The 140438-nt window shown below is 44.2% G+C and overlaps 2 protein-coding genes and 1 long non-coding RNA gene across 5 annotated transcripts; 2 read left to right on the plus strand and 1 right to left on the minus strand.

Annotated features, from left to right (window-relative positions):
• Positions 1 to 10636: 10636 nt before the first annotated feature.
• RBM38 (RNA binding motif protein 38) lies at positions 10637 to 26360 on the plus strand. The gene is made up of 4 exons (XM_080403926.1): positions 10637 to 11036; positions 11644 to 11767; positions 12391 to 12445; positions 24891 to 26360. Exons 1-4 carry the CDS (start codon positions 10869 to 10871, stop codon positions 25189 to 25191), a joined length of 648 nt encoding a protein of 215 aa, XP_080260052.1. The 5' UTR covers positions 10637 to 10868; the 3' UTR covers positions 25192 to 26360.
• LOC308070272 lies at positions 26163 to 77166 on the minus strand. Of its 2 annotated transcripts, none has more exons than XR_013930689.1 (2): positions 71601 to 77166; positions 26163 to 51787 (listed from the first exon to the last, which is right to left on the minus strand). It is a non-coding gene; the product is annotated as an uncharacterized lncRNA (long non-coding RNA). The 2 variants fall into 2 exon arrangements; XR_013930690.1 differs by having other exon boundaries at positions 26163 to 70580.
• A 40270-nt stretch (positions 77167 to 117436) lies between these two features.
• PCK1 (phosphoenolpyruvate carboxykinase 1) lies at positions 117437 to 138851 on the plus strand. Of its 2 annotated transcripts, XM_080403934.1 has the most exons (10): positions 117437 to 120306; positions 120501 to 120775; positions 122145 to 122326; positions 122900 to 123103; positions 123421 to 123608; positions 124550 to 124712; positions 124843 to 125067; positions 125158 to 125289; positions 125994 to 126089; positions 126683 to 138851. In XM_080403934.1, exons 2-10 carry the CDS (start codon positions 120552 to 120554, stop codon positions 127135 to 127137), a joined length of 1869 nt encoding a protein of 622 aa, XP_080260060.1. In that variant the 5' UTR covers positions 117437 to 120306; positions 120501 to 120551; the 3' UTR covers positions 127138 to 138851. The 2 variants fall into 2 exon arrangements, with proteins under 2 accessions (XP_080260060.1, XP_080260059.1); XM_080403933.1 differs by having other exon boundaries at positions 117437 to 120775.
• The last annotated feature ends 1587 nt before the right edge of the window (positions 138852 to 140438 follow it).

Consider the following 140438-nt stretch of genomic DNA (forward strand, 5'->3'; position numbering starts at 1 on the left):
AAACCAAACGGATTTCTTCTTCCCCTGCCGGCTGGCCTCAAGGCTCCTGGCCACCTTCCTTGCTAGCCTTGAAGGTCCCAGATGCCTGGCCAGCCTGGTTGGTGACCCCATCGCTGAGCAGGGAAGCGCAGCAGCACACAGCGCTGTCTGTAAAATCAGGCAGTTGCAAGTCCTACCTGGGCACCTTGGACCCAAACTGCTGCTGCTGGACAGTGAGACCCTGTGGCCGTGGATGCTTCCACCATCATCTGCTTCCTCCAAGGCTGAGTAACTTGTATTCTTTCATATGATCTTTGAATCTAGATTGTTATATTCGTACAGCAAACCACATATTAAGATCTGACCCAATCTGCAGATGGCCCAGGTGATAAGAAACTACAAGGTAAGTTGTATTATAAATTCTGTATTATGCTACTTATAGGCTGTACTATATTGACTCTACTTGTAGAAATCCTGTGCCATTCCAACAATGAATTCTGTGCTACACTAATCATAGTATCCCATTAAGAAAATAAAGCTTTAACTGTAACTATGATGTAGTGCCATCATCATTCCACCAAGGCTGCCTAAAAAAACCTGTCTGTCCCCTTTGTGACAGGAGTAATTTGAAAGAACACCCCACACCCCCACACCCCCCCCAGTAATATTTGTATTGACAGAGCGTTGTCTGAACACCTCAGGCTGTGAGCTGGAGCTGCTAGAACTGTGTATTTCATCCTACAGCTCACATTCAAACAGCTGAAAGCCATCTGTTCTTATCTCTAGTTAAGCTTAGATTTATGTAAGGGCAGTACGGAGACCATCCTACTGCTCCGAGCAATAGGACAAACATTTTAAATGTGGAAGTTGCTACCACTCTTCCCTTGCCAGGTCAGAATAAACAAAGCACTGCGGCTGGCTGGCTGTGATGGCTTCAGCAGGCAGATGCTCGCGCTCTCATTGTGTGGTATGATCTGCGTACACATGGAGTAGCCCGTGCTCCCAAGAACCTGCAGCAGGAAAGGAGCTCCTGAGAATACAGGTGCTTGGAGTGGCACACTGGGGTACCACAGCTACAAGTGTTATGAATCCAAAGGTGCCCTGGGCAGGTGCCGCTGGACGCAGCAGCAGGGGCTGGAGTCAGGCTGGCAGACAGCTACTGCGGTTTGGTCAGCCTCGTTCCCCAAACGCAAAGCAAGCCCTGAAACAGGGCCAGTGCTACACTGGGGAAAAGGAATTTGTGCTGTTTAAGACTTGCTTGTAAGGTAACATGAGACAGAGGCAGTATCACAAGGGGGGGCGTGTGCCTCGGGAGCACTTGTGCATTGACAGAGCAATTCCCAATGTTTGTGTTGCATCAGTTCTGCAAATACTTCTTATTACAGTGCATAAGACACAATACCTGTCAACATTAGCTTTGTAAAGAGAGACCGTTTTTCTTCTGTTGACTAATTATCCACCGAATATATTCAGTTTGAAGAGACACTTCAATAATTTAGCAGGCATGTGCCAGGTAATATAGGAGCTTTTGTCTTACGAGTGGCATAGATCTTCAATCATGTGTAACTCAATCTCTGGCTTTATGTATTCAAGGAAGTGTTTCGTATAGCTCCTGTATCAAGTGCCACTGAAAAGCAGGCCTAGATAAAAGATTAAGGTAATGCTCTTAACTGTGAATAGGGCAAGTTTACCCCTTAACGTCCAGTATATCTTTTGCAGGCAATACAGCTTTATACATATGAAATGTATATGCTGAGATCTGATGATGAGTTTGTTGTAATAACAGAAAAATGCTGGAAACTGCACGTTAAATACCCAGGTCGGTTAAGTCTCCTTATGTTATGGTGTATGAACCAACGCTTTGTAGTTTGAAACGGAATGCTTTCTGTCATTAACGTTTCTTAAATGCAGATCGTTAGTGCTGCACAATTTTGGTTTGCTGGACCAGATGAGGACAATGGTAATGTTCAGTTCCTGGGAACACTATAAGGCAAAACTCAAGTAATGGGTTTTCTTCAAACCCTCCCAAGGTACCTAATCACAATTGTGCCATCTCCCAGAAAGTTGTGAGTTCAAATGTCCTTTTCCTGAGCCACTGTCAACTCTGTAAAGTGCAGAGATAATGCAGTAGCTCAAACTACTCTCAAATGACTAAAACCGGAGTTAAAATACAATCTTTTTTTTCTTTGGAAGGACAGCTGTCTGCCATGCTCCAGCTGTCTACCATGCTCCTGCTGGAACAGAGTGGGATTTATAAGAGCTCAAAAGGACAGATATCACTTACTGACAGGTAATTGCTTTCTGCAGATATCTGACTCTTTTCCTTGGAGATTTTTTTCTACATAAAGTTCATTCATAGTCTGAAGCAGCAGGGTTGCAGACAGTAATTGGTTATTTATGCATTAATGTTTAATTTATGGAACAGTACCTATATATTTGTAAAGAACCACTTTCACATCTGTTGAATGTTGTCAGACCAAACATTAGTATGTAGCATTTCAGAAACGCATTCACTGGACTGAAACGAGTTTTCACAAAAACACAAAAATATGGAAGGTGTGTATTAAAAGAGAATAGCTCAGCAAAACCTTTTCATTGAACACTTCTCCTATTGAGCTTTTCTTCAACCGTTGGCAATTCAAGCCATTCTGTAATGCTGCCCTATGTCTTTCACAATAGCTTAGGTCATCCAGTCCATCATCTGAGCACCTTTCTTTGGCAGTCCTGCCAGCAGCAGTGGGGAAATGAAAAAGAAGGTGATTGAACTTTCCTAACTGTTCTGAACATGGCTTGGCCCAGGGAAAGGTTCCCCAGTAGTAACTTGCCTATCACGGAGTCATCTGAGAACCTACTTGCTACCGCCTGGCTCTGACTAGGCCTCCTTATCTCCATGAACAGTGCTGCCAAAGCTGCCCTTTGGTAAGGAAACTTCAGAAAAGTTGGGTTTTCTTCTTGTTGGCTGATGAAAATGTTCTTTGAGGCTGGTCTCCTTTAGCACCCCCAGGCTGGCAAAAGGAAAAGCATACTCCAGGAAAGAGGATGGATTTCCTGATTTAGTACCAATCTATAGGCTTCATCCATAAGCTTGACTTGACTTTAAAAATACAGATCAACTGGCCTATCGACCTTCTTGTCTTTCTGAGAATGTATGTAATGCCTACCCTCTTTATTGTCTTATGCTCTTCTCTATGTGCTTGCCCACTAACTGAGAGCACGACGTAGTGGCTGGGCTGTGATTTATGAGGAAATGGCCTGCCTTCGTTTCAGTTGTCACATTCAGCTGATGTCATTGTCCTCCTGTGATGGTGAGGACATCATATTGCTGGCAATTGCCTGTTGAACTGTTGATGGCTTTTCCTCATCAGCAATGGCTGCGATGCTCCAGCTGGCTGCTGTGGGTGTTGTACTATAAGGGGCTGGATGGCATCACCCGAGTGAGATTTGACCCTTGCGGCCTGCGACTGTGCTGCCCTGTGGCAGTGCGGTGACAGGGATTTTTGTAAAAGGCACATTTCAGGCCTTTTGAGAAGTAGAAACCGGAATCATTCTGCCCAGACTGCTGTCCAGGTAACTGTGTTTTTCATTTTAAATACCTTTGCAGGCTCCATGGATATAGCTTTTGTTTCCAGTGCTGATATGTTGTTTTGATGTCTTGACAGCTCAATTGTGTTCATATCCTGTTCAGAGCCCCTGCAACGGATCTTTGCTGCCTTGTGTTTGAATAGAGTAGACATGGTAACTAGAAGGCTCTAAGAGTTTCTAAGTAAACCTGTAAAGAAGTTTAATTACATACCATGCCTATCTTTTTTTTTTTTTTTTTTTTTTTTTTTGTGTGTGTGTGTGTATGGTATTCTCACTTGGCCAGGTTCATTGTGGGTGTTAAATACCTTCTAAAAGTATGAGAAAGTGGAAGGGTGATATCAGAGTAGATGTAGATGGATTATTTATCTTATTGGATGTGACAAGGCAGAAGAGTCTGTATTAGTAAAGTGTGAAATACAGCAACCTGGAGAAGAGAACAGCACCAGATTAAGGAGGCGATCCAGATGGGTGACACCTGGCTGTGCTCACTATGGGAAGTTGGATAGAAAGGGCCCACCTGAGGTCTGATCCAGTGCTGTTGATGTGTTCCAGCTCTGAATTCACTTTTCTTCAGCTGTTAAGAATGTCTGTTATGCCCATACAACTGTGTTGTCTGTCCTAGAGCTGAGACATCTTGTTCAACATTCTGTGTCCTGACTACTCCCTGGTTGGAGTGGGTGGGCAGTTCCTGCTTGGTTTGTGCTGCCAGCGTTAGGTGTAATCCCATGAAAAGGTCCTGGGTGTGGAAAAGGGATGTGGCCCTGGCAGCTTTGGCAGAGATTGTTAGGAACTTTCTGGAATTTTCTTTTCCCTTTTTTTTGATCAGAAAATACCACTTAGTTTTAATGTAATGGCTCAACAAATATTTGAAAAAAAATATTAATACTGTTTCAAAATACCTGAAAATTTCTGCTTCCTTCCCTTAAAGAATACAAAATGATTCATTCCTCATTTTAAAATGCAGTTTATGTTTTTTTCAAAACACTAACAAAAGTAGGAAGTTACAAATAATATTTTCCCAAAGTACAACATAAAATTGAAATACTGAAAACATTTGTTGAACTATTTTGAGATGCAAGATTTGCATTTGACTCAAATGGAATGTGTTTTCTAAAAGAACTTTTTCAGGGAGGAAAACCCTTTTGTCTGATAATTAAATCCCAGCCTGAGAGAGGTGGGACAATACTTCCATTAGAGCGAGACAGAATTTCTGTGCAGAAATTGAGGAGAGGAACAGTATCTGTATTGGAGGTTGTGTTCAGGAGACGATGACTAGTGGGTTTGTGTCTTTGTCTTTCCCTCCCTTCTCCCCATGCTCTGCTCAGCCTTTCAGATTTGGGATACCTGAGCCTGTCCCTGAAGAGGTTCTTCCTCCATGGCATTGCCAAAGGTAAATTTGAGGAAATGGGCAGTATTTTGGCCTATGTATTTAATGTTTTTCTGACATCGCCTAGTGCTGTCAGCAGCAGGAAAACGTTTGCTGGATCCCTCTTTCTCTTACAGCTTCTGTTCACCGTTATTTACTACCAATGGAGGAGCTGTGGATATCTGGATAGAAACTTCTGGTCCAGAAACCAACATGAGTCGTTTGCTTTGTCCTGTTCCTTTCCTGCCTTCTCCTACAAAGGAAAGAAGAAACTAAAGTAAGCTTGTGCAGGGTTTCATGGATTTGTTGCCTGATTTAGTTGCAATATGAACATCACAGCACTTTTCATTAGTTTATTCACTAATAGGCCAAAAAGCGACTATCCCCAAGGTCGCAGGGAAGGCAAGGGTTACTATTGCTCTAGGCCAAGAGTTTACAATACTGATGATAACAAAACTATTTGGTATAGATGCCAACAATGCCAGAAAGCAAGTCACTATTCTGATCAAGGACAGTATTTTCACTGCTCAGAAAGCCGGCCCAGCTCTCTGCTGTCCAACCATGACAATCCCTGTTTGGCAGGCCCGACCAGATCTACAGCACCCTTGGTGCATTCTCATTCCAGCTCCCCACGCTTTGCCAGGACTGGGTAGTCTGTTTGCCTGGGACATTCACACACACAACTCCCAGGAGGCTACCGGTGATAAACAGCGTGCTGCAGATCATGGAGGAGAAATTGCCCAAGAGCAGAGTCACCAGCGCCACTTTGCTGATACCAGCACCAATAAATGTGGGTTTGACTACTCCAGGTGTACTGCAGCACATGTGCACCACTAGCCCACTGAAGCACCCTTCCTTGCTGACCCAGTCCTTGGTCCCAGACGGGTGGTTCGTTCTTCCCCTGTGACAGGCATGACAGACACAAGAGCATGTGGAAGAAGGGCCAAGCTACTGCGAGCAGCTGAGGCTCCAAGAAGCTCAGGAAAGGGTGATGGTGGCGGTGTGAGCTGCAGGGAGTCTTCCTGCCACAACTCATCTGGTAGAGAGAAGCAAAGGAAGCTCTGACAGTGGCAGCACCCAGCAGTAGCAGTGGAAATCCATCCAGTGGACTTTGATTCCTAACATTGCCTGTTGCTCCTGGGAAGTGCAGGGCCAGAGCAGCGGCAGGGAGAAACAGCAAGCTCTGGACACATACCATCCATAAAGAACAAAGCACAACGTTCCTGAATGTGGAAGTTCAGTCTTTGCTGATAGTTGCAGGTGTATGATCAATGTGATGGCACAGACTCTTGGTTTCATTGGCCATTATTCCTCTTATGCCTGTTTTTTATTTAGACTCCTATCCAAGGCTTACATTGCAGCTCTGCTTTCCTGCTGTGGCAAGACCCTCCAAGCAGCTATGAGCTCTGCAATTTCTCTCCCTAAACTCTGTTTAATTTTTAGGGAATCCTGTTAGCTGCTGCCGTGATTCAGTTTGTCCTTTGTCATGGTACAGACACACAACTTTCATTTTGCAAAGGGATGTCAAAGTGGGAAGGCAGGACAGTTTGGAAAAGTAGAACTAGTCTTTAGGACATTTCTTTTCACCACTCTCTCCAAAACGTGTGTGTGTGTTCCAGCAGAGTCAGGTGTCCCATTTGTTGCTTCTGTCAATCCCAGATTTACCAAAGTTCGTATCCATGTAACATCTTAGTATGTTATCGCAGGTTGCTTGCATCATTCAGATCATTCTGTGACCACTAGAGCTGATCGTCTGCTCCTGCGTAACTAGTGTAGCCAGCAAAGGAAATAGAGCTTACTCAGCATCCCCAGTACTGAAATACTTCAGAAGAGGAAATAGTCCTGTTGGAAGATTCCTACCAAAACAAAATGCTATTCAAAAAGCAGTCCTGATTAGGAACATCCTCTACTCGAGTATTTTGTTACAAGTGGCCCAAAGAGGAAGAATTTTTATTTTTTAATTCTTGTTGCAGCAGCAGCTCTGAGTTAAGCAATGCTCATGGTGTGTTCAGGGCATCAAAGCAGAAAATCTGAGACAAAGGGTCCAGATGCAGAATTTCCTGCTATAACCTAAACCAAATGCCACTGAATGCAGCTTCCCTCAAGATCTCCCAGCTACGCTACTGTTCACAGCCTAGCTGGTGGCCAGCATCCAGACTGAGCATTAGCAAAACTAACAAACCAAACAGTTCCCACAGTAAGTCCCTTGCTCTCCGGCTTACTTATTTAACTGCGGAGCTTCTAAGAGGGTTGTTTCATCTACTCTTGTTGCAATAACCAGTAAGCGGGTATCCATGACAAAACCAAAGGGCACCACCCTACAGCAACGAAGTCTTGGCTAAGCAGCAGCAGAAACTGAAAAAGGTCAGAGCTCCACAGTAGCCCTGCTCCATTTTAAAGATAAAAACCCATCAGTTTCATAGAATCATAGAATTGTTTAGGTTGGAAAAGACCTTTAAGACCATTGAGTCCAACTGTTTCCTAAGAAGTGAGGGAGGGTCTTCAATGGCTTTCAGGTCAGACCTGGGCTGTTTCAACAGAATTCTCCCTAAGACACCAGTGGAAGAAAGGGAAATGCTCAGACAAGTACACAAGGAGAGCACAACAGAACTTCACTGACATTCATTCTACCTCTGCCTCCCAAGGCAGAGACAAGGACAGAAAAGATGGCAGAGGGCAAGGAACAGGGCTAGCGCTGCTCCTCCAATGAATATGCTACTCTTTCCCCATCTCTCTGTCCTGTTCTTGTGTTCCCAGAGCTACAACCCTCTCTGCCATAACTTGTGTTTTTTCCTTTAGACAGGGACCGTTTCTACATGGTTCTGTACCTGCATGGTCTTGCAGTGCCACCTTCTCTAAGATTTTCAGTGGAAGCCAGGATGCTTGGCTTGGTGATCTGCAGCTGCTCCATTTCGCCTTGGATACTGCTGCTGAAGTCCACCAGAAGGGGCCTTTGTGTATCAGTTTTGCATAAGCCTCAAGGAATAGATTAACATGTAAGTAAAAAAGCCAGTGAGTTCTCTGAACTATGTTGAGTTATCATAAAATTAATCTTCCCAATCTGTATGAGGAAAGGATGCTCTGGATTTGCAATACAAATCCTATACACTAAGAATATGGGTGGTTGTACACCGCTGCTAGAGACGACTTTAATCCCAGCCATCTCATTGATTGACCAGTGTTTTATTTCTTAAGAACTACAGAGAACTAAATACAGCCCTACAACAGCATGTATCGGATATGTGTTCCCCTTTTTGCTCGCAGTCTGCTTCAGATTTGTGTTAAGCATTGTGCAGCATTCCCCAAGGCAGCTTCATACCTTGAGATGCGCCTATCTCTGCAGGAGCTCTCTTTGACCAGGGAAACTTGAAACATTCTCTTCTTGGGTACTCTTATTGTAGTAAAATCACAGGAATGTATCAGCAAATCAGCTCTGTTGAACTCCTGCAGTTTTGATCTGATGGCTGGATTTAATCTGTCAGTGTTTTGGGAGGATGACTGCTTATCAGAAGAATGAGGGGGAAAAAATGTCAAAAAATTTAAAAATCAGTTCCCATAAAGTTACCCTTACTTGCTCTCTCTTCTCTTCCCTGCTGTGTTTGTGGTAACAGCTCATCAGACCCTGTGCTTGTAATATCTGTACCATGAGACTGCAAGAGAACTTCTCTTCCTCTAGGAAAGAACAGGAACCGGGATTCCTCCTCTGAGAGATGTGGGGCTCATGCCTGAAGAGGATGTATGTGATGTTTTTCTCCCCCGACCAATGTAATCATCGAGAACTGAAATACTTCTGGTAGCTTTTGCGAACTCTGTGAGCCTTGCCTTCTTTGCAGAGGAGCCAGAGTCTATGTGGACGATTTGAACCTTTGCCATCATTTGGAGCAGAATGAAGCTCTGTAAAAGGACAGCGACTGAATGCCAACTGGGTTGTCATTAGCCCGGGCGGCCCAGGAAGCAGCTGATGTGCAGTTTGTGGTGGAAGTCATGCAGACACAAGGGGTATGACTCAGTGATGGAGAGGCCCCGGCCTCTGGCTGTATTCCAAACCGAAGGTGGATTCTGGGCTTGCTGTTGGGATGGACCAGGGACAGCTAGTGGCTGCACGCACGCACATGGCTGCATAAAGCACAAAGGCTCTGAGGATTCCCCTGTGGCCCTCCCTTTCGCAGAAGGCTGTTAATGTTGCAGCGATGTCTGGTGCTGCTGGCCCTGTTCCTCCTTTCTTCCACAGTAATCAATGGACGCATGTCCTGGTCTTGAAGTCTGGCACTTTAGGAATGAAAAGCTTAATGGCTTTCCTTGGCTTTTTTTCCCCCCTCTTCTTTTCTTTTATGAAGCATAGGGTGTTTAGAACTATGGAAGCAGTGCAAGAAAAATATTAATGAATAACTATGGAGTGCAGACATTAATGCATTCCTTTCTTTTGAAATAACTGACTTTTCTCTGTGGGCTCTGTAAAAGAAAAATGTCTGCGGAGTCTGAACCTGCTGTATAGGAGCCAAAGTAGATGGTGATTTAGAACTTCACTGGCTTTTTTGTTAAAATGTTACCTCTGCATTTATCATGTGGCCAAAAATCATCTCTCTTTCTCCACACAATGATAACCCTGAGGAGGCAAGGTAAGCCTAAGGCACAGGGGTGGTTCCTGATGGCAACTGTGAATGAAAAACGATTTCTAGGACCCCCTCCCACACCCCAGACTCTACCCGACGTTGGAGGAGAGGAATTAAAGTGTTGCGAGCACTCTACCATGGGAGTGCTCTGCAGCAGTGGATTTTGAAGCCCCGAGTAGCTTTTGCTTCCTGGCAGGTATGGAGGGGTACGCGAGCTGCGTGTGGGGCTGCGCCAGCAGCAATGCTCCAAGGTTTGAATCCAGCCTTCCCGGGCCAGGGCTGAAAACCGCAGGTCGGCTCAAGGCGGCGGCGCCTGACAGCCGGCCTTGCTCCAGCTGGTCCTTCGAGGGAGCGGGAGGCAGAGGGTGCCCGCGGCGGAGACCCCCGTGTCCCGCCGTCGGTGGAGCCGGGTGGGTGCCTCGGTGCCCCACGGAGCCCGGCTGCGCGGGCAGGCGCTGTCCGGCGCCCAGCGGAGCAGGAGGCTCAGGAACCTGCCCGAGATAGCTGCGGGGCTCAGCTCAGCGTTTAACCCCCCCCGGCCACCTCTCCCCGATGGCGCCCACCCCTGCCTCAGCTGCCTCCCCCGCCTCGCCCACCCCGCCCGCCGCAGCGGCTGGCGAACAGGGCTTTGTCCCGGTGTCCCGGCCCGCCGGGACTGAACGCTGCAGCTGGGATCATTGTGCAAGGGACGGGGGAAGGGGAGTGCGACGGTGCCTCCCGCCAGGCGGTTTCCTTTGGCGGCCCCCGGCCCCCTCGCCTGCCCCCGCCGCTCCCCGGGAGCCGCCGGGACTTGTAGTCCGGCCCGGCCCGGCCCGAGGGGCTGCCCGTAGGGGACCCCGCCGCCCCCGGGGGGTCCGCAGGGCCCAGCGCGGCTCCCGCCCGGCCGCCCGCCCGCCGGGGCCGGGGCCGCTCCGACCGCCCCCTGCGGGACGCCGCGGCCCAGGGCGACCCCGCTGCCGGGCCGGAGGCAGCGCCCGGGCCCCCGCGGCCCCCAGGGCCGGGCAGGGCCGCGGCGGGCGGCGGGCGGGCGCGGAGCCGGACTACGGGCCCCGAGCGCCCCTGCGCGGCGGCGGGGCGGGGCGGGGCGGGCGCGGCCCTACAAAGGCGGCGGCGGCGGCGGGCGGCCGCTACTCACCGGCACCGGCGGGAGGGCGCGGCGCCGCCCGCGCTCCCGGGACAAAGCGCGGCCATGAGCCGGCTGTAGGCCCCCGGGACCCAGCCGCCGCTCCGCTCCCCTCGGCCGCCGCGGGGGCTCGGAGGGGGGGTGGTTCTTCTGGTCGCCGGCGGCGCGGGGTGGATGCCGGCTGCGGCCGGCCGCGCCCGGCACCATGCACACCGTGCAGAAGGACACCACCTTCACCAAGATCTTCGTCGGGGGGCTGCCCTACCACACCACCGACTCCTCCCTCAGGAAGTACTTCGAGGTCTTCGGGGACATCGAGGAGGCGGTGGTGATCACCGACCGGCAGACCGGCAAATCCCGGGGATACGGCTTTGTAAGTGCCGCTCCGCTGCCCGGGCGCCGCGGTGAGGGGCTGGCGGAGCCCCGCTGGCCGGGCGCTGCCTGGTGCCGCCGCCCGTCCCGTCGCTGCTGCGCGGCCGGGGAGGCCGTGCCCGGGGCTGGGCGGGGGCCCGGCGGGGAAGGCCCCCGCACCGCTCGTGTCAGCGCCTCCTTCCCCCGGTCCCGCCGCCTCGGGCCTCCGCGGTCCCCGCCGTGCCGTGCCGTGCCGCCCGCCCCCTCGGGGCGCTGCCCCCCGCCTGCCCGCTGCCCCGCACACCGGCCTGCGGGGGCTTTGGGACCGGCTCCGCCGGGAGCTTTGGGACCGGCTCCGTCAACTTCGTCAAAAAAGCTCGGGGGGAGGAGGTGGGGAGGGAGGGCAAACAGCTGGCGGGAGCCCAGCGGAGCAGCTGGGCGAGGGGGGAGCCCCTGTTTCCTGGCAGGCCCCTGGGAGCCCTGCCCGCCTTTGCTACCCCGGTGAGACCGCGGGGAGTGGAGTGTAGCTCCTGCTTCAAAATAGAACGATAAATAAACTCTGCTTGGTGCCTGTTGCTGGGGTGTTTACGAAGCACTGTTGCCACAAACAAGGCTGTGCTTAATTCCAGGTGACCATGGCAGACAGAGCAGCAGCTGAAAGAGCGTGCAAAGACCCAAACCCCATCATTGATGGCAGGAAAGCGAATGTGAACCTGGCATATTTGGGAGCAAAACCAAGAAGTATTCAAACTGGTGAGGCATCCAGGAGATCCTGTCTCTCTGTTAGAATAACAAGTTACTCAAGCCGGATTCATCTCATCCGATGATGCGTGCTTACCCCTCATAGTTCTGAGGATGCTCCGTAGTCCAGTTACCTCTTTTCTATATCTTCTTACTTGTACCAGTTAACACTGGTGTTAGGTACCTAAGGCCATGTAACAGAGTTAAAACTGTTTTCTTCCGTGGCTATGCTGTTCTCCTGTTATCTTCTCCATTACATTGGTATTAGCAGTAAGATCCCTTCTGTCGTTCTGCCCTTTGGTTTAATGACTGCAGTAGCCAGTGTGTAAAATAAGGCATTACACCCCCTTGTCTGTTCAATTACTGCACTTTCACACTGTTCATTAATCGGAATTCCCATCTGGTCCTCGTGCATATCACATACACATATTAAGATTGACTTGCTTCTAAGTGGGGCTCTGAGTTTGCTCACATGCATAGCAGATAAAATGCATGTACATGTGGTCCGAGGTGTATACGCATTATTTATACGAGGTGTATATGCATTAATTATGCATGTATATTAAGAGTTGAAGAGTACAATGGATGCCATTCATTAATACGCCTTTTTTTCTGAACTTTTTTTTTTTTTTTAGGTTTTACCATAGGTGTGCAGCAGCTACATCCAGCCTTCATTCAGAGACCCTTTGGGTAAGTGGAAACGTTTCTTAACAGACTGCTTGAAATCAAATTCATGAATCAACTTCCTCATTATTTAAAATATGTGAAAAAAGCCTTAGTTGTCAAGAGTGGACAGTTTCAACAGCTGTTGTTAATGTTTGGAGTACTTTATTTCTGGTGAAGATTTCAGAAGTTTTGTGCGTTTGTCAGCTTTAATGTAATTCCCAAAGATCCTCCTTTATCCTCAGTAATTCTTAGTCATAATAAACCCAGTGCATTGCTTGCTTCTTTGCCAACTTCAAGAATTCACAGGAATTAAAATAAATGGAAAATAGTTTCTCTATTATAGTACATAAGGTGTCAAAACAATTAAGCAAATTCGGTTCCCGTGTTTCTCGAATAAGATCTTCTGCTTCCTCTGTGCTGTTTCCCACGTAAATAATGCTTAGGATACAGTTTTATCCCAGAAAACAAATTGCATTGGAAACAAAGTCTGTTACTTAATGAAAGTAACATTAGGTCAAAAATTGATTTTGGACAGATGTTATACAAGGCTTGAATAGTCTGCAAAAGTGGGCTTTTGTCTGCTGTTTTCAATAGCTTATACCATCCCTACTCGGTTAGAAAAGTCCTCTTTTTATACATCTAATAGGATCTGGCAGCTGCTCGGCAAAAGACAAGTGTGCTTCACGAGAACAATAGTGACTGTCATACTGCCTTCATTTAACTGTTTAATGATTGATGCAGTTCTTTTTTTACGCCATTTCAGAAAGTGAATATTGATAGGGCTTTTTTATTACTATTTTGTAAGAGCATTAAGAAAGTAGGTGCATTTTTAAAAGCTTTTGAGCGCTGCTCTGTTGTGTTTTTTGTGTGACTCAATATAAATAGATGGGATTTTGGCCTTTGTCAACAGAAATAGTTCATCTCTTTCCTGCTCTGCTCATGTTTTTTTGGGGTGTTTTTTTTGTTGGTTTTTTTTCAAAGAGAAAAAAATTCTGCTAAAAACAAAACAGAAACTTTCACTCCTCTGTCCTCGTGGCTGCAGTTGCCAACTGCCTGGGTAATCTCATTCCAGTCAGTTTATGGATGTAAGAGACTGTGTTGCCACAATAGTGCACACCCAGTGTACGTGTGTTGTGTACAGTTCAAACATGCCAGTTTTCATAAGTGGTTATGGCTTTGTTGGAAAGACTCGAAGAACATCTGTCATGAAATGAAGAGGATTTTTTTTTTTTGTGCAAGAGCCACAGTAGTCTACATAGACAAGATGCTGCTTTTTAACAGCCCCCAAAGTAGGCAGTAGTAGTGCCTTTGAGATGGGAACCCCAGAGGCTTTCCAGGGGTGCACAAGAGCAGTGGATGGTAAAACCAGCCTGTTACAAGTTTTCCCATGCATGGTAACAGAAAAGAGCAAAATGGTGAAGCATGTTAAACAAAATGTGTTGGCAGGAGCGCCAGCGCATGCCTGCTCCCCGTGCAGATAATCTGCTGTTCCTGTGGGTGCAATACAGGAACCCAGGAACCGTTCCTGCCCAGCAGCCGCAGCCCTGCAGCTCTGGAAAATGTAGGGTTTGGGGTGTTTTTTTTTTTTTAACAGTTTGCTTTTAGTTTCACATACAGAGGAGTGTGGGATCGACTGACGTACATGTTCCTTGTGATCTAGACAGTTACTGTTCCAGTCTTTAGGCATTGGTTTCATCATTAAGCCAGCAGCGCTGCAGTTAGCACATACAGCAGAGAGCACTATAAATTATTTATCAGTTGCCAAGAGACAGGAACCAGGAGACTGGAGGGTTGGAGGGAGGGGATTATATATCATTATTTGCAAGCATCAGTAAACAAGAATTTCATTGCTTTCAGTCATTGCTGCAGCAGAATTGCTGGAAATGGGGGTTTGGCAAAATGCAGAGCCGTTTACCTGAGCACTGCGACTGGGGCTGCTCTGTGGCTTCTGAGCAAAGCATCAGGTGCTCAGTCAAGCAACAGAGCTTGGCTGCCGGTTCCCTCTTTGTCTCGTCAGTAGACCAACAAAATTAAGAGCATGTGAGGCTTCACTCTTGTGTTCCCATGAACCCACAATTTCCTTGGCACTCTGTGGCGTTTGAGGATAGATGAGTTTATCAGGATCTGTCTGTCTTCTGGAAGCTTGGTCAAATCGCTGTTGTCCACTTGCTCTGCACTGCGTAGGGTGGATCCTGACCTTCCCCAGACAAAGCTCAGTGGCTCGTCTGCTTTGCCTGCAGTGTAGGACACTGCCTGGTTCTCACCCCTGCCGTTCCTGTCTGTGCAAAGTATTTGTGTCCAGGGGTTGGCATGTGGTTTCCAAAAGACGATTGTTATGGGATATGGGGTAGTAGGTGTGCAAGCTGGGCTTGGCAAGGAAGAAATGAATGAACAACCCATAAGCTGCTAGGCAGTTAAGTAAGAGAAAGCCAGCCAGTCACGTTCCAGCTATCAAGCCACAAAACACAGGTTTTAGTGAAACCTAAAATGAATGGAAACTATGAAAATTACCCAAACATCAGTGAGGATTATTTATAAACTGAAGGCTTCTCTCCCGAGCCCCAGGCACCCAAATGCAGCTGTAAATATTGCCTGGGGTATGCGGAACAGAAAGAGAAACCATGAAGAGCCTCTCTCCTTCCTCCTGCTGTCCTCGCAGGGGAGGCACGCAGCAGACAGCATGGAGTTGGTAGTAAATCCTGTTCTGAAAAGTAGTCCCTAGGTTGTTGTAACTGGAGATCTTGACAGTAATGCGAAGCAAAGGATGCGCTTATGACTTGGAGATCTGGCTTCTGAGTTTAGGGAAGCAGCGTTAGGCCTGGGGGCTCGGCCCAGAGCTTACAGACTTCACTTTGCTTAGGTGCAGCTGGTGATGCCGCCGCATGTCCCTGCAGCCTCTAGCCAGCACAGAGCAGTGCTTACACGGTCAGAGGAGGTGGAGACCTTCTCTCCAAATTCCTACTGCGGCAGCGTCCCTTTTAAGAAATTCTGAGAAACATGTGAAACTCCATGGAAGCTGTTAGAAGCAGCTGTGTAGATGACTTGACCAGGAGTACATGGTGACGTGGCAGAGCTGCTTGGTGCCCCCCTCTTGGTTTTCTTTTCTGGGACTATGGTGCTTGAGACAGGTTTGAGTCTGCAGGGAATGGAGCTTCCCTGGCTCTCTTTGCAGCTGTGCTTGCTGCTCTGGATGCGAGCGGTGTATGGCAGATGCATTCCTGTGGCTGTGCCTCAGCGGAGCTATCTGTGTGGGAGATCTACCAGTGACTGAGTAAGTGACCGAGCTCTTGGAAGCACATAGCTGTCTCTTGTAGCAGGATCCAGCTCTCTGTATCTGCACATTGGGTGCTGCTGCTCCAGAGACCCTGCTGCCCATCCTTGTGTAGTTGCTTATTTTGTGGCCCCCTAATTCTGTCCCACATTCAGTCTTGGGCAGCATCAGAAAGAGTTAAATCTCTTTTGAGTTTGCAATTTCATGCATTGATGCTGCTGCAGTTAGGAAGTGAAGAAAGCCCCTCTTTGTGTCAGCCCACCCTCCCTCGCAGCTGTTTATCCTTAAAACTTCTCTACTGGGTTAAAAATAAAAGGAAACAAACTTTCATCTTTTCTGTGGTTATGCTTATAAAATGGCACACGCTGGCCTTGCTGTGCTCAGCCTCTGTCAGCTGGCATCCCCCTGCTCCGACTTCCTATTGCACCACTTACCAAAAAGCTGTCCCGCTGCAGGACCCCAGCCTGCTCTGCCGGTCACACGCGGCTCCCATGGGGATGACACACCCGGCACCTGTTGTTTATCGTGTGCCAATAACATGAAAGCTTTCGTGGGGGGATTTCCTAAGAAACATTCAAATCCATTTTCCAAATGGCTTCGGCTGCTAGTTCTCAGGCATGCTGACTGCTATTCAGACCAAACACTTGCCAGTCAAAGAGGCCCTTTCATTTTTTATTTTAATTTTAAGAGTACAGATGTATTTATAAGCAGATCAGATGACTGCGAATTTTCTTGAACATGTCCTTCAAGGTGGCAAATGCTGGTATCAGACCCGAGGGCCTGATGTACAAAACTTTCTGGCTTTGGGCACAGTTTGCTCATGTCCTGCCTCTCGTGTAGGCCTGCAGAACCATACAGAGGAGAGTATCGTTGGATATACTGACCTTACGCTTGGCTACGTAAATGGTATGCCAGGCTCAAGGCAGTAGTAGCCCTCTTGCAGGGGACAGGCTCTGGGTGAAGAGTGCTGCTGCCATACCAGTGCCATCGGGGCACAGAGCTGCGTGTGATGGCGAGCCAGACTGATATGGCTCTAGCTTCGTCTTTACAGCACGTGACTTGAGTTGTGCCATCTTCTCTGCATGATTCTCCTGCCTTTGGCGGGTTTGCTCTGCATCCTCCTTAGCAGCAGAGGCTCAAGTCCCCTTGTTGCAGGAGCTGGGGAGTGGCAGGTGGAAACTTCTCCTATTCCGATCTGGCTGGTGCCCTGTGGTCCCAGTGTGGGAGATGCGTGCACCTGTCTGAATTTTCAGAGCAGTCCAGCTCGTACTTGATCTCATCTTTCCTTTGTGCAGCTGTTGGCGTACTGGTCCCCGACTCTGTAGTATTAAACGCATGCCCAGTAATTCGAATGATAAATGCAGCTCTGACCAGCCTGCCTGTGAGCTGAGGACACCAGCGAGGGAACTAGACAGTTGTTGTGCTGATAATGTGGTAGCAAGGACACTGGGTCACTTCTAAATATGACTTAGATGAAGAACTTGTTCCCCACAGATGGGAGCAAGCTACATACCAGAGCTAAATATACTCTATGATCACAAAAGATGAAAAGTCGAGGACCTCAGAGTTAAAACTGAGCCTCCTGTTTTTTGGTCTCTAAATCCTGTAAACAGGATCGTGCTGTCCCCTGCGATCTCCCTGTCACCAGCTCTCCTGTGCCATAGCTGAGCTGCTGCTGGCTGCGCTCTGGCCAAAGCACCGAGGCTGGGAAAGCCATGCCGGGGGCAGGCTCACAGCCCCCCCGTGATTCCAGCTTGCAGAAAGGTGCGGTGAGAGGTGTCTCAGGTGCTGTAGAACAACAAAGGCACAACTGGCAGCAGAGATCACTGAAACTCTTAAAATGGAATTTTTTTCTTGGCTGAGGAACTATTTGTTTTATCAGTGTAGGCTTTCTTTTATCAAAAATAGGTATTTCATTGCTTTTTCTGTAGCTAAAGCATTCTACCTCAGAGCGCTTCATCTATCCAAGAAATAGTTTTTGATAAATCAAATGTGTGGATGTTTTTAATTAAAAGTCAGCGGAAGGGATCATGTATAAAGAAAGTCTGTTAAAAAATGGAACCAGTTGAAAGTAGTCAGTTTGATACATATTACGCCAAAACTTGTCAGGTACTTGAAGACTTTAGAGATCTTTCTGCAGCCGTTGGTTTTCTCCAAGTTGTAGAAGAAAATTGGCAGGCTTAGTTAAAGGCAGAACTCCTGGGGCTTCCTGGGTTTTTCTGTCAGAGCTTTTGGGTTTCCTCCTGTGTGGACAGGACGAATCTAGCATCTCCCTGGCTTTCTCACACTGATGCTGAAGGACTCGGGCTCCAGTAGTGTACTGGTGTGAGGCATTTTCTCTTTCTTCTGTCAGTTCATTTCTGGTTTGGCTGTGCTGATAACTGAAAAGGGGAGGGGTTTTTCCTTCTCTGGATAGCTGACTAGTTGTGGATAAACTTCCATGTGGCTTTTTCCTTGGTGCCAGATGGCTCTTGTTTCAGGCAGATGTTATCTCCTGCTACCTGAGTGTTTTTCAGCCTGCTTCTCCAAAACTATTTTTGGTCTGGCCCAACATGCCTTTGTTTGGGATTAGTGTTTTTTTTTTTTTTTTTTTTTTTTCCTTTGGGTGTGGGGGAAGCAAGATGCAGAGGATAAAGTAATTGCTGAGCCTGGCTAACTTGTGGTGGAGCTCAGCATGTTCTTCTCAGACTGTTGGTTAAGCTGAGAAAAAGGATTAGATCTTTGTGAGATGTACTCTTATCTGCAGCCTCTTTTTATTTATTTATTTATTTATTTCAGGTTTTCCCCCCACATTTCTGCTTTGGCTGTGGGGGAAGGTATAGATGGCATTTCTTCTTACTTGTTCTTGTGGGATCCACCTTCCTTTTCTATGGGCCATGAGTTTGTTGCATCATGAAGTCAAGTGATGTGCTAACGCTGTAAAATGGGGACGTGTCTGGGCTACAATGGGATCTCGGCTGCTGCAGTGCCTCCTGTTCCTTATGTTTTCTCTCTCCTGGCACATTGAAAATAAATTGAAATCACTGGTTGCTCTTGTACCCTTAAGTTGGCATTTGTATTTCTCCAGCAGCAGTTTTGGTAGGCTCAGCAACCGGCAGAGGTTATGAATCCTGCAATACACTCGCTTTTTCTCTTTACTGATTCCAGCCTGGGACAGTCAGTTGTGCCAGGTCATTCCCTGGTGGCTGCCACCAGTGAGGTGATGCCTGGTCCCAACTGGGAAGCAGGCAGCCCAGTGTACCTGTTTGCACAGGCTGCTATCTAAATCTCAGGGGCCAGGGGAGGGCAAGTAGAAGGCAGTCAGGCAAATTAGTTATAAGATGAGCAGAAATTGTGTTGGTTGGTTTGCTGTTTTGTGTTTGTGTCATCCTGTAGTAGGTGAGGATAAATACTGTACCACGGAGCTGCAGCATTTGTCCTTGTCTTACTTAAGCTGGCTGCGATCGCTGGCTGCTGAGGCAGAAGCCGCTGAAATTTCAGCAGATGTTTCAATCTGCTTTAGTAAGGGACATTTCAGGACCGGAGGTTGGTCATGTCAGTGGTTGAAGCCCAGCCCGTGGCAGTGAATGGTGATGGATGGTGCAGTGGTCAGAGCACAGTGGATGTCCCAGTCTGCGCCAGAGTGTTGGTGGATAAGCTCTGCATGATCTCTGGAGCAAGAGTCTTTGTTGGCAGGCAGGGACTGCTTTGGCCATGCTCCAGCCTGTAGCCCCCCCCCCCCCCGGTATCTGGATATGAGAACAGGACTTGAATTTTTCATGTTTCTACAGCCTGTCATTGTGGCTGGGGCCCATAGGATACGTATGGCCAAGCCGGCCACCGCTCCACACAGGCTTCCTTAAAGTGGCTCCATGAGGTGAGTGCTTGCTGGCTTGGGAGTGTCCTTCAGGAATGATGTTCTTGGGGCGTGAGTTACATCAGGATGTGTCTGTGCATCGCCAGCTCTGAGGTGGTGGTGTGGCACTGCTAATGCGAGCATGGCCACGAGTAGCTCCTGCACTGCCACTGCTTTCCTTGGTGTTGCTGGGATGTGCTCCCCAGAGCAGCTTCTGTCGGCTGCTCTTGAAATCATCAACCCACTTCAAAATACATCTTAAAATCTGTCACCCAGGCTGCGGTTGGACGTGTTATTTCACCAGAGGTAGCTTTCTTGGTGCTGTCACGCACAGCTGTGCCTATGCTCAGCTCATCTTCCAGTACCACCTACCAACTGAAGCCCAGCACCGCCTGACATCATGTGTTGTGGCAGTGTGGGTGCCCCTGCAGCAGCTAATGGGTCAGCTCTAGTGGAAATGGAGGCGAAATTCCTGGGGTCATATGCCAGAATTTGTGCCTTCACTGGCAGACACAAAGGGCTCTGTTTCTTTTATTCTTCAAGGAATAAAAGGCTGGTCGTCGCAGTGGCATTTGTGTGCTGATCTCTGTGAGACTGCCAAGAGCCCCGTGCCCCTCCTTGTTTGCCAAGTGTTTGCGTGATGCTGTGTCCCTCTTGACAGAGGGTTGCAGTTGTCTCCCACCTCTCTCCAGGAGCAGTGAACCACATCCCAGTGTGGCTGGCAGAGATCAAGGGGCTCAGATCTTGCTTGCTGGTCTCCCAGATCCATGCGGCTTGCAGGAGCTGCTCATGGCTCATGTCCTGCAGGATGGGAGAGAGATGAGAAAGTGCAGCTAAAGCACATTTTAGGTGTAAATCTGATATAATCAAACATATAAAGTGCCTCCAAGAGCTCTGCCAGACAGAGTGCTGACAAGGGAGAAGGCCTCATTAGCTCCTTCCTCTTCCTTGCTGTTTGGGAAGAGGTGTGGGGTGCACGACCATCTGACTTGTCCATTCTTCCTGGCTGCCCCTGCCTGCCAGCGCACGCCTGCCGGTGTGGTGGGGAGAACCCGGCGGTGGCAGGTTTGAAAAAGTCCATTCCTGGAGCAGGCAGCACCCTCCGGGAGCCAAGGGTGCTGGCAGCTGCCAGCCCCACCTGATGCAGTTGAACATCTCCACCCAGGACTGCACCACAAACAAGCTGCTTTTGTTCTGCCCTTCGTGTGTTGCACAGCAAAAGCAGAAGCTGAGCCTGTGTCTCCTCTGCCAGTGGCTCTGTAACAATCTCTTTTGTTCCTAATCTTTCAATTTTGGCTGCCAGGGCAGCGTCGCGTCGTGCCATGTAGTTAGGAACAGGGGCTAGCGTGGTGGTCCCGGCTGCCCTCCTGCACCACGATGGCCCTCCTGAGTCCCTCCTGCGGCCACCGCTGGCTCTAGACTTAGGTTTGACCACGCTCGTTGCGTTTTGTGGCCTTTGCCCGTGATTAATCATAATGCCATAAGCATCTCGTACTTCTGCTGTTCACGGGATGACTTTGATGTGTGGTGGCAATGGCTGATCACTTGGTTGATGTTTTATAATCACATTGTGTGTATTCTAGATGAAGTTCTCTTCTGGCTGGCAGGGTTCATCGTGGGGGATGGAGGAAAACTGCAGGGAGGGAGGAAGGGAAAGGTGTCTTAAAACACAGATGTGACTCATTCTGTAGAAATTCAGATTAGAGTTTGCCGATTTCTAGAAAAAGAACTCCAAAAGAGCTTTTTTCTTTCCTGAAAGATCATCTTCAGAGATAATTGAAGGAGGGGGGAAATATTTTGGGACTTTTCTGTGGATGTGAAATGTAGCCAGCAGAGAACTTCATTGTACTGCACTGGTTTGTTTTGTTTGTAGCTGCAAGTCATCAAAGTGACCTTACCTTGGGCTGTGTGTTTTGATCGATGAGTTGCCATCTGTCCACCTAATTCAGAAATCCAAACTGCATAATACCTCGATTGAAATGTCAAGCTAAATTATTAAAACCCCACAGACCAAAAGAACCTTCCCTTTTACATAGAAGCAGATCCTGGAGTTGCTGAGTGTGATTTTTCTAGTGCAGTAAACTATGGTGTGTGATGTGGGCTTGTGTATGCATAGGGCTGGGATGTATTTCTGGAAACAGTATACAGGTACTTATTGTATTCATAGCTAATGGTGCTTTTTATTCAAAGTAGCATTGAAGAGCTGGAATTTTTCCTTGCTGAGGGGAAAAAAAAAAAAGTAGTGCAGGATGCCACAGATTTCCTGTCTCTCTGGAGCACACCGTGGGAGCTGTGATGGAGGAGCTATGTACATGAAAGCAAAGCCGACGTGCGGAGTTTCTCAGGGACAGGTTGGGAGCGTGTTCTCGCCCTGATGGCCCCGTATACGGCCCCGTCCCGCGCATGGGGTGTGCCAGCTCTGAAGAACAGTTGGGTGGCAGCAAGGGACATTGGGGGTGACCTGTGGAGCTGCTCGAACAGGATGATGCTCAGGCTGGATGGCTTGGAGGCTCTGGGACTGTCCTCCTGGTCATTTTGCAGGCACGGGCTGAATGTCTGTGTGGAGGAGAAGTGCAGGCCCCTCTTCTGCTCCTGCTGGTGGGTGTTTCTCAGCGAGTCCTGAGCATGAGGGTTGTGCATTTGTTTTGTTGCATTTGTGGAGTGGTTTTAACACTTCGTCAAGCACCCTGGAGTAGCAGGAATGCTGGTAGTGGGACACCACACATAGGGAGAAGTGACAGGCAGCCAGAGATTGTCACCAACCTGAGATGCAGGCTGTTGTCTGAGCTGCCAATTTACGAGGGTGTAGAGCAGGAGGCATGCATGGGGTCCACTCATCTCATCTCTCCTCCAGCGGTTGTGTGAGCCTTCTGGGTCAGGACTAGGTCCAGCTCCTCAGAAGAGGTGGCGGCAGCTGCTGTCAGATGCGAGTGCATGACGTGAAGTGCCCTTGGTCTGAACTGGTTTGTAAGCTGTAGCTCTGATTTGGCTGTGCCGGCCTCAGTTGAGAGCAGAGCTAAACCAAAAAGCGATTCAGTAATTTTCTGCTGCCTCATCTCGTTCTTGTTAGTCACAGGGTGATTTCGGGTATGGTGCATTTATGGACTGAAGGGCTGTGAGGTCCCTCTCTCTGCACTACGCCAGGAATAGCTCTGAGCTCTGTCTGGAGATGGTCTTGCACTTCATCAGCTGAAGGCTGAGGTGCTGCTTTCCACCATCCATCCCCCAGTGCTGCTCCTCAGGGGGTCGCCTTGTTATATCTAAGGGCCCTGATTTCAAAGGCAGTGTTGCTCTTTGTGGGAAGGAGAACAATCATTCTCTCATCATGCAGATAGCCTCAAGAAAAAAGCAAAGTGCATATGTGAGTGGGAAAAAGAAAACTATTCAGATGGGCACTTGTTTGCGAGAAGCCTTTCTCCTGCCTGAAGAGCATGTTAAACCATCCAGTCCTGGTTGTAAAGTGAATGGGAACAGCCTTGTAAGTGCTGGATAGGAGGGACCAGCCCCACGTGGACCCCAGGACCTTGTAGGTGGTGGCTGAGACCTAGGACAGGTGCTCAGGTGGATCGAGGGTGGCCAGTGACCCATCCAGCAGAGGTGTCCAGTTCCTGGCTGTGCGTCCCTCCGAAGCAGCCGAGCACTGGGTCCAGCTGCTGGGCAGCGTGGGGAGGCTGCTGGGGTCTGCAGCCCGAGCGATCAGATGGGTGGGTGGGCAAGGTACCCTCCCCCTAAGCCACTGAGCTTGGCTTTACAGAGCATGTATGGGACTGTGTCTTGTGAAAAGCCTGTGGGAGGCTTTTACAAGTGGTCATGTTTGAAAATGTGCTGTCACAGACATCCACGCAGAAATCCCAAAAATATTTGAATCTGCATAAGCTCTCTGCAGAATTTTACCTTGGGGGTTTTTTTGTTTGCCAGGATGGGTTGGGTGGAATGAGCTCTCCTGCGGATGGCTTTTGGTTTGTGCCGTGGCCTCATGGATTCAGCGAGCAGCCAGCCGAAGGGACCTTTTCCACAGTGTGCGGGTTGCACGTGGCTTTGATCTCTCAGTGGTCATGTGCAGTTTGCTGGTGGCAGCCTGCAGCCCCCTGTTTCTTAAACAAGCCCCAGATCTGTCAAGCCTGCACACAATGGAGTGCTCTGCTGCCGAGGGCTGTGCAGGCGGGTACCATTTGCTCTCTGCAGTTAATGTGCAATTGCCCATTTTTGTCTGGCCCATGGCAGTTTATGTGGATGGACCTAAACCTTCAGGTCTGCCCAGTTTTTGCTCTTGTTTGAGGCCTGACTTGTGGGCTCCTTGGAAAATATAGCACTTTTATTTTGCTTTTTTTCTTTTCCCCTTCTTTTTCTTTCTTCCTCATTAGCAGTTTCTAGCAAATTAGTGGGCAATCCTGCATTAGTCATCTCCAGGATCTTTCAGTCTATGGACTTTAATTGACTGTGGCATTGTTAAATTCCTTTCAGCAGCACGGCTACCTTGGGGCAGGGGCAAACCGGCTGGTGAAAAGCAACGCTTTAGGACCTGCATTAACAGGGCAGAGAAATGCCGGCGGCTGGCTGGCCACAGAGCCTGGATGTAGAACTCAAGGGCACATGAGCATCACTGCCAGGCTGGGGGCTGCTGGCGTGGTCACTACTGCAAAGTGTTACTGAAGAGAAGAAACCCAGAATTAATGTATCGTGTTTTACAACACACACCCTGTAGCATTGCCCTAAACACCCAGTGTTATGGAAACATAGGCTTAAATGTGTAGTAACTGATAATAGCTGGCAAGCTGGAAGGCCTGCATCTGTGCCTGGGGACAGCAGTCGTCCCTGGTGGGATGCTGCTACCCTGATGGGATGAGCCAGGGAGTGACCAGGTGTCCCTGGGGCCGGGAGGTGCCCCACAGGGGCTGTGGGTCCTCAGGAGCCTCCAGCAGGATTTGGGTGGTAGTGGGGAGCGTGGACCTGGAGGATACAGGAGGTGGCAAGGCTGCCAGCACTGGCAGGGCATGTGGGGGCCAGGGACATGTGGCGAGCCAGTCAGGCAGTGGGGCTGTATCGCAGCCATCCAGGGAGGTTATTTTGGGGACCAGCAGCCTGGAGAGTGGGAGACAGAAGACTTGGAGACCAGGGTGTGTGTCTGTTTTTGCAGTCCATGCTTCATCTTGTACTACTGGGGGTCATCTTCCAGCCTTGGGGTCTAGGAGTGGTTTGCTTTCCATTCCCTCCACCCCAAGCAGCACCGCTCACTCGAGGGCAGCACTGCTGGGCAGCACCGTTTCTTGTGGCTGACACAGGTGGATTTGGGGAGAAGGAGGGGGACATGCAGGCTGGAGGGAGCCCAGCCCCTTGCTGACTCTCTCCCTTTGCCTCCACAGACTCACGCCTCACTATGTTTACCCTCAAGCTATCATCCAGCCCAGCGTGGTGATCCCTACCCCTGTGCAGTCCATCACGTCTCCCTACATTGACTACACCGCCGCCAGCCAAGCCTATTCCCAGTACACCACAGCTGCCTACGATCAGTACCCCTACGCTGCCTCTCCTGCTGCCGGCTTTGTGGGATACGGCTACACGGGCACAGTCCAGCCTCCCATCACCGCCAGCAACCCAGCGGCGCCCGCCACTGCTTTCGTGCAGTACCAGCCCCAACAGCTGCAGCCCGACCGCATGCAGTGAGGGCCCTGCCTGCGCCTTCGCCACTGAGGACAATCTTTTACAATGGAAGGATATGACTAGGACAACAAAAGCGACAAAAAAACCCCAATAAAAGAAATAAAACAAACAAAAAAAAAACCAAAAAGAAAAAAAACCCACCCCACCCCTTCATCCCCTTTACATAGGTGCATATCAATACCTAAGCTATTTATAGTGTTGAGGGCAAACCCAAACCCTTGCAGTCTGACTGTGCTTATGAAAATGGACTTCTGATAAGGGGTTTTTTTTTTGTATTTTTTTTTCCTTCCCTAATCTGGACAGATACTATCTTGAAGATGTTCTAAAAGTGACTGAAATGTTTCACAGGAAAACTACAGATTCTTGCACACATCGTGGTCTGCTTCCATCACCCGTGGTCTTCTTTCTGCCCCTACCCTGTCTGCCCCGTCAGCCCTTCCTTCCTCATCAAACCTGCAGTCCTCTTATTTACTGTTGAGGTACAGAGGTACTTGGAGAACATGGAAAAAAGCAATCTTATTTTTTGGTTGTACAAAAACTTTGTAATACTCAGAGATGCCTTAGGAAAAAAAAAAAAGAAAGAAAAAGAAACTATTTTTTAATATTTATTGCGATTTTATTCGCATGAGCTGTGAATTACAGACAGAAGAATAGTAGTAAGTATCTGCCTTGTTTAATTCTCATTTTACTAAATTATTGTATGTAGGTAAAAGTTCTTAAGTAATTGCTGAATCACTTCAACATGCAAAAGGGAATATTGGCTTGAAGGAGAGCAGAATATTCCTTTAGTCAACGCACTGTACTATTTTCTTATTGTAATTGTTACTCTGTTAAGATTATCTCAAATTTAGGTATATTTTTAAATGCAAAAAACCAACCAAGAATACTGAACATTTTGTCTACTTTGGTAGATCTTTTGTTACAATGCTGCAACCTATGGAGACATTTACAGTATTTATGTAAAACAGATCTGGGGCTGTTGGCCAGCGACGCTTAGGGGAATATCATGAATGGAGCAAAAGAGAAAAAGGTGTAATGTCACTGAACATGTGGGTAAAGGTAACTTTTTAATGCCTATAATCCAACAGCCAAATAAAGGAAGAGAACAGATGATGTAAATTAAGTGCATTTCTACAAAGAACAGCAATAAACTATTTTAACTTTTAAAATTATTTGATACTGTATGGTACCATGTTTGCTTGGCTGAAGCCTGTTAGGCAGTACTTTCAAACTGACCTGATATGCTGGGGCCTTTGCCCGCGAGCGTGCCAGAGTGGGCAGGGAGCCTGGCAAGCACCCCCGCCCGCATCCTGACCTGGCACTGCACCGTGCAGGCGTTGCAGGGTGCCTCCGTCCCTCGCAGTGTGTCCTGTCAGCTGTTACTTGCTCTGCATGTCCCATGCTTGAGATTTTTAAGCTCTTGGAGCATCGTGGTCCCCAAGGCTTGTGCCTAGTGCTGGGCACTTGCTCACACTCAGCACAGCAGAGGGTGTAAAGTGCTGCCATCCTGGTGCAGCTCCAGCAGGACCCGGGACGGCTGAGGTCAGACCTCATCCCAGGATCCTCAGGATATGGCTTTCCTTCTGTTATTTGCTTGGAATAAGATTTTCTTACCCAAAATTGAATCCATCCAGAAAAAGAGTGGCCTGCCAAAGCCTTGCCCTGGTTGAGGGCCAGGTTGCTGAAGTCCCCAGGACCCATCGGGGTTCGGGTGGGCTGCAGGCGGCAGCAGCAGCAGGGACCGGCCGGGTTCTCGCCCCCTGCAGCCACCTCTGCACTAGTGGCACACCTGCGTGTGACTTTACCCAACCAACTTGCTTTAGAAATTTGGTTTTCAGATTTTGACAATTGCAAACTTCAAGTATCAGTTTTTTAAAAGTAAATAAAATTGTTCCATTTGATCATGCCGGTTACCTAGTTCCTTTTGGTAAAGGTTACAGCAGGACCGGTGCCAGGAGGTCCCAGCATCTTTGGCACTGGCACGTACCGCTGTTGCAGGTGATGATACCCAAAGCCATCCTGGGGGAAGAGGGTGCCGAGGGTGAAAGCAAGAGGCAGTTCAGCACTGCAAGCAACCGCCCTGGCAAACTTAAAGGCACACAGTGGGCGCGTCTAACGTCGTCGGTAGGCCTCAGAGTAAACAACCCATCTCAATGGATGGAAACAGCTCATTCCTCCCTTGCTCGTACTGTGTGAGAATGCAGAACCTGGTGGGGCTCTGTTCATCCTGCCCAGGGTTTTGCTTACAACCATGTGGGTGACATTTATTTCCTTTTTAAGTAATTACTTTCTGGATATGGCTGTGGGTCTGCCAAAGGAGTAAGAGCTGAGCGCCGCATCCAGCACAGCGCTGGCGGGGAGCGCAGCCTGGCCCGGGAAACCTGCCTTTGAAGTACTATCAGGGCCAGAGATTATTTCGTAATTACTCTTTTTTCCCTGTCATGAGTCTTTCTGAGGAGGAGGAGGAGGAGGGAGTGGAGGATTTTGGAGGCAGATGGAGGTGCTGGGAGCTGCCAGGGAGCGCTTGGCCCTGACCCCATGGTATTGGGGTGCCCATCCTCAAGCAGTGCTTCTGCCCGGCTCTGGCGCTGCTGCACGTCAGCTTTTGTCTTCACCAAGGACCCACGTCTCCCCTGGTCAACAGGCAAATCAAAGCCTCCGAAAATTAATTTGTTGCTGAAAAAAACCATGTGTCCAGTGTGTTTTGAAGTGAGGAGAGTGATGGTTTTCCATTTAGCTGATTTCCTGAGAGGTGGCCAAAACTGTGAGGAAGCGAGGGCAGCAGCCACGGCCTCCTTCACCCAGCACCCAGCTCGCCACTGCCGAGTGCCAGTCCTGGATCCCGCTCAGTTTGGCTCCAGGCTCATTTCAAGAAACAACCACATCAAAACAAGCGCCCAACCTGCCGCCTTCCTGTTTGTGAAAACCCAACTGTGGAATTGTGGCCAGGCAGAATAATGAAATCCGCCGTCCAGCTTCCCAGGTGGAAGTGGGGTTGCAGTGGCAGGTGGCAGGGAAGCCTGAGGTCCTGGAAAAGGAGCCCAGGCACTTCCTTAGCCTGGTGCTAGGCTGGGAAAGTGGGAAGAGCCTGATGGGTCACTGTGTTAGAGGGATAAGAGTTAATTGCAGTGTGAGAGTAGTGGGGTGTGGGTGAGAGGCAGTGGCTGCGTGGCTCCTGACTGGTCAGGGTAGTGCAGGGCAAGTGCTTAAATCACTTTGCAATTGCTTATAAGTGTATTTTTTTTTTTTTCATGCATGCATTGCTTGATGGAGCATCCACTTTCACCTGCACTGTGTACCTCATGTTGTCCTGGCATGAAACAAGCTCGCCCCAGGCAGCTCAGCTCTGCTCCGGGCAGACGGGAGCCCAGGGTGGGCACAAGCTGGGGAGTCCCGGTGCTGTTGTTGGAGCTTCGGAGCAGCAACCTGCAGGATGCAGGGACGCAGGGAGGAGTGGTGAGTGCTGGATGGCATTGCCAGGGCAGCCCCAGCAGCACCATCTGCTTGGCACAGGTTCTGGGGGTGGAAGCAGCCATGGGGGACCAGACCTTGTCCTGGGCTCGTCCCAGTGGCCATGCTGGCAGGTGTCCTGGGCTAGGCTACCTCCCAGCAGCTGTGCCCTCATGCCCAGTCATTTGCATGACAAATTCAAACCTTTTTCATAGGAAACCATCACACTGGGGCTGTCCGGGTGAGCTTTGGCTTGCCCTGGCTGGAGCTCGGGCAGCCCCTAGGCTGTCATGGGGAAGCACTGCCATGAATGCCAGTGCCGGGGTCCTGACCATCACCCAGCTAAGCCCAGCCGCAGCCTGGCATCGCCTGCCCTTCCACACCACAGCAGCGAGCTGAGAGCCAGCCAGACCCCAGGCTGCCCACAGGTGCCCGGTGCTCCCCATGCCCGCGGTGGGAAGGGGGTGGCTCGTGTGAAGTTTCTGCCCTCGCCCCGGAGGCACAGCCAAGGGCTCTGCTGCCAACAGTTGCCCAAACTCCCTCATGATAAGGGGCAGGGGGGCACTGAGCCCACGTCTCTGCAGCACTCGCCCCCGCTGCCCCACGTTATCTGGCTGAGACACTTGGGGAGCTCTGCGGGCACCCATCAAGGTCCAGGGCTTTGCAGTGGCACTCCCTGCCAGTGGCCATCCCTGGGAAGGCTGGGGGCACTGGGGGGCACGGGGGACACTGCCAGCCCCACAACGCAGCTCCTGCAGTAACAAGTCCCAGTGCCAAAACTTGCTGGCTGAGAGGGAAAGGCTGAGCGCAGGATTTATTTGCATAGTATCTGGGCTGCTGTTGGCACTTGCCCTTTAAAATAAAGTTCACAGCAAAATGGTTTTACCCCCTCACATACAGGGAATGCTAACAGCATCCTTTTTTTTTCTTTTTTTCTTTTCTGGCTGAAACTTGTTTTTCCCTCCTTTGTGCCTCTCTGAATCCTGCCAGCGTAGAGATTCCCTTGTTCAGAGAGAAAAAAAGAAAGGGGGGGGGGGGAAAAAGAAAAAGAAAAACTTAAGCCTGGGATTAAAAACCATCACTAAAATAGTTTGAATAACAAAGTCAACTGACTCGCTGGGAGCCTGGTGAATGCCTGTCACGTATCGCCCTTCGGCCAGGGGCATAGTCATGTGTTTCACTAGATAGTTCCTAGAAAAGCTTCTGCTCAGCCCGATAGACCTGCGGCTGCTGATACCGCTGTGCCCACGCTGTGCCGGCCCCGCTCTCCCAGAGGGCTGTGGAAAACTTCCTGAACTTGTAGGAGCCGGGGGACAAATAAATGTCCCTTGGGTACCAGAGGCATTGGGTCTTCTTGGACCTGAATAACAACCAGCTGCAAATAGTGATCGGGGCTTCTCCAGCCTCAGTGGCACCCTGGGCCAGCAGCCCCCTCCACCCTCATTGATGTCTTTGGCAACAGGATTTAGCAGGGAGGCCTCCATTAATTCTTGCATAGTTTTGGCTACATAAATAATCAAAAATTGGGACCTTGCATGAGATAAAAGCAGAGGGTTTGTAGACCCTCCCCAAGGCAGAGCCACCTCGCTATGTCAGACACATTGGTGGGACCATGAGGCCAGGAACATCTTACTGGGGGGATTTGTGCCTAATCCCAAAGCCAAATAAACTGTGGGTTTATCCTTTTGCTGACACCAGCAGCACAAACACAGAGGTGTGACGAGGCACAGCGAGAAGGATGATGGCTCAGATAAGGCCATGCTGTGTGGGAGTGCAATTAGGGACTCAGATTTATTAGCTGTGTGCCCATGCTCGGGAGGCTGATGGTGGTGATGGAGCAGCTGTAAAAGTTGGTAATGGGAAGGTTAGAGATGGTGAAGTCAGAGACTGTTGTTTGGACAGTGGTGCAATGTTTCAGGGTGACACTGGACAATAAAGGCACAGCACATCCCTGGTGAGCCAGGCTGCGTTGGGTACAGGCTGTGTCCAGCCCCAGGGCTGAGGGGGACGAGGGCAGTGCCACCAAGGCATGGCTGTTTGCCCTCAGAGGGACTCAGGGCAGCGCTGCCCATGAGCACGGGGTGTAACATGCCTTTCTCTAGAGATCCCTTAACATACGTGCATGTGTATATTTATATATTTGTATATATATTTAAACTTATATATCGTTGGAATATATAATTATATACAGATATGTTTAAAGACACCTATATAGTTGATATATATAAATATATAAAAATACATGTGCATGTACACAAAGTCTGTTTTCCTTCTCCACACGTGCACCTTTGAGCCCTGCGCTTGCTGTGTTCACATGCCATGAGCTGCACAGTTACCAGAGGCATGGCCGTGCCCCATTATCCAGGTTTTGGCCCACGTTATGCCCCGGAGTGCGGGGCTGGCTCCTGGAACTGCCTGCCCAGCCGCAGACAGCGATGGGGGGCTGCACCACCATCGCACACCCTGTCCACCAAACTAGTGCGGAACAGCAGAACAGAGAGACAAGCGGTATTAAAAATTGCACTGGGACACCATTAGTATCATTGGCCTCTTATTAAAGGATATATTGCACCTTCTTTCAAGAGCTACCACACACATCTTTAAGCAGAAATGAGATAAAGAAGCATAAAGTGAAATACTCTAAAGGACTGGCTTAAGAGAGGAGCTCAGCTCCCACTTCGGGAAGCAGCTTAGGCAGCTTGGTCATTAAGTCCTATTGAAGCAATGAGACCCCAAAATCCCAGGAGCCAATTTTTGAAAGCATTTGCCCACTTAAAGCTGGAGATCACGGCCTTCTGTAAATCAGCCAGGAGTATGTCTTGGTTTGAAAATAGCACTAATCATCTTATTACATGTTCAACGCTCAAAAGATCTTTTAAAATCAGGCTCGAGTGGTTCCCGTTTAACCTCTACCTCTAGATAAACACCAGGGGCTCAGCGTGCACACGCAGATACCGAGAGCCATTTGGTTTCTCCAGTAGCATCAGCTGGTTGTGTTTACATGAGCTGCTTACATGCTAGCACATTAAGCAAAACTCAAGCTTCGCAAAATGAAGTAAATAAATCATACCATTAATTTTCCATGATCTGGCTTCAAAATTAGCAGGTTTTAGATATAAACATGGTAGAATGAGCCCTCAGGGGAAAAAAAGCCTTCCAAAAACCACATCCTACCTTATTTTCAACAGTGTGTGCTACTCTTTGCCACTTTTAGTAAGGTAAACTAATTTGGTTTCCTGTTTCCAATGAATTTTATATGTACAAAAATATTTATATTATGTGTATATTGCTATATTATATATAAATCTGATTAGAAACATACGTATGAACAAACACATGGTTTATATCAATAGCTATGCGTATTCACATATATGTGTGTGTGTGTGTGTGTGTAACAATACATATGAATGCCTTATTTCAACCGATACTTCAACTTTTATTTCATAAATCTTGGCTGAAGATGCCGGATGAATCACGGATTAGAAGATAATTTGAAATGAGAAACATAACAAACAGCAATATAACCAGACTGAATGGCAGGCAGGATCAGTTTATGGGTGCTCAGACATTTCACGCCAGGAGGTCCATGAACTGTGCTGGGCTCAGCACCCACTCGCCCCGCTCCTGCCCACTGGGTGCTGCAGTGTTTTCCCCTCCCAGGCTCTCCGTTTGCAGTGCTCACCCTAGAGCACCCGAAGGGCTGACCAAAGCCTTGCAGGAGCCCCATCACTTACTGTTGCCCCAGCTCAGCCTGGCTCTGGCCTGCAGGCTAAATCTGGGACTCTTTTTCTGATTCATTTAGGGCTGGAAACAGCATCTCTGTCCCAGGAAGATGCAGCCATGGCTGGTGTGGTTTGCTGGGGGCTGGACAAGGCTGGGCAGGACCCAGCCCTTGAGCTGTGCCCAGGCATCACTGGGATGAGCACAAGCTAGTCCGGGTCAAAACCGTGTCCCGGACTGAGCTCACATTTCAGCAGGCTGGAAAAACAGTAAAACGATCACATGCTGATGCGAGCACCGCAGCTGGCAGACCGGCATGCACGGTCTGGGGTCGTCCTTGGGTCCTGCTGCAGGGAGCCCTGGGCTGAGCAGGACCCCATGGTTTCCCCCATCCCCTTGCCCGCTGCTGCTGTACCCGCTCAGGCACTTCGCTGTGGGTGTCTGTCTGTTGTTCTGCATTCCTGTATGCTCTCCTCAGTCAGCCAACCGTGGGCACTTCAGCCTCAGTCTGCCCAGTCCAGAATACAGATATTTTGGGGATTGCAATCTGGACAAAAGCACCAGTCCTGCCAGCAGCTCTGCATGGGCTTGAATGGAAAAAAACCATAATATTCCATCAAGTTGGATAACGTTGCCAGGCTGCCCCAGCCGGGCACTGCCAGCTGCCTGCCCCAGCCCCTCTGCCCCCAGGCAGTGGGGTAGCCCCAGCCCCAGAGCTGCTCTGCAGCCACCTAGCCAAGACAGAGTCTATAGAAAAAATAATAACTTGAATCCAAATGTTTATACCATTGGCACTGTGCAGCTCGTGTGCCTAGTAAAGCTGAAGAGTGCATGAATATTTTCTTGCAGCTGCTGTCTAAACTGCCAGAAATGGTTGCTGTGCAGAACATCCTGGTGCGATGCTGGAGGAAGCTGTGGGGGGCAGAGAGCTGCTCTGGACAGATGGATGGAGGGATGGACGCACACAGGCGTTGGGTCCAGGTTCAGAGCCTGGACTAAGACTGGGGGCCAGTGTGGGGGTCACTGTGAGAGGGCAGCACTGCCAGACTGCTGACACAGCGAGGACCCAGTGCATTTCCCCCTACTCCCCTGCCCTTGAATACACATGCACATGCACACACGTGCAGTTTCCTCTTCTCGTCAAGCTCCATACGTTCAGGGCACTGAACTCTAGGACAGCCCCAGCCCCCGCCGGTGTCTGCCATACAGTTTTGTGTGCAGAGTTGCCTATAAAAACACCAGCCCAACCCAACCAAGCACAGCCCAAGCCTGCTGCCCAAGAGTGTCACAGCATGACAGTTACAATAGGCTTACTCATTTCTCCAGTGAGTAAGACCGAAAGCGGAGGCCCGTGGCTGCGGGGCCGACGGCGGGGCCAGTGGCCGATAAGGAGCAGCTCCCTAATCTCCAGCCCCAGCAGCTGAGAGGGCGACAGTGATAACTCCCACAAACCCTGGGCTTGCAGCAGGGTAGGGTGGTGCTGCCAGTTTGAGTGTTTGCAGAGTTGCCCTCACCTTGGGGGGGTGTTCATCTGCAGCATCCCCCCTAGCCCAGCACCCCCTCACACTCCTCCGGGAGCCAGCGGGAGCTGATGGTGGTGGTGCCAACCACAGGGCAAGCACGCTGGTGCGCTCATCCTGCCCTTGCACTCGATGCCCTGTGCCTCCCTGGTGCATAACTATGGGGAAAGGTGGCTACAGCAGGCAACATCTTTCATCTGACAAATCATCTTGTTTAAAATTATATGAAGTTTAGGAACTGTATGTCCAGCCAAGGTCTGCCCTCGGCCACCCTGTGGGCTGGGTGACACTGGGAAGGCAGGAGCACAGCAAAGCTTGGTGCTCCCCTGATTCAGACCTGGGCTGGGATTTTGGCTCAGATACCTGCTTTTTATCTGCCCCCTTGCAGAGCTGCTGGGCAGGCTGGCTGGGTCAGGCCCGTGCCTCTCCGTGCCCATCTCGCACAGTATGCACCCGTGGCTGTGCCAGCACCCACTGCTGCTGCACTGCTGGCTCACCTGCTCTGTATTACTTGCTCCCAGCTTGCAGGGATAGACTCTATCACCCCCTCACTGCCCCCCCATGTGCCAAACTGCACATGATAAATTCTGCTCCAAAGCACATTTTTGTCAGAGGGCAGCAAGATAAAAATCTTAAAATAGCTCACCGTGACATTTGCCAGGGTCTGTGCCACCGCTCTTCCCACATGCCGCCGTCCTCCATCCTCCCTCCCCTGCTTCAGGCATGAACATCCCCAGGGGAAGGCTGGGTTCCTAAAAACCAAAGCAGGACAAGTGCAGAGCTGTTCCTGTCCCCAAGCATTGTGCTCTCCAGGCAAGATGGCACCAAGCACAACATGGCACTGTCAGCACTGCGGAGCAAAACTCTGCCTCTGCTTTTGGGGTGCTCCCACTCGTGCAGGGACCCGGTCCTGGGATTGCTGCAGGGAGCACTGCACCCCCTTAGCCATCACTCCTTTGGCTCAGCCAAGCACCGCTTGGCCAAGTCCCTGGCAAAGGAACAAAAGCGGAGAGCCCCAGCAACGGGCTGGGGACCTGGGGGAGGGTGCAGCTCCCTGCACGGCTTTCTCCAATGCTGTAAAACCGACGGTGCATAAAAGTGAAACATCCCCCCTCGCTGCCTTTGCCGCCCCCAGCTCCCGGCGCTGCCTGGGGATGCTGAGGCTGGGCTGCTGTGTGCCTTACTGGGGCGCACTGGTGGCTCTCTGAGGCTGGGAGCCATGGGAAGACTGGAGGAGCTGATGCCAGCATCATCCCATGGGGTGGCCAGCTCCAGCTCCCTCCTTGCAGGGTGAACCCACTTCTTTAACCCCTCTGGTGCCAGCTGGCCAGTGCGGTGCCCTGGCCTCGGTCCCTGGGCTCTCGGCGGTGCTGCCAAGCGAGTGTCATGAAAAGCCTTTCACAGATTTTAGGCACATATTCCAACTCTCCCTAATTTTGTGTTTAGTTCTGTGCAGCTATTATCGTGCCGTATTTAAAGGCACAGTTTCAATTCCTATCTATCTTGATCTTTTTCTTTTTTTTTTTTTTTTTAATGGAAAACAAGATTAAAAATAGTCATCAGAGAAAACAAACATTGTAATGCCCACACAGATTTTTCTAACAATTTTAAAAACGCCCATGAGAGCTACTGCTTTTAAGCAGTGAAGAATTGCATTGGAGAATGTGCAACACAGACAGAGCACCAAGGAAATGAAGCATTTTATATATGGAGATACAAGTGGTCCACAAGCTACCCTACTGCAAACCTGAGCAACTTTCACCGCAACCGCCTCACACCTGGCTGGCAGCAGGTGGCCCTGCATTGGGATCACTGGGGGGTCCTGCTGGCATCTCCCGGCCGTGCAGAGGAAAATCATGCCGTTTGCTTTACCCCGCGGTGAGCACAGAGGTGTGTTGCAGAGCTCTGGCCAGTGCTCAAGGTGGTCATGAGCCTCAGCCCACTGTCACCTTCCGTCTCAGCCAGGCACGTTCGGCTCTGAGGATGGGCCATTGTGGCATACCACACTTATTCTTTTAGTCACAGTACTAGTTCTTTTATGCATGATATGACTAGTAAACTAGTTGAGTTCACTCCAATTAGCTCATGGCCCTGGAATGATCATTTTTGCTCCCAGCCAGTGGTGCAGATGATGGTAGGGGCTTTGTCCAGACCTCCCTATGGGGAGGCACGTGCTCCCTCCTCTCCCTCACCCTGTGGGCTCCCGTGGGATGGGGTGGCAGTGAAGCAGGGCAATGGCCTGTGACTGGCAACCCACCAGCACCGCGGTTCATCCCCTGCTGCGTGCCGTGCACGTGTGTGGCCAGTGCCACCTGTACCAGCCAAACGTCTCTGGTTCTCCTGCATCCGTAGGAGAGAGCCAAGCCAGGGACAAGACGAACCATGAGCTCGCAGGTATGCCACGTGCACCGTCGGGATCCTGGGATGCAAGCTGGCACCGAGCTGAGGAGACAACAGAGACCACACCGACTTAAACTTCATTCACCAGTCTGCCTGGGGCTTTTGGGGGGTTGTTCAGGTTTGTCAGGGGTTTTTCCCGGCCTCTCTGGCCTCACTCACCTCCCTCAGTGACACCAGCAAAGCCCCGGGGACCTGTGTGTCTGCGGGCAGCAGCAGTGCAGGACAGCTCATGCCCCTGACGTGTTTGGGATGGGCTGTGGGGAAGCCCCATGCGGGAATCATAGCAAGCAACCCCACGTGACATGTGCTGCATGGAAAAAGCAAGGTTCCCCCGCCAGCAGCTGGGTCATGCCAGCGCCGTGCCAGCAGCAGCCACCCAGGGCAGGAGGCAGCCCCTCAGGAAGGGGCTCTTTACTACACCCGCATTTGGCCACAGGGCTGCAGAACCAGTGGGGGTCACTGGTCCATGGGGACCCAAACCTCCTTCTTGCCCCCTGTGGCCCTGGCAGGCGAAGAGACAGGCAGACATCACTGCTGGGGCAGGGATTCCCCCTGCTTCCCGGGCAGTGAGCAACATGGCCAGTCATGGGCCCCAAAGGGCTCACGTTAATTAAACCCTGCATCCCCTGGCTTCCTCTGCCATGCTGGTACCCCAAAATAAGGGTCTGTCTGCTGGCCCATCCCCATGCATCCCCCTCACGGGTGCCCCAGCTGCAAAACAGCCATGAGGTGCCTCAGTGCCTGCGCAGAGCACTGGTCCCCCTGAAGCCCCTTTTTAAACGCTGATTTATCCCCAGTTTAACCAGTGCTCTGCAGGCCAAAGCTCAGCTGCCCACTGGGGCTTTCACACGGTGTGGGGGCACAGGGATGCTGAGACCAGAGGAGAACCTGGCTCAGGGGAAAACCACTCCGGAGAGGTGCAATCTGCCTGGAAAACAGGATTTTGGTGCAGCTCCCGGGGGGCAGAGCACAGTCAGTGCTGCCTCGCACCGCCCTGCTCGGGGAGTACACGGAGCTGCATGTGGCAGAGTGGCACGTGGCAGCGCCAGCCCACAGCCTGCGTGGGAAACGCTGTGCTTTGTCCCCTCAGCGCCCCTCGACGCTATGTAAATACTGACAGGATTTCCTCGCAGCCATGCAACGCACATCTGCTCATGCAAAGCCGGCCGGAGCGGGTGCCTGGGGGAGCCCGGCCAGCCCAGCGCAGGAAGCTGGCTGCCACGCACGGGTGGCTTCTCTGCACCCGCCAGTGCCAGCTTCAACTTTTGGCCTGCAAGTGCTGTGGGAACCCAAAATAGCCACCCCTGCTCCCCTCTTTGCCCAGAGAACCTGTGCCAAGCCACAGCCCACCCTCAGCCCCAGGTGGGCATCAGGGAATCACCTCTGCCCATCACCCAGGGACAGCCCCCCAGCCTGCTGCAGCATGCCTGTCCCCGGCACGCTCATGGTGATAAGGCCGGAGGATGATTAGTTCATGCTGTCATCGAGACAAAATAAAGCCTGTCTGCTTCCAATACATTTTTTTTCTTAATTGTTCTATTTCCATGCGCTTGTGTATGCCTGGCCATCCCACTTTTGCCAGGAAAGTCGAGTGCTGATCATTGTCAGATGGTTCACACAGAGGTTTCTGTTTTGTTTTGTTTTTACAAGGATCCAAGATGATAGGGGGAGGGAAAGAACTTTTGTCCTCTGCTTAAAATAATTCAAGAGCTTTCCACTGTGTACGCCAGGCTCGAGCAGGCATTTGCATAACAAATGAGCTTCTCCCAGCTCTTCAGCCCTGGGTGACCTCTGTGGCTCCTGCAGGAGGCGGCTCCATGTCCATCTCCACCTCCACGTCCATCTCCATCTCCATCTCCACCTCCATCTCCATGTCCCACCCCAGCCCTGCGCCTGGGTTACCTCTGGGAGGGGAGGACATGTGGAGAGTTGTAAGTTTTTGGTGCTTTTGTCAAGACTTTATAAATGGCCTCTGGAATATTTCAGCAGTAAAACTTTTGTTTGGTGACAAACAGATACTTCCCGGCATCTTTTATTTTGCTGTAAAAATGCTACAAAGCAAGCTGATTAGTGGAGGTTTCTCTCCAAGCTAAAGCCTGTTGACAGGAGGACCAAACACCAACCTTCCCGTTATCAGCAGAAGTGATATCTGTGCCGGGCGTTCTCCTCCACACAGCGATACACAAACCCAAGGCACAGAGTTCAGGTGCAGAAAAGCCAAGCAAAGCCCCTAGAAGTTACACATGATTTTTTTTTGGCCCCTGAGGCAGACTAACACCTTTGCTAGTTCAGATGTATAAGTTATTCCAACAGGTCTGCTATTGCTATTTAAACAGATTTCATTGCAGAGTGCTTCCAGAGAGCATCTGCTGCGATGGCCGAGGTCAACGATTTTCAGCCCAGCAAGATGCGAGAGCCCATTGCCAGAGCTGTTTTGTGCAGAGCTGTATCACCTCAACCGCTCTGCTAAGGAACTGGAAGAATTTTCTAGTTCCTATCTTCCTCCTGGGAGGGGGAAAGTGGGCGATTAAAGCTTACATACCTTCATTTAGCTCTGCGAGGCAGCAGGAGGGTTTTCATGAGAAACTGAGTGGAATGATATCAGAGTCCAAATGCCCCATCCATGTATCAGAATATTGCATTCTGGTGAAGAAAGGCGGCGGAGAAGGGAAGTCCTAGCAATATTGCGACATCCTTTTTAGACAATCACTGAAAAAATGTCGCAGTTACTCATTTTGAAATAAGTTTCTGTAGGGGTTAGATTTTTTTGCATGACATCACATCATAGGCACACAATTAAAAAATGAATCCATAACCAGTCAGACACCAACACCCCTCCACCACCCCCTTTTTTGTTTTAAACTCTGAAATCTGGCATTTGTACACAAGAATTATAGAGCAAACCTCCAGAAACCTTTGCAACATTAAACATCCATCCTCTGTACCAGGTCCTTGTTTTTTCTGGCCAGTCCCTTGAAATCAGTGGGTTACTCCAGCCCCCCACCGGTGCAGGCAGGAGGGCACACATCCATCCTCCAGCCTGCCATGTCCCGGTGGGGGAGATGCTGCCCACAACCATACCGTCCCGCCAGGGACAGAGCTGAGGGCTGAGCCTGGCCAGCAGCGGGAAGATGGCTCTGCCCCAGAGTCCAGGCAGTAAATGCTTAATAGAAGGTTTGAGATTCAACAGACCCAGGCTGCTTATTTTTCCATAGCAAACTCAAAGCATGAGAAAGTGCCACAGAGAGGTACAAAGTAAAATCTACGAGAAATTCTCCTGAGTAATTTTTTTTGGCATCTGTGGATTTGGGGCTTGTTTTGGTGGACACCAGCAAGCTAGACCCACGTGAACCTCTCCTTCTGATGTGCTCCAGGACTGCTTATCCCCCCCTTGAAAGAGCAGAGCTCAGGTCAGGGCCCTCCTGCAATTCATGGTGGTTTGGCAGAGCCGGCCTCAGTCCTGAGGATGGGTTTGAATCGTGGCTGTTGTGGTGCAGGTTTACAGCAAACACCATGTATCCCCAGGCTCCCCTGACCTACCTTCTGTCTACTGGCTGTTTCAAACATCAGCCTCAGATGCTCCTCTGAGATGCTCCTCACTCCACTTGTATCACTTGACCACAAAACCATCCTCCTTTATATGCAGCCCCCCCGCCGCCAATCCCACCAGCAGTTCTACTGGGCACTGGCAGGAGATGCTAACACACTTTAATGCCTGGGCTGGCAGTCTGCACACCCTGAGCAGGGTAGGACAGGTCCCCCGGCTCGCCATGGCTTGCAGTCTAACCTGCTGGGCTACTTTGGGTTTTGTTCAATTCAACCAAAGCCTCAGAGATGTCATATGGCTCCCAGAGGTGTTTTGCTGTGGCAGGGCTGGTTTGCAGCACAGTGGTTATGGCTGGCAGAGGCAGAGGAGCAGCTCCTACCCCTGCTTTTGAGCACCCAGGGGTGACACACAGCTATGATGGCACCATGGTGTCCCCCACCCACACCAGTGCCCAAAGTATGGGGACACGTGGGAGGAAAGCACTGCTCTGGAGCTGCAAAAGGATGCTTTGACACTGTTTGAGTGCTTCACTTGGAGGTCTTGGGTTGTGCTCTGGAGCCAAAAAAACTAAGCACTGAAAAAAAGCACAGGGCTGCCCCACCACCCCATTCCCAGACTGGACAGCACAAGTGGAAATCCTTGTGGGGCTGCAAAACGTTGCCCAAAACAGCCTAGAGAGGAGAGAGGAGGCTGCTGCGCTGCAGACCCTGCCGGGGAGCTGCTCTGCCGGGACAAGAGCGCGGGCAGCTGAGCCCATCCCATGGGACCTCCTGTCCCCAGGGCAGGCACCCAAGCGAGAGATCCAGCCTGGCCATTTGCAGTCATGCCTGGCTTCCCCCTAGCACTTCTTCATTTTTTGTGGCCTATTGAAATAATGGCTTCTAAAGGATGCCAGCTCAGGGTGATTTATTTTCCTTGCCAGCCATCCAGCCCCTCGGTGGCATTAGAGAAGGACTCCCATTTCAGGCATAGCCTAGATACCGAGCTGGGACTATGGCAGAGGTGTGCCATGAGGAAAACACAACGGTGAGAACAGCAGTTAGAATTACCTGGTGGATTATTGCTTCTGCTTGAAGACACCAGACTAAAAAGGCAAAGCCTATAAAACACCCCACCGCCACTATATGGGGTGTTCATGGCAAAGCAGGTCACAGGCAGCATGTTTTGTACCGCACATAAATTAGGACCCTCTGGGCTATTTTAAAAAAATAATTCAAGAACCTAAACGTCACTTGGAAAATGCATACCTCTTCCTCACAGCTGCTGTCCTGGGAACTGCTGTGTCCCGCTGTAATGGGGCAGGGGAGGCTCTGCCCAGGCTTTTGGAGTGCCCTGTCATGGGCTGCAGTTGGAGGGACAGGCAGGGATGGGAACAGGAGCTGGGACACTTCTGGTGTCTGCTAAGGAAGAGGCTGGTCTGGGAGCTGCCTTCACTGCCTGCTCTGTTGCTGTAAGGGGCAGAGAGGCCAATAAACGTTTGCCCTTGAGCTAAAAGACCCTCCAGCTTCCTTCTCTCTACCACATCTCTCTGCCTTCCTTCTCCCAGGTATCATGCCCAAGCTCATTTCCAGGAACCCTGGCTCAGCCGGATGCAAACATCACCAGACCTTTTGTCTTGGGGCACCACCTCAAAACAGCACGCTGAGAACTGGGAGACTGAGGCACGTACAGCAACCAGGAAAAACCTGCAGGCTATTTTCATGTTCTTTGGGAGGGGCAGTAGGGACCACTGTGTCCCAGACCTTTAGTTTGATCAGGCACCTCCCACATGCCCCTCATCATCGCCTCCTTCATGACTGCCCAGTGCAATCTGGTAACGAATCCTGTAACACTGATATATGCCATGCCACAGGTACCAGTAGCCATTTAAATGGTCACCAGCTAAAAAAGAAAAAAAAACACCCAACAACAAAAGACCAACAAATAGTTGACTCTGTTCCCAGGCAAATACAAAGAACAGTTCTGGATCATCACTGCTGTCCCTTTGTTTACTGAATACAGTCACAGAAAAGGCAAGGAAATAAAAAAAATATTCCCTGATAGTGACAACTTATTGTGGGCGAAGCAGGCTTGGGCATGCCCAAGAAAAGGAAGGTCAGGCTCCGTGCGTATCTGCTGGTGACGGGAAATAAATGTGCCCAAAAGCACTTCAAAAAAATATAAAAAGGACCAGACCTGATTGCAACAGTTAGAAGTGATATATTCTTGGCACGGAAACAAAAAGCAAATTCATAGCAGGTTTGGAGCTGATCTTACTGGCTTACATGGGATTTTATACTTAGGTAATTCTATTGTTGGCTGGAGCCACCTGATTTATGCCTGAATAAGGTCCTGAACCTGCAAACATTTACTTACTTACTTAAGTTTTACCTTTGCCCCTAGACACCTATTAATTTCATTGCAGTGAGGATAGTGTTTGTCTGCAGAGCTGGGGCCTTTGGAAGCAGAAAATCTGTGCCATAATGCCTGAAAAGAAGAGGAAATTTTGCAGCGAGATTTGAACGCCCTAGGTTGTGGTCATCCCACGCCCTGGGGCACTGCCAGCCCCAGGCACGCACACACAGAAGTTGAGTGATTGCTGATGATGCTCCCTGACCCATAAGCTTTAGGAAGCAGCAGGGAACATCCTTAGCACAAACCTGCAGCTGCACCAAGCTCTGAGTCAGTCTCTGCAACAAGTCAGACATAAGGCAGTGGTGTAACACCAGGTTCATTCTGATGACAGCCTCTCCCCCAGGCAGACCATCCAAATGGGCTGCTACACACAGCAGAACCATTTGGGTTGGTTGTTTCCATTCAAGAAAGCGGTATTTATTGTTAAACACACCGGTGTGCCCTGTGCCCTCTCTATCAGGCAAGGTAAAAGACAGGGATTCATCCATCAAACACCATCCTTTGATAATGAAACCTCTGGGTTTGCTTCAAAGAGAGCATGACAATAAAAACCTGTCGGAGGTGAAAGGAGGAAGACCAGCAGAAAGATGACTTGTGTTCACACGTGAGCAGGGAAAGACAGCAGCTTCAGCTGTCCGGTCAGCAAGATACCCCGGTGGCTGCGTGTCCGGCAGTGCTGCTGCTCACGTGCCCATCACACACTGCTAAAACCAGGCAAATGAAATAAAAAGAGACTGTGAGCCTTGGAGCAGCTGCTTTCCTCACTGCTGTTGCCAAACCTTCCCGAGCTCACGGCTATTCCTCAGCGCAGGGGAGAATTAATTTGCTTTACAAAGGAGCCGCGGGGCTTGGCGGGCAGTTGGGTGCCTGCCACAGCGGGTGCAGGGCTGGGGCAGCCCGGGGGCTGCGTGGGGAGCCAGGAGCACCACCTGGAGCCAGCCCTAAGGGTGCTCGAGGAGGCTGGAGAAGGGCCCAGAGCAAAGCCCCTCCAGTACAAATCCCTGCTGCTTCCCTTCTCAGACGCCCAGTCAAGATGCATCAGTCCCCAAACCTGCGCTCTCCATGCGGCAAAGCTCAGGTGCTGCTTGTGCAGCAGTGAGTGCTGGTGGCCCACAGCCCCCCGCCACAAGCTGTGGGACCTCTCCCTCCCAGGCACGCCTGGCAAAGGGTGCCAGCAGAAAACACGAGCTGCCTAGCCCCTCGTCTCAGTATCCCAGCAAGCTGGCGGTAGCCTTTGGCCCAGACTCCCCGCTGCACGCTGCTTCGGGCAAGAGCCACGAGGACGGGCGCTCCTGCGCCTCGGCGCCGGGTCCGTGCCAGCCGGGGTCCGAACCCCTCTGCTCTGACCCTCTGCTGCAGCCAGGGCTGGGAGCATGGCTCAGGGCTGTGCCCACAGCCACCTTCACCCCGCGCTGACCAGCCCTGCAGTGGCTGGGGGCAGGCAGAGCCCTGTCCCAGCGCGGGGGCACGGCCACATCCCCTGGTGCTGGTGCGCAGCTCGGAGCGCTGGTGCTCGCAGCACAGGGGGCTTCTGCACCGATGAGGCTGCAGGATGGGGCCGGAGACCACTCCCAGGGTACCAGTGCGTTTCCAGCACAGCTCCTCTGAACTACGTTCTGCTTGTGCTGTAGCAGCCTGGAGAAGTGAGTATTGCCTCCCTAGGAAGACTTAATTATAGATAAAATTAGAAGGAGGAAGCGTTAGTTAAAATTTCATACTTCTGGAAGGCAGCCGGTTCGTTAGCATTACTTTAATGAGGCACTAACCTCACTGTAATGCTTTTATTAATGCTCATTGCTTATTGAGTGCCAACTGCTTGGCTCCTCTCCGACAGGCCGTCTGGTCCACAAAGCAAATGGTTGAGGGGTCCTTTGATGCAAAATGTGAGCACGTTTACACCACAGCCAGGACAAACGACAGTTGGTGAGATGAGACAGCCCAAAACTCACCAGATGGTGCCCAGAGCAGGCAATGTAGCGAGAGAGTGAGCTCAGGGTAGGCAGGAGAGGATACAGGAGGGAACAAGCAAAGGGAGAAGAGGAGATGCCGGTTCCACCAACACTGTCCCTGTTGACTGCAGCAGGGTCAGAATGAAGGCCAGGACAATGAGCAATGTCAGTACATGAAGGTACGATGTGCTGGAGATTTGATGACAAGGGAAGACATCAAGTGGTACAGGATCCAGAGGGCAGGTCTCCAGTGGTGGAGCACTGTAGTCTGCCCACCTACCATGCTGCAGATATCTCATGTTCTTTGAGGCCACAGCTGCGTCCAGCCCAGATCTCACCATAGACCCTTTCTGGTCACACATGAGTCTTTAACCAACTTCCAAACACCTAAGGCACCCATAGCCTGAAAGCCTCTCTCCCAGTGTGGCTGCTGTAGGGTAGCCTGTCCCTTTGAGGTGATCCCAGCACCGCTGTGGAGTTGTTCTGCCTGAAGGAGACCCAAGAGAGGATTGAGTCCCTCCTCCAGTCCCTCTGCACTGCACATGCTGTTGCCCATGGCCCTGCTGGGCTGCAGAGGGGAGGAAGGGACTTTGCCCCCCAGCTCTGCCCAGTCAGTGGAGCCCGCCTGCCCATGGGGTGATGCCCAGGCACTCTGAGCACACCTTTCCCATGCGGTCATGGACAGAAGGATAAGGATTACCCCAGCAGCTGTGGGGACACACTCCCCCACACCTCCTGGGAGCCGAGGTGAGCATATGCCATATGTTTCTCCTCCTGTTTCTCGAAACACTCTGAACAGAGGGATTAAAAATTACCCATTGCGACCTGAAACAACAGAGCCAAGGCGCCAGCGCCGGCTGATATTCCAGCACAGTGGAGAGCAGGTGGGCTGCCGCATCCAGGGTGAGCAGGAATGGGAACAGCTTGTCGGAGAGCCTCGCCGTGGCTCTGCCTGCAGGGCCACCCCTCCAGGAGCTGCCACTCCATGGGAGCCCAGGCATCAATGGCAGCTTTGCCACCTCCCTGCTCCAGGCTGGCTGAGGGCCAATGCTTTTTCCCAGCATCGTGTACCAACCTGCAGTGAGGCACTTCCCCCTTCCGAGTGCTCAAAGGTAGATCTCGCCCAGGTTAAGCCAAGGTTTTTCTCCGCACAAGAGGTGGGCAAAGCAGCAAAGAGCTGAACTGTTGCTGCCCCAGTGTGAGCCCACTAGAAAGCCCTCCTCACTGTGCTGAGGATGCCTTTGCAGCCAGCACCGTGCTGCATGTGACCCCATGCCAGCCCTGGGTGCAAGCGCGGGCACAGTGCTGTCCCTCGTTTGGACTCACAGCACAGGGTCAAGTTCAACCACTTGTTGTGTCTGATGTCCCTGGTGTCCCGCTGTGGTCTGCGAATGGCTTCAGAGGTAACCGGTGAGTCCTTGGCCAAGAACGGTTCAGCACCATATCATAACCTTGATTTTTCCTGCAACTGAAATAAAGTGTTTCATGTCATTTTAGCCAACAACAAGAGGGGAGAAGATTATCCAGAGAAAAGAGAAGGAAGCCAGTTGGCTGCCTGGGCACAGAGCGATGGGCTGGGGCCAGCTGGATGAAACACAGGGCAGAGGCAAGAACCACCAGGGAGAAAAGCTCCTGTCCTCCAGTGCTTTCTGCCCAAACTGCAAGGCAAGAACACCAAACTACAAAGTCACTCAACTAGAAAATTCACAGCATATTTTTTCTCCATGTAACCTGACAGATTCAAAGCCAAACATGGAAATTTCACAGGGTGCTGATGTGCGTTTTTCCTGTTAAAGTTTCTCTGAAAACTGGCCTGGTTCTCGTGAAGGGGAGGGAAAAAAACAAAAGAAAGAAAGAGGATATTTTCAAGTAAAACTAGTTAGATGCAGCCATTTTTAAAGTGGCTGCTATAGGCAACTGGGAAATTGATAAAATAAAAATGTGTTGCCAAGTATTTTTTGCCAAAATGTGGTGGGGTTTTTTTGTGATTTTTTTTTTTGTTTTACTATAAGGCTTTGATCTAATGATCTAAATTTATCAATATTAGGAATAAATCAGAATCTAGGAATGAGAAGCAAACACACAAAATAAAATAGGGCAAAATGAAATGGCAAATGCTGTGAAAGTTTCATCTGGAATTTATAGCAGTGCCTAGAGCCTGCTCACACCAGACAGTACATGCTTGTTCCAAGCACAATAAAATAGTCCCAGGATAAATATTTTTAATTTCTACTGGCCCCATTCAAAGCTTTCCTGCACTGACAGAGAGACCTTGCAGGTCTGCTGGGGCCCAAGCGCAGCATCTCACACGTGAGCAACGGTGTCGCGGGACATTGGGGTGCCAGCCTGAAACACAGCTTTCTGATTTCTATGGTTCTAGTGGCAAAAGTATTAGAAACTTGATATTTTAAATGGGATTTTATCCAGGGCACAAAGCGGAAGCGTGTTGTCCTAAGCCAAAACAGGAAAACATGTTAAAAACTCAGCACAGCTGTAAACAAGATGCACGTTGGCAGGGATCATCACCCTGGCAAGGGTAATCGCTCTCAAGTTTAATCAAGGTAGAAGGGGGGGATTTGGAAGCATCACATCCATGGCACACTTCCCTGCTTTGTCACATCACACTAAACACTTGATAAAAGCTCCCTTTGAAGAGCAGCCAAGTCCTTCCTCGCTTGACTATAGTGATACTGGACTGAGTTTGCTGAGCCGGGCTTCCAGTGGTGCAAAGAATTTGTAAGAGGTAGAAAAAGAGGAGGAGTGAACAGAAAGTGTTGCAGTTCAAAGAAAACTACAAAAGATAGAGCAGTAATTAATTATTGGGCTTTACTTCTCTTTTTTTGTTGGCAGTGGGACTAACAGACTACTGTGTTAGTAAAATGTATTATGAGGGGGCCTGCTTCTACATATATTTGGATGTATGTCATTAAATATTCAAAAATCACTTGCCGTCTCCCCAGAATAATGAGATTGGTTAGTAAATCATGAGATTAAAAAACCCTAATAGTAACAAAGGGTTGTCTTTTGCTTTTTAGCTTCTGAGTTGTTAGGCTGCCAAGCTAATTTCAATAGAAACTCAGTTGAAGGAAAATAAAAAAGGGAAGGTGAGACTTTCCCATGATTACACGAGAAGTTTAGTTTCCCAGGAAAGCGAATCTGTAAAGCAATGAGATCATTTCCATCTAATGAATCCAAAGTTTGTTTTTAGAAAGCTAAAAAACCCAACCAAAAAAAAAAAAATTAAGAAAAAAGCCTAGCACCCAAACACAGATCACTTGGACCTTGGGTATCTGGGCTGTGTGTATGCCCAGCCGGAGCATGTAAAGACCTTCTCCCCTGCTTCCCAGTTAGGGCAAAGTGATACTGGTTTCCTTAGCAGAATTCATACTTGGGCAGAGATGTGAGCAGTCTGCCAGAGAAGGGACTGGTCACCTTTTTTCTCCTCTGTGACAACCCTACCACTTGTCCTCCGGTGTGACCCACACCCAAGAGCAGGACCTTCTCGGCAGGCTGTCCCCCTCCCCAGGCTCTCCTCCCGGCAGGCACAGAGGAGCCGCTCCCCACCACTCGCTAGCTGGGCACAGGGGAGCAGGGCGCTCGCCCCTTCTGCCTCTTGCAACAGCAGGGCACCAGCATGGGCTGATGGAGATGCCATCTTCTGCCAGCAGCCCCACCCTGGAGACCAACGGCTGCACAAACAGCCTCTGCTCACCAGCCTCCGCTCCCTTTTCAGCCCGTGCCCAGTTCCTCCCAGGCAGGTGTTGTTTGCTCCTCCATCACAGCTCCTGTTCATAGAGAAGCTGACTACAAAAGCTCAGCGGTCGTTGCTGTTTATTCTCAGCCCTGGCTGGGTTTTGTTGAGATGACCAGGTGAGTGGAGGCGGTTGGTTCTTCCACTTATTTTCTAGTCAATGTGGACATCAAATATTTGCTTTCAGAAATATTTGCAGCAGCTCCACTACAATTAGCGACATAAACTGAAATGTTCAAAAAGGGTGGGGGAGTGTTTCTGTGCCTTCGCTCTCTCCTGAGCTTTGCTAAGATGACCGAAAAACTCTTGGACTTTGCTGCTTTGCCACTGAGTGTCTCTCATGGGCAACACATTAAAATAGGTGATGGGCTTCCCTTTGGTTTCATTGGAAGATGCTCGCAGGAGTGGATCCGAGACCTCCTGGTTCCCATTCCATACCAGACAGACTTGGAGATCTTAGGGAACAACTTTCAATAACACCAGTACAAATGCAGAGCAGCTAATGGACTCACCTTAAACTAACGCTATTGCAGCAGAACACAATTTAGTCCTTGCATTTCAAGAACAACAAAACTGCCGGGGAATATGTGCTAAGTACAGACTACTTGTCTTCTCTGTCATTCTAGTTTACATTGCAAGACACCATCCTATCGACCAGCCTGGGGAAGAGTGTCTTATTTTTGATGTGAGGAAGCTCCAGCTGTGATCAAGTATGGATGCTGCATTCAAGGTGAATTCAGAGAAGGGCTTCACTTTACGCAGGGAAGGCTGAGCCAAGACCTTCTTTGTATGAGCCACATAGCCTGTTGAGTAGCTGGTGTCAGTAACAGTCACTGAGTGAAGTGTCCTCATCTGAGACCTCCAGAAGTGGTCTGAATCCCAGACAAGATTTCCCTCCCTCAAAACACACTCAGACAATGGCCATATTTCAAGAGCAGACTAGGAATTTTGGAGTCAAAATTCTCCATCGCTGGAATGTGTAAAGGCTTTTGTGCTCTGAGGGACTTGCAATGCCTCCAGACGTGGTGGAGGCAGTGGGAGACAGGTTTTCTTCCAGGCACAAACCATTGCTCACTGCTGCGATAGGTACTCAAAGCCACAACTCAGCGTAAACTTTGCAAAATGGGAGACACCTACCCAAACCATGGGATTGCTTGGTTGGTACTGAGTGTTGCATCCAAAGTCCTGCTAGGGAAATGCCACTACCTGCAGGGTGAAACACAGCACAGCAACATCAGGACAGCGGAGGACAGGGGCATCCAACCAGGAAAGTCTGTGAGAGACTCTGGTCAGTGGGTTCAAGCCATAGCAGTCTCTGCCCCAGCTCTCACTACTTCTTCATCACCTCTCCTGAACGACTGACAACAGGCAATCATTTAGGAGCGCATTTTAAACTCATTGGTTACTAACGGGATCAGACCCACATAGCGTGCAGGGTATGATTCGGTGCTAAGAGCCTTTTATTCTGCCTTCTTCCTCAGCAGAGAGTAAACTTTTGGCTTCATGCACTCTGCAGTTTCTCTCTTTTCCTTCTTCTTCTTTTTTTTTTTTTTTTTAGCCTCTTGTAAAGACTTTGCTATGTCAGAATCTGTCAAACAACTCCTCATGCCATGTTTTCACAAGAATCCTACTTGCTGGTTGGTGCCAAGCACCCTTTTAAACAATACTCAGTGAAGTATTGCGTTGCTTGTGCTCTGCTCTTGGATGCCATATTTAGACAAAAGCTAGGGAATTCCTTGCCCTAGATGAGGGCTTGAATGAGTGCATTCTTTTCCCACCTCAGCTAAAACTCTAAGTGTTCACATCACCCAGGCCTTCTAGCAAGCTTTATTTTTAATTGATTCCAGCCTTTGATTTACCTACCTAGAAATCAGAAGGGGAAAAAGCAAAAAAAAGAGAAGAAAAAGGAAACAAAACAAGTGAATGTGACCACAGGCAAATGCTCAGTCCTGCTGGGTGCATGGCCAAAGAGACCAAAACCCAGGCAGCAGTGGAAACAAAACACCCAAACCCCACATGGACACACGTGGAAACAAAACACCCGAACCCCACACGGACACACTAGGGCATGCACAGCTAACAACAGCCAGATCACAGCCAAAGGTGGCTTTTAGTGCTTTGGCCCAGGCTAAGCAAACAGCAAGGCTACAGCCTAACATTGATGAAGATATTGTCAGGGGGGTTTCTAGCAATGCATGGGGACCTTGCAGGCACCTGAGTCATTGGGGCATCAGATCTCTCTAGAGCAAAGGAAAACACCCTCGTCAGCAGGCATGTGGGGCTGGGTGCGCAGTGCCCTGTGCGCAGCCAGGGCAGGGAGCTCTGTGATCGCTGCACATACTGCCCTGCACGTTCGTCCATTCAAACTGGCAAAAGCCGGGGTGCAAGGGCTCTTTCCTGACGCTGCAAAAGTCAATGGGGCTGCAGATCCTTCTGGAGCGGCTATTGAAACGCCACATTCCAGAGCGCTAGGCTAATCGCTTTTAGCCAGCCCTCCAACATCACTCCAGTCACTAATGTTTAAATTCTTTGCCATACTTTTGTCCACAGCGCGTGGGCCCCCCAGATTTTCTGACATGTGGTTCTTCCACTCACTGCCAAGTCTGCTGGGAGAGGATGTCAGCCTCACAGGACCAAAACAGATACCTTCCATGCACTAACTCAGTTGGAAAAGCTTCAGATAAAGGCCTGTCCTCCCTCCTCCTCTGCTGTGCAAACACAAAAATATATACATTATATCTGCCCCGAGAACCTACTTTTCTGATTCCTGAAACAGAGTCAGAGCATTGCAAAGTACAGTGCACATAGCCTGAACTGCATGGTTAAATACTCTGAAAAAGACGACAGTTTACACTAGATTTTTGTTGTCATATACATATGTACATATATATAAAAACACTACAGCCATCTCAGTTGTATCTGTACTGGTAGTGATGATGGGGACCCTACTGCAGCCAGGATCCAGACAGGCACCTGCCTTTTAACTGCTGTCATTTAATTCTGTTCAGCGTTGCTCGAGCTGACATAATAACTGAGACATCATTCAAGCCTTGACTAGCCTGGTGTTCCTAGTGTTATTGCCACTGCTGGGAGCATTCCGGGGACAGTAAGAGAGGAAAGAAATTATACAGACAGATCTGTAATGTTATAAAATGCACCCTTAGGATCATATGTTCAAAAGCACTCAGTTCCCATTTAGGAACCTAAATGAAGTTGGCAGGATTTCAGAAGTGCTCAGCATCTATCAGCTCCTACTGAGAACATACTGAGCTCTTCTTAAAATTGTTAGAGAAAAACAATTCAAAGATAAGATCCAGCTTGTGGCTTACAATTAACATCATTGTATGGGTCTTCAGAGCAGTTTGGCAAGAGCAAGAATAGCTGCTTTCATAGAAGATATTGTATATGATTTCATGTCCCAAAGCATGGGGCCAGGTCTATAAGCAGTTACCCCCACTGACTGCCTCCTGTAAGAGCTCTGCACCCCAAAGAGAATTTCCCACTTTGTGTCAGAGTGATGCCTTTATAGCCCTCAGTAAGTGGGAGTCTGCACCTGATGCTACTGGGAGCAGCCACATCAGTGGAGATGAGAAAGACCAGTATGAGTACCCAACGGCTCAGAACACAACCCATCGTGCTGCAGTCAGGGCAACTGTGAAAACAGCTGGATAAACGCACTAATTTAGTTCTACCCTGTATTAGTTTTTGACATATAATTAGTAGCAATATGAATTGGCAGTTGGTACCTTTTGTCTTTGAACCCCAAAGTGCTCTTTGTTCTGTGAACGAGTAAAAGGTCTTCTCCCAGCAGTGACAGAAACAGTGGTCTGCCTCGCGCAGTCATGGCTGGGCTGACGCCAGCATGAACCTTCAAGAGACAGAAAGATTCATCACATCTCTCCAGACACTTCCAGAGGCATCAATCCAGCAAAGAACTTCAGCACTGCAGCAGTCCCTCTCACCCTCCTGGAACCACCGATCTATTTAAAAGGAAGGCTGTGAATTTAAATCCTCCTACTCTTCACAGCCCACAGCTCCTCCAACCTTGAACCAGCTGAATCTTGGTGCCACACCAAAAGAAACCAAATCAAGCACAACAGCTTGTGTCAGGCTTCAGCTCGCCCAGGGACACATGATTCTTGAAGGGGACTAAGAAAAAATTCTTCTCCTCAAGATCCTCTTTTTCACAGGGTACTTCATCTTACCTTGAGATTCCAGAAGCTATCTTGCAGGTAGGAGTAGCTTGCTTATCCTTACTTCCCAGGTATTTCAAGGCTTACAATGCCTGTCTACCTCTTAGCTTGCTGTTTTGCTAGGTTTAATTCCATGGAAAAACTCCAGAGATTCTTCTGGGGACAGCAGGAGCCTGAAGGATCTGATGAGTCTTACTACCAACAGGTCCCTTTGACTCACCTTGGTATGGGAGGTGGATCTATCATCTGCTCTCCTAGATAAAGGTGCTACACCTCCCTCAGATCTGCCGGTCAACACTACCACTCAGTATTAAGACAGCATGACTATTTTTTTCTCTTTTAGCTTAGGAGAACTTCTGTGTTTTCTCAGTAACAGGTCAAAATCCCATTTGTTGAAGGTGGGAGGAAATGTGTTGATTCCAGAGGAGCTGCTGCTCCTAGACAAGCTCAAGAACCCAGGGGAGAGACAAAACATTGTGCAATCTGCACTCAAGCATCTCAGGTCATGTTGATTAACTTCCCAACATCTAGAAATGAAAGCAGAACAACAGAAAAATGCACAGCAGTATTTTCCATTCTGACTAAAACAAGTCCAAAAGATGCATGAATTTAGCTTGTCACTCCTCAAATATAATGATTCATTATGATTCAATCCTTCCAAGTATTCTAGCTCATTTTATACACCTAATTAGCCTTGTAGGCAACAATTTACCCAACAGGCACCAACTTTACAGGGGAACTCTATTCCCAGGAGGAAGGCTGCATCCTCTGCCGCCTTCTTTATGAAGCCATAACTGCTTGCTGTGGGCTGGCCAAGGAGCATTGCTGCCCTTTCTGTCCTGAATGTGCTGTTTACAGAACAGGGACAGCCTGAGAAGACTCATTTAGCCAAGAAATGGAGAATTCTCTATGCCAGTGAGCAACACGTGCCTAGTTCAAATGTAGTCTCTCTTTGAGAGCAGGGAAGAGTTGGCTGGTCGTTGCCACAGCCACTGAAGATTAACAAACGCTCGTCCTTCTCACAGCTGAGCTGAGCTTAACTAGGCGGAAGAGAGGAGGGTAAGAAGAAGGATAAAGACACTGGGAGCAGTGAGAGGGGAACGGTGAGCAGTGCAGCTCCCCGGGCTAATGCCCTGTCCTAGGGAACCCAGTGGCTCACAATTGTGCAATAGTGTGGAATTTGGACAAGATCTTTGAGTCTTTCTCTTGGTCCCCTTTATCTCCTGATCAGGTTTACACATCCTCTCAGCTTCTCATATATATTTAGAACAAAGAAAAACAATGTTAAGACACCAAGGGGGCTTTCAAGGCAATTGTTTTGTTATATTAAACCAGCTTCATTCCTAAACTCTGCTGCTGTGAAATTAACCCATTGGACAGGACACTTTAATCCTAAATTACTGATTAAGTGCCATTGTCACTGTCAGACAACTGCTGCTTTCACAGGTCAACGACAGCAGGAAAGAGAATTTTAACAAAACGCTTCCTCAGGGATTTACAGGCAGCCCCTGCTACATCAGGCACCTTGGTGTAACACGAAGGCACACATTCTTTGCTGCAAAAGCCTTCTTCCTAAAGTACCAGTGCTGAGTGCCGAGCACTGCTGCTGGTTTGGAAACACTAAATGCCATGTCACTGGCATGCATTGTGCCGCTCCCACGGACGCTTTGCAGGACACTCTGTAGGAGAGCCGCAGCCGGAGTGTCACCCAGTGAAACCCAAGAGCTGCATCCATTTTTAGAACCAGCCTGCCTGAAGATACGTTGCGTTATCTGAGCACCACGTAAGGGAACAAAATGAACTGCAGCTCCCCCGGCCACTTACCCCCTGTTTAAACAGTGCCTGCCCAGCCCGCTCTGCTCCCCTCCCGTGCACCCACTTACTCGGCACTCGCAGGGCTGCCTGGTCTATTTTTAAAAGCGTGCTGCTGGCTTTTATCTTAAGGTGCCTGATTTTTTTTTTCTAGCTTTTGCACTCTTAATCTTATTTAAAACATGTTGGCAGATAAAAGTAGCAAGGAGAGAGATAGCAAATGCATCACGGTTGGCATTGCGAGTTGAGAATTAAGGCAAGCGATAAAAACCAAACAGATTAAAAATGAATACCTAAGCTCAATGATTAGCGCCAAACAGCAGTGATCCTCACTGAGGGGATATCTCCCTTGTACTCAGAGTGAGGTTTATTTGAATGAAGACTTTAGGACTTGTTTGCCTCCAGCTGCTGGCAGCAAACACGCTTGGGTGCTCGCAGCGGGGAGCAGCAGAGCAGCAGCTGCAGGAGTCCCATAACCGGACTGGGTCGCCCAGCTGTAAGCCATTTTGAAGTTGTCTGGGGTTTGCCAGGTGGTTAAAGGCTCTGCTGGTTCCAGTTCTGAGCCGACATTAGCAGCACTGAAGTCAGTGGACTTGCACAGTCACACAGGTGGAGGAAATATTGGCAGGAGAGTCTCCAGCACTGCTCTCACTTGTGGGAAGGTGGGAGAGCGCCAGAAACACGTAGCTGGAAAATCCAGTTGCCCCACCAGTACCTGCAGCTGTGGCCTAAAACCGGGATGCACTTAGTGTCCTTGAACAGGGAGGCTGGTTCCGACTTCGAGCCTAAACCCCTCAGCACCTCTCAGCAGTAACTAGAACGAGAGACCGCCGGGGGCACGAAAAGTGGCACACCACTAGGCGATGGGCTGACTGCACTGACCCATCACCTAACAGTATGAGAAACCACTTCAAAAACTTCACGTTTTGGTAGCCTGGAGATTTTCTAGCTCATGCCTTAGATCTAGATTTTTCTCAACGGATATTCAGGTGCCAGGCACCGACACCGGTGCAGAGCTGTCTAAGCACCCTGCTGATGCTCCTGCAGCAAGCAGACACGTATAGCTGCCTCCGTTGAACTGTGCATGTCTCAGGTTGCTCCATTTCAGATTCAGGGAATCTCTGAGAACTGGTTGAAACGAGGACTCACTAACGCTTCCATCAGATGCTGACGGGCCTTTTTGTGCCAGGAAAACGGATGTGTGCAACAACAGCAAAAAGTGCCTGGAATCATCCCAAAGCCTGAGTGAAATGAGGGAATTTTGAGTGGCATCAAACAAAAGGAGCAGTGATTTAATCTCCACAGATGGGGAGGGGGGAGCAGTGTCAGGAAAAGCAGGAGGATGAGATTAGCTAGGCAATAAAATGAAAATGAGCAAGAGGTGGAGCGAACTGTGCTGAGATAAGAGGAGGTGGATTACAGGGCTGGCAGATGGAGGGGGAGCAGGCAGCCAAACAGTGAACAAAAGACCCCAGGTAATAAATCTGGAAAAATTATAATCAACAATGTTAAATACCGTTTCTAACCCTTTTTCTCTAAGAAGGGATAGGGCCATGGCAGATGGATACACAGTGAGCACCCTGTGCTGTCCCTCAGGGTGCAGCGGCACTGCCCCACGCTGCTGCGGTGGGCTCCGGCCCCTGCAAATGGCCAGCAAGGTGTGCTTGCCTGGGCTCTAAACTCTGGCAAGGCAGCCAGAATCCTTTCTGGCACATGGATAAAGCAGTCCTTTAACAGGAAAAGTTGAAAGAAAGTGCTTCTTTCTGGAGCACCTGACCATCCATCTGACTCAGCCTAATTCAGCAAAGCGACACACGGTCTCTTTCGCTGCTGAAAGGAACGTTTCCTCGAGCCTCGCAGGAGCACCTTAGACTGGGTGTCTCAGTTCTGGATGATAAGGCAGCTTTTATCAAGAAACATTCATTAATGCAGCTCAACTGGCAACAGGCGATTGATAATAAGCAGACATTTGACCGCTCTTTAAGTCATTAAGCCCTTTTGACCACTGAGTTTTTGGAGGATAATCTCTAGAATATCTTTGGCTGTGTCATTTTGGAAAAGCCATGCTGCAGCTTTCCAGATCTGTGCATCCCCCACAGGAATTCCCCAATCCTCCATCACCCCCGATGGCAACACGTCTTATCTCGGGAGGTTACATGAAATCATTTATTTGTCATTGAATTTTGAGTCTGGGAAGGAATAATGTATCTGGGTATTGCAAAAAAGGAAAAAAAGGGAATTAATGGATGAAGATAAGTAATTACCTTGTGAGTCTGAGACCTCTTTGGTGTAGGGACAGTGTTTTGCTCTGCACCAGTGAAGTGCCTGGCCTGGTACGGTTTGTGTTGCAGCACCATCGCAAGGCAAAGGAACAGAAGTGATGGCTCATACACCCTTGCAAATGTCTTTGTGGAATAATATACACTGGTTTGAGTTGAGAATTTCATACCCAAATGTAAGGCCAGGTTAGATTAAACCCATTGCTGCTGAGCTAGGTTAAATGATCCCTGCTTTCAGCCTGCTCCTCCCTTATTCCCAAAAGGGTACGTCTTCCTCTTTGGCTTATTTAATGGCTCACTAACCTCCAGCACGACCAGAAGAGGAGACAAGCAGCAGAGAGTGCAATCTGGGAAGAGTGATGGGGTCAAGGGGAAGGCAGGGAGAGCCTCGGTCAGGAGACCTTTGGCTGACAGCCTCCTTGAAAACCCACATGACTCCGAGCTATCAGAATGTTATTAGGAATAAGAAACATTTCTAGCATGCTGAAATGACTGCATTTAAGAGCATTTGTTTTACTAGGAAAAGCACTGTGGTCAGCCAGTCCTTGGGCAGATTGTGGGCATTAAATGCATGAAATTCAATACTCTATATTATGTGCCAGAGATCAGGCCAACGGTCACTTCAGATCTAAAACATAAATTAAGCAAACCGTTAACAAAAAAGCCCCTGAAGTCTTTCATTCAGCTTCTAGAAAGCTCTTAAAGAACAAGAACTGATTGCCAAAAGTTAGCAGAGAGGCCCAAACCACCAGGACTCTGCATATGACTTCAGTTTTTACAGCACTCACGCTCCCTGTCCGGCCACAGCCAGGAGGGAGGCTTGGTGAAGAGCATCGCCCCGATGAACCTGAACCGGGGCTGAAGCCGAAGAGCCCGGGGCCCCCAGCTCTGCAGGCACTTGCTCCTCTTTTGACCCCTGAAGCTGCTGTATTTCACATGCTGTTCCTCCCTCACCCAAGCTGCGATGTGAGACAGCTCATCCTGTTGGAAACTATAACTAAAAACACTGTCTAAAAACAAATCCTCTTTCTGTGTGCCTGGAGGGGAGGAGCAGTCCCCAACCAGCAGAGAAAATGGAACTTGCATAAAGAGCTGAGCTGAAAGCAACGCAGGAGGGCAGCCCAGAACGGGGACTTTGGAGGGGTGATTTTACAGGAGGAGGCAGAAGGACCTCAGCACACAGCACAAGTCAGAAAAAGTGCCCAGCATGGACTTACCGACCCGGGATATACCCAAATCCACCCCATGAGCTGCATGTGCTGTAGCTGCAATTGGTTGTGTCGGGTTCAGGCAAATGGTTGTGTCTTGGCACCAGGTGTTGAGAGGAGCCGATTTCCACCACAGGATTAGCAGCAGGATATACAGCACATACTCACTGCAAAACTGTGATAATATCAAAGCTCCATCTGTACTCAGGCTGGAACTCGGAGCTATTAATGACTACTGTGGGAGAGCTAACATTTTTTTCTTATTACCAGTTAAATAAGCTTTCCTGCACCTTAAAAACCAATCATTCTGTTTCCTTTTAAGGTATGTGCATACATATATACCACTTTTCCTTTTCATATATACACCTACAGGGAAAGAGAGTTGCACAGATTTTAAAAACCAGAATATTTTAAATGCTCTGTTTACTCTTTTCTTTAGAAGAGCTCAACTGTTCTCTGCTTGGATGCAAATAAGGCACATACCTCCACTCTAGGTATTTTTGGTCAGAAGGAAAAGATAAATAGATAGTGTATTTCAAGCGTCACACTTTCAGCTGGCTTTATCTAACTTTGGTCAAGAATTTAAAACTTTGCACCGGACGCTAGCACATTTCAAGCTTGAACTGTAATTCACTTCTCCTGACAAGAATTTGCTGCTAACTGAGCCTGTCTGTGACATGGGAACCAACAGCCTAAAGCTGAAACCAAGGGTGTCAAACTCATTTCACTTATTAGTTATGAAATGGGAAAAAACAGTAAGCTTCAGTGTCACACGGAAACATGAGCGCAGCAGTGACACAGCCTTTCATACACAGTGTCAGCACTAAAAACAGCGTATAGATTATTTGGAAAGTAATAAACACCGATCTCGTGATTCTATTCTGGGCTGGTCCTATGACAAAAAAGGGAAAAAAACCCCAAACCATCAAAACAAAACCAGAAGCTGAAATCCCAAAGCAATTTGCAGTTGTGCCCGTAAGAAGCAGCGAGGGCAGTGCCGTGGTGCTGCTGTTCCAATGGTGCTCGCCCGGCCACGGCAGGGACCCCCGCATCCCCGGCGCGAGCCGCGCCAGCCTTCTGGTCCAGGGGCAGGAGGATTTACACTGGGACAACTGCTGAAGTTACCACACCACCCCCCGCTGCCTGCTGCACGGAGAGCTGGGCTGCTCCCAGCCCCTGAATGCACAACAGCTTAGGGCTGGCTTTTTTCTCCTTCTTTTATTTATTTTTTTCTTTTAAGGCAAAGAGCCAGTGCCAGGTTATCTGGCTGGTTTTCTCTCACAGTCCAGCGATGGCTTTGTGAAGAGGTGAGCTGTCTGTGCAGCATGCAGCGGCAGGCTGTGTCCCACCGGCCATCCCAGGAGCGGGCATCCAGCCCCGAGACACGCATGTCTGCTGAGCCTCCCACCGCCGAGGTCAGGGCAGATGTTCGGAATGGCTCTTCCTAATCTTCAGCACGTCAAACCTTATTAGTTGACTTTATTAAGTCTCTCTCCAAACATCTCTGAAGTAACACTCTGTGTTGCTTTAGCCCAAAATAGCCACTCAGTATGAGCTTTTGGCAGCCAGCAGAGAGGCTGGATGAGACCCCAGAGCCGGGTTAAGGAAAGCCGCAGCCCAACTGCTCGTCCTTTTGACTCACGCAGCTCCTTCCCAGCCCCACGTGGCCCCAAAAGCTTTTACCTTAGGAACCCTGCAAGCACCCCTGCTCCTGCCACTACCTCGAGCTCCAAATTGGGCCCAGAACAAAATTCAGCTCTCAAACAGCTTCAGTCCTAGGAGGAGATCTGCAGCTGGACCCAGGCTGAACTGCTGCAGGTACCTTCTACCTGCACACAGCCCTCACGGCCCCTCCAGCCACAGCAGCTCTTCCCTTCTGCTGTCAGAGAGAGCAGATAGCTGTCAGACAGACGTACAGAGCCCCTGTGGCTGTTAATTATTAAAAGCATTTATCGGTAACTCTGGGACTGAAACTGTAGCCATGGGTGGGTACAAATGTTTTGCGAGTCATAAAATTCCATGAGAAAACTTTTCAGAGGGAAGAGCTGGAGAAAATCATAGTGTATTGTAAGGGCAATATGAATTCTTATCAGTGACTGTTTTGACACAGTTTTAACCTCTGACTACAGAGGTTTACAACTTCAAAGACATCTGGTAACTGATGATTTTGTGAGGTAGACAATCTAAGAGACATCTGGTAACTGATGATTTTTCAAAGCTAGAAGTCCATTGCATACATTCAAATGAGCTTGAAAAAAAGCACAGGCACATCTGGTTTCATGAATCAGAGCTCAGAAAAAAAAAACCAACCACCACCAAACCATTCTCTGTTGCAAAGTTGCTGTTGGTTTTGCCAACGGTGAAGTTGAAGGCAAGTAGAAAGCAGAGCAGATCTAACCTCTGAGGCTGGGGGGATGGGATGTGCAGATGCTCTTCTGGGCTGAGCAGTCTGGAGCTGGACTGCTGGAAAATTTTGCCTGGTCTTCACCTGCATCCCAGGTCCATCACACCTCCTGCCTTCCCAGGGGAGACCCTGGATTTCTTACTGCCATGCCAATGTTTTTGGGGTGCAGCCATTATGCAGTGGCCACCAGCTTGACAAACTCAAGGCCACTGTATTGCTTGCTGCTGAGAGACCATCATCAACAGAAACAGGGCCAGGTTATCACAAAACGCCTGCTGCCTGCACTGTGGTAGTGCTTCTGCAGAGCTGAGCATGGGCAGAGCCAAGTTGCTTTCAGTGTTATTTACCTTCAGTTAGATATGAGTAACACACGATAACACAGATGTTCATCCACCAGCACAGCCCTGAGCTTCTATAACCTTCCTCCAGGTCTGGGGTCCTTCCCCCACTTCCCATCAGGTCTAACAAGCAATGCTGGTCCTGGGATACAGCAGGTCTGTGGCTTGGTCCTCAACCCATCCTTCCTCTGAACACCAGGCCAGCAGACTGGGCCACCTTTCCCCATCCCGAGTATTGCCCTTCTTCACCCACCCATAGAATTATTTACATCTTTTCCATAAAAAAAAAATAATAAAAAATCAGATTCAGCGCTGAGTCAAAAGATCCTCATTTGGCCCTGGTTGTGTTGAGAGCATGGGTCACACTCGAGAGCTGGAGCACAGAAAATCCTGTCTGTGTAAGTAACAGGGAATTCTGCCAAAAAGGCCAGGGATTTTTTCTGTAGTTGGCCCTTGGAGAATGCTTTCTTTGACCAAAAAAAAAAAAAAAAAAAAAAAAAAAGAAAGTAGTATAAATAAAAAATCCATCCCCTTGCAAGCTTATGAAAGCATGGCCATGTTCCATGGAGGCTACTGGGCTTTCTAGCTCCCCAGTAATGTCCCCCATCGTAACTCAAATGGCAGGAGCATACTCCAAGAAGTCCTCACTCCCTTTTTCTCTTATTTTTTGTTTTGTTTGTTTTAAATACAGCCATTAAATCCCTGGAAAAGCAGCTAGCACAAACTGTGGAAAGAGTTTTCCAAAGAGCTGCTGGAGGTGCTGAGCAGCCCCACACAGGACCAGAAGGTAAGTTTTCCATAGAGCCCACGTTCTCCCCTGCACAGAAGAAAACACTGGGAGGGAAAAACTCCACCTTTGATAGTGTGGGAAAAAGGTCTGTTCCAGTCTCAACTGAGCAAGGTGTGAGTTTCCTTGTCCCTCCCATCCCTCCCAAAGGGGATAGACTGTCCTCTTTTTACAGGCAGATTCCACTTCCCTCAAACTTCTCTTACTGACCAGAAGTTTTGCATGTCTCTTCAACCACCATGCCCACGTTGATGGAGATGCCACCAGAGATCTGTCACTTCAGAGGGCTGCTGTGCTACCAGCACCCTTGATCACAAATGTTAACCTTGGTCTTTTCTTCTTCACAGGGCCAAATCTTTCAGCTAGAAAATCACATTTTCCTCTAACAGCCCGTTCCACCACCTGACTGAAAACCTCACTGAATTAAAGAAACCATGACTTGACTTGTGACTAGGCCTTTGCCAGGAGAATTACCTGAAGTCCTACACCAGGATCCAGTTTTCTTCTATTGAATTTGATGGGAATTCTCCTCCAGCCAGGGGAGGCTCAGCCCTCAGTTTGAGCCATCACTGTTTCCCAGGGTTTGTGCTATCTGGAGTTTTTCCTGCAGCCAGGCTGGCTCTATTTCAACAGCTGGGAATGAGCTTCCTGAGCCATCCCCTTCTCTTATCACTCACTGCCTTAAACAAGTTTGACCTTTTGATTGATTTGAACTGTGGACAGCATTAAAACACTTGTTCTAGCAGATGAAGTCAGTCACTCAGCTTTCTGCTTTATGTAACGGGGCAGTTAATGCTGCAGTGGTTTTAAATCATGGCATGTGCCCAACCACGAGGATAGGGGAAGAAACAAAACTCATGAGAAGTTGTCCCTGACGTGGGGCTGGGCCAGGCTTGAGTGTTGCACAGTTTCATCTTTCAGCTCCTGTGTCGTGGTTACTTCTGGTTATACGCATGCCAAAGAAAAAGAAAAAGAAAAAGAAAAAAGAAAAAAGAAAAAGAAAAAAAGAAAAAGAAACCTTTCAGATCATCTAGAAGTTCTTATCCCTCAGTCTTCCTCTCCTCTCAGTCATCCCCTTCTGACTTCCTGGAGCCATCCCTAGACTGTGGAAGATGCCTCTTGCAAAGGACAGTTGGGTCACTGCTGACCTTGAGCATAGGTTTTCAGTAACTAACAATGACAAACAAAACCTCAGGACTAGAAGAACATTTCCATGGTGTTCAAAATAGACTTGGAAGGAAAGAAATTTTGTCTAAACAAACAAACATAGTCCTCAAGCTGTCACAGGCCAGAATTTGTAACGTCATGCTGTATGTCAGACTTGGAAAGAAAAAAACCTAACTGGAAATGGATTACAAAAAACAAGCTGAAAGAAATGCAAAAATTAACTATGCAGGGAAAACCACACTGGAATGAACCCAAGTATTTTCATCACTGTAAAGCTATTTTATGTTAATGTGAAAAGGAATTTATTATTTTATTAATTCAGGATTTTTTCTTTGCAGGATTCAATATAGACAAATAAAAGTGCTGTCAGTATCTTCATTAGTTTTACATAAAGGGGTTGGACACACTAGCGGGCACTTCTTTGAGTTGTGTGACAAAGAGAAGTAACAACGGGCCATTTTTTTCCCTGCTTGCAGGCGAATGCTCATGAGTATAAAAGATCTCATAATATTTACTTATTTACAGTTATGGTTGGAAAAATTACAAAAGGAAATCTTAGTTGTAGAAGGGAAATTTATACATAAACCTGAGCATTGAGATAGTTTTTCTTCAGTGGTTTCCACGTTGTGAAGCTATGTACTCACAAGTCTCCTCCTTGCTGGTCATTGTGTCATTCCTGTAAGGGGTCTTGGCTGTGAATGGGAAGGAGATAACCAAAGGGAAGGTACCTGGGCATGATCACTTCTAGGGATGGTATGACCACCATCTAGGTAGATGGGTTGGCGCATCCTCTCTTTCAGGTGGAACTTTTTCCTGATCTGTAGATTGATTTTTCGGAGCAATGAATTCTAGTTAAAGAGCACGGAAATCTGCCAGAAGCTTATCACAGCAGTCCGGTTCAGAAGTACGGTCTTGTGGCTGATTTCCTATGGAAGCATTCTGCTCCCATGGCTGTTTGGATTTCCCATAGTGTTTGGAAAGAAGAAAGCACTGGAGCATTAGAAAGGACCTCCTGGATGTACAGCATTCATAGATCAACGTCTCCAGCATCACCTACCCAGGGTCAGCTTCAGCCAGCACATCCCCAGCCAGAGGCCGATTCTGATGCCACGAAGCAGCAGCTCTGGGTGGGCGCGGCGGGGGGAGCTCGGCGTTGCTCAGCCGTGGAACGGGCATCACGGGGCGCTCGGTCCTCACGGGGCGGTGGCCGCGTGGCCCTGCTGGGTGGGAGGCAGGTCGGGGACAGCCACCTCCACAGCTGCCCAGAGTGTCCCAGGGACGGGGCTGGCCTGCAGCCGGGCAGGCACAGGCCCCGCGGAGGCACCGGCGGAGGGAACGGCCCCGGCCCTGCCGTGCCCCATCAACCAGGGCAGTGCCGCTCTGCTGCCCCCTGGGGGCTGATGTGAGAGGTACCAGCACCCAGCAAAACCGCTTCAACCCACCGACTAACATCGGTTTCCAGTTTGCAAACCCTACAGGATTTTTCATGCATTTACAAAACCACTTACAGCCAGTGCCAGAAGGCTTGTTAATCTCGGCTAACCCTTGCTGTTGCTTTAGAAGAGATCCACAGAGCCTCAAAGGTCTGCAGCTGCCATAACCCCTTATTCCCTGCCAACTCTGGTAAAGGATCTGGTTTTACTGGCCCCAACCATGTCATTTCTTTGGAGGAATACAGCTAGATCTTGAGTCTGAAGGGTCTGATGATCAGGGTGCATCAGTGCTTGCACACAGCAGAGAGCGAGTGATGCTGCGCACCTCCCACCCAGGCTGTGCCACAGCACGGTGCTATTTGCCCAAGGTGTCCTACATCAGGAAGGATGCAGCCCTGCAATGATGACCGTATGGGATACAGAGGGAGGAAGACAGACAGGACAGCAAGAATGCCACCTTTCAGAGCTCATAATTACACACAAAATTCACAGGAGCCACTTGCAGGGCTCTGAACATCTTTCAGCAGAGAGAGAGAAGAAAAAAAAAATTTTTTTTAAATTATTTTATAAACAACACACAAACATGACTGCCTATAAATTTTACATAGCAACATTCTGTCCTTGGATCATCTTCCCATTTCTACTCACATTTGGAAAGTTAAATAAAGCTAGTATCTTGTAAAATATTAATTAAAGTAAGCATTATACTGGGTCCCATGAATCACTTTATGTGTATTCAATATTTGCAAGTGTCACCATGGTGAGGAGTTGCACCTAGCTACAGTGCATTAGTTATAAAGACTAGTGAGCAATTGCTTAGCCATTGCTACTGGCTTCCTAAACTATAAACCTGTCATCTGAACTATGACAACTCAGAGATCATAAAAGAAGGCCTACAAGTGAACGTCACCACTTAAAGTTGATCCACAGCTCATGTCAGCTGTAAAAGTTAATGTTACAAACACAAAAATATCTACGATAGGAAAGTATTGACTGCTAAATATGCATGTTGACTAAGATAAAATAGAAGTGAAGATAGGGTCTTTTCAAAGAAACCCAAGCCAATAAATTAATGGGCAAGTGATTAGGATACAATACAAAGTGTGAAAGCTTTAATGATCACAAGAACAGAAAAAGAAAATAATTTGCAAGCTCACTTACATGCCCTCTCAAGAGAGTCCTCTCAAGGCATATCTCCAGATCACTAGGGAAAGTGCCTTACAGATTATATTTTTGGAAGAGATCGGCAGAATGTGCTCCTACATTCACAGAGGTCTAATGGCCACATACCAATATTCAATGTCCTATGAAAAAGCAGCATCTCATGTCTAGAAAAGTTGACGCTGGTTGTACTTTGTCAAATTTGGATCCAAGTACAAGATACTAGCTTTCTTTAACTTCTCGAATGTGAGTGAGCCTGGGGAGATGCTCCATTTGCCATGCAATCACTGCTACCTAGTAGCCAATGCATTGTGTACAAAGTACCTCATGTGGCCACTCGGACGTTTATCTGAGCCTTCCTATACTAAATCAGTCACAGAAAGACCAGCTGAAAATTGTTGAGCACAACATCTAGATCAGACTCTGCCAAAAGTTATTATTTTATCAAGTTGGCTTCTCCGTGGCTTGTGCTGTGAGGAGGTTTCCAGCACTCTCCCAAGCTCTGCCGGGGCTGCAGTAATGAGATCAAGCCATTCCCCAGCACTAAGCGTCTGACCAGATGAACCACCCAGGCAAAGCAAACCTCACACGTCCCTCCTCCTCCCCTGCTCTCAGCCCACTGATTATCTCAGATCACCAGTGTTTTGGATGACTGAATAAACAGGATTATCCTCTCCCAGTGCCTGTTAAGTCAAAACTGTATGGCGATCCTATTAGTGGATCGCAACACTGTGAGTATATCCAAGCATGAGATTATCTTTTGCTTGCTCTGTGGAGCTGAAAGCAGTACCAGGAAATTTTTAATCTCCACAAAGGGGACACTAGAGCTCACAGAAAGAAAATCAAATTCAATTTTATTATCCTTCTCAATCAGCTGCCTAGCTCAAAAAAGTCATCCCGATTGACAAAGTCATAACCTTCTTTCACTGATATAGTACCGGATTTGGGATACCGATGAAAAACGTCTTACATGCCTAGCCTTTTTCATCTGAACTGATCCCAGAATGCTTTACCAGTGCTGCATGCAAATGGCACGTGGGATTAGCAGCACTTTACAGGGGTCTGTCTCTGTTCCCACTGAGGTTAGTGAGAACAGAAGTAGGACTTGCCGTTGAGTAAAATGTGAACCAGGCTGGAACGTGGCCAGGACACTGAGATCAGGACTCGCATTCATTTGGAAACTGCTGGCACAATGGCCCTATTGATCAGGACTTTGGGTTTACGTCTTGTCGAAAACAATGTGACAAGCTACAATGGGGCATAAAATGATGCCATTTTAAACATGTTGGTAATTCATCATTATTTATGTTTCAGGCACTCAAAGATAAAAATATTGAAAGAACAAGCAAAGGAGGAAATACCCATATCTAAATTAAAATCTTCTTAAATAAACTATCTCGATTTTAACACAAAGTAGCATGCAAGCAAAGACGGCCAGCTCCCAACCCTTCTATATATATGCATGCAGAAAAACAAATTCCTTCAAAAGAGGCTTTGAAGAGCATAATTAAGCATGAAAGTAACCATATATTAATTTATACATCTAGTAAAAAAAGAGTCATTAGCCCAACAAATGGGCTGTTAATGATTTCAGGTTTGCCTAAGGCCATAAGCTAATAAACTAGTGATTAACCAGTATTTCTGGGATGCTTCTGTTGAAAGCTGGCAGCCTGGTGTCATAGCGTTCACCCACAGCTTAGGAACCACAGAAAAAATAAAGCCAGTTAAAAAACCTGTACTGTATTTCAGCCATAGAAACAACCAAAGTTTCAGGGGGTGAAAGCCCTTCTCTGGGGCACCGTGAGCTCCATCACTTATCAAGGCACCCGATTTCCACTCTGTGTTGGGATTGCAAAACACTGAACTGCCCAAGTCCAAGAGAAACCAAGCAGAGCAGCCAGAAGAGCCCCTTCCAAGGCAAGGGAAACTCCTTGTGACGTGTCCCAGCACAGACCATGCCCAGAAGAGCCTGTGTCACAGCTGCCCCACTCCCTGAAAGTCACCGCTGGTAGCAGCTTGGGACACCTCCCTGCTGCTCCCGACCTTGGGAGCAGCTGCCCCTCTCCTCTGAGGCCACACTTTGGAGGCCCTAGCAGCCATTTATACTTGTGGAACACCACAAGTATGTTTGACAGATCACTTCAGGTATTTCTTAGCAGCCAGTAATAAAAGGAAAAAAAGAACAGGCATTGGCCAGCCAGCTCTCTCCGAAGCACCCATACTTATTTTCCTTGCCACAGTTTGAAAAGCTGAGGATGCGGGAAACTAAAACTAGCACAAAATAGTCCTCTCCAAGGCTAGAAATGGCAGAAGCAGGGAGGGGGGTGCCCACCCACTGATTATCAGGACTGCAGGGTACGTGAGAGTTTACATAGGTACTACAGTTACCTGTGCAGGGCAAACTCCCAAAATGAAAACACGAGCACGTGCACAAACCTCACCTCCAGACAAGCAAGTGGACATTTGTCAATGCAATTTCAGAGAAGTAAAACACTTCTTCACCCACACCCATGTAGCACGCTGGGTAATATTATAGGTCCAAAGAACCAGATAAATGAAGCAACATTTTTCAAAAGACATAATTACTCAGTTGTTCAGAACAGAGAACGGAAGCATTCCAGTAAATTGAAGAAAAAAAGTTGTTCATCCCTCAACCAACATCTTCACCAGCAGGCTCAGCAAAGCCCCTCGGTTTGGCTTTACTGTGGGCAAGACACCAGGCACGATGTCCCAAAACTGGGAGCGAAGAAATGCCCACCCACGTACATATTGCAATTCACAGAATAGTCCAAACCAGAGCAGGACCCCAGGGACTGGAGCCAGCCTGGCCTGCTGGGTGCTCAGTTCACATCACACATCGAGTGCTGAAGCCCAGTGGCCAGGGTGGGCCAGGGATGCCCGGAGAGCCCAGCCCGCCACCCCCAGCAGCTGCTAAGCAGCCCCCCGGGGAGGGCTCAGCCGCTCCCTTCATTGCCAAATTATCTGCCTCCCTCCTCTCTCTGGCTGATTTCTCCTCATTGCTCGCTTCCTGTGGTGAAACGCAAAAGTGTAGAAACTATTTCTTCACAGCAGCCCTGAGCCGTGCCGGCTGCTTTGCTGTTTGCTCCCCAGAGAGTTGCTAATGGTTTGATCTGACATGAAGTTCTCACACTTAAAATAAACGGTATAAACACAGCACTCTCCAGGAAGGTCTAAAAGCAAAGTGAGAGACTTGTTTGATTTAAGGAAGCTTTTCCTTGAGTATTTTTTAATGCTTTTAACTAACAAGTAGTTCCAATTACTTTTCTTTTTTTTTCTTCTTAATAAAAAGACGAAGTCTTTTCCTCCTTAACTGTTCTTGTGACTAGGGTCCAAGTTTTATATTTCCACATAAGAATAAAAAAAATAAATGGGATCCTGTTTCAGTAGAGACAATGGCAAAAACTCCCACTGCCTGCAGTTACCAATAGAACAAGGGCCCTGTGCAAACTTTGAAAGTAAGTTTTTCTGGAAACTACCAAATACTGCAAACAGTTCACAACTTTTCATTATTTTCAACTTTCCTTACAGTAACATTTAAAGCACAACATCAGATGGTGTCGACAAACTGTCTTTTTAAAATCTACGCTACCGTGTCATACAAGTCATATGTATGGTTCCTGAGCCTTCACATAAATGCTGTATTTTTTTCTTATTATTCCTACAAGAAGAACATGGCTTGATTTCGGCAGCAGTTGCACAGACTTCAGATTAAATATAGCAGTCATTGACTTTCCCTGAGACTCAGACACTTCTGAAAATAAGTTTTTTGGCACCCACTGAGGAACACACTGAACATCTCCTTTAGTTACAAGCCCTCAAAATAAAAAGAACTTATAAAGTTCTTACATGTTTCTATAAGAATTTGGTCTGAGATCTTATTTAACTCTCCTTATAAATATTCAGGGTTGGTCCTGCTCTCACTGAAGTCAGAATATCTTCAGTGCAATCAGCGGTGGCATGACAGTGCACAACTGGAATATAATATAATAATTGGACATAAAGAATCAAATTATTCCTTTTTAAAGCCTCACCTGTATTTGTAGGCTTGTACAACAGAGGTCATTTAAAGGGCACTGGACATACAACCTATGCTAGATCCTGAATGCCAACAGCTCCAAACTTCTGCAGCACACACAGCTCTGCCCTTCAGTCTCAGTTCTTAATATTTAAAATGACCTTTCCAAATTTGTTTTGTTTTTAATATGTTAAAAAAATCTTTCCCACTGAAGTGAGTAGATTTTCCAGTGAACTCCAGCACTTAACCCTGCGGCGTTTTACTATTTCGAGATTACAGCATGAGTTTCAAAATTTTTCCTGAAGAACAAATATCTGCATGAAGTTATGATGACGTTGTACTAAGCCTGAGTCATCCTGGAATAGAAAACAATCCTAGCAACAATATTTGGCTCTAGATAGAAATTTTCCCAGAAGTTCAGGACTAAATTGCCTTTCTTCTGCTAATCCTACAAATAATTTTGAGTCTGGGCTCCTGTGCATGGTTCCTGAGGCCAACATACTGTACAATGTGTCAAAATTTAATATTCTGCCAAGAATAGTTTATATTATACCTTTTCCAATTCTGTCTTGTTCCAAAGACGACTTTCTGAAGGGGGCCAATCCTGAAACATTTTACCTCCTAATAGGTAAACACACCCGAGTACAAATGCAAGTAGACTTTGTAAGGTCTTCAGCATTTACCTTCACAAGGAACTACAACTGATTTGCATTATTTCTTATTAAAAGTGTTTTGTTTTGCTATTAAAAAAAACAACAGCAGGAGTGTTTTATTACCACAGCTGACCACAAGATGGAAATCCTTTTCCATAAGATGTCTTCTGATTAGGAAAAATACTAATAAAGAAAAAAAACCAAACAACCCAACAGCCTTTTTCCAGGAAAGTGTTTTAGAAGCAGAGTTTCTCATCCCATCAGTAACCTGTCTAGGAGGCCTCACCCATTTAATTTTCTTTCTCCATCCAGGAAGAAAAAAATTAGAAGGGCCTTCAGCAAAGATGGGGAAGCTCCTGGGCCTCCCGGTTTGCAGCCTGTTCTGCAGGAGCCGAAGGAAGGGGGGGCTGCACCTCCCTGCACAGCTCCCCACAACAGGCACGGCAGGGGTGTTACCAGCAGGCACCTTACAGAAACTGGAAAGATCCTTTTACCCAGGTGGATAGCCAAGCTGTCAATTTCATTTAATTTCATCAATTAAACAGAAGTTTAATTTTAATTTGATCAAAACCCGAGTCTTTTCCCGGGCAGTTCCACTCAGAAGTCGTTCTGATGGATATCCCTAGCGTTCTCCAGTTGCTACACTAGTAGCTCAGAAACACCAAGCAGAGAAAAGCACCGTCGACCTGTGTGCATTGTTTAGTTTGGAAATATGAGGAATAAAGTAAACTCTTTCTTCATACCATTCCTTTTTTTTTTTTTTTTTTTTTTTTTCCCCCCAGAGTTAAAAAGCCCTCTGAGGAATGGTTCCAGCCACCCAAAGCCTGGGATGGCAGAGCTCAGGGAGTTCAGCAGGATTTTATCTAACCTGCTACACTGTATCCTGCACAAACAAAACCACTGGTCTGAGATCTAAATGCTAAACGTCATTTATTTTGGTATTGCTTACTTACAAAAATGTGCAGAGACTTGCACTGGGATGCCGCCGGGTGTAAACAGAACTAAAAGGCCATTCCTGTCCCCAGGGGCAGGAGAAGGGTTAGTGAACAGGGTGGCAGGAGGAGACGCGTCCCTTTCCCACCTCCAAAGCAGCAGAGGGGAGCGCTGGCTGTGCTGCTGCAGGGACCCTCACTCATGCTGCTACTGCATCTGGCCGAGCCCACTCCAACTTGCTTCTGAATAAACTATTACTATGAAAGAAATGAAAGAATAGGTCCTGTGTTTTTAATTATCTGCTTAGTTTTTCACTCTAATTGAGACAGCAAATAGGGAGCTACATTTAACAGACAACACATTTGCATCTGTTTTGATGATTACAGTAGTTGCACATTTTACTTTAAACATCAATGAGTTGCAACTGTTGTTCAAATGATATGGATATGGCTACTTGATACTGAAATTTCCCTTAAGCAACAAAGGAAAGAATTAGCACACAGCTCTGCTTTTTATTTTAATAAAACAGCGGAAAACTCTTTGATGGTTCATGAGCAACACCTGTATCTTAATATTTTATTCATACCAAGTTACAGAATATTTTAATCCTTTTGTGTAACTATTATGACAACAATTTCTAACTAAAATATCCCTCTCTATCTGAAACACTGAATTAACTTCATTTTCACAGGACTTCTTTGCCACGAAGATATACATAGGCAGGCTATATGGTTAATTATGCAAGGGAATTAAGATACCTCCAAGAATTTATAATTATTTTCAGATTTAGATGAAGCTAATCACCAGAATGCCTTCATAGAGTCTGTCTTTGCACATACCCAAGAATCATTTCTCATGTGGTCAGTCCCACTCTAGGACTGGATCCTACCAATTCTAGCAGCATATAGCAGAGTCAGTGCAAATGAGAATCAGACCGCAGCCAAAACACAGTGTGAATTTTTCCCACTGAAGCACTCATAAGTAAAATCACTTGCATCCCAACAGTTTGCAGATCCCTTAATCCCTGTCCCACTTTGCACCTTTTTATGCAGTCCTAAAGACAGGAACTTTTTAGTGAATTTTAATGGTAAACTTCACTCTGGGCAGTACAGGTTAAAAAGGTAAGGGATATATAAAGACAGGTTTATAGTCTCCCCCAAATCAATAACTTTTACAGAAGACTGATTAAAAACATTTTACAGATTTTGAATGTTACTGCAAGTTATTGACATGGTAAAGAAACATAAGCAAATGCATATCACTGGCTTTTTACGTACCTTATAGGTACCTGCCAAGGAAGAGTTTCAAGAGGACCATCATGATCTTCCATTGACTCCGTTGTTACAGAACCTTCATCATCCCCATCGTGTACTTTAATCTGAACATTGCCTCTCAGCATGGCTATCCAGAATCTGCTGAGGAAAGTAAAAGCGCATTGCAAACAAAATATTTTCAAAATCATCCCATGCAGACACATTGACAGAATTAATTTGCAAGACAGTCTGTCTAAAGAGACTGACTCACAATATTTCTATTGATGTCAAAGATTTGAGGCTTCAGGGTGCTAGAACAGTAGGAAATTATCAAATCTTGACTAAACCAGATACTTTCCTGTTCTTGAAATTAATTAATTAATTTAAAAACTAGAACTCTGAACTCGATCACTGGGTCCTTGTGTTCCTTAAGCATCTAGCACAGATCTGGTAAGAAACTTCCAATTCATCATACGCAGGTTCAAGACACAAATGCAAACAGAATGATTAAACAAGCAACTCCTTTCTCTCAATAACAGGTTTCAGTGCATCCCCCCCAACAGACAGCAGTGCCGGTCTAGAGCTGCCTACGTTATGCAGAGGCACAAATCCTGCTCTTACTCACACCCCCCTGCAGCCCCACTACCTTCGCTGGCTTTTTTTCCCTCACAAACACAAAAAGGAGAGCATTACCTCAAAATGTTTGCCCTGCGTTCATCACACTAAAACCAACACAACAGGGCCAGCTACAACATATTTATGCAAGAGCTCTGATAACCGTACTTGCACTTTTGGTTTTGTTAGTCCCACATGAATATTTATGCACATTTCCACGATATGTCCACTGGTTTGCATAGGGCACAGGTTGTCAGCAGCTGAAAGCCATTAGCATCCGACAGCTGCTAAAATAGCTCGTTTGAAACAAATAGGTGGTCCCGGCCGTTGTCTGGCAGGCAGGTGATTAAGGCATCATTACAAGCGGCATCTTCTTTGGCAGCTGCAAGGACAAGGAGGGTCCTTCTTGCACAGCTCAGACCTGCCCGACAGAGGGGAGATTTAATTATTAGCACTACATAATGGGTAGTTTGTAGAAGACGAAGACCTGACAGAAACAGATAAGTGGGCAAACACAGGACACAGATCACAGCCGATGAAGTAATTACAATCCAAATAAGAGTGTATGAGCTGGCTGGGAGCAGCAGATGTTGCTGTCCATCAGCATCTCCATCTAAAACATATGTTCAAGTGTTTCTCGAAAAAAAGACAGCAGAACATTATCTGCAGAGCTACGGGATGCCTGGGGGGATGCTCAGGGAGGGAACTGGGATTCTTGCAAAGATATCAAGGGGATATCTCGGGACCAGAGAAGTGGAAGGCGTCCAGCGCATGGGGCAGGGACTGCATGGATAGATACCGGGAGGGACCAGGGAGAAAGATGTTCCTTGGCCTTCAACCTTCCAACGTCCTCCCCTCCCAAACCTACTTCAAGGATCTGATTCTCTGGTAGGGAGAGTGGGAATGAGCTGATGAATTGTAATTGTGCTCAGAGGAAGAGACAGATGAAACCTGTGCCCAGGGCTGGCAGGGCCAATGACTTTCCACCCCAAAAGGGCAGCTGCTGGAAGGTGGTCAAAGCCCTGCTCACATTTAACCTCTCTAGGTGGAAAAGGTTGCAGGCACAGCAAGTGAAAGATGCTGCTCAATTTTTGCTCATGGCATCTTGCCTTCTCAAAAGTGAAATAAAAGCCTGTGTTGGGCAGAGATGAAATGGGCTTGTTAAACACAATAGAAGGGAGATATGGTACAAGACAGCCCTTCAGAGATGCTGGAAATGCTTGTCTTCATACCCCACTAATAAACACAATTATTCCACTTAAGGCTGTTTCATAAGTTATTTTTTTTAAAAAAATTATGTAAAAGCAGGAAATGTCAACATGTGCACATTGCTTCCTTTCAAACCATTTTCTAGGCCACCACCCCATCTGCTCTACCTCAATCTTTCTTCCAAAAGGAATTAATATCTATCTTCATAACTGTACCACTTAAAGAATTTCTGAAATTACTTTACCTACAGAGCATCACCTTCCAGACTTGCGATGCTGGCGCTTTTACCACACTTCATTCTTTCTGCATTCTTTTTTCTTCAAATATGTGTGAATAATTACCATTGTAAACACATTCATGCACCAGTTTTTTTAAAAAAGCCATACTGAATAGCAACATAAATTTGGTTTGTAAATTGCCATGTAGCACTCTGTCACATTATAAACAACTACGTACATGTACAGCTTCACTGCCTTTGATGCAAAGCCAGAATAAGATCTTTTCAACATTTTCTTATTAAGGAAAAATTACAAAACAAACCAAGCATGCTACAGTGCGACAGCCTTGATGGGAATGGTGTCCAGGTGTTACGGTTTCTTTGTTTAACATTGAAATAGCCTTTCAAATATTGCAGCCTTTTCTCTGGAGACATATAAAAGTCTCAGAATCAGGGTTTTTAAAGTAAAAACATCATTCTTAGATAACGTCCCTCTACAAAAGGAGAGAATCCTGTCTTTTGATTTTGCCTGGGCTCACGAGAAGGGATGTCAGAAAAGACGAATGTGTGCGTGTATTACATTTTGGGAGCTAGTTTTCAATTTCACTTCCCCCTTTCCCAGTTGTACCACCTCTGTAAGAAAGAAGATAACCCCTGGGGACAACCCAGCTGGATGCTGGATCCTAACGTCAGCCCACGGAGCAGTCTGCCACCTCTGCCTTTTGTCAGCCATCTGCAGCCCCTGCGGGAGGGGGCTGGCCCGGGGGGCAGCTGCAGCAGGCTGCACCGCCAGCGCTGACCCTCCGGGCAGATGCATCCTTCAGCCAGCAGCTCCCAGGGCAGGCAGAAAGAACAGGAGGCTGTCGGGGCTGGAAGTCTACCTCCTCACGGCAGTTCGGCTTCTTCTGAGCACATAGGGAATCTGGCCTTGATCTCCCAGCAGAATTTTTCCCATGTTCTGTGTATATAGTTACTATTATAAGCATAATCATGGTGAATGTTTGTGCAAATGATTAGCCCTGAATCTTCTTGGTACTTTATACATCTTTGTTACTATTTTTATTTTATTTGTATTTTTGGAAATGCTGAGCGTGGAAATATACTCCACTTTCCTGGAAGAATACGCACAATATGGCTCTAATTCACAAGCCTTGAAGTTAAGAACAGCAAACATTATGCCTAAAATCATAATTGAAGAACTGACCTCCATTATCCAGTCCCAGGGCTTACAAAATGCTCATCGCTGCATGTTTGTGCAGTGTATTTTTACAACATGCACTGTTTAAAATATGCACAATTAATATTAACAAAGACCTGTAGTTCTCAGCGCGAGTGGCTGGAACAAGTGCTGCCTTCTGTCTGATGTGCAATGACCTTTTGAGATATTTTTAGGCACTGTCCTATAAGCAATGTGTCTTGAACAAATTACTTCTGCCCCAATATAAAGCAACATTAACCATGAGAAAGAGAGTGCAACATGGGATGGATTTGTGTTTTCTAATATTGGGAGAAAAAGAAAATTACTGGGGTTTATAAGAGGATTTTAAACTGCACAACTTTCTCATTTAATCCTAACATACAGGACCATGTGCCAAGGATAAGGACATTCACAATGGACTGAAGTGTTGTGTTGATTCTCCCATTTTTGAGTAAAGGAAGATGACTACAGCAATTATTTCCTTGTAAGAAACTGAATTAATGGAACCCATTATGCATTTAATTAGAAGTGTTTTCATCTTCCAGGGAGGACAAAGATTAATTTAGCTAACTACTAAACATTTTCAGTCTTCATAGCATTAAGCTAAAAACTGAAGTTAGAAGAAACCTGTGTGGAGAAATACTTACCACTCTGTGTGTTGGAAATTATTGCCCCTCCTAGCCATGGGAGAAGCCAAACTACATTGTGTACTGTGATATACAATTAGCTCATACTGTTACATATCTCTATATATCAATACTGAAAAAATCTAGGAAATTACATGAAGGATTAGGAAAAGCTCAGTGAAGTAAATAAAATTGAAAATATAAATTCAGACATTTTCACACGTCGAAATTTTGGTCTGTGTCAGAAAGGGAATGTAGAAACAAAGGAAATACAGATTCAGGAAAATGTTACTAAACACATGCAAAACATACACCCAAAACACTTTCTGTAATCTATTTCTGTGAATAAGTGCACAGAAAATAACTATTTAACTACCAACTGCTGTGATTCATCAGCTGGAGGGGGAGCCACCAAACACTCTAACCTGCTTCCAGCAGCAGCCAACAGCAAATCCACAGAGAGGAGTATTACAAGCACGGTAAAGACAACGCCAGCCCACCTGAACACCCCCTCCATGCTACAAGCGGCACTGCTGGCACTTCCTGAGCCAGGGGGTGATTTAAACACACACTAATATTAACAACAGAACAACCGCAGCAATCAATATCTTCCTTAAAAATTAAACTTAAGGCAGCATAAAGATTTGGTACAGGCATTAAATATACATATATCCAACTGCCATGCATAAAATGGATATAAGCTGTAGTCAAAGACTGTGAATGTACAGTGCCCATTAAATGAAAAACAAATCAAAAAAATCCTTTACTTTCTACACATACAAACATAGCTTACATGCTTCAAAAATGAGGTCTCGTTTTTAATCCATAGATTTTCACACAAGTATAAGCTTGTGAAGGGAACAGAATCAGCTGCAGTTTAGCTGCCAACAAAAACAAATGGTTGTGGTTACCCCACAGACAAAAGCTAATGTACCTGTGCTCAATCATTCTGTAGCAAACGAAGAGCTACCAGGAAGCTTTTTATCAATAGATCATACCACAAACCAAACCCTTGTCAAAATTTAGACAAGAGATGTAAGAGTGAGGGCCTTGTTCCTACCCACTTACAATTAGAAAAGCCAAGTGTCAAAGAATAATCATCAGCATCCAAAAGATGAACCAAGTTCCAAATTAGTCTTTTATTTATTTAGCCAAGATTCCTGAAAGGGGGGAAAAAAAAAAAAAAAAAAAAAAAGAGAAATAAAACTCAATGTAGAAATACTTCTGATGCAGGAAAAAACCAGAGTATGATTGCATAAAGGATCACCCGCTTTAGGTGATGCTGCCAGACAATTTCCTTCCCTGTTACATCATCATTAGGTTCCTTATTAAACTCATTTCTTTAAGTGTCACCCACGAAGGCCCTATAGCATCAAAATGCCAGATTCACAGGAGGCTTCATTAGTGAGGACAGGATCCAGGCTCTGCTGCTGTCCAAAGGGCACACTGAGCAGCTCAGTGCTGGGGACAGAAGTGAGTGGTGTTTTCAGAGGTAACAGCTCTTGAAGCCCTACAGTGAGCAATTTTAATGTATGGGTAGAAATAGCCAAAGCCTCGCCAGCTGCTAGTGTCTGGCTTTCCAGCTGCCTTGGATGTGGACCTTTTTTTGACAGAGTGCTGCAGGTCTTTGTGTGACCTGGTCCTCTCTGAAGCTCACTAGTGTAGACTATGGTCAGCCCTGCAGCTGGATCTTAAAGAGTGAGCCCTGTCCTGACAGGAGAGCCAGAATCTCATATCACAGTATTTCAGCAGTATCACATATGTTTCATGTAAAAATCTCAATATCTGTATTCAGCTCCACAAGTGTTTGTTCTTCCCTTCCTTATTAACTGCTTGAGCCGTGTTGGCATGCTCAGTCCAAAAAATCTGCTGCAATCACCTGTTTAAAAAGCATCTGTTGTTGAGACAGCCAACAAGCTAAATAGTTTAACTGACATCAAACTACAAAGAAATTTTTAAAAAGAATTCCCCCCCCCCCCCCATTAAATCAGATTGAAATGCGTAATCTGTGGCATTTTTTCTGTTTAAGACATGGATATTAAATTCTTCTGGTGTAATGGTGCCACCAGCAGATAATAGTTAGAACTGGTTGTAGCTGAAAAACCTAGACAAGAATACAAATTTCTCTACATAGGTTATTTAAACTTCCAAACCCATGTCCTTTAATCTTTTAAAACAATATTTTGATAAGAGCATGGAAGCTAAAAATTGATTTTAAATATGATCTATCAACAGATACAACTTTGGATTCATAATTCTCTATGTAAATTCCTTAGGTGTTCCCCTATGATTTACAAAGACAGGGGTGTCTGGTACCATGTGGGGTTTTTTTCCCCAGCAGAAACTGGTGATTTTTCATGCCTGAACAACTGACAAACTCTGGAGGAGTAACAACAACATTAACTCTTCAGCTTTGTTTATATGACTATTGATCTGATAAACACTGAATATCTGAGTAGAGCAACTTTCTTTTTCCAGAGACACCCAGGACTCTTGTCACTTCTTGTAGAGGGAGAACTGAGAATACATGTTTCTCCAGCCACTGCAGTGTTGACATTCCCAACGTCACTGCCACCTTTCTAGCTATGGTACCTTTATCACGTTCGAAATTAGTCACTTCTCATTCATTTTACTTAGTTGTTTTAGGAATTTGGACTATAACCCAACACAGCCTCAGATAGGTTTCCAAGCATAAAGTACTCCCAAGAAAAGAGTGGAAAAGTGGACACAGAGGTGTCACTCCTCAATTTGTTCAAAAGCCAGAACAAAACCCAGATGCAGAACCTTGCCAGAGTTCACCAAGACTTTTTCATTGCCTGATCAAATTTTCATATGTCTTGGAATCAACCAGCTCAGGCACTGCCTGGTCCATCCTGGGGGAAGTCAGCTAAACTGCTGTCTGATCTGCTTCTGACAACCAGGACAGTCAGCGATGGTACATGCTACTTCTTCACTGTTAGAAGATTGGTCTTAAAAAGACACTTCCAACCTTCCAGTCTGGCCCAGCAAGATCTCTCAATGGGGAGATAAGGCAAAGCAAGACATCTGAAGAAGGTTCCTCCAACACATTTGCAGGAAACAGCTGCTTACAAGGTTCCCCATATGTGATTTGTAAAGTTCTTTCAGGAACAGTTACATTAAAAGCCTTCATGAAGCTAAAACTATGAAAAATTAAAAATAACATACTGTGGCATACAAAATCAAAAGGTATCCTAATACAGTACGCTCACCATAAGTTTGTTTGTTCTCCTATAGACAGAAGCTACCTCGGTTTTTAGTTTTTTTGTTGTGGTTGGTTTTTTTTTCCTTTTCTTTTTCCCCAGGACTAAAGTTTAAATTTCTAAAAGGGTGAGGAAAAAAAGACCCTTTTGTCTTTCTTCTTTTACTATTAAGTAATAAAAGTAGGTCAATAAATAAAACTTCCAAAAATGCTTCCTAAGTCACCTTTGAAACAGGGATACACTAAAAAGGATTCTTTATGCTCATTCTGCTGAAGTGCTGGAAAGCATTATATTAATTCTAACAACGTAAAATATAGTTATTTGTCCTTTCTTTTAAAGGGACAGGCTTAAATCCTACTTTATTGATATGTACAAGTAACAAATTTTAGAAAACGTAACCAATTAATGATATATTCTTATCTGCTACATAAATTATGAAATTGTTACTTCATTTAAGTAATTAGCACATGGCCCAAAAACGCTTATGTCTGTAACGACAGCTTATCTGAAAATATATTTTCCTCTTCGACATAAATAATTCAGACTCAAGCAACTAATGTTTCTTTAAGGTACAGAGTGTAGTAATACAAGCTACACAATGAATTTGCTTAATTTGGTATAGTTTAAGCTTTAAAACTTGTCTTGGGAAAAAAACCAAACCATTATATCCTTTGCATAAAAAAGAGACAGCTGACAACAATTTAAGATAGGCCAAACAACACTTAGGCTACAAAGCAAAAATTACACAAAACTTATCCTCCATGCAGAAAGGATCTCATGTGAAACTAAGGAGAGCAAGGAAACATCAGAATAACAGCTAACATTTACTTTTCCTCAAAAATATCCTTATATTTTGCTTGCTGTGACAAGGATTTCATGAGAAAAAATGCTGCTGCATCAGCCTACAGCTTGGCATGGCTTTCTCTCCCATAAACTTCTCTAGATAGTAAGTCTTCCACTTCATCAGCTCCAAAACCATTCAAAAAAGACAATAATGCTTCCCCAATTTCACAGATATTTTCTTCTGATGAAAAGCATGTGGAAGGTTATAAGCTGCTCAGATATTGCGGTAAAAGGAGCTTTAAACTGTCTTGATATAAATTTGTCCTAGTTTTCTCCAAATACAGTTCTACTGAGAACTCCATACCGTGCAGGGATGGATTTCCTCTCATGGCTGCAGCAACGTAATTGAACTAAACTCAACTGCCCTGAGAAGACTTACTCCAGACTGAAATACGAATAGGGCAATGAGAGTTAGACCAGTTATCAGCAAGACAATTTAAAACAAGTTTTCCATCAGCTGATTTACAGGCTTTGAATACAAGAATATTTGTAGGAAACATACTCTGCAAGCCTTTACAGCCATAGCCTCTCACTGTCCATCTCGGGTTTAACGGAGCTAATCTGAAGCTCCCCTGGCAGCCCTGTGGGGCCCTCAGAGCACAGACCCACAGCTGAAAGTCACTGTCACCCGTTGTGCAGTCACACTATTGCACCTGCATATTTTATTTTGCACACAAAAGGTCAAAAGCTTGCCAGCAGGCTGCCTGCCTCCTCAGACACACAATGCACAGAGAAAAAGGACTCCAAGGAGCTGCCTGCTGTACTTTCCTGCAATTTAAGGCTACTTATTTTTAAAACTTTTGCTGCCAACCTTCCCATCTGACTGTCACACTCTTGCTGAATTTTATCATCAGAACATAGTAATTTATTAGAGATCAAATCCAACCAGTTATTTGACTGTCTTGCTTTTAAATACTACCCAGCCTTTTTAGCTGCTCTGAATCCTTAGGGCTCTCTATAATTAATGTTTCTTTAGCAGAGGCAGTAAGGGGACGGGCTGTGCACAGCCTGTGTTAACCCTTTGCTGAGGCAAATGTAAAACCATAATGAGGGGCTGCATTTGCAAAGGGATGGCGAGAAATGATCCACAGAATTGTTCCTACTTTTGGCATTTGAAAACTATGCTTTCATACAAGTGGGCTGAGTATACCCCTTATCTACCTACATGATTAGAAACTGGTCTGTGCCTGAAAATGTTAATTAACAGATTGGGGGTTGCACCCACACATATGGCACTTTGGGAGAGACGGGAACTTCTGTAAAGCCTTTGTGGCAGCTGAAGGGATTTGAGATGAGAGAATGGGAGTGAAAGGCTGAACATTCGCAGTATCAGATACACCTGTTGGCTGTGATAGTGGTGCAGCAGGAAGCATGTATGTGAGAACCAGGGGCAAGCTAGCATGGAACATTTGAGCCAGAAGATGGGGTGGTAGGTGATCATTTCACCTGAGAGAGCACCAGAAGAGAAAAATAAGGATGCCCAGCATCAGTCATGCCAATTTTCCCCTCCAAATATGACCCAAAATGCTGAAGCCTAATGGCAAGCCAGGGGGGCTAAACTCAAGTGCTACATTTGAGGCACAAAAAGAAGGGTCAGCCTTTGCAGGCTGCCAGTACGCACCTATCTCCAGCCCAGCCCATCTAAATTCCCTGGCAACACAAGGGTTTGCTCAACCTCACTCACACTGGCCACCCCTAACCAGCTGTCAGAAGCTTCCAAAACTGACCTCTGATAAGCCTTTATTTGTAACACCAAGCAAGACATCAAAAAGCACTTGACTGCTCTTGAAATGCAAAAACAAATCATAGAATCACTGAGCAGCCCAGATTGGAAGGGACCTCAAACCATCATCTCTTTCAAGCTTTTTTGGGAAAAGGAGCCTAGATAAGATCATCTAGCACCCTGTCCAATTGCACCTTGAAAACTTCCAGGTTGCTGCTATCCTTTAGAAATTTCTAGCACAAGTGAATGTTCAAGCTAACTTCTGTGTTCTCCTGAACAAGCTCAAACTGACTTAACTGATGAGGGCCTACATCTACAGCAGTTTCAATGTTTTCTTGTTTTGTGACTTGCATGCTGCAACCTCACTCCTCCCAGTTTTCCTCACAACCGAGCAAGAACAAATATGAAAGAACAACCACCAAGAGCAAATTGTGCTTCACAGACATGGTCACCTTCTACAACAACGTAACCTGCTCAGCTGATGTGGGGCGAGTAGCGGACATTGTCCACTCAGATTTCTCCAAGGCTTTTGATAAAGTTTCCACAGCCGCCTCCGAGAGAAAGTAATGCCTTAGGATATGGACAAGTGGTCTGTGCTGGGTGGCTGCTGACAGGCTGCACCCGGAGGGTGGTGGTAAATTGCTCCTTTCCAAACTGGCAACCTGTATCAAGTGGGGTCCCCAGGGATCAACACTGGGCCCAGTGCTGTTAATATCTTCTTCAGTGATCTGAATGATGGGATCAAGTGCACTCTGCTGAAGTTTGCTGGTGACTCCAAACTGAGTGGGGAAGTGGACACTTTGGAAAGGAGGGCCACCCTGCAGGGAGAGCTGGATAGGCTGGAAGATTGAGCTGACAAGAACCTTATGAAGTTCAACAAGGACAAGTGTAAGGTTTTGCACCTGGGAAAACATAACCCAGGAGTGCAGCACAGGCTGGGATCTACCTGGCTGTGGAGCAGCTCTGTGGAAAGGGACCTGGGGGGTCCTGGTAGCAAGCTCAACGGGAGCTCACAATATGCTGCTGCTGCGGCAAAGAAAGCCAACAGGATGCTGGCTTGCATCAGCAAGGGCATCACCAGCAGATAAATCATGATCCTACTCAGTGCTTGTCAGACCACACTACTGTGTTCAACTTCAGTCCCCACTATGCAAAAAAGATGCAGACAGCCTAGAGAGGATCCAGACAAGGGCCACAAAGATGATCAAAGGACTGGGAAGCCTGCCACCTGAGGAAAGGCTGGGAGGACTGGGTTTCTTCAGCTTTGAGAAAGGAAGGCTTAGGGGAGACCTTATCACCATGTTCCAGTATTATAAGGGCGGCTCCAAAGAAGATGGAGACTTGCTTTTTAAAAAGAGTCACATGGAAAAAAATGAGGGGTAATGGGTACAAGTTACTCCTGGGCAGATTCCAATTGGACACAAGAGGAAAATTTTTCAGAATGAGAACAATCAGCCATTAAAATAATCTCCCCAAGGAAGTGGTAGATTCCCCAACACTGGATACAAGATCCAGCTGGACAGGGTGTTGGGCCATCTTGTCTAGACCATGCTTTTGCCAAGCGAGATTGGACCACATGATCTTTGAGGTCCCTTCCAACCTGGTATTCTATGATTTATGAGTAAATATTGAATTTTATTCCTATATTGGAAAATATAATCTCCCATGCTCTTTAGGTCAGTATTATCATAGCCTGGAGAAGGTCAATTAGCAGGTATTTGGCAAGAAGTAAAAACCATCACACAGTAGAAGAAGCCTAATAATGAACACATTTTCCTTTAAATTTTAGTGTCTTGTTATCAACCTTTTTTCCCCAGCTATGTGACCTATCAGCATGAATAGAAAAAACCCATAACCTAACATAAGAAAACAATATTAACCAAGGCTTACTCTCAGCTATATATTTTTGCATTAGTCTTTTTTTCACAGTTAGGAGGGCTGAATCTGACTTCATAACATTCCAATAATCACCTGTAAATCAAAACCACAGAAAAATTACTATATTTGATAGTTGCTTATTAGAAATTGTTACTGCAATTGGAATTCTGAAAGGGCTTTTCTTAGGGAAAGCTTTGTCCTTTTCTGGTTGAACTATTTAAGGCAGTATCCTTGACTGAACTTCCAGCATTCTAGCTAATTTGGCCATGTTTGTCGTCTCCTCAAAAAACTCCCAGCAAAAAGAGCTGCCAGAGCTCCTGTGCAGCAGCTGTCTCAAGAAGACAATCTCCAGTCTTTGCAGTTCTCTTATGCTGTATTTTAAGAAGATTTTTTTTCAAATCTCTCATCAAATAGATTTTAGTAGTGGTAAATATGTTTGGTGTAAGTCTTAGTTTCCCATGAGCAAGAGCTTTGCGGCGACTTTTAAGAGTATATTTGAATTATAAACACTGAATGGATTATGAATAAATATCAAGGTCTGTGGTAGGCACAAAGTATTGTTATACATTTGGCCGAATAAGTGGCAAAAGGCATAAACTGAACAACCATAACATCAAACTGTTGTTCTGTTATTGAACTAATATAAAAATGGAAAATTATATTCTGAATTATACGTTTGTTATTTCAAAGGAATTTCTACCAAAGTAAGCAGGGGATCATTGAATTTTACAGATTGCATACATATTCTACTGTACTAAATGGAGTCTGAAATCTATAAACAATTTATATAATCTCATTCTAAATGTAGTAATGTCGGCACAATTTTTCTTATGACTGTTACCACCTACTTATTTCATGATAGTAAAGTTAAAATTAATACTTTCATCACAGTTATGTGATGTAAACACTGTGTCTCTGATACTGCAGCTTTTACCAGTGTGAAAAGTCTCATAACAGTTTAACTGAATAAAAAAGAAACTTAATAAATTGCAATGTAAGAGCAAAGCTTTATTATTATAATACCTACACTGGCATGTACTCTAAAGAAAGGTTCATGTCTTTCCTACGGCATTTTCTTCGAGTTTGAGCAGAAAAATCTGTGAAGGAGTAAATAACAGCAGACTAAAAAAACCTAAAGCAGTTTCTAGAAAATGGTATTCTGCTGCCTTTGTACAAGTGTCAGTAGGAAAGGAACATGCCTCAACATGCAGATCAGCCCCAGAGTGCACTGGAGAGGAACAAGTCTTTGTTTAAAGCAGCACAAGGTTACCTCTGCACTTCTTTATTCTGTCAGCTTCTGGTAACCATAGAAATCTGATATATGGAACACACAGCCTGAACAGCAAATGTAAATGTCTGTTAATAAACAGGATCATACATAATGTTGGATGCTTACTTACCTTCCTCACTAACGGTTGGCTAATCAAGATTCTTTATGTAGTTCTGTCAGAAAATGAACATTATAAGTCCTTTCAAAAGGAAACATTTTGCTTCCAATCCCCTGGACCTCTGGTAAAAAAACAAACAAATAAAACCAAAAAAATAAGAGAGAGAGAAAGGGAGAAGAAAAATTCCTCTATGGGCAAAGAAACAGTCTATTAAAATAGGAAACATTCTGTGGTATACACAACATTCAAGCATAAACTGTTGTCTGAGGTAAAAAACAACCTGATTTTTGTATTTGTGCTGGTTTCTGCCATTTCAACTACTTCTTAGTGAGCACAACCTCTGTTCAAGACTTCTTATTCTTCATATAATTAAACCCTAAGTGCCAAGGGCTGACAGATAATGGTGTTACTTATTTCTGTAGTTTCACTTAGCAATGCAACCACAAAGCTTTTGGACTCTAGTCCTACCCAGTGAGAAGCATGAGACTAGCTTTGTTTTGTAACACTAGAGAGAAGCATCGAATGATGTCACTATTTTTGTATCTTCTGTAAGGCATGAATATAAGCTCAGAACAGACGGTTAATCTAAAGAGTCTATGCTGCGAGGAACAGTTCGCTGTCAGTGATCGATCAATACTATTTACAGTTTCTTTCTAAGAGTGCAGGCATGAAAAATTGAGTCATATTCAAAAGGAAAAGACATTCCTAACAGCTAAGCATTATAGTAAATGTAAATAAACTTATGTGCCCAGTTTGGGCTGATTCCCAGGCTAGATGTGTGTCCCAGGGAGTGTGGGCTATAGAATAAATTTCATCACTTCCTCACTCCTTCCTTCCTAATGGTCTCTGTATCATGCAGTGCAAGGACTTATGTAAGTTACTTCTTTATTAAGCAAGAGTACACATGTGTTCAGGCACGATATATTTTCTCAAGTCAGAGCACTTAAAACCCCAAAAAATTCCAGTTTCTAAAAATAGGATTTGGTCATGAATCTCATTCTTTTAAAGTCTTAGAGGGACTTTTACTGGTTTCATAAACAACCACAGACCAACCTGAGTTCTGAAAAATAAAAATTAATCTTTGATCAATGATTTCAGTGGACACTACACAAAGCAGCTTTGTCCACACCCATTAAACAGTGGCTGTTCTAAAATTCAGGCTTGCTTTCAGGTCAGATGCACTCACAAACAGGCTGGAGCACACAAGATTTTGTTCACCTGGGTATACCATCAGGTACAAGAGCACCACCCACCCCTGCCACAGACTGAGCCATTGACACTTCTGAAAGTTACATTTATATTTTAATGCATTTTGACACAATTAAATACCTTTAAAATTATTTGTGTGTTTTCTAGGAAATCTAAACGGTCTTAGCTTCCTCTCACGTACAGGTTTAAGAAGCTAGGGCCACCATATCTAAAATTGCTCCCTAGCTGTTATGAGACAAATTTTTGAGTTTTATCTTGTAATAGTTGAGTATTTATTTAACAGCAACTACTGATGCTGAGAAATGTTATGTGCTTTCATTACCTCTCATTCCCCAGCATGACTTTTCATCCTGATGCTTTGGCATTGCAGATTTCTGTGCCTTGTGGAGAGGTGGAATAAAGAAATAATTTTGGGGCAGGGGTGCTGTCTGTGTCCTGTCCGTAACTATTCACTCTCAAACAACACAGCTTTTTGCATTATATTGTAAAGAAGTCACTGGAAAAACTCAAGAAATATGAACCAATCATTGTAAGAAAGATATACACTTTCAAATTAAATTTTATTAATTATGTGTAGCATAAATATGAATTAGCAGAATAATCATGCTGCTTATTGTTCTTGCTGTGAAATAACAGTTAATGTATTCAAATAATTTAACAGTAAATGGTATTTTTATGTTTAAATCACAACTGCTTCTCTGTTTTAGAATGTGACTATTGCCTACTTACCTGCCAACAGAAGAAAACATGATAGGATTAAGAAAAAGTAAAGAGAATTTTATCCATTTATATCTCATGAAGTAACTTTCTTGATTTAAGGCATATGATGAAGTTCACTGCCAAGTATATATGTACAAACAGAATCATTGCCTAATGCTTTGTGATAGGAACTGTATCCTCAGGGTGCAATTACAGCAATTATCTGGATGGATCTTCTCATCAGTAACCTTTGACTCATCTCCTACAAACTGTCAGTCTTCATCATGAAATGGGGAAAGCAATGCATTGTTTCTATTCAATCATCTGCTTCTGAGAAAGAGAAAACTCCACGATTAAGACAGCCTGCCTGCCCATACATATGACCTCCTGTAGCTAGCCTGCATCTGCCAGACGGAGCCGCAAGCCCCAGAATGAACAGCAGTTCACTCCTATACTGTTCTTCTGTCAAGATGAAGCCAGCAGGCACCCTTGCACACTTTTGCATTTCTCTTAGGAATTTCAAGAGATGCAGAAAAAAAATCTTTTTGTACGCAAAGTACAGATGCATTGCCTGATCTTAAAAGGTGCTGAGTATCTCAGTCTTCAGCGGGATCTGTTGGTTATGCATCAGTTTTGGAAGTTAGCCCCAAAAGGAAGAGACCACTGTCTCAGCTCCCATCTAACTGGAATGAATTCACTGGACTAAATGGATTTACTATAAACGTAGACCTATGCAAAGATGGAGCATAGTCTTACATTAATGTTATCAAGACATATATTATCACATAATTGTTATTAAAGTAAAACTCCTGCAAAAGTTTTGTGGGAGGGTATGGCCTGCAGGATACAGCCCATTTAAAATTAAGCAGTTTCAATTCGCAGTCAGTAATGCTAAATGATGAAGGGATAAAGGACTCAGTTCAAAGAGCAGAACATTTAAAATAGATGGGAAAATAACTACTATAAACAGTTTTATAACTGACTCCACAGTGAAATAGCTGATGAGTTACTGTAACAAACAGAACAATGAAAAATCATCTTTGCCTTAAAGGGAGGATAGCTTAGTTCTCTCCACATACAATTCTTCCAGAAAAAGGATGGCAATTCTGAGGCTTGATTATAATCACCATTAGCTGCTACCTACCATTTAATTAGTTGGTCAAAAAAGCAAGGCTCTTTCTTACCAAAACAAACAGCAATGTCACTCTGTCTTTGCATTCCTGCCATTAGCTGCAAATGTTATGTGGACAGGTCAGGGATAAACCCAACCCCAATATTGGACCAAATCTAGAAAAAAACCCAAATCTAAAAATAAAGAAAATCACTTACAGAGGTAACTCAAGCAGTCAACTACCAAACAGGAAAGAAATTAAATCCTTCATTGTCAAGTGCCAATTCAAAGTGAAAACAGATTGAAACAAAACTGTCAGAAAATTCTTTACCATTTTGTAACGATCACACACCCATAACACCAGACAGAGTCCGACTGTTTCAGTGACTAACTTCAAACAATAGCTGGGCTGTTGAAAAGCACAACAACAGGGAATGATGTTTGCCTGCAGACATACTGTATTAATGTAAATTGCTTTCAAATGCACATTCAGTTTCTTAAAACAAAAACCTGATATTAAACTGTGTGAGTGGAAGTTACTGTTTGACCATATATAATGGTGTCAGCCATAACTGAGTCATCCATTCGCAACCACGTGGAGTGACCTTGCATGCAGTGGGAAAGACAGCAAAAGGGGCCTCTATTTGTGTCAAAGGAAAACGTCATTCATTTTACTCTTCTGACTTTAGAAAGGTCTTAAGTCTACGGAGTCTGTATCTCCTTTATGAACCTTCCATGACCACCAGATGAAACTCTCTGTGTTTCCTCCTTATGAGGTGCTATACTACCACTCATGCCCATAGCTGTTAGTCATGCTGCCATGGTGCCTTCATATCACCTTAAGCACTGACCTTTAAGAAGTTATGTTATTTCAGTTTTAATATTCTGAGTTTAATGTCTCTGGAAGTGATTAACAGCACTGGCTTAACGTCATTAGGTCCTTGCCCATTTGCTCACCACCTTTTGCTAATGTAACTTAATCATTACATGCTGCAACACCCCAGGTTTCTATTTCTAGTTCAGTGAGATTAAACTAGTAATAAGCAGCAGCATACTGTATCATCAGTGAGCTTCATTGCTCCTGATGGCAAAATGATTAAATCAGAGATTAATTTTGTTCTGTGTATCAACTCACTCATCTGTACAATGGAGACAACATAGCTATGGTTGAGAGACAGCTGGGCTTCCTTGCAACAACAAAATTCCCGTCTCAACTTTTTGTTAGTTATCTTTGCAGTACGGTTGTGAGATTGTTAAATAACCAAATTCATTTTAACTAAGAAAAAAAGTAGTCATGGCAAAGATCTTCAGTAGACGTACTGACAGACAGCAGATATGTTTACCTAATCCAGATTTGGTAATCAGCAAAAAGATTTGAAAGACAGGAAGAAGATTAATTTGGCCATGAAGGACAGGATGTCAGGAACTTAAAGGTGACAGCTCCAGAAAATTTATTGGAACATTCACAAAAATGGAAATCAGCTGGAAATCCACTATTTCTTCATCTACTCTACCAGAATAATGCTTAGATGGTGCGTAAAGGTCATCTCATGGTAAAATCTTACATCACAGCGTGCAGAGAAAAGACGTAATCTTTGTCACGATGCTGACTGCGTACCTTTTCCACACTGCTGTGCCAATGCTTAACTTGGAGAAAATATAGCAGAAATCTACAGGAGCTGACAAGCTCACCCTCTCACAAAGGGCCAGACCACTCCTCATGGTCTATGGGCACACTTCACCTTAAATGACTTCTAAAATTAGTCTAGCAAATATGTTGCTTGTTGAAAGCCCTAAAATCTATTTAACTGAAGATTCCACAGATAAACAGCTTAAATTACCATTAAACAGTAATTTTACATGGTACGTTATAATGATTTACCAGCAATGGAAAATATATTAACATGTCCCTCGTACACACTCCCTACACATCCCTTGCACTGGTGGCACTCACCTGACCTCTTACTCAGCCAAGCAAACCAGAGCAGAAGATACACGAAGGCACATGCAGCATTGAAGAGGCATCGTAGCTGATAAACGTGGAGGGAGCAGCCATGCAGCTGAGACCGTGCCAGATGAACTGGGTGCAAACGCCCACATCAATAGCAGCAAGGCAGCCCCAGTACAGCTGGGCTTTAGCAGAAGACAGACAGGTATGCACACTCCATCCGCTTTCCTGGCAGCGGTGAATACACTTTGTAGTGACACTAGGACTTGCTAGCCTGCAGAGGAAAAAAGCCACAATTAACTTTTTTTATATAGCCTTTACATGCATAAAATCATCAGCAAGATATCCTACCACAGACACAGCTTAAGACAAAAAAAATCAAAGCATCTTTGACGTGAACCATTTGTTCAGCCTGCTCAAATAGCTGTGAACACATGCTGCCATCTAAAGGAAGCTCCTCTAATTACCGCTATCAGTTAACTCGGCACAACGCTTAATTAAACACTATCATTCATGCACACCTTCCAACTTACAGCACCACTCTTGCTGACCATAGCTACTTTTCTTCATTTCCTTGGCAGATTCTAGGGTTTTTTGCAGAACAATTCTTCAAAGTTTCAAAAGACAATTAATTCTAAACAATACATCAAAATGCACTTACCTCTGCAGCATCATGTCCCACGTATTGGCATAATTGAAGTTACTGTGCTTCAAGGTCCCAGTTATATTATGGCGCCTCATTAGTAAAAATGTATCTAAAATACTCTTTCTACTCTTACTCTGATTTTATCTGTTGGGTATGATGTCTTACATGTGCCCCTGCAGAAACTAGAATTTTTCTCCCACATTAACTGCTTAAAGTGTAGACATTTTCTGCTTGCAGAGGAAACTCAGAAAGCATGCTTCTTTTTATGTAGAAATCTTCTTCTCCAAATAACTGAATCATCTGAGAAAACTGTTAAAGAATACTATAGAATACTTCAGTATTATGTTTCATTACATGAATCATTTCTGTATATTTAACAACTCTTCCATAATTAGTAAACGAAAATATTTTAAATTGCATCTGTTCAGAATATTTACAGTTTAAGAAGATGTTCACTGGTCTAAAATATATGAATAATATAATTAAATTATATTTGTAAAATAAACATCTGAAGGCCACAGTGATGCAAATTCTTAATCATGAGGAACAATCACTGATTGCAGTTAAAAAGCACAAGACCATTAGGAATGATTCCTGAAGAGGTCAAAGCGTTCTTTTTTGATTCCCAAAAGGACACAGTTCTAGTACTTCTAAGTACTTAAATAATAATTTTGCAAGTTCAGAGATAACAGTATCTTTTATCATTACATACATATTCCACGTTATGTAGTCTGATTTTTAGATGTCAGTCAGCTTTGTTAATATTTATTATTTGAATTGTTAATAAGATAACTGATCAAGTAATTTTATACAACTAAAATGAATTTTAATAAAGAAATCTGCTGCTTAGAGTTTATGACACAAATGGAAACAGCACAACAAGAATAAAGTCAACAATATTATTTAGGCAATTATGGACAAAAGTATTCTTAAGCCCTGTGATTGATAAGGCAGCTAGAACAAATTATTAACCTACTAAACCAGCATAAATATTGCCACTCAAAACTAGAATTATGAATCTTTATTGAACACCCAAATAACATAATGGAAGGAGGACAAAATCAATAAGCAATTCTGATAAATTCAAATATCTTGACTTCTCAGTGTATGTATAGCATATGTTACAACACTGAATGAAGTTTCTATTACCAAAGTGGTAATTCCTGTTCACAGATTTGATTGTGCTGATTGATTAATGCCCTGATGAGGCCTTTTAGCGTAAAGTGGTCTATATCTTCTAAAATTGGATCATTTGCTCCTGTAAGACAGCAAGTATCTCTTGTTAATACTGACATCCTTATCTCCTCACCATGAGCATGGAGATTATTAAGATATTGCATGACAGTTAAAGCTCCTAAGCACGCCCTTGGTTTGGGTCATGTTAACAGCAGAACAGCTGCTGAATTTGAAAGGTTATCCTAGCAGAACAGGCATGTAGACATGTTATCAAGTACAGGATAAAGCTGTTAATTTAATATACAAACTGGCAAAAAATAAGCTTTCATTTTTAACACTTTTCAAAGTAACAAAAGTTAACAGTTCCAGTATTTAAATCTCAAACTGCAGTTCATCTGGAATGCGCAGCACACAGCAGAATTTACTACCCCTGACCACATCAGCATAACTAGCAAACTCAGCTTGCTCAACATGCAAACCCAAACAATTTTATACTAGTCAAATTCTGTGTGATATTTATAATGAAGTTAAACACAGATGTTAATCTTGAAATCAGCATAAGGTTTTGGCATTTTAATTAAAATTATTTACTTATTACATGACCTGATATTATTAAAATCTGTTAGTAATGCTAGGGCTTATTTATAATGAAACGTAACACAAGAATAGCAGCATTAAAGATGAATATTTTAAAAGTATTTAAGATTTTATGAACAGGCTTCCAAGTATTAATTATAAATGACAAAAAAAAAAAAGAGCAAACAGTGCATAAATGGCAATTGTGATCATTGCAACTAATCATAAAAATCAATAGTACTTACTGTAATTACTCTAACTACAGTAATTAATTATTAATTAAGCAGTAAAAACAGTAGTTCTTATAACTTAAAAAAATTCAGAGAATTGTATTTGACAATCAAAATTTCTCTGATTCTTAAAGGTATTATAAACATGAAATTTCCTAAAGAGTGCAAGTGTGCTTTACTGAAAACCTAATTAAAATCAAAGTCATGGCTATGTTTTGGATCTAGTGCTAAATGTATGATCAGAATCCTACATGGAAACACTTGCAAGGCTATTTAAAAGGGAAGGAGGGGTAAAGAAAATAGCTACCACCTGCATTTGAAAAACAGCCAGCTTAAGGGGACAGAAAGTTATGTACTCCCAGAAAAGGGTGGTACTGCACACTTTTCAGACTCAGCACACACTGCTGCTGCTTCTTCTTTTTGTCATGCAGCTCTACATCAATCCAGATAACTGATCTAACCAAAACTGAGATAAAAGATTAGTTTCTAATTAGGTCTGCATGCTGATCAAACTCACCCTACAGCTGTATGGTTGCTAGAGCTGAAACAAGAGAGACGAAAGAAAGTTACACCCAGGACACAGGGAAAAAGACATGACAGGCAGCATGATCCAGCTGTGAAACCGTATCCCAAAGCTTGCAGGAACTTAATACTCTAACAACAAGCCAAAAAGTAAGGAATATGCTTCTGCCACTATCTTCCATGCTGGTGTAAAACTAAAGGAACTCTTCTGAAGAGAATGACATTATACCTATTGAAAACCAGTGGGAAAGGAAAATGGACCTAATAACATTAAATAATTACTAGAAGCATGGGGCATAAAACCCTGCAATTTTTTAGCACAAAATTGCATTTCAGCATTGTGAATTCTATTAGGAAAAAAAAGTGTTTTCAGAAAGGAGATTTAGTTAATGTTCCTTGCATTAAAAAAATCATTGCCTGTCATGTGCTCACCTAGGAAAGTACAAATAGACTGAAGTTCGTGTAGCTCCCAATTCTATATAGCTACTGAGGAATAAATTTGCTTCAGGTCAGTATGCAATTCTGTGAGTAATCTGGAAGAAAAGTGAAATGCAAGGTGAAACAAACCTATCTCCTTTTTCACAAATCACTCTGAAATTAGCTCATTTTTTCTCATTGTGTTATTACATATATACAATAAAACCGGTGAAGATTCCTTGTAACTTTCACGCTTTGGCAATGTTATTTAGGTTACACAGTAGAAATTGCAACAGGAAGAAAAACAAGCACAGAAAGACTTCCACAGCTTTCTACCTGGATGTAGTTACACATTTTGAACTGGTCAATTACAACCAATGTAAACAAAGACTGCCAGAGCCTGCTCCTGCTTTATTTGTCCATCATGTTGACAGTAATTTCACAAGTCACTTCTGTTTTCTGTTCTTTCAGAGTTTATTTTTATTTCCTCTAAAATAGGGACAATCTCACTGGCACAATATTAATTTTTCACAGTGGAGATGTCTTGGAACAATTCCAGGTCAACTTCGAGAGAGAAAACCCCACAAAACAAAACAATCAAAAAACCAAATAAAACCCCCAAACTGTAGTGATTAACCAGAAAGACAAGTAAACGTTTCAATTCATTTAACAAACAGGCAACGCAACTTAGTGAAGAAAATACTGCCAATGTATAACAGCGTCTTTTTCCTTACAGTTTATTTGGAGAATGAATATATTTTATGTTGAATATTACGTTACAAGCCATGTTAATTAGCACCCATGATATTCTTATCAGAGGAAAACTAAGCATTCTTTAACTGGAAATTTGATTATAATACACATGCATTTTATTTTTCAAATATTAGTAACAGCAAATAATTGACAGTATCAGTCACAGTAATCTCTTTTTAAAGCCACATACAGGATCCGGCAGACCTCTGCAAGTTGTGCAAGAAGTGGACAGTAATGTATACTTGCAAATGTTAACTTGGGGAAAAAAACTTCTGGAACCAGCACAGAAATTTCTAATATTTGTGTGAGTCAATTAATGGACCAAGTATTTGCATGAACAACATCTAAAGACACATTATCTTTGCTCTAGAAAATCAGGCTTCCCAATGAAGGTATCTGCAAGATACCGAAAAGAAACTGTTTGCATGTAGCAAAGCATTAATAAACAGCAAATCTAATTATTGCAAAAACATAAACATTGCAGCTGTAACATTTCTTTCTAACTGTACTATTACAGCCTTACCAGTGAAAACAGACATGTCAATGTTAATGTAAACTCAGCTGCTGATATATATTCATTAGATTCATAAAAGCTCCAACATTTCTTCTTCTCACTCTGTCAAGTTGCCACAAATCAACATAGATACAATCCAATATAACAAAATGTAAAGTTTTAAGGCACCTAAGGCTTAGATGTATCTCCATTCTTGTCTCTTACTCCATAAAAATCCCTTGAAGAATCCTATCAAGGAGACTACTACGGATTTCAAACCGTATCTGGGGAGCAGAGGGGCCAAAAATGACAGGATGTTCTGGTCAGGCAAAGCTATTTTTTTGGCCTCAGTGGCCCAGAAGGTGACCTCAGAAACACGACCAGCTTTACCCCTGCCATAGTGCAGAGATTCAGCACTAGGTCAAACAGACAAAGGAAAGGCAGGATGCATGAGGATACAGGGTTCCTACCCACAGCCTGACCTAACTGAATACTGTTCATTGTGCTTTGTCTAATTTGACAGGAATGCACATAAATGACATATCCTCTGGGTCAAATTTAAACTGTAAGGTGAAACTGCTAGAATACTCCTGTGTACATGGTGACAGGCTAAGGTTTATTTGAGACAATAAAAATAAATACTTCATATGTTTTTCAGAGTTGCAAATGAGATAAAACATAAATGATTGTATCAGTAATGTACTAGCATAATCCAGACAGAAAAGGCACTTTGCTTATTGCTGTTGTGTTCTTGTCGAAAAGACATCAACTAACCAATCAGCCTACCATTTTGGTCTGCCAAAACCCAAACTTTGTCACTTTTCTGGGAATCTTAACCTAATGATAAAAGATGAGGAAGCAGAAGAAAGAGAAGGAAAGAGAAACTATGGACCATCTTTTGGTTTATATTGAAGTTCACAGAACAAATGCTCAGCACTCAAGATCTATCAACAATGAGTAACACTAAGTAATTACAAGTTAATTTCTGATTGCAGACATGCTGAACCAAGAGCTCTATGACCTGGCCTGATCACCTCTGCAATATGACAAAAGAATGACTGTAGCTATTGAAATCAGTAGCATTTTCATTATTATTTGATCACTATCAGTCTAAGTATGAGAGAAAGAAGATGAACAATTTCTTTATTTAATATGTGCTAGATCTTGTGATTAACATGCAGTCTGAGTTCTGAAATGGAAGTTTTCAATCTGGTCTGTATTAAAGCAGTATATTATAAATCATGATCTCTTAAGAAAACACACTATGGCTCAACTCAGTAATGGTGTGTTTCATCCTCCTTTATAAAGGCAAAGGCAGATTGTAAAAGGGAAAAGAAAAATGCATTTGTAAGCATTGCTAAGCAGCGAGTTTAAGACGACATTCACAGGAGCAGGGGATTAAGAGTCCCAGAATGGGTACCTGAGCAATGGCCCGACTGACATGACAAGAATTTCTGACACACAATAAAAACTATTCTGAAGTATTCTTCCATTATTAGCGCCTAAATTAACTTCATTGTGAAACAGTAATTAAACAGCAGGGGAGATTCAATGTCTTAGCCTTTTATTCTTGATTCTAATTTACATGATTAAATTCTAACTTATTCACTGATTACCTTCTTGCTTAACACACTTTAGGTTCTCATGGGTTTCATTTTTGTCCTTGCTTCTTTTTCTGGGTGTAGCAGTTTTTGCCCTCACCAACCCACAATTTTCAGTATGCTTATGCATATTATTCTGTTAGCATAATGAAGTATAAATATATGTATAAATATGAATCAAATATTAATGTATGTAAGCAATTTAACACACACACACAAAACAAATATGTTTCTGGCAGACAAATTTTGGAACTCGAAGTGAAAGGCTGACATAGTTAACAACCTCCATAAAACTCCTGAAGATTTTCCAGAACACATATTAAAATTATCCTTTAAAGGAATGTTGCCTTTTGGTGGGTATAAAATCAAATTTATCATTTTCTAGTTCCTGGATAAGCAATAAAGTTTTACATTTAAAATCTGTATGTGGAAAAAAGATTACATTTAATTCAGAAGTGTGCACAGTTAACCCCAAAGCAGAGATATGTTTTTACTGCATATGGTTTTGCAGAAGTGAGTAATAATTTCTTACTTCCCTTGCTGAGCTGGTCCTAGCACTCTTTCACTTCAATTATCTTTCCTAGTTTTTTAGTTTTTCTTGAAGTTCATACCTCCACACTGCCTTTTTAAGAAGACCACTGTATTAAACATTAGCAACTTCAATACTGGATTGTACAAGCCAGTACCAGCCCTGAAAATATAATGTGGCTGATACTTTCTAGCTAAAGGGGAATACTATAAAGTTCTTCATTAACCCCCCAATGTAAGGTTTGGGAAAGAAAACAAACAAGTTGTGCTGGCTTAGCATTAAGGAGTTAACATTCCAGCCAGTACACTGCTTTTTACTCTCAGTCTTTTGTGATACTATGACCTGCAATACTTAAGCTAAAGATAACTCCACGGAAATTCCTTAAAAGGAAGCATCTTACCCAGAGTGAGTAGCCCTCACCATATTTCGGGTGCTCATAAACTGTAGGCTTAATATTAGAATCATGGTGCTTCTTCCAGTGAAGAGTGAGAAGCTGCTTCTGTCGAAAGCTTTTGCTGCAGCTCAAGTGAAGAGCTTCTCACCAGTATGGGTTTATTTATGTAAAACTAGGCGTTGTTCCTGAAACAAAAGAAATATCTGTAACACCACTATCCAGCCCTTTGGCCCACGTTCAAAAAAACCAAGCAGGAACACAGAAAAGTGCAAGGATGTTGCACAGACTCCTTAATTATCATCCACTGTAAGAAGATGCTGAAGAACACATTGGGGTACTTGCCCACTGACTTGGAGAAGGTCAGAGGGTTTCCTCCTGATGTTATTAAGGCTAGCAGAAAAAACAATCAGAATGGAGCAGCGGTACATTCCAACATATCAAGGCCAAAGCAATGCTATTCTAAATGTATTCTTTAAAATAAAATTTTCAGTTCTGCCTGAATTTATATTCTATGACACTGCTGAAAATCACATTTAAGGCTTAACTATTATATTCTGTTCTCATCACAATGTCACCGGAAAGTGATTGCTCTTACTTTATAGTTCTAAGCAGTTCATGTACAAAAGATTTATCCAGAAGATAGCCTCAGACTTCCCAGCATTTCAGTTTTATTGTTTATTTGTGAACCATTTATCTTGCAAACAAATATAACTACACTACTTTAGTTAGATTGCAGTCACAAAAGTTTTTATCTTAAGGTAAATATAACCACAAAGCCTATTCTGCCTTGTCAAACCACCAATCGAATAAGCAATATTTTTTCAGTGAATTTAAATACCTGCTTGCATTTGAATATTTTCTCATTTCTATGAGTCTTCTTGTGCTGAATAAAAGCAGAGCGCTCATGAAAAACAGCTTCACAGTAACCGCATTTAATTGCCACTGCCATGTAGGAATGCAGATTTTGCAAGTGGACACCTGAAAGTTTATTAAAAGCTGTTAAATTTAATGGTGAATTTTTGATTTCTACGATTTTGACCAAAAGCTAGACAATGCATATCCCTGAGTAATGCGTAATTTGTAGAAGACGACACCAAAATGAACATTCTGTGTTCTCTGCAGTAGTGGTAAAATTGCCACACAGGCAATTTTTCAGATTAGTTTAAGATAACTAAAGTTGCAGTAAGATGTTGTAACTTTCCAGAGAAATTAAACAGTTATAGGCCTAAATCTCAGTGATTCCAATGGCTATCATTTAACACATCAGATTCTTTCAAAAATTCCACTAACTGCTTGCTTTTGGCAATACACAATCATTTGAAATCACAAAACACAATCAAATCATTTGAAAACACTACCCAAAGTAGTAGCCTTTACAAAATTAAAAATTACAAATAAATGAACAAAGAAATTGTATTTATGTAAATAACAATCTACCTCTACCTTCAAATACTTAATAGACTTTAATGGGATCTTTATTTGAAAATATAAATAGATGTTAAAGATAACTTTGTATGCCTAAATATTTTGTAATACAGCTTTTTCATGTATTTCTGGAAACTTAAAATTTTATATAGGTTTTGTTAGTATTGGTCAGCTATGTGGCCTCAAACACATTAAATATGCTATGTTTCAAATACACTGATTTAATAATAAAAGTGTCATCTGTACAAAAACATTTTGTTCCTAGAAAAGATGATTTAGATATGAAATGTATGAATACAGACAACTTTACTGGTACTTCAAGAAGTACTGTTCTGAACAAGAGTAGATAAAAAATTTACTATGTAAAATTCCTAGAAAATCACGATGCCTTGTATTTCAAGAACTATGGTTTGTACAAAGAAACCTTTTAATTTATATTTGCAGTTACAATTTTAATTTTAATTCATAATTTCAGTATCAACCTGTATATCAGTACTGTTTGATACTGATAGCAAAGGAAAAAATTCTATTATCTGCATACGGAATGAAGATGAACATACGCAGTGGCTTGTTCTTTGCATTCTGGGAAAGGATCCCAACTAGCTAAGAGACGTTTGAGTTTATTGTATCACCTTCAGTGCTTCATAAGTGCTTTGTAGCCTGAAAATAATCTTTGATATTGATGTAATAGAATCTAGAATTCCAAGAGTTTTCAGTTCTTGAAGTACAGTAAAACCATTGTCTGCTGGACCAACGAAGTCAAACTTTGAAGTTAACTTGCAGTTTGCTAATGCAATTACACGTATCTCTTTAAATTAAAAGGACAAAAAATGCGTTCAGCAACTAAACACACCGCACAACTTTAGATTAAGAGGTAAAAGCTGATTTAGTATATGCAAAAAACATATATACTAAATCATTCAATTATTTTAGTTTCTCTTATAGCTAGATGCATATACAGATTTTAAGTAGAGCTGAGATAGAATGCAAGAACTGAAATGGCTTTATACAGATCTGACTAATTTCTGTGGCTTTGAGATAAAAAAACTTTTCAGTACAACCTGGACATATATTTTTGTGAGGTACCTTCTCACTGAACAACAGAAGGTCACAATGCCACAGGTAACAAGCAAAATAATAATAATAAAAATTAATAATAAAAAAAATTTGCTACATTGCATTTTAAACAAATTAAAACATCAACCACAAGATGTCACCACATCTCCTTGCAGGAGGAGTTTACCTGTAAAACAGTGAATGCATTTTCCATAGACATATGATATAAAGCTGTACGTAACATATTTGATATCACTGTAAGCAGTGAGAATTAGAGATTTTAGCTCTAATTACCTCTACATTTATTTTTCTTTTCTTTTCTTTAAACTCACCCAGGTCACTTTTTTGCGCAATAAAAGTACTACAATGTGGACATGGTATTTTGGCGTATTTTTGCCATGCTTTTGTAACATATGGATTTTCATGGTACCACTCTGAGTGAATTTGTCCTGGCAAACGTAACATTCATAGGTTTTTTTCACCTATAAAAACATATTAAAATAACATATGCTTAGAAAGTCTACTTATTTGATACAAATGCAATATTCCCACAGATCCACAGATCTAAAAATCCATGTCCTAACAGCAACAGTCTCCACATCAACCAAAATGTTACTATTACTTGACAATGCACAAAAGGCTAAACAAGTTTACCTACGTTTTCATAGCTGATTACAATGCAAAATCTTGACTTCCAGAATCTGCGAGTCAAACTGATGAAGCATAAAGTTATTAATACAATTCTAAACTATTAATCAGGAATTATTTTAACTTCTATTCTCTCTTGAATATTTGCTTTATAAAAATGCAGAATTATCCTCAAATGGGCAAGGAGAGAAAGTTAACAGCTGTAACAACATCATGAGAAAAGTGATTCATCACCAGCCATTGATAATGGTGGAAGAGAAAGTGATGAAATTATCTTCTTGCCTTTCTTCCCCAAAAATTCACATCAGGGGTGAATACTATCAAAAACGACCTCAACACTGGCAATTGACACAGTCTAGTAAGACAGAAACAGCTAGTGCTGAGGACCTAATATACACACAGATTTGGAACCAACTCCAGACTGGTTCTGTGGACTAAGCCCCTACCAGTTCTGGGTAACACTCCTGGACTCTTCTGGTTGACTCTCATTAAAAAAGAATTCATTTTAATTGCACCAAACTGCCTCAAGATATGAACCAAAGCATGAAAAGTGGGGATATTTGGAAGATTTGATTCAAACCACACTCTCACAATTTGATTCAAACAAAAACACTAATCATAACATACATTACATAACATAATTGAGTGAAGTTAAATCCTGAAGTATATGATAGATACTAACTGCTTTCCTGGAAGGCAGGCATGTTGCAAAGCCATGATTGGAACACATTGCTTTCAAAATTAAAATAATTTCTTTGTTGACCGAATTATTTACTCGCAATTCGGGACCACAATGATGTCCATGTTTTGAACAGACTATTTAAACTCTCCCATCTGATACATCTCCATATAAAATTAACTACTTGAGAAATAAAAGTGACAACTTGATCCACAGAAAACAAGACCACATAAAGGAAATATTTTTCTCATATGAAAAAAGTTTAGGAGGAACAGCAAGACTGTAACTACTAGCACTGTACAACTAGACCTGCTGTAGCCAAATCCAGAAAATTTAAAGACAACGTGTTTTTCAGACATGTTTTTATGCAAAATCACAAATGAAAAAAATGCTAATTTAGAGTCCGAAATTAGATCACTCTAACACTCTGAATGTTAAGGTCCTAAGGACATAGACTTGATCATGACTTCAGAGTCCTACCTGAATGAGTTATCATGTGCCGTTTCAGTTTATATGCATCTTTGCTAGCATAACTGCAAAGGTCACAAGCATAAGAACACTCTCCTGTATGTGAGCAAATATGTAGTTTCATTTTGCTTGCCTAGTATAAAAATAGGGAGTTTTCTGTAATATTTAAATTATAGAAATAATTAAAATATAAGCAATTTTACAAAATATATCTATTGCAATTTTAAATATTGCGTCAAACCCAGAATTAGCACTACACACATACACACACATTTTTTTCCTGTAAAATCATCCTGTTGTGGTTTTAGGTAACATTTTTGTGCTCTTTCCCCAGATGATCTTACTTCCATGTTCAGTGTCAACATAAACAAAAGGAGAAATTTTATAATAAGAACATAAAAGCTAAAATTTTTAAACCATCTGAAGGGGATACCTACTATGACCAGGCTACTTGGATATGCAAAATATAAAATTAATTGAAAATACTCAGGAAAATAAAATAAAGACCAAACTCATTAACCAAAGTATTCACCTTCAAGTCCCAACGAAACACTTCCATTCCAGAAGTTTAATTCATTCTGCTTTTTCATACTGTTCTTGTGATATATTCTACATAAATATTGTAAATATGCAAGCTAAAATTAGGAGCTACCTAATGTTCAATTCCTTCATTTATAAACAGAATTAATTCACCACTAGATCCATTCAAACCTACAACACTATTCACTTAAATGAAATTAGACGTGACTGCCAATCTTTGCTATACAAAATCAAATTCATAAGCATGATATTACAAGGGGGCTCCTTCAGCTCTCCTCATTCAGGTAAAGCTTGCAGCAACATTAGTGAGAGTTGTGCAACAGCAATGAGTACTGAGTACTTCCTTGTTGAAACAAAGGCAAGAATAAGACACTTCAATATAAACTGACAAGGTTTTTAAAGATGGAAGCTATCCAAAATCTAATTAATAAGATAAGGTGCATGGAATAAAGTTCAGGCTTGCTTACAGCTTTAGATATGGACACAGCACATAAAAAATTTAGATATTGAATATCCACTAAACTGTGACAGTGATTCAATCATAGGTGCATGACAAAGCCTGTTTTTTCCAAGTGAACCCTTAGGCAGTCTGTAGCTTTTTTATTTCTAGACCAAAAAATTTTCAATACAGTAAAAAATCCAAACATCATCAAGTATATAAACACAACACATTAGCTTCATTTTAGATATCAGCCAGTCTTGTTCTACAGTATATGGAATGAAGTATAAAGAGGGATCAAGTATGCTTTTGTAGGATCAAATTCACACAAACACATTGTCTAGCAGCAATTTTAGTATAATAAAAAAGAACTTCTCAAGGTTAAAAATCTGTGCAAAAATGTTGTAACTTGACAGTACATTAAAATCTTAGTATGTGAAAGAATACAAAGCCTCCCAAAAGTTTCAGCAAACCTTCTACACTAGAGTACTTACACACTAACACTTGAAAGGATTTTCTAAAGCATGCTTGTAACTCCTGTGTCATGAAAGCTCAACACTGGTCACAAACGCTATGTCACAGGCACTGCATTTATAGGTTCTGGTCCCTGTAAGAATACACTGTTTATTAGAATTGTATTTAATAACACAATGTATGATTTGTCTGCCTTAAATCAACATGCACAATTTTTTAATAGAACCTTTTATGAGATTCTGAATTTTATATACAATAAACATATACCATAAGTTTATTATAAACATGATTTGTCAATTTGCTTCATATAGTTAGATAGCAAAATGAAAACATCACAAAAAAATCTATTATGCATGTAAGAATCAGACACAACTGAAGTCAATATTCAGTTGACAAAAAGTTTTAGAATGGTATTTAACAAAATAAGTTAATGCTTACAGAGAGAGTTACTAATTACAGACCATGTATTTTCAGTGTGGAACTGCAAACAAAATCAGAGAAACTTTTCGTAACAAAACACTCACAGAAGACAGCTCTAGAACACAGTCATCTTGCTGTTAATTAAATTTTGCAGGCAATATGTAAAATGAAGTATTTTCAGACATTAGATACCTGTATGTACATTCACATGGTTATACAGGAGAGAAGCTGTACAAAAAGCCTTAAGGCAGAGGTGACATGCATGACGTTTCTCATCAGAATGGATTTTCACATGACAATTAAGACTTGATATTCTAAGTGAGGTGAATGCACACAAACCACAGCTGAAAACTGCTTTTTCTCCTGTGAGAACAAAGACATATTTAGACTGTACAAGCCACAAAACAACAATTTGACTCTTTCAATAGTAGTAACAGTTTCAATATAGTTCCTCCACTTCGGGTAAAACTACTTCATACCTCCACATAAAAGGACTTCAAAAGATATTCCAAAATATCAAGCTGTCAGACAGAAATTACTGTATCAACTGAAGACTTAAGTGAGTTGCCAAAAAGATAGTGCCATGTGTTAGTGATACAGTTTAGAACCTAATCCTAGGAAACCTAGCTCCTAGCCTAGCTCTCACCTCCAAAACAGGATGAAACGTCCTCCTGATAGCATCATTAAGATGAGGTTCATCAAGGCACTTACAACCTATGCAACACAATGCTTGATGACAACTGTATTATTAGTACTAAACGAGCTTGTTCAAAGATTTGGAAATGGCAGGTTAAACTAGTGTCAGCTTTCTGGTAGTCCCGAATCCATAAAGTGTATGGAAAAAAACATCATGATGTAAAAGCCTCTTTAAAATGAGTTGAATTTGAGGACAAAAAAACCCAATTCCTTGAAGAAGTCATAGAATAAAGTTATGCTTTCTGGATTGCATAATATTTCCAAGTTCATGGCATAGCAGTAATGAATTACTTTTGAGCTTAACAAGTTAAGAGTAAATGTGCAACACTTTCAGTTTTGAAGAAGATCTGAAACTGTGAAATGGCAAATACGTCATATATGAAGAGCCTTTCCAGAACAGTTGTCTCGGCTCCCAAGTGCACTCTCTGTAATGATTTTCATGCTGAGACCAAAATGTATTTTGTACAATGCTTTATACCACACAGAGATGTGCAGCTAACACTTCACTTCAATAACAGCAAACAAAACCACTTTATTGTTCTTTATTCATTGTGGATTCATGCCCACACAAAAGAACATTGTTGACTTTGTTAAAGCTGCTCAAAAATGCTTCCTATAAATGCAATAACGAAAACAAGGGACATTAACAATTTGTACAATATCCATATTTCAAACAACCTCAGCCAAGATATCTTAATACAAGGTACCTTAATATAAAATACCTTAATATGACACACACACATTTACAGACTCTTCAACATTACTGATGTCATCCAGCTTTTACAGTACACACATACAGTTTCTAGGGAAACACCTGCTTATCCATTCCCTTCTAATTCAGTCCTTAACTTCTGCAACATACTTTCATGTTCCTAAAATCTTAAATCAGACATTTTCTGTTACTTTTACTTAGGTTCTGGAAGACACCTTGCTGACGGATATTGATACTTGTCTACCACCTTCAGCCAGCAACACAGAACCAGTCTTAAACTCATCCATAAACCCCCAAACAAGCACATTTTGAAGCTGAATGAGGGAACTAAGAAAGACTAAGTAAATTACAAGGTTTATTTAAAGGCACTCACATAATATTAACGTCAAAATCTCCCTGGAGGTTTCAAATACCACATATTGTTCAAAAGACCATTAATTTCTAAATGCCATCCAACACATCTCTCCGGAACACAACACAGATGACATCAGCATGAACAACATCTTTTAACACTTAATGACGAAGGGTATAATCCCTTCTTCCAGATTTCCAGAGAATGTTAAGATCTAACCTAATTTAAACTTAAACACTGTGAATATTTAATACAAAATTTCAACCTCACTTCAAAATCTAGAACTACAAGGATTAACTTTTTACCTTGCTTCCAATATGGAGCACAAATCTGAACTTTTAGATCCTTGGGATTTCTTACAACTGTTTGTTCTGATGGAGTTGCACATTCCTGCTCTTTACCTTCACTGCATTAGTCTGGCAAATCATCACCGGCTTTGCAGCTCTGGCTCTTTGTTCTCCTAGAAGTGAAAGGAAGTTCCTTTCCTCCCCCCTTTTCAGATGGGGTTAGTTGCTGGACCTTATTTTCAAACACAATGACATCATTATCTATCAGTCTATTTAAAGTTTTACAACTTCCCTAATCAAAGGTAGCTGCTAGTGGCAAAACAACTATCAATAATGTTTTTTACCAAACTAATATAAGACTTCTGCAGCCTAGTTGTAATGCTTTCTTTGTCATACAGCAATTAACAAAGTTGTGATACTTTTTGCACTAGATAATTAGAAAATTAGACCACACCTCAGAAATTATCTAGGGTGGCACATAAGTTTTAAAAGAAAAAAAAAGTTATAAATCCAGTAGCTAGCACAAGATAAACACCAATGTTTGCACGTCCTTTTAATAAAACACATTTCAAATGAGACCGTATTATGCATACAGCTTTAACAACAACCGCAGTATTGTACTAATGCAGGAGAAGAAAGGAAATTGTCTAATGCTACTTAAGACATCTAGGCTGTCAAACCAAATAGCACCAAACTGGCAAGCTGAACCAAAACGTGTCTGAATTTCAACACGTTAGTCATCTAGAAAGGCTAAATTTTTGGTTTGCCTTTTTACACATGGGATGACATTCTATAAAGCTGTACAAGGGATTTGATACCAAAGTCCAACAAATCTGAATGGCTAGAAAGAACACTGAAGTCAGAACCAAATCACTGTGATCACAAGTTAACAGCTCAGGCATCACTCCACCACATCCAGAATTTACACCTGAGTCTGTAGCATGCTTAGTGGTTTCTCTGTTGCCTTGCCTTCTGAACTCTTCGCTTGCCCTTTTTCTTGCAAAATGTTAATCTGCATCAGCCCTATGTTACAAAAAAGACAGATACCTTCCCACATGCTTACAGCCATGCCTGCCAGCACACAGTGCAGCACACCCTGCCCCTGCCGCACTGCCACCACCTTGGCCAGCATGGCCTTCACCACCCCTTCTGAGGGTGGGCAGCTGCCTGGCAGGCTCCCTCCAAGCCCTCCTCCTCTGCCTTCAGGCACACTGTCTGCAGTGTCAGCCAGCGTTTTTCACTCTCTTCAGGAGAAAGGGAGCACTTTGGGGGGACACCTGCCCCCATCTGCATGTTGAGTCCTGCCCCGCAGCCACTGGCACTGCTCCGCTCCTTCACTCAGGTTATCCCGTCCCTCTCACACTCTCCTCTTCTGTCCCTGATTTTCCTGCACCCCTGATTTTGGTGAAAAGCTCCAGCAGCCCTAACTCAAGCAGTGCTTGAACCTGTTCAAAAGGCAAGGTTAAAAGAGGGCAAATCTCAGGCTTTCAGGACAACCCCCTGGCCCTGCCTCGCACTGCAGCCCTGGAAGCACCTCTCAGCCTGCTCGCCCGCAGCTGTCCCACACGCTGACCACCACAGCCCTGCCACCACCGCCTCGCTGCCCGGCCCTGCCCGCAGCCCCGCTCCCAAAGCCTCCCGGCCAGCGCTCACCCCTTCGAACTCCTGCCACCCCACAGCCCCGCAGCAAGAAGGCTCCCCCAGGCCCAGGGCAGCCTGTTGGCAGCCAGCATACCCCGCTGCTTCCCGCAGGGGAGGGTGGGCAGAGAAGGGGCTTCACACCCAGGGACCCTTCCCTACAGTGCTCCTTGGCATGGCGGCCCCATGGGGAGGCTGCCCCTCAGCAGCAGCCAGAGGGGGGGAAGCCCACTCACGGGCAGCATCTTCTGTGGGGGAGAACTGGTTCCGCACTTGTTAATTCTGCTAGCCCAGGGGTCCTCAAACTACGGCCTGCGGGCCAGATACGGCCCCCCAGGATCCTCAATCTGGCCCCCCGTATTTACAGAACCTCCCTGCCCCCCCCCGCCGGGGCTTGGGGGGGAAACCAAGCAGCCGCAGATGGCTGCCTGCCACTTCATCCGTGCGTCGGCCCCCTGGTTAAAAAGCCTGGGGACCCCTGTGCTAGAGGCACGAAGCCCTGACACGGGCAAACCTCCAGAGCCTCTCCATGCAAGGCCTGAAGCTCAGCAAAGAGCCCATCTCCTCACAGCGAGTGTGGCACATCCCGCCAACCGGCAGCAAGGCCTGTTAAAGCCACCTGCCATTTTGTCACGCTCGAGCTCTAGATGAGGATCTCTCCGTCTTAATCGTAGGCCCTTAACCTTCTGCTCCCTCTTGGCTGGAGACCACGGGGCTTAGCTCAATTGGTTTCTCTACTTGCAAAATATTTGAAGTACTTCCCATGTTTCTGTCACAGAAACACTTCAGCCTGGCTGCCATGTTGCTGGAGTGCTGCTGAAGAGCTGGCTGACTGCTAGTGCCGCAGCATCTCCTACCCTGCGAGCTGAAGTATTTCACAAAATTGGCTGAAGTACATTTGCAGAGGCAGCAGAGCGATATATAAGCATCATTACACCATACTTTAGGCCAGGATTGGTTATTAAATGAGAACAAGAAGTTTTAGACTTAAGAGTTCTCCAAAGGCGTTGTGAAAATGTCTTTGAGGTAAACTTGTATGATTTGAGAGTATTAACATCTAATCTTGTGTACCCTACTAGACTAGCAATTTCCAACCATCAAACATTTTATAAGGCCCACTTATTATTAATACTCTATTGCACACTAACGCAAAGGACAGATTTGGAGCTTTATCACTAAATGTTAGTTCAGTGCATTGCAAAGTACAGTACGTTGCAAAGTGATTGTAGCCCAGCATCGTCCAGATCTTGCTAAAGCATGTACTGAACTTTAAACAAAACAGAACCCCTAACCAATGCGTGGCTTTCCTTGCCTCTGAAAGTAACCCATTAAAACTTGCATTTGGGAAATATCCTTAGCACAAAATAGCAGCAAGTGGCTGCTGGCCTGTGTAGCTGTACTATTGTATCAAATGAGGTGGTGTTTTGCACAAAACCATTATTATATCATGCATTTCTGCATAGGATTAGCATTGCTGGGTACCCATGGGACACATGTCTCCTTTTCCACTGAATTTGGCTGAGTCGTTATTACTATTCCTGTGGTGTGGGTGCCAGAGGTAGCATTGCTACGCAGCCCCATTGGAAAAGGCAGTGATTCTGATTACTGCAAAGGATGTAGCCCTAAAAAGTACATTGGTGGGGCCACTGCAACAAGTTGTAAAAATGAAAAGTTAAAACCTTGGCATCTCAAAAAACGAATCTCATGAGAAGCCTGATTTTAAGTCATTGATCTTACTGGGTCCTTATGGGTACCTTCAGAGATAAGAAGTTCCTGTAACTCCCATAAATAGCCTTGACAACAACTCTTCCTATCCATAAATCTGTAGAATGCTAAATGCAAAAAGAATATAAAATTTTTACATTTAATAACTGCAAATTAGTTATACCTATTATGTTGCTTGGAATCAACACAATCCAAAGTAATTATTTAAGGTTGGGTATATATTCCAGCAATTTAGGGCTGATATTGTAGTTAGGTACCACATTATTCATTATCTACAGAATCTGTGGGCTCTCAAAACCCCAAGAACAGGATGCAGAATACACAAGATATTCATATAATTATGCTGCTGGTGACTGTAGCCAGTTTATACTTCTTACACATTTCTGAATCTTTTCAAGTTGCTATGTATACTATGCAATTATGATAGTTGAAGGGCACCGAGGAAAAAAGTTGTTATAATAATATACCCTCCTTTAGGTCATTCTAATGAGTTTTCCTGCACTTGAACAGTCATCAGCATCCAAGAGCTGTCCTGCCTTGTACTTCTGCATTATTAATACCAGCACCATCCATGCAGATACAGTTAAAGGTCTATCATTATTTCCATTATAAACTGATATTTTCAAGGATTTATAACTCAAATGCAGAATAGCCCTTCAGTTAATTTTTGTTGAATTTAAAGGAACCACTTGGATCAGCAATCTACAAATTCAACCACTTTCTAATTACATTTTGACACAATAGAGATTAACAGCTCCATAATGGCTGTTATGGTCTATTGTGTATGCAGTCTCCAGTTACCACTACTGCCTACTGCATCACTTATCTCTAACTGCAATTAAACTTCTACCCACCCCTCTAAAGAGTCTATTTCTTCCAAATGGATCAACAGTCTGCATCAAAAATCTATCACGAAAAGAATAAAGGACGTTTTTATTTTTTAAGTCTTTTGGGGGGGGATAAACACATTAAATATGAATTACTGTTTGTTAGGAGTATTTTATATAGATTATAAGGAATTTAATGTAGGCACATGCTGTTATGCTAAAGTAACATTACATAAAGAAACAAAATTCAGCCACAAAATTGCAGATAAATTGCTAAGAAGAATCTACCAGTGCATGAAAGTGAATACATGGACAACTAAAATCCTAAATCAGCAGAGTAAATTCTACCCTTGGCTGCACTAAAGAAACACAGCAAACTTTGTTCCAGTCTGCACTTTTTCACCTGACTGTAGACAGTGCAGCTGACTTTTTTGATGAGTAAAATATTGGATTATCTGTTCAAATTTGTCAATCTTAAAATATTATAAAAGATATTATTCAGATTTAAGATGCTTAATACCTGTTAGATAGAGCCGAGTTCTTTAAAAAGCTCTATTACTACATACATAAAGCATTTTTGACCTTGAAGATAGTTCAAAGTTTTCAGTTTCATTCCCTTCCAGTGTTTTAGAAAATCACCTCAGATGACTGCAGAGGCTGTATAACCAGCTTTACACTTCCATCTTCCTATCATGGGACCTATCATATGTCCTAAACTACAATCTTCTTATGCCAAGATAAGGATTGCCATCAATTTAAATGGATTTGGAATTGGGCCCAGAATAGATAACCATGTGAAGCAATAATGGTGTGATTTATTTACACATTTTTGACCTGTCCACAACACTCAGAGTAAATTAGGACTGTTGCAGTAGACTTGAAAGAGGTAGAGGACAAAAAAAAAAAAAAAGAAAAGAAAAGAAAAAAAGAGACACCAAGGCAAAAAAGCCATACAAACAAGCCCCAATTTAACCTCCAATGGTTATAATTGTTTCATTTACGATATTCTGTCTAGTAGCTGAAAACTCCATTCTTCTTCAGAACATGACTCCTGTTAGTCTATGAGAAAACCCAGTCTTTGTTGTGACTTATTTTGACAGCTTTAATATCATTTTCCACCTGGCATGTGGAAAGTTTTCCATTTTCACTTTCCTCCAATGTCTCACTTTTGTTTCCAAGTATATGTCGTACTCACACTGCACCTGTCATAGCGGTATCTATGTGCCTTAACACTGGTCTGAAAACATACACGTCTTTACTTTTGCTCTAACACCAGGGACAATTGCTACCTTCATCACCTGTTTTGCACTGAGATATTGCCCCTCGTAATAATGACAGCAGTAGATGACCTCCTTCATGCCATCACTTGTTTCACAGAAAGCCAGTATACTTTTATAATCTAATTCATGTGACTCCTTTAAATATTTGTTCAGTTTATGAAGTTACTAAATAGTTGAAATAGTTGAAATCTTTCCGCTGTACTTTCTCCTGCTGTTGTCAACTTATTCTTTTAGCATCCCACCTTCACACAGATGAAGGAAGCACTTCTTCAGAGACCACCAGAAACCTTAATTAAAAAAAAAAAAATATATATGAAAGCACGTCAGCTAATGAGTGAGATTTTTTTTTTTTAAAAAAGGGGGAGGTATTATATTCTTTTGGGTGCTCTTCTAAGCAACTGAAAGTTGCAGATTCAGAATAACATACTGCTTCAGTGCTGTCCTGGAAGATTCTCAGGAGAAATTACACAATGTGAATTTCATAAAAGATACTGATCACTTGGAAAGAAGAATATTATTAAAATACTTTAGCTTTTTTTGTTTTGGTTTGGTTTTTTTTTTCCCCCCAGACCTCTGGTTCTGAGACAGGAGCTGCAGTTTATTCTAACAGGCATCATTTAGAATTCAGATCTGACTTGGCTATCTTGTCTACCCAAAAGAACACAATTCTCTGGTCCCTGTCCCTACAGTCGTATAAAAATTGGTCAGACCTCAGAACCAGATACTTCTGAACATACAGTCCTACTTGTTTCCTTATTTATTCCCCAAAGCAAAGGGAAGATGGGAGCATAGCAAAGCAAAGACAGCTGGAAGTCATCCTGGAGGGTACTGATTGACTAGTTTCTAGCCTGGCTATAAATTACCACTGCTCTTTCTCAGTGCAAAGATGAGGGTGAGGAGAGCAGCAGAGCTGTCTCAGAGGTACAGTGCTTGCTTGGCCCGTGCTGCTTAGGCATGATCAGCTACATGTGGGCTGTGCCTAAGGCACAGGGAAAGCCTTGCTTTGCTCTCTCTCCAGTGCTCATCTTGACTTTGAAAAGGCAAATAATCTCTTTAAATATGAGTGGTTCTTGTAGAAGAACCAAAGCAACTTCTATTAAGTTAAAAGACTTAATGCTTTTAAGTATTGCCTTTAAAATCCTGCTCCATACTGTTAATGATTATAATTATATGGCATGACAAAAAACCAGGGCATAATAGCGTACAGATGTGGGATATATAAAAGGGGAAGTATTTAACATAAGCTTATTGGAGCTGAAAGTACCAGAGATGATTGATTGCTCAGACACAAGTCAGGGAAGTGGTCTAAAAAATATTAACCATAATTGCAAATTATCCATTACCCGTTCATCTAACATCATGATATATTTAGAAACAATTTTGCCATCCAGTAATTATGCACTGTTTGCTGCATGTGGCAAACAGCAGATCTGTGTGCCTGGCTGTGCTTGGAAGAAGGATGCTTACTTGAGAAGCACATTGCTTCTCCCATTTCAAAAGACATTAGCATGGTTATACAGTTAATTACACCTCAGTGACTTCCACTGTTTTTATAGAATACTCTTTAATCCGAGAGATAGCAAAGAAAGTTTTAAAGACAACTCCCCTTAGTTAGTTAATAAAGGTTTCTGCTGGTGTTTGTGCAAGGGTCAGAGTTAAAAGGCAGAAAGCCTTTCCTCTTGTTTTGACTAAACTGGAGGAAACATGCTAGAGCTGTGCAGAATTTGATTGCCAAACACGAAGTGAAGATACACAGTGAGAAAAGATAGTAAAGGTTTAACCCAACTGATGTAAGAAACAAACTCCAAGGATGCCCATGTTTCCTTGCTTTTATAGCATTGTTAATCTTTAGTCAGGAAAACAGTTCTAAGAACAGCTCTTTGTGCACAGCTAAACAGGCACCATTGCTTGGAAGTTAATAGGATCACCAGAAAATGGGACTATTAAATCATTGTCCTAATATATCAATTAGAGATGTACAACCCAAAGGAGTTCAAATTCTGCTTCCACGTGGATATGCAGCAAGTGCACATTAAACCTTGCAAAATCAGCAGTAAAGAGTTAGTCGGTAGGTTCAGAAGAGCAGTGGCTTCCTGTGCAATTTTGTTCCAGCTCAGATCACAAATGAACATGGGTGCTAAAGTTTCTGAATTCAAAAATCCAAAGAAATCAAGAATGGGCTACAAAATTTAAGGGCATATTTAAAGACATGTGGATTAGTGTGACTTCACTGACAGCAGGTGATTTAGTCCTTGATATTTATCAGCAGACATACCTTAAATCTTAGTCTTCCTCCCTGCTGCAGTGACATATCATCACTTAAAGACCAAAACCAGATAGCCTCATGCCTTTTCGTCAGGAGCTGGTCACACAGATGTGGTATAGCAGACAGTTGTACATCTTTTATGCTCCTATAAGAATAAACAAAGTCTGCATTATAGTTCTCAGTCTTTTTAAACAGCAAGATAAGTAAGGAAGTGCCTGGAAAGCAAATAATAGCTAAGTGACCTGTTTTGTGAATAATGGTTATTGCTCTGTTCAGAGCTGCCTTTACAAACTTATAGTTTCTTGATCTGTCATTCATACTCTTCTTTTGTTCTGTAAGTTTGAACAGCAAGATCTCCTGGGCAGAGCACATTTATGCTTCACCCAAAATAACAAGTTACTGCCTTAGTGCTATTGCAATGCAAATGCCTACACTATACAAGGTTAACAAGTGGGTTACTTGTTATATTTTATTTGCAGAAGGCAAGTTGGTTGCTATTCATGTGTACATATTAGTTTAAGCTCATGTATAAGAGGTTCCTCTTTAAGTAAACAGTATTCCTGAATCAGTAAATCTGGAGACAGGTACAGAAGATCAGACAGCAGAAGTATGTACAGCAGAGTCAGAATTCTGCCTTCCTAAAAGCGTAAGAAAAAAATATGATCTCTGGGGCCCAGCTGAACCCTTGACCTCTTTGCTGAGCATTGTTTGTAGCAGTAATCATACTTGTGGCACCTGTCTGGTAGGAACCATTTACACTGGCAAAACAAAAATGCTTTTACATTGAAAAAATCCCATTATGGTCCACACCTGTTGCCTTCTTCCTATTAGAAATGTGCTAAGCATAAGTGTATGGTATGTAGGATTTCACCTGAACTGTTAACACTTACATGGGGTTTTCCAGTAAACACAGGCTCTGTTACAGAGGTAATTGGTTTTTTGTAACATTTATTTTCCTACAGCTGTCAGATTCAAGAACCAAAAGGTACATAGTGCTTGATATAGGTTTGCCTTCTCACCTTTAGATGTACCCTGGCTTTTACTTCTGCACAATCAGCTCCTCTATCCTGTTGTTGCTTCCAGTGTTACAAAATGTTTGAAATATTCATCAAAGCTATTTTCCTGGAAAAAAAAAATAGAACAAATCTCACTTCAAACAGAAAATATGGTTCAGCCCAAGCTGGTGCTCTTGTATTGCTATCAACAGAGAAAACAGGTTATAGTAAATGTTTTTCATTTCAAGTAAGAACATACTACTTGCATTACAGTAATCTAAAAAGGATCCAGCAGGGACTAGCTGTGGCACAGATACAAAGATTAGAAAACATAATAATCTTGTCTAATTAGGTTTTAAACTCCTCTAGCCAGGAACTATCAACCAAACTAGGAAGAATGGACAAGAACACAGAGAAACTGGCATTATCGCCTCCCAACCCCCTTCCTATGGAGGTGATCATGGCTTAGGGATGTAAAGTTACATGTCCAAAGTCGACTGGGAAATCCATAACAGAGGAAGAAACAGAACCTAAATGTTCTGAATCTGCACCCACGCTTACTGGTTAAAGTCATCCTTCTTTAAAGGAGTTGGCTCATGAAGGATATATAGAACTGTATTCAGTAGGTAGACTGCACGTAATGGGGGATAAAAACGACAAGAGAGACAAAAGGTAAATGGGAGCATTTAAATAAATGAGGAAAAAACCACATTGCTGCTCAGGTAGACAGAGCTGTGTAACCCTGAAATGACAACTGACAATAGAGTGCTGCTAGCAAGGAAAGGATTGCAGAGAAATAACAAATGGCATGCAAAAGGAAGGAGCAAGAGGAGCCAGGGTTACCTCATCCTAGAAAAGAATAAACAAGTTTAAATTTTAAAAGGTGTTGCCATGTCATTTCTTAAGGCCTGAGGAGTTTCTGTAAAAGAGCACAGTTAGCAGGACCCTGGTTATCAGCAGGAAGACAGAAGACTGCTCTTGAACAAGAGGTTGAAACATCTGCTGCTTGAACCTGTGTACAAGTATTTGTCATTTACCCCCTCCGCAGGTAGGAAGCAGGGAGCCCTTGACAGCTGCAAACACACACCTCTGTGGCAAACAGATTTCGCTCCAGCAAGGGTTACCATTTTTATTTGCAAAGCTGAATCTCGGTGCCATATGGGCTTTGTATGACTGAGCAGAGCAGATGCTGCATAGGTGAAGGGAAACACACAACCTTATGCTGACTGTTTTTTACTCTGTTTAGTACAGTTTGTCCCCTTCTCTTCTGGCTGTGGTTCTGCTGTTCATCCAGCCAAAAAAATGCAGTAACCATGCAAAAAATCATAGTCGTGTTCTTATCAGCCTGGTGCTGGCTAAGGTAAAGCCAGTCAAAGTCTTGGTGTGCCACAACTCTCAATGTGCCTATTGACCTTTTACGGTAGATGAGAAGAGCTCCAGTTTACACTTGACAGGATTACACGTACCTGGCCTCTGGTCAGGTAGCAGTGGCTAAACAGCCCATATTCACACTGATCCCTGATACGGGTTTTACGAAAGAGAGGACAGGGGAAGAGTCCCCAGATTAGTAACAGCTCAAGAAATGGTTCTGAAAGAGCAACTCCTTATCAAGGTTAAGATTATATTAATCAATCCCATCTCCAGAGCTAATGAGCTGGTGCAAGAAAATGATAAACAGTGGATAACCTGCTGCTCGGAGGCACTAAGTGAGCACACACCACCAATGGGGAGCTGCTTGCTGCTCTGCGTGTAGGATGCTGTCTCCCACCTAAGATTCAGGAGCAAACTCCGAATCCAAACTAAGTGTCTTATGTTTCTGAGAAAGGTTGCCGGCATGGCAGGAGGGAATTAAGCCCTTAGTATCCTTCACTGGCAATGTGTGGAGGTGTCAAGGTACCTTCCTAGCCAAGATTCCAGGTTTCATTCCTTACCAGTGGAAATGGAAGACAGACCCTCACTTCTCCTGGTGACTATAACAGTGTCTCAGAGCCTGTAAAAGTGAGCTCAAAAATAAAACAATAAAAAAATAATAAATAGTTTATCTGGCAAAGCAGAAGAATAACAAGCAAGAAACCAGTGTGCTTGTAGTATATCATCAGCTTCGGCATGTACTGTGGCACGATCAGGAATTTCCCTACAATACAGCTCAGGTTTGGGCTCGGGCTGATACTTAACCAAGCTTCAAAGGTTGGTGACTTTCTTCAGAGACCATAAACATGCACTAATGCACGTTACCATCTGCTGAGATTTGCTTCCATTTGTTTTGGGAAATTTTAGCATGTCTGTTGTCAAGATGAAAATACTGGACAGGCTAATGAAAGTGCAGTCTAATCATGATAAATCTGGGTAATTTTCCCCCCTTTCTCATTCCTCTGCCATCAAAACAAGTCACTCTGAAGACAGACAGAAAAGTTACATCACCTTAGTGATGCACAAACATTATATCTTACAATCTGCCCAAGACAAATACTGTATCTTGGGTTGGAAAGAAGGAGGTAAGGCAGCAAGCACTGTGCTCCCAGTTTGCTGCTACCTGTTCTGCCAAGTCCCAAAGGCTCAGTCTCACGGTTCAGACGGTGCATGAGGAGAGGAGTGTGCAGCACACGTGGCCAGAGCCCCCAGACCTCCTGCAGCTGGGTCAGTGCCAAAGAACTGCCTGTAAGAAGAGGGGCTCTGAGGAAGAAATATCACACAGGGCTGTGCAGGGTCTGAAAGAAAAACTTAGCTGAGTCACAGACTCTTTTGCAACTGCAGGCAATTTGTGTAGTTCACAATTTCTTCTGGAAACTGAGGAAGCAGTCCCTGCCCTGCTCTCAGAGCTGTACACTTGCAAGGGCTGCCCTTGGATCTGGGCCCATGTGGCATCCAGTCCAGCAGCAACGGCTCAGTGTCAGCTGAGCACGACTTCACAGCAAAAATAAAAATCAAAAAGCAATGTTCTTCTGCCAGTAGAATAGCTCAGATAAAATTGTAGCTTTTTTAAAGAGTATAACAAAAAACCCAAGTGACAAACTCTTTGGAGATGACATGTAGGATAATTAGCAATGGGAGGGGAGTAGATTTTCTGAGTATTATTATGTGCCATTAAAAACTTTCAGATCTCATTGAGAGTGCTTTATTGCACCTTGGTTTGTAGTGATGAGTTAAGTTTTCTTATGACACTTTTCCTGAGCATCTAAGAGAACCTTTACATTTATTGCATTGAGTTTCACTAAGTCAGTAAAAGTCAGAGCTCAAAACCTCTATTTTGAACAGCCTGAATACTGTCCATCAAAGCAAACAACCTGAAAACACTCCTTTCAAGGCACTTGTTGAACGCTATCATCTCAAAATGTCAGATTCAAGCTCATTTAAATAATTTGACAGCTTCCAAGATGACACCTGATGAGCATCACATTCAGGTGTCAAAAAGTACAGAGAAAAAGTACCAAAAAAAGTTCAATCTGAAGGAATTGTATCACCTATTAGATCAGTATTGTAATGCAGTTACTTCTAAAAAATATTTCTCTTTTAAACGGAAAATAAACTTTACATTCAAGGTTTTGCTTGGTTTTGTTTTTTTTTTAAAAAAAGACCTTACATTGCCCCCATACCTTCTCCAATGTTTCTCACTAGTGAGATCTTCCAGCAAACTGAATCCAGAAGGCAGACACATACGTGGCAAACAGTGGTACACATGGATAATGTGGTCTTCAGGTGTTCACCCAATAACTGAGCCATTAGAGATGCTAATTCTGGGGTTTTCCTGTGGGAGACACTGGGAGTAATGAGAATTCACTATCTGCAGATTAAGCCTTTAATGCTTTCTGTTGAGTATCTAAAAGCTGAATCTCTAAATGAGAAGATACTTGAAAAATAATCTTAGCCCCAGTTTGCACGTACTCCAGTTATTTCATTGCACCAAATAGTATGTGTGTTTTATATAGGGGCTTGAGGCTTAGTGTGTGTTTGTGATATGCTTTGAGATCCTCTGATGGGAGGTGTTACCTAAATACAAGTAATTTGATGCTTAAGTGTCTAGAATTCCCAGTGGACATCTGCACTCGAGCCCTGCTGCCATCACAAATGAAAAACATTTGGAATCCTTAATGTGATTTTTAATGGACATATGTTCATAACACAGTGCCACCGATTTGGCATATTTAGTGTCTTCTCAAGAGAAGCCCACAGTTTGTATAGCAAGATTGTGGGAGGTTAGGATTGCAGTGTGAGAAAATTTGCACAACACCTGCCTGACTATAATTTAATTGGCAGAAACTAATGCTCTGGGTTTGGGAATTTTTCCCTCCACTCAAAACTGAAGAGACACTAGGACTAATCCTGCTATCTTACACTGTCAATTTTAAGCTTGTATTCTGACTTTACTTGCATTACAATGTGATAGTTTTCTGGTCCACTCTTTTTTTCTGGCAACTTATTGCTGGTTTACTCTCAGTTGTTATTTCTAAGTATGACTTATCTGGCCAGCAAGGACTCAGTGGTTTTATACTTAAAGGAAAAATGGGTCTGCTTAGTATTACTGAAGATTATGCCTCATTTTATTTGTAATGAGGTACTTCATAATATGTTTTAAAAGGAAAACAGCTAGCCAAAATATTTCCAATCAGCTCCACCAGCAGCACAGTACATGGACCCCAAAGACAAACACCACCACTGTCGTTATTGAATTGTCTCTGGTTTTACCTTTGCTTACAGCAGAGCCCCATCCGAAGCAGTCTTTAGCACCTCTTATCCTACTAGATTTTTGTTTTCCTTTTCAGGAATGTTTGGCTTTGCAGTGCATCAAGGACAGCCCCTCTTACTTCACTGTTTTCTTCCCTTCACGTTTACAAACCATAATAAAACGCTTTGCAGGAGAGATAGAGGGTACAGTCCCAGGGGAAGCATTCCTGCAGTGAGATTCAGCTTTGCAGACTTGTGGGGTAGGAAGGCAAGAGGCAATCCTGATCTGTGCTGCTCTGCCAGTTCTGGCATCTCAGGGCTTGCAAGTCACTGTTGGCTGCCTTGGAGAAAGCCTAGCTGGAAACATCTCACTGTACTAACATGAGCCGGGGGTGGGTTATGAGCATCCTTTATCTGGGATGCTCACATCAATTTTGTGGCTTTAAAGAACTCCCTGAAACTTAGCTGGGATTCCAGATTTTCTGTTAGGCAAATGTTTTACATGCACAGTCAAAGCCCCATCAATATAAAATAAAAAAAGACAGGTTGATATGAAAACATTGCCTCAAACCAGGCACCAGATGCTTTGCTGGGACTAGGTATAGCAGAGCGAGATTAAATGGCAACGGGGTTATTTTCTACAGTTTTATTTGACTGAAATACTTCAGTCTTCACACACCCAGACTGCACGGACAAATGAAGACCAGCCTTTCTTTATGGTCATGATGGTCTAAAACGGATTAGGGGAAGGTAAAGAGCTGAAAGACAGACAGGTCAGCAGGAATCATTAGAGGCAAGACTGAGGTCTGTCTTGGGAAGTGTCTGAGGTCACTCTCTAACCCTCAGAATTCTAAGAATAGTAGTGGCTGTTGGTATCATATACTGCCACAGCAGATACAGATATGTACACATGTCTGTATACGTACATATGCAGACAGTGCACTTCACACATATAACAGAGTGTACAGGTACATTCCTGAGCAGTTTTGTGCCTTTTCTTTGAGTACCGATTCAAACATGGGTGAATATTTTATGGCCCTCATAGGACTCCCAGTAAAATAAAACAACATTTGAAGGAGGGGGTTAATTACCGAGACACACTTGCTGATCTGCCTCTTCTGAGCTTGTAGCAACAGAAAATAACTGTTCAGTTTGCAAGATCCTAAAGCAAGCCATAAGCAAAAACTTTCTCTCCTACACTGAAGGAAACCCAACGTTTAGATTTACATTGCTTGTTTTTTTTTTAGAGTTGCACAGACTAAAATAAGGCCTCCAGGCAGGCGTATATGAGTATATAGTGGTTATTCAGGCCTGTCAGTGCTCACTGGTGAACTTTATCCCTGGATCAGGCAATGTTCCGAAGGTGAGTAAACACACCTTGGACGAGCCTCCACTTCACAGCCAACTAGCAAGCATCTGTCTACAAAATGCAGGCAAATGTGCTTAGCCTGGATGACCTCTGTGTTCCCAGTTCCAGATACTCTTTGTACTCAACCTTTCCCACACACTGAAAAGTTGTGACGTTTTAGGTTTCAAAGCCAAACTGGATCAAAGTTTGGTTAAACTGCTAAATTTTGTAACCACTTCAAAACAGCAAACCTGGGGGCTAAGAATCACTGCTTTCAGCATTCATTAATCAAACCTGTTAAATGATTACCTTGTCAGGGCTGCATTGTTGAAAACTCTGTATGATGACAGTGTCAGTGGCACTGTCCCAAGACACATCCAGTGCTGACGTAAAGGACAAGCCTCTCTGGCCTCACCTAGTGGGATGGACACTACCACGAAGAATATTTAAGGAAGAAGGATGCTTCCTTGAAAAGCACTGATCGCAAAGACACTCCAAAGGAAGTGAAACGGGATCAACTGAAAACTACCGCAAAATCCTCTCTGACATCCAACTCAATCTTATAAAGACAGTAAGTAGAATGGCCTCTATTTTTTCCAGCTTGAAATTACCGCTGATCCAAGTTCTCTATATTGATTTTAAACCAGAAGTACATGATTAAGTCTATTACAGATTCTACCTTTGCATTATACATTGTTAGAAAGGCTTGTTGACACTGGGTAGAATGTCATAGTATGCTAACGCACCCAATATATTTGATTTTAGATTGTGATCAGTATTTCAAAGCCATCAACAAGATCCACTACAGGTTCAGTAATGCCCCCTCAGTTGAAAGCAGAGGTAAACGTCATGCCCAAGGTTGTCCAGGGAGATTTGCAGAGCCTGCCTCCAGAAGCAAGGGATTTCATTGAAAGTAATGCCAAGCTGTGCCAGCCTGAGAGCATTCATATCTGCGATGGCTCAGAAGAAGAAAACAAAAAAATTCTGGATATCATGGTAGAACAAGGCATGGTCAAGAAGCTGAGCAAGTACGAAAACTGGTGAGTAGCCTGAAAGAAGCCAAGTATCATCTCAGAATTGCAATATGCATTTTCTGCCCTGTTTGTTTTTAAAACTGCTTATAAACCTTTAATATTTGCTTTCCATGAACATTTTGGCACTGTAGCTTACATAGGTGAAATGCTGAGGAAAAGCAAACTTTTTCTTCTAAAAATTAACTTAAAGCATGTTATTCAATTGGACTATCAACTGTACATTGTCTCTATTGATTAGTTACATCAGGGAACTGAAATAATGTCATGAGACTTATGTAACTAATCATTAGCAATGGCTAAATATTATTTAGAAAATACATCCTTTGAAGAATTCTACTATTTTAGTCAATTAGTTTATTCATCAAATACTTTTTTGTGGCATTCAAATAGCTCTGTGGGTGTTCAAATATTATTCAGTACAAGCATTATTCATATCGTGCCGATGAGCTTTGACTGTAATGTATTCAGCAAATACTTTTTTCAAATATTTCATCATCTCTCCCAGCTAATCCAACATGAAAGGAGAATATTAACAACAAGTACATACTCAGGAATTACGTGCCGACCAAGAGATCTTTATGGAAGAAATCTGCAAAGACTTTTGAATAACTAAGTGCAGGAATTTGGCAATCTGTTTGCAGACTATTTGGGAGAGAAAAGGGCAAGATTCACCAGATAAATTATTCATTGTTAATTATATGCTTAGCTGTAGCGATGATGGTTATGACAGCCCAACTAGAACATTTTTATACTTGTGCAAAATTTCTATGCACAGAGGTGAAAACGTAAAACAATCCTCTCTATTGTAAATAGATGGTAAAAATTCTTTAGAGGGGAAAAAGAATCCCCTTTAATAGGCTTCCCTTTTTATGATCATGCTTATACTCAGTATTCCTTTTGCAGTGCCTCTAACTTAAAGGACTATGCCAATCCACTAAGCTGGATTCTGATCCCACAGGCACTTATACCAACACTTACAGTACTTGCTTGGCACCCACTTCGCTTGAGGCATCATTTTGTGGTCCCTATGCAAAACAACTTCACACTGATGAGAATGAGAATTAAATGAGATTAACTTTTCCCTGGAAGTTAGCAACAGAAAATAAGACTGAGATAAGAGCCAGAGAAGTATTAACATGTAACCAGAATTTCCTAGGCCTTACAGTTTTTTATTCATAAGGGAAAGTCTTGAAACAATTCATATGAGAAGATGTATCTGACTGATTTTTGAGATTGTCTGTTACATTGGCTCTGTCACCATAGTTTTGGCCTTACAAAGCATTGAACCCTTTCATGCTAAGCAAGTCCCACAAAAGGGTAAAAAGTGCTATATTGATTATTAAGGTCTAATTTCCTGATTTTTGGTGAAATGCAGCTGGCTGGCTCTCACTGATCCAAGAGATGTGGCAAGAATTGAGAGCAGAACTGTTATCATCACTCAAGAACAGAGAGATACCACCCCAATCCCTAAAATTGGAACTAGCCAGCTGGGCTGCTGGATGTCTGAAGAAGATTTTGAGAAAGCTTTCAATACCAGGTTCCCAGGCTGCATGCAAGGTGGGCAAGAAAAGGACTCTTGACATTGAACTTCCAGGATTTCACAGACACTAATACTAGTTACTGTAATCTTTAAAGAAAGATTTTAGCTGAAGGTTTAGGTTTATACTCCTGAATTAGTCACTTTGTTGGTTTCATCCAGATTTTTACCATAGACCCAAACGCAAGGATAGTCCTCAGTCTCTTTCCAGCATTCTTCTCTTCATAAAGAGGGGCAAAGCAAGGTAGGAAAATTTGCGTGACTTTTTTCAGGAAGTCATGTAGCAGATAAGTGAGGTGAGAATGGAGGACCCCCATCCCCAGCAATAATTCCAGGTTCAGTGATTTACACCAACAGATAACCTAGCCACCACACACCGTTACAACTGACTAGACAATTTGTCTGAATAGCTGCTTTCAGTATTTAAGATAAAACTTCTTGCTACACAATTAGACAAACAGAAAGCTACAGATCTTTAAACGTCATCAGAAACACCCACAAGACAAACAGCTTTTTATTAACCTCCATGTTAATAAAGATTTCAAAAGTTCCTTGTTTTGCTCTGTCACATCTTGCTACTCCCTGTTTTCCAGGACGTACAATGTATGTCATCCCCTTCAGCATGGGGCCTATTGGGTCTCCTTTGTCCAAGATTGGGATTGAGCTGACAGATTCACCGTATGTAGTGGCCAGCATGAGGATCATGACACGGATGGGAACAGCTGCTTTGAAAGCCCTGAGCAATGGGGAGTTTGTAAAATGCCTTCACTCGGTTGGATGTCCTCTACCACTCAAAGGTAAGAGACATTAAAAATTCTCACCCTGGGAATTCCCAGAGGCATGTTTCAGAGCAGACTGTGTTCTCAGCACATGGGAGACACTCACCATAGAAGGCCAAGGTGGTTCGTGTAACAGGACTAGGTTCAGAACTTAATTAAAGGAATCAAAGCTCAATGAGAGTTTCATGGAAAGGAGATTATTATCCCTAGTACTTACCAGGGGATTTCCTTTGAAGCATCTGGTATGGGTTGCCATCAGAGGCTCAGTGCTGATGAAACAGTGTGATCCAGCATGGAAATTGCTGCATTCATGAGTACAACATTCTGTTCTGCAGAACCATTAATCAACAACTGGCCATGCAACCCGGAGTTAACGCTGATTGCTCATCTCCCAGATCGCAGAGAGATCATTTCATTTGGCAGTGGTTATGGAGGAAACTCCTTACTGGGGAAAAAATGCTTTGCACTCAGAATTGCCAGCAGAATCGCCAAAGAGGAGGGCTGGCTAGCTGAGCACATGCTGGTAAGAGCTATTAAATCATGTGTGTTTGAACAGCCATTAAGCCTTAAGTCAGCTCAACATAAATACATCACATCTTGCTGTTAATGAAATTAGTCTCATATGGATAGTCCTGTAACATTAGATCTGAATTTATCACGTCAGGCTTATGAGATATCGGAAACTGCCTGCAAGGTTAAATATCAAACATTTTAAAATAATACCTGTAAAATCAGAAACCAGGAAAGGTTTGGAACTGCTGACACTGACTACTTGTAGGCAGACCCATGTATTTGAGCACAGTCTAATCAACATCACTGGGCATCCACATTGCCCCTACAAGTTTAATAGCAAAAAATTGATGTAAATTTTGAAAAATGTCTTTCATATTATAAAGAGGTCTATGCACTCAAAAATCTGAAAATACTAGATTTTCTAAATGAGTTCTACTTTGTACCCTTCCTGCCTTTACCTTCTGCTGTCATTTAAACATTCTACTACCATAAAATACTACTGAAAAAAAATAATTTCTAAGTGTCTAAAAGAACAGTCTCAGAAGAAATATCATCTATGGATCCTGAGAAGTGCAGAAGTATCCATACATGAAATGCTTTCACTTCAATCTAGTTATGCAGCCAAAAAAATATTGCCTGGTTTTCTTCTAGTCTCAGCTATATACAGTCTACTTTCATTAGCAATAAATAAATAAATAAATGTTTGAGTTACATACTTACCTGACTTTTTTTAAAAACGTAAGAACTATTCTAAGGGCAAGAAGAGTAGACTTTTTGATTAGTAAAGTACAGTTTGGGTTATTTCTCAACTGTATTATGTGGTGCCTCTTCTGTAGGAACAAATTTGCATAATTAAATATTTTATCATTACCACTTGCTGGGAGACAATCTTCAAAATAAGAACTGCAAGAAAAAAGACCATGTTTAACAGTTGCATTAATTTTTCAATAGATCCTGGGCATTACCAATCCAGAAGGTAAAAAGAAGTACTTTGCTGCAGCATTCCCTAGTGCGTGTGGAAAAACTAACTTGGCCATGATGAATCCAAGCCTGCCAGGATGGAAGATTGAGTGTGTAGGGGATGATATTGCCTGGATGAAGTTTGATGAACAAGGTATAGAAATGAAATTGGATTGTTTTACAGTCCAGTATAGGTTGCTTTTAGGTGCAGCAAGACATGCTACAAAATTCTGGGTAGAATTAAACCAGTTTGGTTTACTTATATTTTGTCATTTAACTTCCAGGCAACTTAATGGCAATCAATCCAGAAAATGGCTTTTTTGGTGTTGCCCCTGGAACCTCAGTCAAAACAAACCCCAATGCTATTAAAACCATATTCAAGAACACCATCTTTACCAATGTAGCAGAAACCAGTGATGGAGGTGTCTATTGGGAAGGCATTGATGAGATACTACCACCAGGAATAACACTGACTTCGTGGAAGAACAAGGATTGGACTCCAGATAATGGTAATCTGGTTCACACCACAGTCTCTCGGCTTTCTCTGCTGAATTCAAGTTAATTCTGCCATTATGACCTTTTTCTTGTATTCTGCACAGGAGAACCTTGTGCTCATCCCAATTCACGATTCTGCACTCCAGCCAGCCAGTGCCCCATCATTGACCCTGCATGGGAATCACCCCAAGGCGTGCCCATTGAAGGGATAATATTTGGAGGCCGCAGACCTGCTGGTAAGAGACGCAGCAGCCACATATCAAGGGTGAAGTGCTGACCGCAGAAGGGTTGGAACACAACTGGGCATAGACACAAGTTTTGCTTTCACAGCTGCAAAAGCAAGGAAATAGCCGTGTTAGTCTAACTTTTCCATGTTAGCCTTTGACACACATGCTTAACAGCCACTGATATTTCAAAGTCTGAACTGTTGGATGTTAACAAAACCCCAGGACCCACTAACCTGGGTAATACATAGACACATAGCAAACTGCTATACTTATCTCTATGTGCTTGCAGTTTAACTAGTTCAGATAAGAGGCGATTAGAGAAATGAACCAGTTGTTGACAGTTTACAGAAAAGGAAGTAAAATAAATTGATCCATTAAAGGTCACCTAAAGCTGGAAAAGAAAGAGATGTAATGCTAGGTCTGAGTCTAATATCATGACCACAGGACTAGACTATTTCAAGTCAAATCTGCTGGGGATTTGAAGTCCCAGATATCTCCTACTGAGGAACTCAACATGGATTTGTTCAGTAATCAGTAGCCAGTTTTGAAAACATTAATATAAACTTCTTTGCTGTAAGAGGATAGGAAATGAACTGATTAAAAAAACAGGAAAAATTAGAATACATTTTACAGTAACATGCATTTGGCACTATCTCAGGTAACAAAACTTGTTATAAAAATGTTTCTGGACCTCTAATTACTGATCTTTACAGGTGTGCCTCTTGTATATGAGGCCTTTAACTGGCAGCATGGAGTATTTATAGGAGCAGCTATGAGATCTGAAGCAACTGCAGCTGCTGAGCACAAAGGTAAATCAAAATTTAATCTGCCTACCTGTATTAAAAGCAATCCTCTGTGGAGTGCCTGCTCTGTCCTCCCTCCCTGCTCTTTCACATTTCAGTCTTGGCAGCTAATTTTGCAACCTATGCATTTTCACAATAGAAAATATTTGTACTGGAATTAAAAGCCAAATTCTCTATAAAAGTCAAATTAAGCAAAATAATCCCCTAGGTGGCAAGCATACAGAACAGGATGCAGGCATGGGGTTGCCAAAAGCCTTGATATGGAGTTCTCATTACAGTCTGTGATAAACAAACTTAAATTTTCTTTTCTGTTAGAGCTCAACAAAAATATGGGAATGATTACATCCAGCTCTTAAGGATCTTCATTTAAGCTACTTGACCTGAGATTTAAGAAGTCTAGTTTCCACTGATTCCAAAAAATATTTTGTCCTTTTTTTTGTACATCAAGGATAATGCATGGGTTGTTTTTTAAAGCTCTTTGGTTCAGATACAGAAGAGCAGCTAAGGAACTATGGGTACTAAGTTCTGGGAGGATCTGAATCTTTGTGCTTTAGAATAAATGTACAATCTATTACCTTATCCATTTGTGTTTTGAACAGGCAAAATCATTATGCACGATCCATTTGCCATGAGACCTTTCTTAGGGTACAACTTTGGCAAATACTTAGCCCACTGGCTCAACATGGCACATCGTCCAGCTGCAAAACTACCAAGAATCTTTCATGTTAACTGGTTTCGGAAAGACAGCCAAGGGAAATTCCTGTGGCCTGGCTATGGAGAGAATTCCCGTGTGCTGGAGTGGATGTTCAACAGAATTGAAGGGAAAGCCTCAGCCAAACCAACTGCAATAGGTTACATCCCTGCTGAAACTGCTTTGAACTTGAAGGGTTTAGAAGATGTCAACTTGACTGAGCTGTTTGATATCTCCAAAGAGTTCTGGGAAAAGGAGGTAGAAGAAATCAAACAATACTTTGAAGTGCAAGTTAATGCTGACCTTCCTTATGAAATAGAAAGGGAAATGCTTGCCTTAGAGATGAGGATAAAACAGTTGTAGCTGATCAAAACCACAATTATTTATCAATCTACATATACTAAGACAGGACAAGCCCATTTTACCAAATCACTACTGGAAGCATAACAGCACACTGATAGGCAGGGGTTTATAATGAAAGCAGGTCTTAGTTTAGTTAGAATATAGTTATGGGCATTCTAGAAATAACTCCAGACCTGATGATTTATAACTACATCAGTACTTGTGAATAGGTGAGCAGCTGTGGGAACGTATGTGCACATGGTCTTCAAACCCTGATCTGTCACTTACATGCATATATAGCTGTGATGTAAATTATTTGCCTAGTTCTGCATATACAATACAAACCAATTCAGCCTTCAAGGTGTAGCACACTGTTTCCATCATTCAAACCTCTAGCATCTCAGGCTCCACAGGAAAGAAGAAAATGAGATGCTGTATATATATTACCTAAACATATTTCATGGCTTAAATATTTTTTAGAAAAATGAAGTCGTAACTTTTATCAGAGTGAAAGATGACTTTGTATTACTAATGCGTATTTAAGATATTGCTATTATATGACTCATGTTCCTGTGATTTCCAGATGTTTTGAATGGCTTGTTCTTTAAACTATTGAAATAAATGTTTATACAAAATCTGACCTAATTTCCAGTATTCTTACTGTTTATAAACTATATGCATAAAATTTGAGTCTCCTGTCAATAACACAGCACAGGAAGAATTTAACATGTGGAAGTTAGATGTTGACTAGCATTGATCTGCTACTCCTAAGCCAACTAGTTTAAGCCCTATACTGTCTTTGCAACTTCTATTCAAGCCAAAGGAATGATCCAGAATTTACAATACCATCTGCGAGCAGTCATCCAGCTAGTGATGTGCTCTCCATAACTGGGTATTGTTAGTTACTTCAGGCATTTATAAAATAAACTAAACTCTAGGAAAGCCCCATATTAGGACCTTGCTCATTTGCAAAAGTCATAGGTTTTGTCTCTTGTTCCACAGTTCCTTGGCTTTTGCCAGAATAACTAGTGGAGCTGTTGAAGTAAAGGCAGTTTGGGAAGAGTTTTCTGGATTTGTTGAGATGCCTAATGCCTTAGAGCTCAATGAAAACAAGGGCAGGAGCCTGTGTTGGCTTCCTTGTTAATCTGAGACACTAAAACCATCCCATGTTCTCTCAATTAAAAGTGTCCTTTACATGCTTCCAACTGGAAGGTATCCTGCTTTTTCACTTTAGATGCTTGATCTCCCAAAATATATTGCAAATATTTGCTTAGCAAAAAGAAAATCACTTACATTGTGTAATAAGCCTTTTTATAGATCCCATGTCTTTGCAAAACAAACAGTACCAGGGCTGGTCAACAGATGCCCTTCCAAGTTTGCTAGGAGAGGTCACATAGCCTGAAAAGCCTCTACCTCCTGACTCCATGTTTAGGACTTAACACAAACATAATCAACTCTGAAGTGAATAATACAGCATTAGTTGATACATCACATAAAAAAACCAGACAATAGAAAGCTGTGACAAAAGCAGAGGAGAGCAGTGCAGCCTCTGCAGAGATGATCATCAGTTTACCTCCTTGCTGGTCAAAAACCACATCTGCACAGATGCAGGTCTCCTATAGGACCATTATTAACCTGTGTACTCGAGTGGGGTCCAAATTAAATTAAAAACAAGGTGGAAGGCAGTAAAGGAGTCAGAGGAAGTGAGCCAAGAGACTAGTATATGCACTCCTCAGATTCAAGGACTATTATCATGTGTATAAAATAAAGCTGTTTGTAAACTATTTCTATAAATAGTTGATGAAAGGCATGGGCCATTCCTAAACTGATATGACAATAATGGACTTGGTATTTGAATAAGTCTAAGGAAGAACAAAGAGATTAAAGAAAATCCAGCATACTAGTATTGGAGAGTTATGGCCAGTTACAGTCTCAGAATTTTTTAGTGGCCTCATGAGAGGATCCCAGTGCCAAGCAGTACAAACATGTTCCAAGCACATTTTGAAATGCTGCCTAGGAGATGTACAGAAGCTTGGGGCTTTCCAGGGCTCTCCGAGTAGCTCCAGTATGCTGTTCTGCCTTCTCAAACAAAGCCAGGCTCAATATTCTGAATATCACAAAAGAAACAATTTGTACTTCCATGCTAGAAGACCCTGCGCCAAATGCCCAAGCCCAGCAGGCATATGGACATGGGAGAACCAAGGGACCCTTGTCCCATAAAATGCTGCTCAATGAGGAGATAGGCACCACTACTGTGGGGCAACGCAACTGTGATCTTAGCGCACACACCCAACCAGCGAGATGGCTGTTGTAAGGTGCTAACTGCCTTGAGCACACCTTACCCCAGCCCAGAACACTAGATTTTATATTCTGACGAACCCTTGCTTTCTCCTCCTCGCCCCGAGAGGCTGGCAGCCTTTCCTTCCCCTGACCACCACTGCCCTCGGGGCTCTACTTCGGGTATTCTTTCCATGTAACATAACGCAACTCATGGAAAGTGGCTATCACGAGCACTTCTGGCAAAAATACTTAAACCATTTGCGGTTCTCCCACTCCACACATTTTAACCACGTGCGCCTTTTCAAACATTGCTCAGAGACCGATGGGCACGCAAATAATTCCGGAAACTACAGAAAATGGAGGAAAAATACTGCTGTACTGTTAAGGCGGAGAACAAGAAAATAACTTTTTGCATGAGTCACTCAACAGCTCCTTTGTATGTAAATATATCCGCAAACCATCAGCATCTATGGGGAGTACAATTTACATTTTGAATGATCAAAATGTTTAGTATTGGCAGAGAAAATGTTTAAAAAGAGAGAAGGTGGTGGTTTAAAATTTAGAAACTTAGTCAACCGTGCCAGATTATGATCTCAACTTCTCTCCCTCCAACAAATACTATGCTCCATAAAAACAAAATGAATTAGAACAAAATGCTTTTAAATTGAAATTTGGAAGTTCCCCTGATTTTCAAAAGAAAGAGGGGAAAGCAACAAATGCAATAAATTTCAACAAATTAGTAGAGGAATATAAAGCTTGGCTTATTAAACGTGATTCAGAGGAGGGAAGCACAGGGAAGACTAACACATGAAGTGCACGGAGCCATAACATTTGCAACAGCTGTGTTTTGAAATGCACTTGGTATTCTGGGAAGTGAGAAACAAAATACTTGTTAAAACCCTCGTGGATGTACCGGTGGATGAAGACAGACAAAATCAAAATCACGGTTTAACTATTAATGCTATTGAAGATACGGTCTCTGATACCGCGTTTGTGCCACGATTCGCTAAACAAGACAACACAGTGATGGATGCACCATGTCCGGGGGAGGCTGTGCTCGACTCCCTTAAAGTTAGCACAGTCCCTCTAAGTGACCTTTATCTACTTGGGCTGAAAGTCTGGCTTCAGTGCCAAGTCCTCCTATTAGCAGAGATAAAGCCATAGAGCCCAGGCACAGACCTTAGTCCAATCTTTGCACAGTTTGAGGAAGCCTCCAAGCCTGATGCCATACTTTTGACTCATTTCTAATGTTTCAAGGTCAAATTTAGACTGTATTTTGTCTTGTTCCTTCAAATCCCTTTCTCAGATGTCAGCCTCAGTAGTAATTAGCTTGAGTATATAAGATATTCACACACCTGTATTCTGTCAACATGATGAAGGTTAAACCAAATAAATAAATAAAACTACAAAGCAACATCCAGCTTGCTGCAGAACTTTTATTGCAAAAAGGTGAAACCCAACTTCAGATCTCTCACAGTTGTGTGACGATAGGGCTATTTTCAGGGAAAGAAGTAAAATTCAGAGAAATGGCATTTGTGCTCTGGGAAATAACTGTTTTCCAAAAACCTTGGCTACCATAGTAACATGATTTATTCCATACTTGCTGCAGTATAGTCAATTAGCTCCCTAACTGAAAGACAATTATCGTAACTAGATATTTACCTGGTTGGAAGACTACTGAAATGCTGCTTATGAATGGCAAAGCAGAGCACTCTAAATTCCAAGTTAGTAATCCTTGCTGTTGATCATGGAGGACATCTCCAGCAGCGGTTTAACCTCAGCGATGCAAAAGGGCACATTTGTCAAATGGGTGCTGGCAAACGCCAGTCACCAAGATTCCAAAACACATCCTGCCACATCTGTGAATCTGTATACAAAACAGCTAGATGGAAAAAAAAGAAAAAAGCAAGCCATTGTATGCCTTTACTGCATTTTACAGCCATCACGGATATAACTTTTGGTTGCAAAATTTTAACAGAGAAGGATTTTGTGAGCAAATTGCGGAAATCCACATATGTTAATACGCAAAATTCAGGCTGTATCCGATTCTTGCAAACACAAACATCATTATGGTGCCTTTGTTGCAAAAGACTGCAGAAGACCTCTGAGCTGAACCTACCCAGCACGAAGGACTTCTTGCCTTTGCTACCATCAGTGACATTGGTCACCTTGCAATTAATTTCGCTCCTCTTTATATTAGCAACATTGGACTTGCTGTGGCTTTTGTCCAGTGTGTGACCAGATGAAGGTTCTGAGATTATCTGACTTCAGCTTTCGTTCAAGCTGATAAGCTGCTAGCAGAACTTTTTCTAACACACATCTCAGAAAAGTTCTTTGTGTCTTTGAAAATTTCAGATACTGGCCCATTGGAAAAGAAAAAAAAAAACATCTGTTTTCATCCTCCCAAAGGAATATCTCAAAGTTTTTGTGCCATTTCTGTGCAGCCTCAAGGTTTTTATTCAGCTAAAAAATATCCATTTGTAAAACTGCTGTCGTTTGGGGAGGGGTGTTGGGGTTTCAGGGGTTTAGGATTTTTTTTTCTCCTGTTTTTGTTGTGGGGGTGGTGGGGCATTGGTGGTTGTTCGTTTTGTAAACCAAGCTACTAGTCTGTTCTTTTTCTTGTAAAGCATCACAGTGCTCGTTGAGATGGGAACAGTCCCTCCCAGAAATTTGATCCTGACAAACGGCTATTCTCCAGTACAAACCAATTTCACCCTCCATGGGAAATAGCTTCTAGGCTCACAGTTAACAGATCTTACCCCTGCTCTGTATAGTTCTGGGGGCTTTAACAGTCTGAAGTCTTCCCCATCACCTCATCAGTGAAATCCTAGGAAGGCCCTGCCACCATGCTGAAGGGCTGGCACAGCAACAGCACGTGTACACAAACGCTATCTCAGCTATAAATGCAAAGAGCACAACAAAACCTCCTTTTATTCACCAGAAACCATCACTATATTTATCTGTGTCTTCCTGAATGGATCAGAAACTTCCTATGGCATTCTGGAGCTCCAGATCCTGAGAACAGCTATGAATAGCAGCTTTAAATTTAACCAAGGTTGGAAAGAGTGAAACCTAAATGCTACAAGATGATGCCAGTTCAGCTGGCTCGGAAGCCAACAGATCCTTGCTTGCAAGTGACATGGAGATAAATTCCAGCCCACAGGGCAAACAACATCACCATCAGTATCCAGTAACACTGCAGAAGTGGTATGACTTTGCATGACTTAGGCACCGCTAAGCCTAGAGCAGTACAACTCTCCCAGGAGTTATTCTGGCTGGCAAAAGCCAGAAGCGTGTTGAGATCCAAGTGAACCTTCTGGAGGTGACAGTGCATTGTACTCTCATTGAGCAGTTTGACTCCTATGTTCCTTTTCCTATAGCTCGTTCAAGTGTGACCAGGTTAAGGTGTGTCTGAACTTTTGTTCCACCTCAGTCACTGAGTAGCAAGTTCACGAAGAGCCACATGGCAGTGGAGCTGGATGGCAGAGCTCCCGCTGGCTTCAGCGGTGACAAGATGAATCTGCGGGTTCTTTGCTGAGGTTTGTTTTTGTACATTTGATCTGGTTTTGCCTTTCAGTTAGGAATGCTACCAACAGTTCTTGAAGCTCCAGAGATAGCCAGTAGGGGGAAAAAAAAGCTTCTATAAATTTAACTTGGACAGCAGTTGGGAGAGGGGAGGGGAGGCTGTCCGAGAACTGTGGGTTGACTGGTGGTCTTAAAGTAAAAAAGCTACAATACCCTTCTGAGACTTGTAAGTAGAAGCAGGCCTCCAGATTCTGTGGAGTTTATTTGGTCTTTATTCTAATAAGACAGAAATCTGGCTCCATTTCATCCTAGTTATCTACACTCAGGCACCCCTCCACCCTTGCAGATTAGTAGTGATAATGCATCTGGTACCTGCCCCAGCAATAACAGATCTATGTGGAGAAGATTACAATAAATTGTTTGGACTTCTGCCCAGTCCTAGAAGTCCCACCAACCATTTCCAAAAGTCCCATCATTTTTTATGGCTTGTCTCTCAAGAAGGCTGCTGAAAGCTACATGAAGGAGAGACTTTAAAAAGATTTTTGCAGACATTTATTTCTGGCCAAATTATGATTGCTTGGAGGAAAAAGAAGCCACCATACAAATCTTGTTAGAGACTTCAGCAGGAACTCACAAACCCATGCAGAACTGAGATAAGCTAAAAAAAGCAATAGCATCCAGGAAGGAAAGACAGACCAGCCAGCCAAATACAACTCTAATTCCAACCCGTGACAGACCCCTGGGGCAGCTCCAAAGCCACTTAGCACAAGCATGGAGCTGGGCCAGGAGGAGATGCTGGCACCAGAAGAGCAGCTCTAGCAGGTCCAGACTGCAATTTGGTGAGTTGCTGATGGGGACAGACCCAGACAGGCTTGTTACCCCCCGTACTGTGAATGCACAGCACCCCACCTCCGAAACCCTCCAAGTCAGATAGCTCCAGGGACACTGTGATCCCTGAGCTCCCTGTACAGCAGAGCATGCACCGTGTGCGTGCATAGGAAAACGGAGTAACAGCACATCTGTTAACAACACAAAAACATGCTGGCAATGCTCGGTGCGGCTTGGCAGAGGAACTATATCAACTGTCTGCAGTCCAAGGTCTAAAGGCCAATCTGCCTTCAGAGACGCCTGCAACTTCAAGGAACTGTGTCCTGGAGTGAAATTGGTGCCTCTGCAGCACATGGCCTGCACTCGGTCCCTGACACATGCCAAGTGAGCGCTGTACCCGCTTTGTGCCACACAGGAGGTGAATTACCCAGGGGAGCTAGGAGAGAAAAAAAGCATGCAAAGCATCTTGAGACACTAAAGGCTAATCCTTGTGCCTCTCAGACTCCCCCAGCAGACCTCACCAGAGGGACTGCTCTGCCAGCACAGGCAGAGTATGTGGGACACCAGCACAGGACTACCAGGTGCAGGAACTGGAAGGTGTTTTTGCAGAGATATGGTGCCTAGAGCCGCCAGGAAGCTGACTGTACCGATTAGTCTTGTGCAGGACTGCTGACAGCTGTCTGGCCTGGGGGTCCCCAAGCAGTGCTGTAAGAGAAAGGTAAAGGAGGGGGGCTGATACTCAGGCACCAGACTGTTTCTAACAACGACAGCTAGAAAACTCGCCACAGACTGTGTCACACTACTGCAGTATCTCCAAACAAGCATCTCTCTCCCATATAGCTATACCCTTAGGAACCAGAAGCTGGAAGCTGCTTCTGTTCCCGTTGCTGGAGAGCAGCTCCCAACCTCCCGGTCCAGGTGAATGTGTTTGCTGGATGCTGTCCCTGCTGCAGATGCAGCGGGAAGCCCAGGGAAGGCATCTGTTCCCAAGAAATTTATGTTGGTGCTGGTTTTTTTGAACCATGAATTTTAACAGAAACCATGTTGCACCTTAAATGTCACTGCTAGGCAGAAGGAAAGTCATGAATCTTCAGCAATCATCCCAACATTATGATCTCAAACAGAAAATGAATATACATTGGAAGAAACACTACAGCTGTGACTGCCTCGGTGAAGCCATTAACAAACACAGTGTAACACATCGAAGCGCAGTCAGCCCTGTCTGGGGGGTGCTGGGTCTTTCTCCCATCCTTCTCTCCCCATCCTTCTGCTTATTGTTTGCTTCATTGTTAATCCCACCCAATTTAAAAATAGGAAATTGATTTCTTATGTATCCATTACAAACCAAATCATTTCTTTATTACAGCAAGGATCATATTTCATAAGCAAGTCATGGAAAATTAAAACCATGCCTGTTGCTTTGATGAAATAATGGAGAGAAACACTGGAGGGGAAGGCACAGACAGCTGGGGGCTGTCATGCAACCAGTGGTGCAAGTTAACTCTTTGTAGGCATCCAAGGCTCACACAGCTGCCAGTTTTCCTCCCCAGAACTTCTGGATATAGTGCTAAGTACTCCCTGATCACTAAACCTCAAAAGCATCTAAGCGAATGAACGCAGCCCCTCCGAACAAAGCAGGTCAGTGATTTTGGTGGCTGGAGGTTCTGTTGTTATCAGAAGGTTTGTAGCCTGCCTGTGTGCAGAACTAGACACCTCTCAATATTAACACTACTGAAATTAGGTGACTGACAGCAGACACAACACAGGGACACATATTACCAAAGTCCTTGTAGCATAAATATTTCCAGACTATATTTCCTTGGACATATTAGACTATTGTGCTTTGCTGCCAGGTAGTGGGATTTACACTGAAGGGGAACCACACTTGCCTGGAGAGATGCTGAGTGTACATTGCATGCAGGTTATGTCAGCCCAGCAGGCGCCCCAGCCAGATCAACAACTAGTTAGCAGTGTACTGTGACTGGGGGTAGATTATAAATTAAAACAAAATCCATTGTGTGTACTGCTGAGGATTTATGGACTGCTCTATGAACCTCCCTGTGGAGCAGACAGGACACAGATCCTCTGAAAAGTAATCCAGATAAATCCTGCAGCTCGCAGGACATTGCAACATCCAACTCAAAGTTCATTGACTACTTCATTAACATGCCGATCTCTAGGAATTACAGCCAAACAAAATCTCTTCGACTTCCCTATCAGAAGCAAAAAGATCAGCTAGTTATCATGGCGTGGAACATTTTTATAATGTACTATCTATAGATGTATCCATATAAAAACACCATGTCTGAGGACAAAGAATAAGCAAAGCTATTGCAACAGACCACAAGCAGAGACTCTACGAGAGTGAAGGGTAGGTAGCAGAAGAAATCATTTCAGAGCAGTAATCCACGTCTAGCCTGTTCATGTCTCTGAGCACACCCATTTGAGCAAGAAACTATTTGCCTTCTATATGCCTTGCTTCTGACAGAAACCTATCTCTTCTTCAGGGTAAGAGTCTCCCATTTCAAAAAAAGCACCCATGTTACAGTATCTTGCAAGTCTGCGTTACTCTCAAAGTCTGCCATGGCTCAGGGACTTACTTTTCTTCTTTCTGGAAGTTAGGGCCAGAGAGATTATCCTACTAAAGTAATCCTTATGCTAGTTAAGAGGACTGCAAGCACAGCCACCTTAGCTAATCCTTCCCCTGCTCGGGGAGGAGGCCAGCCAGCAAGCAGCAGGCATTTGCCAGTTCACTGCAAAAAGCTTCCTAACAAGCGAGCCAAAGAAAGTCCTCTTAAAACTCTTTATGGTCCTTCTGCACTGGTGATTCTCAGAATGGGAAAACAAGTTTTGTAACTCAGTGGGAGTGAAGGAAACTGGCTCCTTCCAGGAACATCCTGCATCATCTCGCCAGCCCCCACCTCCAAAGGGCTTGTGTAAAGCTGTGTCACTGGGAGAGCTGCTATGTTGAACCAACTTATTTATGCAATAAAAAGCCCAAGAAACAGTCCACGGAAACCACTGCAAGTTAGCACCAGGCAGCTCCAAGGTCAGCTAAAATGGCCAAAGCTCTCAGCCTCTGTAAAGTTCTCCTAGATAAGAGGGGTTTCAATTCCCTGTTAGGGGAGGTGGTTTACGTTGTTTCTGGTCTGCCATGTTGCTCCCTCATCCAGCTCTGCCAGAAACTTAGTCCTCTGTAGCTTCTATCAGCATTTTAATGATTATCAAATGCATTACAGAATTCTTTTCAAGAAGTTTCTTCTTTGGAAAATATCCTCCTAACAAGTTCTAACAAGTATTTATTTTGATGATAGACTTGATAAGACAGTCAACCAAAAAATTCAGAAACATAGAAACATTCATTCACACTTGCACAACAGAGCCAACTCACCACGCTAATATTTTAATGGAACCACTGGATGTTTTCATTAGCTACGTTTGCCAGTATGACAGCAACAATAACTCCCAGACAGCAGTAGAGACAAGACACAGTAATTAGGTCAAACCTTCGGGATAGAGCTGTCATCACTAAACGTAAATGTAAGTTACCCTTCCACTGCCCATGCTCTGTAAGATGTGCTATTGCACTGGGCTGCCAAAGCAGAATAAAGAACTGGAAGGAACGAGGGTCATTCTGTCTTCTCTGTTCTTCACAATTACCCCGTGTTTAATTGATCTCGATTAATTATTTAAGGTAAACGGACCTTTCCTGACCTAATGGCAACATGTAAACTGATTAACTTTACAAAGCCAGCAAAGTGATCTGCACAGAGAGATCAGCTCTTGTAATGCATTATTTAGGCCAAGTTATTCTGCGTCACCACCAACGATGTGCTGCCAAACACAAGGCAGTGATCACAAAGGCGCGAGGCAGTTACCCTTGGGGTGAGGGTTAGACTCCCCCATCCCCTTAGCACCAGTGGAAAGGGTGAGGGAAGAGAAATATGAGGAAGAGGAGTAGGAGAGACTGTCTTGTGCTACATAGTAGCATGTGGTGCCTCTGGGGGCTGCGTCCATATGGGTTTGGGGGAAGGAAGGAAAAGGCGACAACCACTTGCAGGGCGGGATGAGGGCTGGGAGCACGCATGGAGCTTGAGGGAGACACAGAGCAGTGATGAGGAACGAGGTGCTGTCAAAGGCAGGTTTGAGCAGCCCAGTGGGACCAGCCTGCAGTTCAGCAAGCAGAGCCAGATGCTGCTGCCAGCACTGCCCAACCCTGAGAAGCAAATGCAAACTGGCCCTTTGTCTGGCTCTGTTTTGGCAGTCCTGTCACGATCTCCCATGTGTAACATCGCTAGGGGTTACAGGGCAAAAAAGTTTATTTTGTGCAGATAATGCTTATCTTTGCTAGAAATCAAACCTAGATAAAAGCTTTCCAAGAGATCTTGCTTGGATCTGGGTCTGAGCTATGCAGTGGGAGCAGCAGTGCCCTATCCAGGCTGATAAGCAATGTGGTAAAATTGATTCCTGGAGTAACTTAGGCATATCAGAAGAAAGTGATTTGTTTAGATATCTACAGTATTCCCCATCTCTCCTGGGCAATCACTAAGGCAGGTACACAGATAAATGAGAAGAAAACACTCCTCACTGCTCTGGCTTCAGGGGAGAAGGAGATAAGGCTGATAAGGCAGTAAGTGAAATTCTCCTCCAGACTCCTATGCAAATACATACTTGGGCAAAGGCTGCTCAGCTACAGCAGAAATACTGCTTTGGTGGTTTGAAATAACAGCACCCCAGGCACAAACAGGACAATAACCTCCCATCTCCATCAAAAGCTCCTTGTCCAGAGAACTTATGGTCAAAACAGGCAAGACAGAGCAGCTGGGAGGACAAAGAGGCACCGAGAGACCCCCTTGGAGGCACAGGGACGGGTGGGAGACCCAGCAGGAGGCGGATCTTTAGGCACAATCCAATGCCACCACCTCTGTGTGAGGGTGAGGATGCTGTTGGCTTACAAAATACAGAGGCAAAACAGATGCAGGCACCAGAAACCACCAGTGAGGTCCCCATCACTGCAGGCTGAAGGAGACAACACCCATCAGCACTGTCCCATGCTACTGCCACCAGCCAGGACAAGAAGTTCAGGAGACAGGAGCATCAACAACCCACAGGATGGACTAACCCCCATCAGCTGTGCACAGAATCCCAAAATCCTTCAATCAGTGAGAACTTTCTTAATGATCTGGCCATGCCACCAGAGGCTTGAAACCACCTCCCTCCTTTCTAAACAAAGATTCATGAATTCTTATGAGCCATATTACAAAAATTTGATAGAGGCTTTCTGCCAAATTGCTGAGACTTCAGGGGAAGTCTTCATCCCCCCCACCCCCAGTTTCTTTCACATCCCAGCAATTCCTCCCCTGTATTTATTTCTACTCTGTTTTCTACCTCTGGGACCTGAGCAAACCATCAAACCTGGATTAAATGTGCCACAAAAGAATTCAAGCCTTGACATGGCCTAAATATTGGTTTCCAATGAAACAAAACAAAAGGCTAGGATGAAATAACTATTTCAGCAGCTTGTGCAGCCATGTAAATAGATGTTGCCAAGGGAGACTGAAGAGAGATAAGACTCCGCCACCCTTCTGGAGCTCACAGAGGAAGCGTTCAGATCCAAACCCCATTTCCCAGCAGTGTTCACCACTCTGGCTTCAGCTGAAATGGTGGATAAGTCATATTTTAAAAGATTATTTTTTTTTTTAAAAAATCATGCTTCCCAGCTGGGCACCAGGAAGGCATTTCCTCTCAGGGCAGGTTTCATTTCCAAGCCATAGGACATCTGCAGTCTCCTGCCATGAAGAAGGGACTGAGCAGACCACAGGACTGACCTAGGCCAGCAGCAAGAACAAGAGCACACAGCGTTTGTTTTCATTGAAAAATATGTATTTCTTTGGAAAAAAAAAAAAAGGTATATCTTTCACTGGCAACCCCCAGACCTACCAGGCTGCCTCACTCCAGCTACTCCAAAGCTGGAAACCAGGCAGAGGGAGCTAGCAAGGCTGGAAGAGCAGAGCCCCATGTCCTGCAGTGCTGGGAACATGCTGAGGGGCCACGGGCTGCACCTGGGGGTGTCCAGGTTGACCATCAAGATAGTTTCTCCTGGAGGGTTGTTGCAATGCAGTGGGGCTGAGGAGTCTCTGTCCTTGGATGTTTCTAGAGCAAGACACAACTGACCCAAATCAGCCCTGGCAACAGCTCAGAGACCACACTAGAGTCCTCTTGAGATCCCCCTCACCCAACACTTCCACGAACATGAAGTGCAAAAGGAGGTGAATACAAGACCAACACACAAATACAGCCAACAGGTACAGAAAAGAGGCAGCTCTAAAATAAGTGGATTTATCCCTGTGTGTTAATTAACACAACCTGATAAAGCCTAGCTACGCTTTTGTTTTAATTAAGAGAAGGGGACACTGGGCAGCTCCCCCATCAGCTTCTCTATCCCAGGGACACCCACAGCAGGCAAAAACACTCAGGAATGCAGCTCCAGCTCACCTGCTGGCGTAACATGTTTGTTCTCCAACGTGTTAGATTCCTGCTTGCAGCCGGCTGGATTGACTGTACTTTGGCCCAGGAACATTTCACCTGCATGTATGAACCCGGCGCTACAGCCACCAGGGTAAACATTGTATTTTCAGAGGGCAACGCACACACCACTAAGTAAACCGATGGACAGACCAACTTTATTT

The sequence above is a fragment of the Falco punctatus genome (genome assembly GCF_963210335.1).
Source record: "Falco punctatus genome assembly, chromosome: 10".
Taxonomy (NCBI): domain Eukaryota; kingdom Metazoa; phylum Chordata; class Aves; order Falconiformes; family Falconidae; genus Falco; species Falco punctatus.

What these genes read in the sequence shown, in the direction of transcription:
- PCK1 (XM_080403933.1), top strand. Translation starts at nt 120,552, where the DNA reads ATGCCCCCTCAGTTGAAAGCAGAGGTAAACGTCATGCCCAAGGTTGTC. An exon ending in CTGAGCAAGTACGAAAACTG is followed by an intron (nt 120,776 to 122,144) that starts GTGAGTAGCCTG and finishes GGTGAAATGCAG; the next exon opens with CTGGCTGGCTCTCACTGATC. An exon ending in GGCTAGCTGAGCACATGCTG is followed by an intron (nt 123,609 to 124,549) that starts GTAAGAGCTATT and finishes ATTTTTCAATAG; the next exon opens with ATCCTGGGCATTACCAATCC.
- RBM38 (XM_080403926.1), top strand. Translation starts at nt 10,869, where the DNA reads ATGCACACCGTGCAGAAGGACACCACCTTCACCAAGATCTTCGTCGGG. An exon ending in ACCAAGAAGTATTCAAACTG is followed by an intron (nt 11,768 to 12,390) that starts GTGAGGCATCCA and finishes TTTTTTTTTTAG; the next exon opens with GTTTTACCATAGGTGTGCAG. An exon ending in TTCATTCAGAGACCCTTTGG is followed by an intron (nt 12,446 to 24,890) that starts GTAAGTGGAAAC and finishes TTGCCTCCACAG; the next exon opens with ACTCACGCCTCACTATGTTT.